The sequence below is a fragment of the Anastrepha ludens genome, chromosome 3 (assembly GCF_028408465.1).
Source record: "Anastrepha ludens isolate Willacy chromosome 3, idAnaLude1.1, whole genome shotgun sequence".
Lineage (NCBI taxonomy): Eukaryota > Metazoa > Arthropoda > Insecta > Diptera > Tephritidae > Anastrepha > Anastrepha ludens.
In genome coordinates, this window is record NC_071499.1 from 14819250 (window position 1) to 14963428 (window position 144179).

At 37.2% G+C, this 144179-nt stretch overlaps 2 protein-coding genes across 2 annotated transcripts; both read left to right on the plus strand.

Annotated features, from left to right (window-relative positions):
- The first annotated feature begins 6305 nt into the window (after positions 1-6305).
- On the plus strand, positions 6306-80014 carry LOC128857049 (uncharacterized). Its single transcript, XM_054092588.1, has 4 exons — positions 6306-6466; positions 7979-8673; positions 69948-70078; positions 79926-80014. Exons 2-4 carry the CDS (start codon positions 8374-8376, stop codon positions 79939-79941), a joined length of 447 nt encoding a protein of 148 aa, XP_053948563.1. The 5' UTR covers positions 6306-6466; positions 7979-8373; the 3' UTR covers positions 79942-80014.
- Positions 79944-100857, plus strand: LOC128857048 (delta-sarcoglycan). The gene is made up of 5 exons (XM_054092587.1): positions 79944-80921; positions 81171-81291; positions 89487-89748; positions 97530-97653; positions 100121-100857. Exons 1-5 carry the CDS (start codon positions 80664-80666, stop codon positions 100307-100309), a joined length of 954 nt encoding a protein of 317 aa, XP_053948562.1. The 5' UTR covers positions 79944-80663; the 3' UTR covers positions 100310-100857.
- The last annotated feature ends 43322 nt before the right edge of the window (positions 100858-144179 follow it).

Genomic DNA, 144179 nt, shown 5'->3' on the forward strand with positions numbered 1-144179 from the left:
GACAATACCAGTTTTGGCGGGGTTTGCCAATAGCCCATTCACACAGCACCAAGTGTCAATCCGATCCAGAGTTTTCTGCACTTTTCTGCAGATGTTCATATGCGAAGGGCCCGTTATCTGACAAGCAACGTCGTCCGCATATGCTTGTGCATAGACTCTCGAATTGTTTAAGGTGGTGAGCAGAGGATCGATCACCTTGCACCAGAGCATTGGAGACCGCACACCGCCTTGGGGGCAACCTCTATTAACCCCGGATCACACCCGCGGACCTTCCTCTGCTCGCACCGTAACGATTCTTTGTGCCAGCATTGAACGGATAGAAATCACAAGCACCCGGTCTACGGCGTACCTACTAGCAGAGCCGCACATGCTGTCGAAAGTAGCATTATCAAACGCCCCCTCTGTGTCTAAAAAGATGCCCATGGCGTAGCCCCTCTTGTCGATAGGGAGCTCTACCCCCTATAAACAAGGTTTTGCAGTGCCGACTCGCAGAATTTTCCACTTTGATAGTGAACACCTCTAAAAGGAGCTGTTTAAAGGTTTCAGGTATAGAAAAACATTGGACAATATTAGGTATAAAATTATGGTAATTGTCTCTGCTTCGAGCTGCTTCAATCAACTGCCCAATAGTCCTAAATTCTGTCCACTCTCTGATGTTACGTAGCCAATTAGGGAAGCTAGGTAAATTTGAAAAAGTGCGAGGACCGTGGCTTTACGTGGGATTCGATCCCACAACCTCTCGGATGGTAGGGTAGTGCACTTACGCTAGACTAACGAGACCGCCTAGCCTTTTTGTGCAATTACTAAGTACCAAATCTGAGTTGTAAGCCGGATGATCTATTTATTCGATCTTTTGAGTGCTCAGAAACTTTCTTGTGTGAGCCGATACATGAGGACCCGCATTGTTTTGGTGGACGATGATTCATCTTCGGCAGTTGGTCGTGTACTAGAATTGACTGTTTTATGTTTCTCCAGTAGTACAGTTGCGATCAGATGTTCTGAAAAGACAGGCGACCATTTGCTTTGAGGTATTTCTCCCGCAAACAGCTTTTGTTGGACTAAGCTCGTCTAGGAGCACCCATACGGTCGATTACTGTTTTTGTTCCGGCTCATATGCATAGATCCAAAAAGAGTCACCTATTATATTGTCGTAGACGTACTTTGAAACACCACTGCAACGTTTCTTGACACCAAACAACACGAGTCTCTTTTGGGCAATTGTCAAAATTTTACTAAGTGTTGCGCAGGTCACGAGGCAGTTGGAGCTCTTCGTTTGCGATGGTTCGATGTACCGGAATTACTCAGGTTTTTCCAACTACCACCCCATTAAACTGGCCCTATCTAGCGCGCCTCATCCTTTCATTTCCTTTCTAGCGGTTTGGTTAGAGTAAAATAAAATAATCACGTTTGTTTATTTAACTCCTTTCCATTGGATGGCAACTCATGCGCTTTAGAATTAAATGCTTTCAAGTTGCACCATAATTTTCACACACTAATGAATGGTTTTATGGTTTAGCTGCTAAGCATAGCAACACCAAGAAATGCATTTTATTTGTGCGCACTTATACGCATATGAAAGTTACACACACACACACCTACACATTTACATAGCCACCTCTGCTTATGACCGTTGGTACAGTTACACAGTTTTCAGTTGTTGTCGTTGTTATTTTTGCTGCTGGTGGCAGCAAGTGGTTTCAGTTCAAGTGTCAAAAACTGCATTGTTGCATCTAAGGCAGCCCAGCTCACGCCTCTGCAGCTCACGCGATTATAAAGTCGGTCAGGCAGCATATTTTTCATCCAAGTAATATATTATTTTATTGTTTTCGCGGCGCTTTTGTTTCGCAAAGTTGCTGTTGGCGAATGAGTGCTGCTGCTGGCAACTGAAAGTTGTTAAATGTGTTGTTGTTGTTGCTGTAAATGAGGTTTTTCGTTGGTCGCTTAACTACTGGTGGTGGTGTTCTTTTAATGAATGTATTATGAGAATTCTATGGACATTTGCGAGTCTAAAAGGTTTAGCTGAGTTTAGAGTTTTTCTTTTCTAGTGTTTTTTTGCTGTTTTTTTGTATTTCAAGTGAAATAAATATTTTGTTAGCATTTTATGGCTGAAGTGCTTAGTGCTGCTGCTGAAACAACAGTTGATGGTAAGTGAGAAGGAGGGAGTTGAATTTTTAAAAATTTAGAAATAATAACTCTTTATAAAGCCAAATGAACTAATCCCAGAAATGTGCGCTCTTGTCGTTGTTGGATGGGGAAGAACGGAGGGCGAAATAGTGTTTTCGCCTCAACATCCCCTTATATACGCATAGTAAGAGCTCTTATAATACTGATTTATTTCAATGACACTTTTTCTACGTACACCTCCAAAAATGCATTAAATGTTCTTCTTTACATAGAGAAAATTCGAAAGATCGTCAGGAAATAATTATCAAAAATCAGCGAAAATTCCCAGCGACTTTCCACTAGCACTTTGTTGCATTAGAATTGAATAATCTAAAAAATTATGTAATCAAACAAAAGACACAGATTCTGTTTAAAAATCTAAAAGTCTTATGAAAATTTGTTGAATTTTTATAAAAATTGTTTAATAAACTTACTTATATACTTATACAGGGTCCGCCATATAACTTTACGGAATTAAAAATGCTATAAAAAAGAAACTACGCAATATTTTTCCAAACTGTTTTTTTTTATTTTGAAGTACAATCCCTCCGGTTAATGATGGAATACAACTTCATTAATATGGCTGCCTCGGCTAGCCATGCACCATCCCATACGATCGGTCCAATTTTTCAACACATTTTCGATTGTATGCGGCTGTATTTCAGCTATGACATCGCGTATGTTGGTCTTCAGTGCATGAATTGTTGCTGGTTTGTTGGCATAACACTGGTCTTTGACGGCACCCCAAAGATAATAATCCAACGGCGTCAAATCGCAGCTCCGAGGCGGCCAAACGATATCAGAATTTCGGCTGTTAATGCGATCTTCGAAGACACTGCGCAAAAGATTGGCACATTCTGCAACATCACCATGATTTTCAAAGTAATGTCGCAATATTTCCAAGCGTTCTTAGAGCGTATACACAACCATTTTCGTTCAGCGGAAGAATAAAACTAATTTTCTGTCAAATCAGATGACAGCTAAGTGTTACCATTCTTCAAATAATACCTAGTTCAAATCCGTAACGATAGATGGCGGGCCCTATAGTATGCCCAATGACATTAGGCCTGGCATTAGAAGCTCTGGTTAGTCCAGCACCACGTGATGCTTTCATCCAAGGAGAGGTATTGAAGGCCATATGCAGGCTGATGCGCAATGGGAATTCGTAAGGCCCCAGAGAAGGCATGGACCTCGATCCATGTCCCTTGACTCCCTTTCAGCAGGAGTCGTACTTGAAAGGAGATACAGTGTGGAGCTGCAAAAGGCTCACTTGCGGTCAAACACAGAAAATGAGCCCGACAAACACTGTTTTCGCATTTTTACGTATGGCTCCAGGACGGTTCCGGCTCTAGTGTCTACGTGGAATCCAGCAGGACAAAACTACACTCTGCTCTTGGAATGCACGCATTTGTGTTTCAAGCAGAGGTGTATGCTGTTCAAGGCGCGATGAACTTTGTTGGGGAAAATGAGAGGCCGATCTGTATGTGTCTGCAGCGACAACAAAGCTGCGCTCATGGCCTTCAACAGCCTTCCAACCACTTCAAGGTTAGTTGAGTGCTGTAAATTCAGCTTGAATTATGTCGGTAGACATAATATCCTGAAGCTAATATAACATGGGTCCCGGGACACGTGGGTATCGCGGGTAACGAGATCCCTGACTCTTTGGCTAGGATGGGCTCTGAAGCCAACTTCTTTGGCCCGGAGCTCGTTCTGCCACTCCCTTCTGCAACAATCAAAGCAATGGTTAGCAAACGTGTTACTTTAATCCATAAGCGGGCTCGGCAGTCCGAGAGAAGTTGCAGGTGGACAAAACTGATGTCGTGGCCTGGCGCTGTCGTGAAGGAGTACGGTTTGGCCATGTCGATCAGGTCTTTGCAGTCGAATAGCCTCATTCACGAGGTGTAGCTGAGCAATGTATAGCTTTTTAGCTGTTTATGTATGGGCACCATTTCTCATCTCCCGTGACGATTCGGCACAAAAAACATTGCTTATGACCTCGAGTTGATCGATGATGGTGAGAAGCAATTTGAAGGTAAGTTTCTTTGTTTTTTTCGTTGAGCTCGTGAGGCGCCCAGACACCCAATTCTTCGGTAAATCCCATTAATGAAGCTGATTGAGAATCGCTCTATGGTCGCAGCTCATTTTTTCCGCGAACTCATGACTGGTTGGCAACCCCTCTCCTTCAAAAGTGATATTAGACATTCTTCGTCGAATTCAGAAGAACTGCCGCTGCGGGACGTGTCATCGACGTCGAAGTCACCATTTTTGAACGTGGCATTTTCGTGCTTTGGACTCACCCATGACACCTTCTCCATACATGTCGCAAAATTCCCTGCCTTCTTCGGCAGCTTTTTGACCTCGATGAAAAGCAAAGAAGAGCAGGTGCCGAAAATGTTGATTTTTGCCTCCTGCGTATTTCGTTTCTAAGCCTCAAAACTAATAAAAAATTAGATAACTCAGGAATATAATCAACATAATTTTATAGAGCAGCAAGAGTTCTATTGAATGAATTCTTACCATTTTCCAAACAAATACTAAAACTGCTATGAGCCGCTATGAACTTATTCCCCAGCCCAATAGAAATTTGTATTGGCTTATGGGTAAGCAATCACCCGAAAGAAGATAATTTTGTACAAGGAAATACTTAAACCAGTATGAACTTATGGCGCTCATATATGGGGTTGTTTCAACCATAGAAATATTCAACTAATTCAAAGGTTCCAAAATATAGTGCGAAAATGTGCCGTTCGTGCTCCTTGGTATAGTCGTAGCCCTGATCTCAAATGTGATCTCGCTCTTGATCCAGTTCATTAGTTTGCCCTTGATTGCTCATTAATTTTAAATATTTTGTAACTAGTCGTATAAAAATTGAATAAAAAAAATGAAAAAATTGGCAGATACAATAGGGCGGAGATAGGTATTGGAAGTTGTATTCTGGTTTAGAATAATTTTTTAATATTTTTTTTATTTTTTTGTCAAAGATAATATACTCGTAATTAAAACCAAACTTCTATGACTCAAAGTGCAGGCCACTTATGGCTAGCAAAACAAAAATAATTTGAAGAAGAAAAGTTTGTATATGGCGCATATTTTTTACGAAAGCTTTTACTTTAACACCCATTGGAGAAAGAAAAAGAGGACGCCCACGAAAGCGATGGTTAGATGACGTCGAATCAGGTCTTAAGCAAATGAACGTACACAACTGGAGAGATGTAGCCATGGATAGAATAAAGTGAAGAAAAATTGTTAATGAAGCTATGACCCACCACGGATTGTGAAGCTAAGAAGAAGAAGAAGCTTTTTTTCACGTACTGGTAAAAAACATTTAATATTGTTTCCATTTTAATAAGAAAATACAGGTATTTGCTTTAAGTTCGGAATTTTTGAGGATACTTATTTTCAAAATGCGGAGGTGCAAATCATCTTGGAAATGGTGCATGTTTCTATGCAGCGAGCAAGCTCTGAACAGCAGTTGAATCTTTAGAAATTTACGGAGACTTAAGTGACAATGGCTTTCGATTGCAATTCTCTACTCATTGAATTCCTTGCCATAGATATTTTCTTTTCAGAGTTAGTTCAGATACCCAATTATAGGAATTCATTCACCATTTCATGCTACAACGATAAGCGAAGGAAATTCCTTGCCTAATGGCAGCTCTAACCACATTTGCACGTGTTTCTTCGCAACTTCAACCCCTGAGCATCACTGCACACAAAACACAAACAAATACTAAGCAGAAGAAAAAAAACAAAAACTAGAAAATAAACAACAATAAAGTGCCGCTATTTACGAGCACAGCCTTCAGTTGTGGCAGCAATCGCTTGCTGCAAACCACGTGTTGCACATACCGAGTAATAACAACAATTCCCCAAGTGCGATGTAAACAAACCGGCAACACAAAGCACATCATTTACATGGCGGGAGCTCTCTCTAACGCCCTTTCGCTCTCTCTCTCACACGCGCACTCTTGAGCAATGCTTTGACGCGTACACTGAGAATGAGCGCTCAATGCGATGGAAAAAAGCTTTCAGTTGGCTGCAAAGCTGCCGGCAAAAGAATTTTCCGGTACAACAAATCAGCGCAGCCAACGAAGTGATGAAAATGCCGCCGAAGATGTTGACCAGTCAGTGTTTGGCAAAGCGTGTGCGTGAACAGTTCGCAATTTGTGAATGCGGCGCGTGAAAATGTGGAAAAACTATTTTTAATGCTTGAATCGAAGGTGAAGAAAAATCGTGGGCCCGCAGAAGACATTTATTCTTATGAATTTCAAGTTTTCAGTTTAGGAAACATTTCGCGTAAATTGTAAGTAGGAGCTTTGAGAATTGAATTTTTTTGAATTGATGAGCGATCAGAGAAGAATTGTGTGGTCAAGTGAGAAATAAATAAATTAAAAATGCAGCGCGCGCGCGGAGTTAATAGAGTTGTGTATACGCCGTGTGCGGCGCGTAGTTGCGAAGAATAAAAAAACTTGTTTATAATTAAAAATAATTTAAATACACAAAAATTTTACATTTTAATTAAGAAAAACTAAATAAAAATTTTAATTTAAATGAAAAAAAAAAAAAAATTTTATTTTTAACGAAAAATTTATAAATTTTATTTAATTAAATTTAAACTTTTAAATTAATAAGAACTAATAAAAAATAATTAAAAATTTTTTATTTTAAAATAAAAAAAGAAATAAAATTAAAACAAATAATCAAAAATTTGTTTATAATTAAAAATAATTTAAATACAGAAGAATTTTACATTTTAAATTAATAAAATGTATATTAAATAAAATTTTTAATTTTAAATGAAAAAAAAATTTTTTTTAATTTTAATGAAAAATTTATAAATTTTTTTAAATTAAATTTAAACTTTTAAATTAATAAGAACTAATAAAAAATAATTAAAAATTTTAAATTTTAAAATAAAAATTAAATAAAATTGAAAAAAATAATCAAAAACTTTAATTTTTTTTTTATTAAATTTAAAAAAAGAATAAAAAATTTTAATTAATAAAAAAAAAAAATTTAAAAAAAATCAAATATTTTACTTTTTTTTAATAATTTTTTTAATTTAATATAACAATTTTTAAATTTTTAATTTACACTTTTCCCCCTCCTTCACTTTATTTAAATTAAAAAAAATAATAAAAAAAAAATTAAAAAAAAATCAAAAATTTTACTTTTTTTTAATAATTTTTTTAATTGAATATAACAATTTTTAAATTTTTAATTTACACTTTTCCCCCTCCTTCACGCATTTGCCATAATGTAGTTGTTGTTGTTGCTCTACTTGGTCGCATTTAGCACCATTTCACGCGCAATTAAACCACTGCAATTGCTGTCATCAGCGCGTTCGCTTTTGTACCCTGCCAGCCGGACGGACACTGGCGAGCCGAACAACCGGTGCCGGCTATCAGCCGCATCTCTGCTCTACGCCAAATTTCCGCGTTTAATTGATTGGAAAATCACATAATTTGGTGCACAATAGTGAACTCGCAACTGCTGCATTCCACAAATCCTTTTGCCGCCGATGCAGTGCATTTTTACGCTTGCAACATTATTGCATGATGTTGCTGTAAACCCATCAAAAAGACTATACAATCACGTGGCATGCGCTACACTTTTTGCATAGCAATATTTTTGCGCTATTTTGCATCCTTTTAACAAACATTTGTTTTCTTGTTTTTTCGTTTTAAATTTTTATTTTCCGCTCACCTTTTGTTTGATTGTTAATTTATCTGCGCGTCTGTTTATTCAACTCTCGAGGCCCGATTGTTTACTCACTCATCAATTAATTAATTATTAATTTGTGCGGAAAACGCAGCGAGTCGACAATGAGTCAACTGCACTCGCGACTGACGTCTGACGTGCCCATATACAGATGTGTGTGTGTATGTACGTGCGTGATCAATGTTTATGGCTGCATGCATCGTTGAGTACAATTAATATGCGGCAATAACGTGCGTGCATTACGAATGCTACAGTGAATTTGTAGCAAAATTAAAAAAAAAAAAAAAAAAAAGCACAAAAATTTATACGAATTAATAAACGAAAAAGAAATACTTGCGTTTAAAAAAAAACGTTTAAAATATCGCATTACATTCAATCAAAGTAATGCATTTAAAATAAATAAATATCGCCTTTGCTTCTGTAGCTGCTTTTTCTCGCTCATAGTGTGTCATCAGCGTTCTTTTTGTCCGGTCTTTGGCTTTCTTTGCCATGGTGAATGACACTATCGACATTGGTTCGCACATTTTAGATTTTGATTTAGACGCATCAGCGTCACAACAGCAACAAACGTTGCAGCATTCCACCAGCAATAATACGCTTCAAATATCCACTGCCAAAATTCAACAAAAAGTGAAAAATGAAAAACTGGCAAAGGCGGATAAACAGGACAAACAGGAACAGCGAAATTCTGTGAATCTACAAATTCTGCCAAGCAGCGCTGAGAATTTGAGTTGGACATTTTTCGAAGAAGTCTCCACATTAGACAATCAATTGCGCGGCAATGAAGAGGTGAGTGCCAACATTTAGTTAAAAACAAATTTTTTTTTTATAAATTTCCTAAATATTGCCCGCTGCGCTGCCCGCAAAGTGTTTCACATTTGGCGCAAAACAAACGTAGCTAACAAACTTAAGCATTACTGCAAACTTATAAATACTTAACTATTTTTGGTTTTACAAAACATCTTAAAAACAAAGTAGCGAAAAAAATTTAGGTTTCAAATGAAATGTAGGGTTTTCTAAACAGAGGTGTTATTTTGATATTCAAAGAAAAATGCTGTTTTTTTAATATAAATGATCGGATGTTTATTTCATTGTAAAGAGGAAGGTATGCCGTTAACAGTGGAAAATAACATCAGGCAAATGATCACCACGACCACGCTTCCAGGACAATACCCCTTTTTATGAAATTTTCCATAACCGAATTGCAAAGTGGCTGCCCTATGCCCTCGATAGCCCCACGAATTCCATCTTTGAGGTCTTGAATCGATTCTGGGCTATTGGCGTAGACCTTCTCTTTCACCTGTCCCCAAAGAAAAAAGTCACAGGGTGTTAAATCACAAGATCTCGGTGGCCAATTGTGATCACCTCTTCGAGAGATAACCGGTCCGGAAACTTTTCCCGTAAAAGATCAATGGTTTCGTTGCTTGTGTGGCACGTAGCGCCGTCTTGTTGAAAATAAACGTTGCCCAGATCAATACCATCGAAGTCCGGCCATACAAAATCGTTACTCGATCTCTCGAAATAACACCTGTTATTGGTGGAAAAACCGCTATTAGGCGGGGAAAAATAAATCCATTATTTTCTTGCTAGCTGGCTTTCGAGCATTTTCCATCATTTTGTGATTCATGCCAAGAGTAGGTGTCGAAGCCAAGCCCTGCCGAATGGTAGTCACGATTTTATGCATATATAAATTAAATTGTATGCTTGTATGCAAAATTAGTCATCACACCTTTTTTTTCAATAACTTTTTTACTGAAACGAAAACAAATATTTTGAGTGATGGAAATATTAAATTGGAGGAGCGAAATCCATTATTTTCTCGGTCGATTGCTGCAGTGATCAATACCCCGTAAAGTATCTGTCAAGGAATTTAAAGTTAACGCTCGTTGTCAAGGTGAAATTTTACTCCAAAAAAGTTATTTTGCTGTTTTTTCTTTGTTCCGTGTTACGCGGTGTTAACAATGGAAGCCAACAAAGTGAAAATATTTTAGAGGTCTTTTTTGTTAAAGGCAAAAAGGCGAAAATGCAAGCCGGTCCGCTGAAATTGTATGTTTATGTTGCCGATACTGTAACAGCTAATTTTGATTTCGTCGATCTCGAGTAGGCCTTTTTGATATTACAAAAAAAAACTTCGAAAATGTAGATAAAGTCACAAAAACAATCGTAGTTAACCGGCATTTTAGTAGTCGTCGCATCGCCCAAGAGCTAAAAATCGACCATAAAGCAGTTAACGCAAAAATAACTAATTTATTCTTCTTCAAAGTAATAGTTTTCAAATTCAGCCAATTTTTTCCTAAGCAAATAATTGAGCTTCTTCCTGGACTAAAAATATTTTCTAAAACTCGAACACAAAAGATTTTTCACAACATCGTTCGTATCTCCAAATGTGATTTTAAGACTGAAGATATTATAGCAAAACAATGCAGAAATATACTTTATACTACAAGGTGGTGCAAAATTAGTCATCCAATTTTGTTTTTGAATAACTTTTTTACTTAATAAGAAATTAAATGATTTTGAGGGATAGAAATCTGTTTTGTAACTTTACGGTTTCCATTTATTTATTATTTATTTATTAAAAACGCGTGTAAAATGCCTGGCAGCCCCATTGTTTGAGGGTCTGGAGGGCGTCCCAGCTCTGCTTAGATTTGCCAAAAGCGCTGACATCCTACATGATGTCTACTTTCGGTATTCATAGAGGTCGGTCTCCATCTGGTATTGCTAGGAACCAAAAGGTCTATGCGTGGCTTATTGCTAACCAGGCTAGCCTAACCTAACGATTTTCATTGTTTTTCTAGTTGTATACTGCAGCTCTGTAGTTTGCAAGTGGAAAATATGATTGGTGTACGACGCCATTCGCAAAAATTATATCGTTCGTATCGGGTGACTAATTTCTTTTACATTAAGCATTTTTTTATTTTTATTTTATTTGATTTGATTTTTTTAATTTTATTGTTTTTGTAAAATTTTTTTTAATCTTACTATATTTTTTTATTTTTTATTTTACAAAATATTTTTGATTTTTAACAAATTTTTTCGCTCACGTGTAAAGATTTTTATTTTACAGCAATATTATTTTTATTAAAATATGCATTTCATACTAAAAGGTAGCGCCAAATTTATTATTGAAATTTTGTTTCAGAATCATTTTTTTACTAAACAAAACACAAAACGAATTTTAGTCATGGAAATCTTTATTTCAACCTTTATGCCCTCCCCTCTAGGGTTTGCATTTTTTTCTAGTATAGATTTGAGCAACCAAGGTTGTGAGTGCAAAAATAATCTATGGTTCTGGAAGAAACTTCTACTTGAAACACCTTAAACAAACGTATTGTGCCACAAAAACCATATAACGCCCAGTTTCAAACTTTACAGAAAGTTTTTGAATTGTTTTAAATTCCGTCAAAACATTTAACTTTTTAAGGATAATTTTTAGAATTTTTTGTATGTGTAGTTTTATAGCTAATTAGATTTTAGTGTAAGTTTTAAGTGCCTACAAAATACTTTTGATTTTTGGCAATTTTTAATTTAAATTATTTAACTTTAATTTCTTTACATGGACGTAAAATCCTGGCACTTAGTAGATAATATAAGACTTAACTAAGCAATCAAAACAAGATGTCTGTAACTGTTATTACTTTACTCGAGCATTCCAAATAATTTGACTCTATAGACCACGAACTTTTAACCTTCAAGCTTAAGGGTTTAGGGGCAGTCAGAGGCTCGAAAAAATTATGATTTTCAATCATGTTTTTTTTTTTTTGCTAGTCAATTGCTTTAGTTTGCAAAAATAAAAACATAGTATTAATACATCAGCTGTCGACTTGACTTTAGCACAATTTCAAAAAACAAATAATAATATCATAATTGTAAAAGTTATCGCTGTTTGTCTGGAGCCCGTTTCTCCAGAAGTTTCTTACGGTGATTCATCCAAAATCAATCGGACAAGAGAAATTAGTTTTATTTATTGTGCCTGATCAAACCTGGTCTTTTTCAAAATTAACAATATGTCGGCGTCAGGAAATATTTTCCAGATTTTCGAGAAAAAAACCGACCATTAAATGTTAAAAAAATCGAAATTTTTGAAAAAAACTTCGCAAAAAAAACGCAATATAAATTTATTGAAATCTGCCAATCGATTTTGAAGTTACAGTAATCAGCAGTTCAAAAAACATAGTTTTGAGAAAAACTCATTTAAAGTTTTGTGAACGCTCCGGAGCGCCCGAACGCCCTTTGTTAATGTTGAATAACTCGAAAAGTATTTGTCGGAGCACATCAAATTTACACATAATATTTTTAAGAAATTATGCATTAAGAAAATGCAAAAAAATCCAATTTTGTTTTAAATTCAGACTACCCCTATCCCCTTAAATCAATGCTTACTGCGACTGTTCTTTTCTAAGTAAAATTATGATATATTCGGCGGAAAAAAACGTGCTCTTCTACATTTTATTACTGATGCACTTTCAAGCAAGAACCTCGTTACTATTTTATCCACCGATTTCGAAAAAGCTTTCGACCGTATCGGAGCTCACGTCGTTTTAGACCAATTATCTACCTGGTGTATATGACCAAAGGTATATAATCTAATAAAATCCTTTTTAACCGGACGTAAATTTCAAGTCAAAGTTAATGGTGAATTTTCTTACCCCTTTTCCCTTGAAAATGGAATTGCACAAGGCTCACCACTATCGCTTGTACTCTTTTCAATAGTCTTTGAAAAGCTAAACAAAATAGCAAGCAAATTCAAATCAATTAACTTGCTTATTTATGCTGATGATGTTATTTTTTATACTCAGTCTAAAGATCCTTCAACAGTGGAAAGGAATTTCATCAACTTGATATATGATATCAATGCTTGGGGGCAATACTCAGGGACTATACTGACCTATAGCAAATGCAAGGTACTACATATATGCCGAAAGCATAATTGTCAACATATAAACCTAAGCGTAAACAATTCGCCAATAGAGAACGTGGCCAATCTTAAAATACTTGGTATAATTTTTGATGATAATTACACTTTTAAGCCCCACTGTTCAACACTAAGAACTAACCTTTTCACCAGGCTGAACATTATTAAATATTTGGCATCGAAGCACCTTCGTATACATCAAAACACACTTATCACCATTACTCGTTCCCTCATATTATCTACATAAAATCGATTTCTGTCTACCCATTTACGGCTGGTGTACCAAGCAGCATCTAAACTTACTCAATGCGCCTTATCATTCAGCGGCCAGGCGTAGCCTTAACGCCATCCCAACGTCTCCTATCAAATGTGTTTTAGCTGAAGCTGGTCTTCCATCTATCACTGAAAGATGTCACATAACCTGTCTTAAACTTATAACCAAATTTTCAAGCACTACAAATAAACTTCTTTTCAGCAAATTTAAGACCGCTTCGCGGCATAATCGCTCTTTCAAAATTTGGTCGATCATGCGTCGTTGCATCTACAACTGCAACAAACTTGATATTTCTTTAGCGGCATCTTGCTCGAAAAGTAGTAGTCACTGTCTCTGGAAACTCCTTCCAGCATCAATAAATGTCGATCTTCATGCTCTCAGTAAAATTAACACAAATGCGGTAGTTTTTATACAATGTTTTATGGAAATAATTCATTCGCAGTGCTTAAATGGTTGGGTCACGATTTTCACAGATGGCTCACTTACTGACTATAGTACTACTTTTGCTGTGGTGGAGAAGGACGGAAGCCTAATATCCAATGGCTGGCTGACTCCGAATAGCTCAATTTGTTTCTGCCAAGGCATTGGCTATCCTTCAAGCGTCAGAGTATGCAACAAATAATAAGAGAAAATTGTCTATATGTATAGACAGCTTGTCAGTCTGTCTAGCGGTAAAAAATATCTTTAATGGTAATCAGATCGTTTGTCGAATCAGAGATAAATTAATAAAATATCCTAACAAAATAAAGCTTCTATGTATACCTAGCCACATAGGCATCCCTGGAAATGATGCAGCAGACAAAAATACATATTCCAACCCCTCCATCACTTTCGACACATTCTCCTCAAATGGCATCCTTAAAACTAACAACCTCCATTCTTCCCATTTGAAAAAGGTTGAATGGTATCAATTTAATCATCCATACAACCTTATAAATCCTGATTGTAAAAAATCCTTATTCCCAAATTCCCTTTCCAAACACCAGATACAACTTTCATACGTCCAAAACACACGGACATCTTCTCCTCGGCTCTCTTTCACGGACTTGTCAGGGCATCTGTCAATCGAACACATCCTAGACCTCTGTCCAACACTAACCGCCAAACGAACTACTGCATTTGGAACTATGGTACAACCCATTCTATTAAATAATGTTACTTTTGACAATGTGACTAAATTATACAATTATATGAAATATATCAGTCCGAATTTTAATTGCCCAGTCAGAAATAACTCTCCCATACCCATAATTATAATAATACAACTTTTTACGAGCTTACTATGCGGTTTTCCCTTTCCGGAAATAAAAAACAAAATATGACGAAAATGTTCCTTTTGATTTTCCATTTTTCAACGAACACCAAACGAAAACGACGCAACCGAACAAAAAACTTTTCTTACTGAACAAAATGTGTCTTACATTTGTACTACGTCTGCAAACCTAAAAATTCAACTTTAGCCGTCTATGAGTGAAATTCGCAATTACTTAGTTGTCAACCCAATATTTACCATAAAAAGTAATAAAACGCAGGAAGAATAGTCAAAACGCATCATATTTCCACACAATAGATGCCGCCAGCAGTGTATGCTAGTCGATTCTAATATAGCCTAAATATCATAAATCAAGCTTAGGCATATGGTAAGCCACTGCTTCGACACATTAGTGATTTTGTTTTGGTGTCATTTACTTTTGGTTTTGTGAAAGTGTCTGATTTTGTGCAGAATACTCATCATTTGCGGGAAGTGTTGATTTTTCTCTTTCATTCGAAAAAACGGCGGCTGAAGCGCATCGAGAGCTACAAAAAGTTTATGTAGATACTGCTTTGACTGAAACAATGAGCCGAGATTGGTTCCGTCGCTTCAAAGACAGTGATTTTAATGTTCAAGACCGTCGCCATGAAGGAAGGCCAAAAACCTTCGAAGACGCTGAATTGGAAGCATTGGTCAATGAGGATCCATGTCAAACGCAAGAAGAGCTTGCTTCAGTATTAGGAGTTACCCGCCACCCGGCAATCCATTTCCAAGCGATTGCATGCTTTGGGAATGATTCAGGAACAGGGGACTGGGGTTCCTTATGAGTTAAAACCAAGGATGTTGGACTTTGTTTTTTCGCCTTTGAACAGCTGCTCTAATGGCAAAAAGGGAAGGGTTTTCTTCATCGCATCATGATGGGTGATGAAAAATGGATTCATTACAGCAATCCAAAGAAAAGAAAGGCATGGGGACTGCCCGGTCATGCTTCTACGTCGTCGCCTCCGCCGAATATTCACGCTGCGAAGGTTATGCTATGTAAAGGGGTTTTCAATTGGCGCAGGTCGATTTTGGCGCCCTGTGGCAGCCATTTTGTTTTGGTGACATCTGTCAAATCTTCTGTTTATTATTCAGTTGTTTATGCCAAATCATCATGGCAAGTTACACAATTGAACAGCACGTTCAAATGATACAACTTTATTATCAAAATGAGTGTTCATTAACGCAAACGTTGCGCGCATTGCGCCCATTTTACGGTGGACGTGGTGGCCCTTCCAATTTCTTATGGCCCATATTGAACCATATGGACCTAGACGACATGTGGTTCCAGCAGGACGGCGCTACGTGCCACACAGCAAACGCCATTTTATTCCATTTCAACATCTACCCGCCCTTATTGAAAACCCCTTTATTTTATTTGGTCCCACCAAGTTGGTGTTATTTATTATGAACTGTTAGAATAAAGCGAAACCATCACCGGGGATCGGTATCGACTTCAATTGATGCAATTGAGCCCAGCACTGCGCGAGAAGGGGCCGCAATACGCGGAGAGGCATGAAAAAGTGATTTTACAGCATGACAACGATCGGCCTCACGTTGCCAAACTCCTTAAAACCTACCTGGAAACACTGAAATGGGAAATCCTACCTCACCCGCAATATTCTCCAGATAGTGCGTCGACCGACCGTCCAAATATCACCTATTCCGATCGATGGCACATTGTCTAGCTGACCAGCAGTTCCATTTATATGAAGACATCGAAAAATAGCTTGATTCGTGGATAGCCTGAAAAGATGAACAGTTTTACCGCGACGGTATGCGAGATCTACCAGAGAGATGGGAAAAAGTAGTAGACAGCGATGGGCAATACTTTCAATGACTTACTTGTAACCATTTTTTCAGAATAAAGTTGTATTTTCATCAAAAAAGCAGCGAGAACTTAGTTGCGCACCTAATAACTTTTTGGAAGCTCAAGTCGTTAGCTATATTACAAATAATCAGAAGGTTGAACTTCTTAATTATGCTAATAAATAATTGATTTATAATATTTTGCTAAATTTTCTTCTTACGCAACAAAATTTATTATACAATTTTTTGTTCAAACATCTGTGATAGTCTGTAAGAAAATTGGTTTTGTTGACTAATTTTTGCTTCAAAATAAAGAAAAAAATATTTCATTCACATTTATGACCCTTCATAAGCCTTACTCTACTATGACACCTCAAAAAAGATTAAATTTCCTAAGCTAATTTTATTAAACCCAAAACTCACCTGGCCCCAAAAAGTAGACTACATCAAATATCTTCCCAATTAATTCCACTCGCACTTTGTGGCAATTCGCAAGCAGATAGAATCGGCTGTTTCCACAATTTAAAACAATTTGAGTTTCCATGAAATGACAAAATTTGCAAATTGAAGGCAATATATACACATGCAACTAAACATATGTGTGTGTGTACAACTACACGGCTTATACTATGAGTATCTCTCGTTTGGGTAGAGAATGAAAATGTTATTCATTTTATAGGGCGACCGCAATTACATCAATTTTATGTAGAATGACAACAATAATAAATTTTTAAAGGCGGACACATGTTGTTTTGAAGTTTTTGTTGTTATTGTAAACTTGTTGTTGCCACTATCGTTTGCACGCTTATTTTGTAATAGGGAAAACACTTGGCATACTCGATTAGGGAATTGTGAAAGGCCTAAAGATGCCAATGAAGTCATTCACACACGTGCATGCCTACTTACTTACACACACACATACATACATATGGAGATAGGTGTGTAGTAGTGAGCAGATATGAAGTGATTGCAACCGCACGCACAATATGCCGCAGATAGGAACTAATGCGATGACAACAACTGTGTCGTCGACAGACAAACTACTCAGACAACAGAGTCTACTAAAATGCAAAGGTTAGTTGGTGGAATATTAATCGGGCGTGGATGGCGATGGAGATGGGGATGCGAAAGTGAAGGGTAGAGAAGGATAGCAGACCGGTTTGCTTGACAGTGTGGTCGGCACAAAACATAAACGACAATAGAGTAGCAACATTAAATTACACACATCCGGTCAGGATATGTAGTTTGCTAAACACAGTCAAAGAGATACGAATACACAGCCACACACACACATCCACCACACATCTATGCAGCACACATTTGGATAGTAATTTTTCGGCGGCGCCACATGTGTGCGACATACGATTGCGAAGAGCAGATCGCGTAGAAGTATGTGCGCATACTTATTTTCATTTCATGCCAAAAATACAAACACATGAGCACACATACATGCATACATACACACATACATGCATGTAAAAAAGTACTCAAGTTGTTAGTCGGCCGTTTCGCTTTACTGTTGCTGTTAGCACTTGTTGTATATTGCATTGTACTTGTTGTTATTTTAGCGGCATTGCATTGCAACTGAGCAACAGCTTTTTCATATACTCACTTTGCTTTTGTTTTTGTTATTGTTAATGTTGCAACTCTAGTACGATTGTGGCAATTAATGTGGTAACATCACAGCCGGCGTTGCAACCAGACTACTTTTGGAAACATTTGAAGCATTTGTGATTTGAGTGTCATTCTCCTCCAAGGAATTACTAGAATACCTTAAATTTACCCACTGTCAAGGGCATTGTTTCAACAACTACATTGCATTGGGCATGTGCTACTCCGAATATGCCCAACTCTTTTTTTCTGAAGTATATTTCACTTCAGTAGTTTGTAGTTTCAAATCACATCTAGAAATTTCTCCCTTGCCAATTGGATAGCTGACAAATCATTCACATTACACCAACCACCACTTCCTTGTGTTGCGCAGAGAGTGAAGGTAAGCAGCGTCTTTTAATTAGTTGGTTAAATCACAGGGTCACAGAAACCTGTCACGTCGAAATATTGAAAGAAAATCGTGTCTGATGCCCACACTTGATTACAGCATGGAGATCTTTGATGGCGCAAATAAGCCTATGATGAAAATAAATAACTCCATTTCTTATGAACCCAGCCTCAACAGTGAAAAGTGTATTAGCAAGAAAGCGAGGATTTTCAGCATAATTGCACAGAAAGTATCGGCAAAGATCCAAACATGCCAGCTGATCAAGCCCTGCATAAACTTGGTCTCCTGGCCATGGGATAAGACTTCAATAGTAGATTAGTCGCCTCCTCGTGAGAACTAATCCACTACGAAATTAGAGTGAAGCTTCATATAGGGATTGGTTGGCTTTACTGCCACGGAACGGTAGAATTGGTGACCTTTTAAAATATTAGCTTGGGGAAAAATAAATCCATTATTTTCTCGGTAGATGGCTGGAATGGTCGATGTCTCGTAAAGTATCGATCAAACAATTTAAATTTTATGCTCGTTTAAAGGCGATATTTTACCGAAATTCTTCTGTTTTTTTGGTTGTTTCATTCAATTGTGAGTTACAGGATATTAACAATGAAAGTTCACAAAGGAAAAATTCGGCACATTTTACAGTTTTTCTTTTATAATGACGAAAATGGAAGACAGGCCGCTGAAATTGTAAATGCTTTTATGGCGCCGATACTACAACAGCTATGCAATTTTGATTTCGTCGACTACGTTCAAGTATTTTCGATGTTAAAGAAAATGTCGATAAAATCATAAAAATAATAAAACTTGGCCGGCAGGTTAGTAGTTGCAGCATTTCTTTTTATTTTCATTTTTATTTTTATTTATCTTCAAAGTAATATGTGGATATCACTGTACAGACAATATTTCCTTTTATTCCTTACCTTGGTATCCCACCATGTCCTATCCTTGCCCCTCCCTTGATCCGAGGGGCTATGCGAAAACTCATCCACTAGATGGTTTTAAGCCAGGGGTAACCTGTTGCGGCCGCCGTGGCCGTGAGTTGGTGCGTGATTACCATTCGGAATTCAGAGAGAGAGCGTCGGTTCGAATCTCGGTGAAAGATCAAAAATTAAGAAAAAAAAAGTTTTTTCTAATAGCGGTCGCCCCTCAGTATGCAATGGCAAACCTCCGAGTGTATTTCTGACATGGAGAATCTCCTCATAAAAAAAAATATCTGCCGTTCGGAGTCGGCTTGAAACTGTAGGTCCCTCCATTTGTGGAACAACAGCAAGACGCACTCCACAAATAGGCCCTCCTCCTCCAACACCTAAAAAAGGTGTACGCACCAACTATATATATATAATATGTCGATATCACGGACAATATTCCCTTTTATTCCTTATCTTGGTATCCCATCATACCCTTCCTTGATGTGAGAGGTTATGCGACACCTCCTCCACTAGATGGTTTTAAGACAGGGGTAACCTGTTGTATTACAATGGCGATCTGCTGCTGACACTGGGTTACGTCAAGAAGGAGAATGAGATTGCCATGATAGAGCAGACTGCCATGGTCGACGTTTCCTCTTTCCCACTTAATTATCCTAGTCCGTTACACTCGTCACGTTGAGCAGCGATTATGAGAATGAAATATAAAATAAAAAAACCTTACTTCGGATATCCAAAGTATTATAGAACTAAATCACAATGCCTCGGGAAGATCAGCTCTTTCCACAGGAAAAACCATAAATACGAGCGGCTATAAATACGGGCAGTCTGTGGCCAAGACAAAGGCTAATGTCCGCCCCGCCTCTTCAGGGACCACCTCCTTGGCAGCGAGGCCCTTACTGGACACCAAATCAATAATCTCCACTCTGTCACAAGACAAGTTTTTTTCCTTATTTTTTATATCCCCTTTATTGATTACAATCAGTTATATATAAGCAATATGCAATCTTTGTACAATTAGACCAACAAGACAAGTTGATGATGATACTCCATCCACGCCTGGTACGTCAATAATAGATCCTTCTTTGTAATTAGACACTTGGAAGGCAAGAGCTGCCCTACCGAAAGACAAGCTGATCCTGCCGCTTCATCACTCTAGATCACACGGGAACTCCGGAAGGAATAACACTCAAACAACGTCAAGGGCATCAGACTACATGGTTCAGCCAATTGTTTCGGGTGCTCGTCTGCCACGGATATTACCACCTAGGGAAGGATGTAAATGCTTTATAAGGGTACTATCGTACCAAATCATCAGACTTCAGAATCATTGAGAGACTGAATGATATACGAGCAGTGGACCTGGCAGAGGAGCAGTCAGACTCCGAAGTGTCTAAACAGCAGGAAAACGCATTGTCGGAGTCCAAAAGATCCAAAGTGTCCGCAACCCAGGTGGCCAATATTGTAACAAAAGAATCGTGTACGAAAATAGCAAAATAATGTTTTATTATAGCGATAATTGAGACGTTGAGAGGGCGAGATGCTTCGAGTGAAATTACAATAGTAATTTGCGGTGGATCCGTGGTACGTTTTTTTACAGATGGAGGGACCTATGCTTCCTCCAAAAGGTAGATTTTTTTTCATGAGAAGCTTTTTTATGGCAGAAATACACTCGGAGGTCTGTCATCACTGTCGAGGGACGACCGCTGTTTAAAAGCATGTTTCTGTCATTTGGGAATTCAAACCAGTGTACCACCGAATGGTAGTCACACACCAACTCAATCGGCCACGGCGACCGCCAAATATGCCCATTTACTCAAGCCATTAATCGCGTAGGGGAGCGTTTCTGGGAACCCGCGTTAATGTGGTCTTCGGGGGAAGGCATCACCAAACAGCTAAATTAGGAAAACATACCAGTTTTAAAAATAAAGCGCAGAAAAGAGTCCGTACAAGAGTGGACGTTTGAACTAAGAACTAAAAAAAGTGGATGAACGGGCAAAAAGGAAATGTTTTTTTTTAATTTAATTTAAGCATTAGCTACAAGAACCTCCATTAGCTGCAAGAACCTCCTTGATTCGGATCCGGAAACGATTTCTTGCTGGCATCAAATGCTCCTAATACATATGAACCATAACGGTATAAATTCCAGAGTTTAGAAAATAAAGGCCCAATGACTCTACCGGGCCATAAACCGCACCAAACAGTCACACGTTGAGGATAGAGAGGCTTTTCAACAATAACTCTTGGATTTTCTAAGCCCCAGATCCGACAATTTTGCTTGATGACGAAGCCACCGAGGTGGAAATGGGCCTAATCACTCAAGATAATTTTTCGATGGAATTCCGGATCATTTTCATGCATTTCAACAACCCAATCAGCAAAAACACGACGTTCTTGAAGATCAGCCGGCTTGAGTTCTTATGTTCACTGGACTTTATAAGCCTTAAGATCCAAATCTTTATGCAAAATACGGTGTAATGACGTTTGTGGAATGCCTAATTCCAAAGAACGACAGGGGAATGGACAAACCTGGCTTTTTTCAACACTTTCAGCTACAACAGCAATATTTTCGGCTGTTCTTGAGCGACGCGCACGGGTTTTATTCTTCATACCACTAACTTGACTCAACAGCCCGAATTCTTTCACCAATTTCTATATTGCGGTCCGTCAAGGTGCTTCACAATGACCCAAAAATATTCGAGTTCGAACCATCTCTGCCAAATTTTCACCATTTTTATAGTGAATTTTAATAATTTCAGTGCGTTGCTTAAGCGTGTATCGTTCCATTTTTACTAATGGCATAATTTCTACTTTCCAAATATCAAAAAATGACAGCTTCATACTATATCATATGTGCATGTTGTTGTATTGATATCTTTCATTCAGAGAGGGATGCTCTCCCGCAATGGGGTTGCCCACCTTTAAATTAAAACTTATGAATTTTTGTTTTTTTTTGTTAATTCAAGTCAATTTTTGCTCTACTAGTCACCTTTTTATGGTATTACTTTAATATTTTACAATTCGAGTTTGCAGCATTATTCAGTCAAATGCTTGTCGAATACTTCCTTTTGTGTATTTTCGAGCTTGGCTATAAGTATTTATGTTTTCACTTACATACACACACAAACACATAAATATTACTTGTGTAAGTGCCTGAGTGTGTATTTTCTATGCATTGCCGAAAAATTTCCGTATGTTACCCAAGCGTTGGCGTGGACTTTTAAGTTTAAATAAATGAAGGTATGTATGTGTATATGTACATGCATAGACCCTCATACACATACTAATATAAATATATATTTTCCAGCATGCAATTAACGTGCGTATGTGCGTGCTCGTGTGCGTTCAGCGAGACACCAGGCGACATTTTATGAGAGCATGTCTCCAGCGTGTAATGGCTATAGAGTCAATTGTAGCTTTACATGGCTATACACTTGCACATACACACACATACACACATGCGTATGTGTGAGTGTACGAATGTGAGCTTACGACGGCATGCGTGTAATAACCGCTTGTCTGCAGATACTAAATCAACTCAATCGCATTTGCATTCATTTCATTACATGCAGAAAACCTCGAAAAAGGCGAAAAGAAGGGGTAGGCGGATTTTGTAGGGTGGCCAACTGGTGTTCCAGCGAACAGAACAAATAGAGTTACAGCTTCTTGATAGAGATATGAGGGGTTTGCTCCAAATGCATGCGGTGCTCCTGCTCGCCAGCTGTCGAAAATACTTCTAGTATTACTATTTTGGAGCAACTACTTCACACACACACACTACACACAGTTGTTTACTTAGTATGCGCACATCCTTTCACACACATTTGTGTCTCTTTCTGCGCCACACACCCAAGCAGCCGCACACTCACCAACTCACATTTCACTCTCAACAAGCGGATTATGGGTTACATTCATAATAATAAAAGCGTTTTCATTTAGTCGCCGTACAAAATATCCTTGTACAATATCCTTGTGAGCGCTTACAATTTTCCATGTTTTCATTTCATTGCTACACCAATGGCAACCGCACACACTCACATGCACGCACACTTGTACGCATACCTGTAAATATATTCCAACAAACAAATGTGCAAATATGAGGACAAGCACCTCTACTGCATAGCTAACATGCAAAGACACCCGTAAGTTCATGGCAGCAGTCAGTGGGAGTACCAAATATTGCTGCACGGACAGCCGGCGCATTTTACCGCGCAATTGTAATACCAAATGAATGAGAATTTTCGCCGGTAACAAGTTAACTTTACAGTCCCTGAGGCTTCAACAAGCACATATCCGTACATAAGCGCATACAAATTCACGCGAAAGTCAAATTTTCTAACATCCCAGCTGGAATGTATGTTCTATATTCATGCTATTTTTAGAAGTGAACGTTTCCTTTTTCTATGAATACTTTCATTGCCTTCGCCTTGTATAGAAAGTTATATTAGTTTGAAGAAAAAGAAAACCATTATTTTTGAGTAACATCTTCACACAAATGGTTTACAACTGGTTCATGATCGATCTTGAGCTCCTGGTCGATGCTACAACTACTGGGATCCCGGCCAATTTCGATTATTTTTAAGGAGTTAGAGGTAGTCAGAGGCCCGAAAAAATTATGATTTTCAATCTTTTTTTTGGTAGTCAGTTGCTTTATTTTACAGAAATATAAACTTACCATTAATACCTCATCATTAGACTTGACTTTAGCAAAACTTCAAAAAAAAAAAAAAATTATAATTCTAAGTTCTTAGTTATTGCTGTTTGTGTGGAGCCTGTTTCTCCAGAAGTCCCTTGCGGTAATTCATCCAAAATCAATCGGACAAGAGAAATTATTTTTATTGATGGATAATCTTGTGCCTGATCGCAGCTTTTTTTCCGGGGTCAGGAAATATTTTTCAGATTTTCGGGAAGAAACCCGACAATTTATTGTTAAAAAAATCCAAATTTTTCAAAAAAAAAAATCCTTCGATCAGGTACGAGTTTTTTATGTTTTTGCGAGTTTTATGTTTTTGTGAGTTATATGTTTTTCAAACGCAGTATACATTTTATTGAAATCTGTCAAGCGGTTTTTAAGCTACAAAAAGTTACAAAAGTTCAAAAAACATAGTTTTGAGAAAAACGCATTTAAAGTTTTCCTATCGGTTTATGTTGAGTTATACGAATTATTTAATAACTTGCACTGTATCATCTATTCCTGGGCCATATAATAGTTCTTCAGCCGTCATAACAGCTTCCCAAATTATATTGAAATCTTTTTAGAATCACGTCTCATAGTAAACTACTTAAAAAATAATTTATTTTAACACACAACTATCGACTGTTCAGTGCAACGACTACAGGCATACAGGCAACATAGACATATTTTTCAGCAGAAAATTGTAAATATACCTATATAGTAGGGTATATAGTGGGAATATATATATTTAGTTATACTTATAAATATATATCTACATCAAAATGGGCATTCATAACCATAAACCCGAGAAATCGGTTGCTTGCAGCTGCTGCTAGCTATTTGCTCACGAACGCTCCGGAGCGGCATTTATTACATGGCATTTATTTCAAACAATATATCTAAGATATTATTATTTAAGGAAATGCAAAAAAAAAATCAAATGTTTTGAAAATTCTGACTACTCCTAAGCCCTTAACATCAAAAACTCCTGAACGAAATCGAAGAAACCAAAAGTAGCTGTTCCAGTATCGGCATCATAAAAACCATTCTCAATTTCAGCGGTCTGGCTTGCATTTTCGCCTTTATCTAAGAAAAATTGTAACATGTACCGAAAGATTCGGCCAGTCTCAGCAGGGTCCTCTCCAAGGACCACTCTTGTAAAACTCTTGTCAAAAGAGAGAATGGGGACTGGGCTGCATTTGCAGGCGAATCTTTAAAAGTCCTTGTTGATGCCCATTTCCCGGCAAATGCTATTGCTCCAGTCAATAGCGAAGGCTCGAATTGGCAGGAGGGGTTACCTGCGATTTCCCTGAAAACTCTCCTGTCCGTCAACAGAATAAACTGGGCAGTCGATAGCTTTTCCCCTTTCAAATCTCCAGATATCGATGGTATCATGCCAGTAATGCTTCAGAAGACTAAAACCTTGCTGGTGCCCGTTCTTCAAAATATATTTTATGGCGTGTATCTCGCGGGTTAGGGAGATCCCTTTGGATCTCATCCCTACTTGGGGGTAGGGAAATAAATGATGTGGCATGAGCGGCAAGAATCACTAGATTCGTGCATAGAGGTACACCGCAGGGCGGCGTCCTCTCGCCTAACCTTTGGCTAGTAGCTGTGGATGAAGCTTTAACTCGCTTAAACAGGGGTGGGGTAAAGGTGGTAGCATATGCCGATGGCTTGGTCTTAATGGTCTCAGGTCCCTTCCCATCAGTAATGGCTGAAATTTTGGAATTTGCACTGGCTACACTCAGAAGTTGAGCTGCCAGTGCGATCTTAGAGTCAAAACGGAGTTGATTCTATTCAAGACCACAACTTTTAAGCTTCCAAGACTCAACAACCAGTATCTTACACTCGCATCGGAAGTCAGGTATTTTGGTGTAATACTTGACCCCAAGCTCCACTGGAAGCTGCACATAGAAAATCGAGTTAAGAAGGCCAATATAGCCTTCTACGCCTGTAAATCTATGTTCGGCAAAAAATGGGTTCTCAAGCCACGTGTCGTACTTTCAATGTACAACTTAGTGGTTCTGCCAATTTTGACATATGATTGCCTAGTTCGGTAGGTAGCTCCAGAGAACTGCATGTGTGGGCATCACTGGTGTTTGTCGAACATATCCTTCTGCTGCGCTCAACGTGATCCTGCAGTTACTTCCTGTGGATCTGCAAGTTAATTCCATTGCTGCTCAGAGCGCTATTAGGTTGATGGAGATTGGACTCCGGAGGCAGCTTCCTGTAGGACATAGTAGCATCTTGAAGCAGATCTCCCCTTCCTTCTCTGTTCTTCGCACTGATCTCTGCATCCGCAAACTGGGTTTTGACGGTTGTGCTAGGGCTTCCTTTCCGAGCAGGCAAGATTGGAAAGAGGGGAGAGTCGGGTCGGGTATAGGTACCTCTGTTTTTACTGACGGATCCAAGATGGAATCTGGTGTGGGAGCTGAGGTTTTCTCTAAATCAGCCAGCATTTCGGTCTCCTTTAAGCTGCCGAAAACGAGCAGCATTTTTCAAGGAGAGGTCTTCGCGATCGTGCAAGCATGGAAAACGCTTCGGAATCGCTGTTGGGAGAGAGACATTAATATTTTTTCCGATATCCAACTGCAATCAAGGCACTGTCGTCGCCATATTGCAGCTCTTTTCTGGTGAACTCCTGTAAGGAGGAACTCAAACGTCTCGAAAGATTTCCCTTATCTATGTTCCTGGACACAGGAATATAGAGGGAAATTAAATTTCCGATGAGTTTGCCAGGAAGGGGTCGACAGAACCGGTTTCAGCTGTCCCCTTCTCAGACATTGGTGTCCCCTTGACCGTTGTTAAAGGGAAACTACACAATTTCTTTCTAAAAAAAGCGCACGACAGATGGAGGTCTGTCTCATCGTGCGCTATTTCGAAAACACTATTGCCTCCATATGAAAGAAGCAGAAAGCTTAAGGTGATGGGAATCGCCCGCCATTTAATTTCCAAACTCATTGCGGTACTCACTGGTCACTGGGTGATCGGTACTCATGCGGAGAAGCTTTGAATTCCGTACAACCCCTATTGCAGAAACTGTGGGGATCCCGCAGAGAAAGAGACTCTTGAACCCTTTCTCTGCAAATGTCCGGCTCTGGCGGCTAGGCGCTTGAGATTTCTTAGCGTGCTCTTTGGGCATGACTTTAAGAAATTCTCCAGCCTAAATCTTTTTTCTCTCCTCCACTACATCAACAGCACTGGAGGGCTGTAGACGGTTTTCTTCCCAAAATTTTTTTCTCACAGGTAGTGGTCCACATTATGTATCAAAACGGCATGTAAGTGCTACTTGAAATGTACCTGTACCGAATTTTCTCTTTAACTCACTACGGAATGAAACAAACAAAAAACAGTAAAAGAATTTTTTTAGCGTAAAAAGTTAACTTGACAACTATCTTAAATTTTAAATTGTTTGATCGATACTTTGCGAGAGAAAATAAATTTCCCCCAAACTAAACTAAACAACTCCAGGCTTCGTTATTGGGCTGGGGAATAAGTTGTTAGCGTTTTTACCAAAGACTTTTATTTAAACAAAAAACAATAAGTTAATCAATTAGATATTCACCGTTGCTGTTTACAACCTCTTGCCACCTCTCGACCAATTTTTTGATGCCGCTCCGCCAAAAAATCGGCTGGTCTGGTGTCAAAGAAGTTGATGAGCCAGTTTTTAAGGACCTCTTTGTAAGGTAACGCCCTTCATATGGTTTGACAGGGAGCGGAAAAGATGGTAATCGGTCGGTACAAGGTCCGGAGAATACGGCGGATGCTGAAGAACGCCATTCGAGTTCTTGGAGTGCGGCTTCGACGACTTGTGCAACATATGACCTGACGTTGCCGTGAAGGACACTTAGTGTGTCCAATTGGCGAGAACACGAGAAAGAAACGACTGGCGCGCTTTGTTAAACTCGATGAGAATCATATATTGTAATGATAATTGTTTTGAAAATAACCAGAAGTACATAAGCAATCGTAGAGCGTAGAAACGTAGAGAACGTAGGTTAGAATCTCGGTAAAGCACCAAAATTAAGGTAAACATTTTTCTAATAGCCTTCGCCTCTCGGCAGGCCATGGCAAACTTCCGAGTGTATTTCTGCCATGAAAAAGCTCCTCATAAAAAATATCTGCCATTCGGATAAAACTGTCTATTTGTTGAACAGTATCAAGAAGAACGCCATAAATACTTAAAATGAATTTTTGAATTTATTTTGTTAGCTTCGGCCTAATCTCTCGTCCCAGCTTCATTTTGTATGTATTCCTGATCAGTAAAAAATTGTTGTTGTTTACTTTTTTCTAGTGGATGAGATGTTCAGGCCTCTTTTGTTGCTTTGATAGCCTTGATTCGTGCGTGTTTTAGCCAAGCTTCGAATGATCAAAAACAACTAACCCTTAGTTTCTTTAACCTTAGCATATCGACCCTACATATACCCTCATAATATTTTTTAGATGTCTCTATACAAATTTTAGAATAACAAAAGAACTGACAGGCAGAAGGCTCCAAAAGTAACGGCCAGCTGCCTCAAACGAACAACAGGTACCTGTGCGCATCAAACTCTCGTCGGGCAGTTACATTTTCTACTATAACTTGGTATTTTTGGGGAATTTTAACAATCGACTTGCACAAAAATGCATCTAAAACTACAAGGAATAATAATCTGTACAAAAAGACGATTTTTTGAAAATTCTGGACGTATGGAACCCCTTAAAATGTAACAATTTTGCTCAATTTGACATTGTAGTATATTTCATTTAACACTTTGTTAAATTCGTTTTTAATACCTATTTTATTGTTTTTGTTTTGTAGGCAGACAAACCTATTTCTTTTATTTTCTGTTTTTTTTTTTGCACGCGAAACCATTCCTGGCGAATTAAAAACACTGTTTAAATGATTTCGGTGCATTTTTATCAGGCTAAGCATCCATTTATTTCACCAATTAACTACAATATTTTGAAGCAAAAAGAAAACTTTCTCCTATTTTGGCTTCTACAATCAGATCCGGCCAGCTGTTGGCTTTTGTGCTTACCTTTAGAGCAAAAAATATTTTAATTGAGTAAATACAAATTAATCTATTTGCATTTTAACAGCAATAAATAATCTTGGCTGCAAACAAATGACTGCTTCGAAGGGAGTTGCCCGTGTAAAATCGTTTTTTATTCAAAATAAACACTCATTTATATTCATTAATGTACTAGAAATACATTTGTTTTATATAGGTACATAAAATTATGGATATTTTACTCAGAAGTTTTAATTTTTCACATTTTGGATTCCTTATTTACCAAAATAGCTCTGACATTTTTATCGATTTTCTCACAAATCAAATTGCATTATAACCGAAATCAAACTGACATCAAGTTGTCTTGTATTGACACCGCATAATTCTGTAAGTAGAAGCGGTTGTTAAATATTTCTTTAACAAATAATTTTAGCAAGAATTTTATTTTTAGGGAGGGCAAAAATAGCTTGCAAACATTTCGAAAATAAACAAAAATTAATTTTAGTCAAAATCTATTTATAGGCGGTGCAGGCACAATCCTACTTAAATCACCTCATAAAAGTCTAACAATTGGCTGGTTTAGGAATGACAGGTGCACTCAAATCGACGCCTCCGGCGTCGCTGGAAATGACCCTACGTAATAAACAAAACTGACGTCATGAACATATTTTTGATGGCGCCGCTTTTTAATGAGTGCATTGGAAGTTACATCCCTAGCGGACTTCCAGTGAAATCTTGGTGACATTCATCTCAGTAGAAAAGAAGTTATGGCGTCTCAAACTCATTAAAGAGGCAAAAAAAGCCCAGATCTTCCTTTACAACATATTTACTGGTGATGGACCGCGGTGTTTCCAACATGAACCTGAAACTAAGCGTGAAAGTGCCGAATGGAAGGCCTCAGACGAGCCATCACCCAAAAAATCGCCTTTGGAGAAGTCAAAAATTAAGTCGATGCTCATTTGTTTTTACGATTCCAAAGGAATTGTCCACAAAAACTTCGTGCCAATGGGCCAAACCGTAAATGAAATTCTTCATCTTGTCGTTTTGAAGCATTTGTTGCATCGCATTCGTCGAATTCGCCCTGAATACTGCAAAGGAGGAAGTTGGCGCTTATTGCATAATAATGCACCATCTCTTCGATCTACTCTTGCGACTCATTTTTTGACTAGAAATCACATTTTAACCATCAATCAATCACATTATTCGCCTGGTATGGCTCCCTGTGACTTCTCCCTATTCGGAAAATCGCATTTCGCTATGAAAGGAAAACGTTTTTGCGTCCATAGAGGCCATCCAAAAGATTTGTACCAACATCCTGAAGGACATTCTGGATTCCGGTCAGTGACTTGAAACACTTTTTCGAAAAGCTTTTAGATCGCGCAAACAGTGTATTAAGACCAGAGGGAAATTATTTTGAATAAATAAACTCGAAATTATCAGAACAAAACTCCTGTCGTTTCTATTTTAGCTCAATCTTGTTTATTTTGGATTTCACCTTGTTTGCTAAAGGGATAACGACAAATCTGATCCATGATTAAAGTAGCAGGCATTTTAAAAGAAAACACGCACGGTCACGGTGGAACACTTGCAGGACGCATAAAAAACAGACCGTCTGCATTCCAAAATAGATCTGAACAAAGACTGTAAAATATGAATATCCGACAGAAAGGATTGGCAGTCAGGAGTCATATGAGCTGCGAGTGGCCACCATATTTATACTGAAAGCTTAAAGATGGACAATGACACTGGATCGGGAGTGAACTATGAACAATTATCCTGAAATTGCTTCTTTAGGCTCCCAAGCCCGTTTAGCGTCTTCCGAGCTAAGATCTATGCTATAGACAAAGCTTCGATAAGTCTAAGACTGGACTTAGCTACAGCAAACCTCACACTTTTTGTTGATAGTCAAGCAGCGATCAAGGGACTGACCTCAACGAGCGTCATTTCAAGATGTATCAAAGAATGTAGAAGGTCGCTTTTGGCTATTCAACAACACAACACCACTCTTTGTTGGGATTCCCGGCCACTCTTGAGTGGAGGGAAATATAAGAGCGGATGAGTGTGCAAGGCTCTGAACTTGGCCTGCAGCGAGTGGTAGGTGACATAAGCACTTCTCTTAACCCTTTCGATCCGAACGGGACTTATATGTCCCGGCACATGTTTGAAGATACCTAGCCTGGAAATTAAGCAAATTTAATGGACTTTATTTATCCCATTTCGTAGTTAATGCCATTCTTAACGATATTTCCTTCCGTTATTTGAAGTTAAATGGTAAACACGTGTTCATTAGTCAAAAAACAATCGCAAAAGTGGACGCGAATTTTGCAAGTGGTAGGTTTTTTAGCGATTTTTCGTGGTTTCTTCAAAGATTACTGAAAATATATTTATTTATTGTGCTAGTGCTCTATTATTAATAGGACTATGAATAAGTTCGTGCGGTTTTACAACAGATGGCGTAACTTGATTATTATTCCATCGATCCACATTTCCAAACATTCATTGGAGAGCTACTGTCGTAAGGCACAAACGTCAGTATAAGTTTTTTATTTGAAGCGTAAACAACAATATTTTTACCACACTTGAAAATGTCGAATTTCGTGCCAAATAATGTGTTTTTGCGGGGAATTCTTCTTCATTATTTTAATATGAAGAAAAAAGCAGCCGAAAGTCATCGTATCTTGGTGGAAGTTTATGGTGAGCATGCTCTATCTGAGCGAACGTGCCAGAAGTGGTTTGCACGCTTTAAAAGTGGTGATTTTGGCTTGGAAGACGAAGAACGCGAGGGTGCGCCGCCAAAGTTCATGGATACCGAATTGGAGGAATTGCTCGATCAAGATCCGGCTCAAACGCAAGAAGAGGTTGCAAAAACTTTGGGAGTTGATCAATCAACCATTTCCAAACGTTTAAAAGCCATGGGAATGATCCGAAAGGTAGGCCATTGGGTGCCGTATGAATTGAAGCCAAGAGACGTTGAACGCCGTTTTATGGCATGCGAACAACTGCTTCAACGGCACAAAAGAAAGGGTTTTTTGCATCGAATTGTGACTGGCGATGAAAAGTGGGTCCATTACGACAATCCAAAACGTCGGGCAACGTATGGATACCCTGGCCATGCTTCAACATCGACGTCGGCGCAGAATATTCATGGCCTGAAGGTTATGCTGTGTATCTGGTGGGACCAGCTGGGTGTTGTGTATTATGAGCTACTGAAACCGAATGAAACGATTACGGGGGATGTCTACCGACGACAATTGATGCGTTTGAGCCGAGCACTGCGAGAAAAACGGCCGCAATACGCCGATAGACACGACAAAGTTATTTTGCAACATGACAATGCTCGGCCACATGTTGCACAAGTGGTCAAAACATACTTAGAAACGCTCAAATGGGATGTCCTACCCCACCCGCCGTATAGTCCAGACCTTGCGCCATCCGATTACTATCTCTTCCGATCGATGCAACATGGCCTGGCTGACCAGCACTTCCGTAATTACGATGAAGTCAAAAAATGGATCGATTCGTGGATTGCGGCAAAACCGACCGAATTTTTCACAAAGGGAATCCGTGAATTGCCAGAAAGATGGGAAAAAGTAGTAGTAAGCGATGGACAATATTTTGAATATTAAATTTGTAACCATTTTTCGTCAATAAAGTTTCAAATTTCGAAAAAAACCGCGCGAACTTATTCATATTCCTATTATATTGAGGCAAGTTAGTAAAAGTTTTTGTGTTATATAAAAAATTACTGGCATTTTTCGTCCCCTTAGTATTAAAATAGCCTATAAATTTTTTGATGTTTTGAGAAAATGAATTTCAAACTTTTTGTCGAAAGTAGCTCTCACTCAAATCTCGTTATGTCTGTAAATATTTATTATTTTTGACTGACGTTTTGACCCACTTTGTGGAACTAGAATTTGACCAAATTTTGACCACATATAAAATCGACTATGGAGAATCCAAAAATTCAATAAAAAAATAATAGCCTATGGGCACATAGGCTATTGTTATACTAAGGGGACGTTTTATCCTGGTGGGACGTATGTGTCCCATCAGTATTCTTGTTTGCTCCTTACCATAAGTAAAAACCAATTTTTTTATACTGTATTACTTGCTCATTGTTTTCTTCTTATCACTTTACTGAAACTAAATATATGTTGAATTCATAATAAAACAAACTTTTAATATATATGAAACAATATTGGATCATAAAATACTAAACGGGACAAATGCGTCCATAAAAATACTGAGGGGACATATATGTCCCAGCCCCTCCCACCGCCCCTTTTTAACCGAATACAATTTTGATGAGGCAAAAGACTTTTATTTCACCCATTGCAACTATTAAACATATAAAATAATTTGTATTTCCGTTAGCGGCTTTCCGTACCGAAAGGGTTAACGAACTATACATTGCGATTGGCTTAAGTGTAATCGCAAAACCAATATAAGGTAGTCGCTGCCTACTAACTGCCGGGTATCCATTGAGTTCTGGCCAAAACTTAATCTTGAAGGGACAAAATGTCTATTTGGATTCAACAAAGCAACTACGAGCGTCCTCACAGGTATTATAACAGGTCACTGCTCTATTGTCACCCTAGTCACTAAAATGGGTGTACCTCACAATGACTTCTGCAGGAGCTGTGGATGTGAAGAAGAAATTAAGTCGGTACAACACCCCCTCTGTGAATGTCCGGCATTTCAAAGAAACTATGCCAAATATCTTGGCGATTATTTCTTTGAAGACCAGAGAAGTTTGCAAAATCTCTCACTGGAGGGACTAGTTACCTTCTTAAAGGAATCTAAGTGGATTAAGCACTTAGGAGTTGGAAAACAAATGAAGATATCAGTACCGGCAGGTAGAGCAAAATAATATAAACGCCCTGTGCCGCGTCTGATCACACCAAACTTGCCGACAAGTGCTAAAGCTAACATGAAACAGTGTTCCAGAGGAGACCGACTCAGAGATACCGAGAACAATTACGAATGCCTGAGTTAACGACTCACGACAATATCATACGCAGACAAGACGGTAATGTAAACGGCATTACACTTTCGAAGTTCCATTTGCTTCTTAATGGAATAATGGAGACTATCACCGACGCATAACTTCCATATGCCATAGGTAGAGAGCCTGGACGCAAGTTTCTTTTGTGGTTGTTATCCACAATCACGGCTGCACCCTCGATGTAGTGCAAATGCGGTCCCGGGGTAGAAGTCTGCCGAAGCGGGGAAGTCTGTTTTAGTGGAAGCGTGCCCACATATCATTTGGCCTCTGGAGACGGTCAAACATTTTTGACAAGAACTTTATATGTGTGCGTGTCGGGTGCTTGACGCTAATATCTAAAATTTTTGATTTTTACCGACAACAAGTATGTGTGACACGACGACACCCGACTGCACTAACACACACAAAGCTCAGTCAAGCATGCTTGACCGTGTCCAGAGGCCAATTGGCGCGACCGCATCAATTGAATGTTTCGGACATTTTTATATCCTCCTCTCCCACAAAACAAAACAAACAAAAAAATACAAAAATGCAGATATCACAATGAGCCCCGGGGCTAATCTAACCTAACCCACATATTTCTCTGAATTTCATCTCCTACTTTTCATTCCACCATTTACGCATCAACTCTCGAAATTTCGTGGTTACTGACTAAGGAAATAGATAAATTTTCGATGATAAAAACAAATGCAAAATGTTTTCGTTGCCATAAAAGTTATATGGACCAATAATTTAAGTTTTTCCGCATATTTCTGTTGTTTATAATTTTTTCTTTGAGCTGACTAATAATTGAAAAATATCTAACACAAAATTTAAAGTGCCTACTTAGAAGAATATTAACAGGGAATTTTTCAATTAACAATCCATACAACTGTGAGCAAAGCAACAGGTAGCAACAGTACAATATCAGCGATTCCGATGAAACACTGGCCATAAAAACAATTAGTACCTACTTCCTGCTGGGTGGGTGTTACGTACTACATACATTACCTCATATCTCACACGTGAAATCGCTTTCGCACCGCCTAGAACTGCTTGTCCATTTCCATTTTCTTCTCCATCCATTCCATTTGATTTCTTTGTCATTTCCCTGCTTGTAGTTGAGTATGCATTGCCCGCCTGCTGTCTGTTGTCAGCATGGAACTCTTTCAGTTATCATTTACCCCTCACTCTACTTCTCACTCCCTCCCGTTCTCATCTTGCAGCTTTCATTCGCATCTGTGCACTTTGTTGGTAAAATTTTAAAATCCTTAAATACGATATAATTTTCACCAAAAATGTATGCACCTCTTCGTATGAGTGGAAGGTTAAGCGAAGATGGAGGAGAAATGAAGTTTTTGGTGTTGTTGCTTTATATTGCAGTCACAAGTGCGGCTTTGGAAATTTCTCTCTTTTTTTATTCTCTGCTTTTCTAGTGTGTGTGGGTTTTTTTTTTTTTTTTGAAATGTCTCTTAACTTTATGCAGAGCTTCATACATGTCTGAGCTGGTGATTTAATTTTAACAGATTTTAATTGCCGAACTTCATTTAAATATTCCTATAAATAAAGCAGCTCAAGTTGCATGCAATAAATTGTAGAAGTGGGAAAAATGTATGGAGAGAAACTTCTTATTTGATTTTATAAAAAAGGTACCCAAAGTTAAATGAAAACTGTTGTGGTAGTGAATATGTAATCTCGGTTGCAATGAATGCATCTTAAGCCCACTTTCAGCAAGAACCTAACCACAGTTAAGTATTCTCTTAAGAGTTTACTCAAAGAGAATATTCTTTTTTACATTTAAAATTTACTGGCAAGGGATGGCTATCAGATAGATGCGAGTAGCTTATTGAGTTGACCTCCATCAGTGAATCGGTAACTAAAACTCCTTTGCAAAAAAAAATTGTTTCTCCGTAACTCAGTTGATGTCCCGTAACTCATTCTCTGATAGATTTATGAATTTAAAAAATTTATAGAATTAATAATAAAAAAGGTTTTGTGTTGAATTAGTCCCAGTGCAGTGCCGGTTTGCACTAACTCCTCATCGACTTTCACAATATTTTCATCTCTTCTCAAAATGCAAGCAGGTGAAAGAATGTTGGCCTCTAGAGGCAATCTCTCAAGGGACATGGTATCATTTTGAAACAGTTAACACCGCATTTTTCTAAACTTCATACAGAGTTTGAGGGTCATGCCAGGGCAATATTTTCAAGTAGGCAGGATCAGAACGAGGGTATAATCTGTACAGAAGCTAGTCGCTCTGTCTTCACTGACGACTCCAAGATAGGTTTGGGATATCAATGATAATTGAAAATCGTTCATAAATCCTTTTATAGGTCTGGTATCTCCTTCGTACTTCAGAGTCAAATTTATTTCGAATAGTACGAAAGGTAGTCACTTTCAAATCATCACAACCTGATGAGTTAAATTCTTTCACTTAAGATTCGTCTTAAGACTTTAAGACTTAATCTTTCTAATTCTCGAAACATCTCATCTCGTCTCATCTCATCTCATCTCATCTCATTTCATCTCATCTCAAATTTCTAAGATTTCCCATGTATCATTTTCATAAATTTCGAGTATCTTCAATATAAAGGGTGGTTAAATTCCCAGGGCCGATGTTGAATGTAAACCACACCTAAACGTCAAGCTTTTTCTGCACTTTAGTTGACATTTTTCAATTTCAGACTAACTCCATTTGAATCATGGAAAGATACACAATCAAGCAACGCGTTAAAGTTATTCAGGCTTATTATGAAAACGGACGTTCAAATCAAAATGCATATCGCGCACTTTGTGATTTTTTCGGTCAATTTAATCGTCCACTTTCACCTCAGTGGATTCTCCAATAAGCAGAATTACCGCATTTGGGCGAACGATAATCTAAGAGTGAAGCTAAGCTGAAAAACCAATGCACCCACAAAGAGTGACTGTTTGGTGCGGTTTATGGGCCGGCGGCATCATTGGGCCGTATTTTTTCCAAAATGAGGCCGGTCAGGCAGTCACTGTGAATAATGTTCGCTATCGTGAGATAATAACAAACTTTTTATGACCCGAATTGGAAGATATAGAGGTGGACGATATGTGGTTTCAACAGGATGGTGCCACTTGTCACACAGCTAACGAAACAATGGCTCTTTTGCGCGAAAAATTTGATGGCCGAGTAATCCCACGTCGCGGCGATGTCAATTGGCCGCCAAGATCATGTGATTTGACACCGTTGGACTTCTTTCTTTGGGGTTATTTGAAAGAAAAGGTGTACGTCGATAAGCCAGCAACAATTCAAGAGCTAAAGGATGAGATAATTCGGCACATTAACGGCATAGAACCTCAATTATGCCTCAGCGCCATCGAAAATTTGGATCATCGGAAGGAGGTGTGCGGCAGCCATTTGGCCAATATTTTATTCCACACGTAATTGAGCTATACCAGTTTTAGCACACCAAAGAGAAATGACAATAATTTCCTAAAAAAATTATATTTTTTTTTTAATCAACATCGGCCCTTGAAACTTAACCACCCTTTGTAAGGCACGACGAAATGTAGTCTGCATAGTGAAAAACCTGAATCTATAGCAAATTTATTTAGTAAAAATAGATTTTTTTTTTTCTTTCCTTTTTAGCAGTTTAACTCAAGTTTATTTCTACGTATCATTAATTAATGATATTCACATTTGATTATCAAATCTGATTTGGAAGACCTGTAAAGTTCTCCATAAGTCTTATAAGACCGTAAATAAACTTTTTCTACGCATTAAAAGAAACTTAACTTTAGAACTAAACTTTTAAAGTTTAATAGAAATCTTCGACGTTTGTGCGAAAAATGGAAATTTTTCAATAGAAATTCGAGCAAAGCAAAAGGCGAGAAGCGAGAAACGCTAGCAACCTAAACAAGTCAAAAGTGCTTGACATAAGTTATGTCAAAACATCTGATATAATATAAAATTATATTCGCCTTCTACTTTCTGCCTTTTAAACATTGCATCAGCAATAGCAGTAGCAGCAACAACAAAAACACCTTAGACGTGCTGACAGACAGATTTGCAGGTGTGACACGTATGCAAATGCAGTGCCACTGCTGCACGTTGCCGATGCAGCCAAAGTAAAGTGGAAAGCAACAATCTACGTGACATGTCGTGAAAGTGAAGATGAATGTCAACTCTCAACAAACATATCAAAAGGCTATGAAGTGCACGTGAAGGAGGAAATAAAGTTAAGAAACTATCAGTCTTAAATTGCTGGCACACCACAGTTATATTATTTTCCTTCTAATCCAGCGCAAGCGAATGCAATGCGGTGCACTGTGGAATGCAGGGTTAGAATTTTGTAAATTAAAGAAAAAATGTATGAAAATAAAAAAAGTTTAAGTCGTGGTATATAGTGACCCTCGTAACCAACAGCAGTTGGAAGTCGTACCGGATTCGATAAAAAAAGTTTTTCTTTTAGCTGCCATTCCTACCAGGCAATGGTAAGCCTCCGGATGTATTTCTGCGCTGAAAAAACTTTTCATAAAAACCATATGCTATGCGGAGGGCGCAATTTCATGTCTACACTTCACGCTAAAAATGGCCCCAACCAAACATATATACATCTTACAAGAAGTAGGTGGGTAGTTAAAAGTGGCTGCCGATCTTTCAACCAACTCACTTAAGCCGGTGCGGATCTATTGTGATACCTCAGTTAAAAGCAGTAAATCGGTCGAAAAGTTAAAATTGAATAAAAAATTAATTCAAAATCAATAATTTGAGGCTACACTTTTCCAAAGATTTTCGACGTGCTTAGTCTGAATTTAATCTACATTCAGGTTCAGCACTTCAAACACCCTTGGCAAAACGTAGCTTGCTTCTTCAAAATTCAAAATTTATACCGACGCATGGAACAGGTGGCGCAAAATTAATCATCCAATTTCATTTTTAAATAACTCTTTCACTGAATTAAAAAATTATTTTGAATGATGAAACTCTTTATTTTAATTTTTGCGCGCTCCATTGCTTGTCTCTTTATATACAACACCCTTTATTGGCTATGTGGACTGTGGTGTGCGTCTTAATGTTGTTACACTTATGAGGTGACCTACAGGTTTAAGCCGACTGTGAACGGCACATATTTTTATGAGGAGCTTTTTAACGGCAAAACTACACTCGGAGGCTCGCCATTGTCTGCCGAGGGTCGGCCGCTATTAGAAATTTCTATCATTTTGGGGGTTCGTGAACGAATATTCGATTTTGTGCACTTCCGAAGGGTGGTCTCGCCGCTGTCTAGTTTACATGCGTGAAATATGTTTCATCTTCGACGTAATTTGCCAAAATTATAAATCTTTCGATAAGGTGATTAATTTTGAGCCACTACATATATGAGAAATTTTTTTGCCATCGCCGATAAGAGTTAATCCATGGCGTCATGTTAAGCTTGCATTTCATATTATTGACAATCGTCTGTAGTGAAAACGACTGAATATTAATTATTCAGGCTACGTTGAAAGTAAGCAAACATTTTTTTTTTATCTAATAATTGTTATGTTTCTATTCAAAGAGTTTTAATGCTCTTATGCGCTTGTCCCACATTTGACAAATGTTTCACTCCAATTTTAAAAATTTCGCTAAATGATGGAAGTTCGAAAAAATCTGGACCTTTTTCACTTTAGAGTTAAAAAACTCACAAAAAAAAACTATACAAATCGTAAAAATAAAACGCAACATAAACCCTTAACCACCCACCCGCTATTTTTGTTACACCACGGACCTACCCTCAGTCAAGGTGACACCAACTCAAATTTCATTTCATTTATTGCCCAAAATAATTTTAACATAGGAGTTTCAACTTTAAAACTAATATATATACCTTAGAAAATTTGATAAAAACAAAAAGGAACGTAACGTATCAATAATTTTTTATTACTATAATTTTGGAATAGTATTTAAAAATGCTGAAATAATATAAATTTCTGAACAAGAATAAATTAGCTAAAATTGCAGATCTTCCATCCATAGTTTGTCACGACAATGAAAACACAACTTGTTTAAGCCCTTTGGGCAATATAGGTTCTTAAATTCTAAATATATACATATACTGGATCCTCCGTTTCTTTTCCGGGTCACATGTCGATCATATTTTCCTTAATTCTAGCCATTTCCCGGCACTGCTGGTGCCTGGAACTTCTGGTTAATTCATTTCCTCATTGAATAACGATTTTGAGGTCCCGCTGAATACTCTTATTATTTTCACGGCGCCCCAGATGGGGTCCTATCAGTTGTTGAGCCAATATCTTCATAAATTTAAATCTGGTTTCTATAGTTACATTTCTTTTAGAGCCCTCAAGGCGAGAAGTAAGGCGCATCACGGCCTGAGTAGGCTTTCTTAGGCGCTGAAAATCATTTGGTCGATCTTCAGACAAAAACGGACACTGATGAATTTTTCGAATTGATGAAATTTGCATGTTTAGATAGCCCTTAATCACCCTCGATTTCAGAATCTTATTCACAGCTTCCCTTCTGCACTTGATTTGGTCCAAAATCTGACTCTACATCTAACTATATCCATTGAATATTGGCTTACAATGCCTTAACAAACCAATGACGTAACAAAGCCCAACAAAAATAATCTAGAGACTTTAAATAACACCAGCGAAGGAGCCAGTAAACAGGACTAGAGGATCGATTGTTAGGTGTTCTGTGTTTCAATTTTTGCCCGTCTTGTCGTCGATGCTTAGCTGATTTATTTTTGGAAACAAAACTTCTGTCTGCTTGGCTCGATAGCGCTCGCCATTCACCGTAACGGCAGCTCTTTCCTCTTTTGAAAGAAATAAGGAGCTATGATGCCGCCAGTGTTCTTTGAACTGCGCGAACATTTTTTTTTGTCCAAATAAATTTCCACAATTTCGAAGCCTAGTTCTGATCATAAACGATGCAAGACGACTTGCCAAACCTTACTGAACAAAATAACAGAAATGTCAGCACAGTTTGCCATTCTCAGCTGTCAAACCTTAGTTGTCAATGTCGATAATTCTCATGCATCCTTAGTTTTTGGGAGTGATATACTCGTATGAGAGTTTTCGTGATTTTCGGTTAATACTTGGAGTGCTTCTCTGACTGTCACAACTTTGGTCGGCCACCAAGTGCTATATTTTTTAATTATTATTATTTTTTATATTTTTTTTTTTTCATTTTGAAAATATACAGGAATTTTTATTTTCAGCTGTAGTTAATTCTAATTAATTCATTAACATTCTTTGCTATGAACTCCAACTGCGCACCTTTGTGCTAATGTTTATTTATACTCACGTACATATGTACGTAAGCACATCAGTTTATCCTAATGCTTATCGATGTTGAGATACGCACATCTGTAATTGCATTCGCTTTGAGACTGAGTGTAAGTTGCTCTTAGGTCTTAAGTGAGAGTTTATAATTTCATACTGATGAATAAAGTGGCTTCAAACCCATTAAGAAAAATATTTCTAGTAGATTTCAATAAAATATATACTGCTTTTGAAAAACCTAAAAACTCGTGCCTGATCGAGTGAGTTTTTTTTTTAATTTTAAATTTTTTTAAACAATTAATTGTCGGGTTTCTTCTCGAAAATCTGAAAAATATTTCCCGAGGCCGCCATATTGTTAATTTTGAAAAAGAAACCTTCGATCAGGCCCAAGATTATCTATTAATAAATCTAATTTATCTTGTCCGATTGATTTTAGAAGAATTTCCAAGGACTTGTGATGATCACCGCAAAGGACTTCTGGAGAAACGGGCTCCACACAAACAGCGATAATATTTACAATTAGAGTAGAATGGGGTAAGATAGGTATGGGAGCACAATAGGTAGGTGGGGTTTTCGTCGCACTGTTTTTGCAGAGGTCACTCGTCTTATGTGAATTGAATACGTGGTGGGGAACAACGTTCGCGACTGTCATTTCGGCCGTCACCATTGATTAGTTATCCTAGTTCTGGCGTCGTTTAGTTTTTTGTGAGCTTTTCTGCGACTTAGCATTTTTTTCATTCTACGGTGCAGTGCATTCAATGTATGTAAATATTTGTCAGGTGAGTTTTATTTTACGTAGAAAATAATGCTGAACACGAATAATGTGTTAGTTTTTTGATATTTTTGTTTTTAAAAAAAATATCGACACTAACATAAAACATGTGCTTGGGGGCACTATAGGTCAGCCGTCTGGGGGCATTATAGGTCACTACTTTTAATTGGATAAAATAAATTTTAATTATTTTTGCAGCTAAATGCTGCGTAATTATGTGCGAAAAACGCCGAAACGAAGTGAAGAGGACGTAAAAAAGGCAATCGCGGCAGTCCGAGATGGCGCTAGTGTTCGATCAGCCTCTAAACAATTTAAAATTCCGTTCGAAACATTACGTGCTCGCGTGATGAATTAAAGAAAAATTCCTAACTTTTATAACATGTGCAGTGTTCATACTCTATAAATAAAAGTTAAAACGTTAATTTCCATGCCATGTACATTGTTCTTTTCTCCTCACATATAGTGACCTATCGTGCCCCCCGATTTTGAAAATATCGAAAAAAAGTACCTTTGCCTTATTGAATGCAGCTTCTAAAATATTTAGCCAAACATAAGTCAGTATAACCAAAATGTTAGCAGATAAATAACCTTTCAAAATCTTGCTTATTTTTCAAAATCAATGCAAAAACACCGTAGCAAGAGCTCTCCAAAAAAAATGACCTATCTTACCCCATTCTACTCTATTAATTTTTTCTTCCTTTTTGATAAAGTCAGGTCAAACGATGAGGTATTAGTGCTAAGTTTATATTTTTTTAAAATAAAGGAATTGACTAGCAAAAAAAAAGCTATTGAATATCATAATTTTTCGGGCCTCTGACTGCCCCTAACCTCTTAAAGAAAATATTTTTTTCGCCATATATTTTGCCCGATTGTTTCATTGTGCAAACTCCAACCCCAAGCATTTCTTGACTTCATTCCAAATTTTCTGCCCTGTAGATCTGTCATATCTTCTAACGCGCATTTAGTCTTATTATAATAATGGGTTTTTCAGTAAGAGCGCTTCAACTTTTGAACTTTTTTGAATAAAATACAAACGGTTTGACTTTTTTAACTAATTTTTTTTTTTATTATCGAGTTTGAACATATACATTTAAGTATGAAATTCGATTTCTTTTGCATGACCACCGCGTGCACATTTCACGAAGTCCAATCGTTGAACCCAATTTTCGACCACTCTTTTGCATAAATCGGCCGAAATTCCAGCAATTTCGCGTTCAATATTGGCTCTGAGCTCACAAATCGTCGCCGGGTTGTTACTGTAGACCAATGACTTCACATAACCCCAAAACGAGACGGCTTGTTAAATGGACCGTAAAATGGCCGTAATGCTCTTAAAGTAGCAGCAACAGAACGATTATTTTCATAAAAAATTTGCACGATTTGCAATCGTTACTCAAGTGTGTAGAGTTCCTTGATGAACTATACTAATGAAGTTTACAAATGACAAGCGAAAAATAAAAAATATTGCGTCGTTCGCCCTCCCTATCGGAAAAAAGTTGAAGCGCACCTATTGAATAACCCTATATTAATAATTTCTGGTAACGTTTTTCTTTTTGAGTGATGACTAAACTATATTTTGGTTTAGATGGCCGGCTTTTATATACCTCCAAATTACAATTATTGGTTTTATTAATTTCAGAGGCGAATCGCGGTAAATTATCTTTTTCTTTTTTGCTTAGCCGATTTCGGCAATTCTCTTTTATTCCCTCGAATTGTTCCAACTAAAGTAGTCCATTTTTCTTATAATTTTGATGCCAGTGATTTGCTGGTAAAAAAGTTATCAGGAGTTACATTTCTTCTCGCACCAGTAAAATGTGCAATTAATTTTAGCTCACTCATAGAAATTGAGAACTGTCTTGCTTCGTCCTTTCCCATATACTTAACTTAATCAATAAAACGGTCCGCGGATGACATATGGCAAAAATAATTTTTTTGTTTTTTGGTAGGACTGTTATAAGCTTACATGTGTTCTTCGAATTTAACGATAGAAATTCAAGTTGAACAAAGAATTTGTTTGAAATTTTGTTATTCCAACTGTCGCTAAGGAAATGCTCGCCATGACTGAGACGGACATCCGGCACATCATAACTGGTGACGAGACTTGGGTTTATGAGTATGACGTCGAAACAGCCCAACAATCATCGGAATGGCGCTCGCCGGAGGAGCCGAAACCCAAAAAACTACGCCAAAGTCGCTCAAAAATTAAGGTTATGCTGACTGTTTTTTCGATTACGAAGGTGTGGTGCACTCAGAGTTCCTTCCGCAAGGCCGATCGGTTGACGCTGAATATTATTTAGACGTTTTAAAGCGTTTGCGCGAGAACATTCGTCTTAAAAGGAAGGAATTGTGGGACAACAAGTCATGGTTCTTGGTGATTACTTTGAAGGAGATAAAATAAAAATTGAACAATAATTAACCGTTTGTGTTTTATTAATTCAGTCTCGTTCATATTTGAGCAGAAGGTATGTACGGGAATCCATTTATCATAAATTGACTTTTAGGATCAGATGCCCACCAAAATTGTATTCCAAATTGGCCGAGTTTGTTTCCTTGAGGCGGCATCTCGCTTTGGTAGGGAATAATTGTTCATCGATTGTGATGTTTTGCCCCTTTGGGTTGCAATTCTGGCTACTATATTTGCAATGAAAGAGTACCAAGCATTTGATATCAAAGCAAATTTATTCTTTTGCAATCGTAAACTTGGTTCATTTCTTTTCTTGGAGCAGATAAATTATAAAATGTCCATAAACTCTTTTCTGTGTGCATTTCAAATATGCAACAATTGGCAAAAAGAAAATAAAAAGGCATCACAAAGTGCAAAATTTTTAACATTTTTGGGGAAACTGTAATGGCATTTTCTGGGAATTTTGATTGGCCGTTGCCGTAGTGGTGGCTTGGATGTAGTTCCTGAGACAGTGCAATTTCTGTACAAAATGCGCGAGAAATTTTTAAAAGAATAAGAATAAAAAATGTTTAATTTGTGCATACAAGTCACTACATACAAAACACTTCTGCATATACATATATATGTACGTATATATGTAAGATCTTATTTTTAATGGCGTGCAGCTACCTGGTGGAATATATCAAAACTCGTCTCGCACATCATAAATATAATTTTTTTCGTGATTTGAAGGAAATACATTTTTCACCTCAAACTCGAACATCAACCAAGATATATTTAGCTTTTCTCATTTTTTATAATTCAATTATGCAAAAATGTAAAGGTATTTACAATAAGCTTAGAAAATTTAATTTCAAAATTCTCATCGCATCAGCCGTTAGTTTGCCATTTGATTTATGACTTTCGGAGTACCGCAGCAGCAGCAGCTGCCGTACGAAGGCCACTTGCCAAGATTTTTTTTTAATTAAATTATATTTAGTTGAATGCTGTCGGCTGGCCATTATAAATGTGGTACGTGGGGGATACCTAATTTTCATTTCTATCTCATGGTTAACTAATAAAAATATTTAATCTTTTTTCACAGCTGTGCTTTTGGTTGATTTGTTCAATTTTTAGCTATTCTTGGTTTTTGTGGACTTGGCCAAAAATGTACTACATACTTAGAATTGGTTAAAAGTCAAGTGGCTTTTATTGCACCGAGACTTAGGTAATTTTATAGGATTTCAAATATCTGCATGACAATTCGTAGTTTTTGTGTTTATACGTAAGCCTTTTGTTGATTTTGTGGCGCAGTTGATGGACAGGCATACCTACATGCATACTTGTATGTGTACTGACTGCGTCAAAAGAAGGCGACATTAACTTCAAGAAAGATTTTACGTTACGTTTTCCACTAAGAGGCGAATTGAAGAAAGAAAAAGTAATTGATGGATTCGACATTGAAATCTACACTGACGGTTCTAAGATGCACTGTGGTGTAGGAGGGAAGCCAATATTCGGAACCGCTCAAACTATCGACTTTCTGACTATGCCAGCGTATTCCAGGCAGAACTACTAAAAATCAGAGAAGTGTGCAAATCACTAAAGCATCACCTTCATCATAGCATCACTGTTTGGGGTGAACTATTGTTTCCGTTACAATTCGCGTCACGTCACTCGGTCATCAGCTTTTTGTTCGATATCACATATGCACATAGCTCCAAAGTCACCTTCAATGCTATCTCTCCATCGCTTTCTCAATAAAACACTACAAAGAAATTGGGGCAAGAGTAGCAACCTTTTTAGACAATCAAGCAGCGGTCAAGGCCTTAAATTCCAAATCCATTTCATCCAAACTACTCTTTCATTGCAGGGAGGAACTAGAATTGCTTGGCCATTGGCTTCAATTAGTCTGATATGGGTTCCCTGTAATGTTCTTTTCCTACCATGGGGTTGCAAAACTGCTTTGTGAACTGGAAATGTGATTCATTCAATTGAAGACCAATTTTCCCATATGAGATATGGTTGACGTAATTTTTCATGCTAACTCTACACCATATCATCGAGCCAAATCAGTAAATACCACACCTTGCCGCTCAGAGTTGGCGGCAACATCATTGAGTCTAAGCCAGGTGTGAAGTACTTAGGCATCCTGGTAGATCATCGCCTTAGGTTCCGGTAGAACTTGGAGTACGCTAGCAGCAAAGCAACGGCAACTATGGCCAGAATAATGGCAAATATCGGCGGAACAAGGCAGCAGGCGAAACAGGTCCTAGGTTATCCTCCTCTATGGGGTGTCAGCTTCGTGCAGTACCATGACGGACGTTTTCCGCTAGACCATGGAACTCATAATTCATTAGTTCTTCCTCTAAACTGGTTTTGAGTAAAGTGTGAGAGCAATGGTTGTTACTGCGCATGCCCCATCATAAAGTCGCTCGATCTTGGTCACGTAGGCAAAAGTAGTGTTGTGAAGCATAAGCTGAGCTTTAACAAATATATAACAACAGCTAATTGTACGTAGTTAGCGAATTTGTGCGGGTGGCCTTAACTTATATAACATTTAAAGACTAGACTAGAATCTAGTGCTCAAACCGTCTCCTGTCGAAATACTTAGCGGTAGTATCCAGGAGATCAGTTCTTTGACTGTAGAAGGTTTTGTTCGGTTTAAAGTCCACCACTGAAAAAAAAAGAAAAACGTCAGTAAATAATAATATTTTTATTATATAATTTGAATGGCATTGCTAACTAATAAAATATTTACTCACTATTTAATTTTTTGTTAGGTAAAAAATATTGTTAGCCAACATGGTGGTTTATCACTGGGCTGGACTGGGGACATCATAAAAATCTCTGTCACAATTTGAAAATCCAATTAACGAAGAAGCAACCACGAACTTTATCAAAGCTTGACCAAGTTAGGTTAAGTTAGGTTGTAATGGTTGTCAAGAGAGTGGGCCCACTTATACGAAAGAAGTTTGGTTAATCCTTTGTGATACCATTGTAAGAAGGAAAAGAGGTGAAGGAAAAGACGATAGGACGATAAGGAGAGGGATGGGGACTATGAACAGTGACTAATTTCCGGCTGTATCAACCGTTTTACGCTGCTGATGAAGTTCATCAGATTTTTGATATCCAGGAGTACAAAGAGCGCAGGTTTCCAAGGAGATTCCGATCCTGTCCTTTCGCAGGCAACGCACAGGTCCCTTGTCTGGCCAGCTATTCGGCCTCGCAGTTTTCACAATGTCACTATGACCAGGTACCCAGATTATCCTTATGTCGAAGAATTGCGATGCAATCGAGAGAGGAACCAGGCATTCTTTGACCAGTTCCGAGTGCACCATAATAGAGCCTAGAGCCCTAATTGCCGCTTGGCTATCGGAGTAAATATTTACCTTTTTAATAGTAAAAATGCAAATAAATAGTCAGACAGCTGCTTCTTTGATTGCGGCTACCTCTGCTTGAAACACACTGGAGTGATTCGGTAAACTGAATTTGAGTTTGATGGGGAGCTCTTTGCAGAATACTCCTCATTCAACCCTGCCATCCAACTTCGAGCCATCCGTGAAGTGGTTAACCAGGACCTGTCCCCAGGTGCTGCTTCACCAGAAACTTGCAGATGTTTGATATAACGGTATCTCGGTTCAACTTTTACGATTGCTAGTGGATTCCATCATTATTTCCTATTTCCTATCACTATTTCCCATATTTAGCAAAAAAAAAAAAATAGAGAGTTTTATATCGTTTCGTGTTTAGTTTTAAAAATTTTTTTACAAGTACTTCATGGAAAATTCAAAATTTTGATTACAATTACTTCATGTACAATAATATTTTAATTTTTTGTTAAATATGGAAAAAAATATATTAAATAATTAGCGCTTACACCCGTTTGGGTGTTTGGCCGAGCTCCTTCTCCTATTAAGTCCATTGTACTACAGTCCCTTTTAATTTTTTTTAAATCTACCCGATTTTCAATGAAATCTAAGTAGATTTTGTGGTGCCAAGGAGCCAAGGTGGTCGCTTCTTAACACATCAGTGCCAAACACCTCAAGCCATTCGAGCGAAGGCGGGGCATACGCACAGAAAGTGGTTCGCCGTCTTATCCTCCTCTCCGCATGATGGACATAGGCACTGTCTGAGATGCCTACCTTTTCCATGTGCTTCGCTCACAGAAAGTGGCCCGCCATCAGTCCAACCAGGTGCCCTTCTTCTTAATGACAGTCGGTCGGAAATGAGAGGTAACATCGGGTTTGTTCATCTGTAGCCTCTCTCAGCCTGCCAAGCTCGCTTGTGGGTTGTAGTAACCCATTTACTAACCGTGGCTTTGATGGCTGCAGAGCCAACCACTTACTTGGGTATATAACTCATGGGCCGCCTTCTGACTTACACTGCCGATTCTTCGATCGGATGTAAAATATGAAAAATTCGGCCAATGAGTAATCCGTATGCTGTCTGAAATATACACAAACGTCATAGCTAATGATGGGTCGAACTTTGTACAAAATGTATTGGACCAATTTCTTAAAACCTTACAAAAATATTTCGACATCCAAGATATTGGCCTATAAAATATCTGCTTCCAGAATGTCTATCGAAATTTTGTACTCGCATTAGCGAAGGTCAACACTTTTTATGCCTCATTAACACCTACACCGCAACTGAATTTTACCTCACTTTGAACGCAGGAAATGTGGAAATGCATGTAATTCCTTGAATTATTACCCAATCACCCATAAAATTAATGAACATTTTTATTCTTACTAAACACCTTTAAAACTTGTGCAAAAGCAAACATAAATAATTAAAGCGTAGGTCACGTCGCCCATGAATTCAAATAAAGTAAATACCAACGCGCATAGTTTTTGAAGTCTTCGAATATTTACATTGGGTGTTGAGCGAAATTCACCGAAAGCAAAATTTGAAAACAATTATGCTTTGCAATCAGCTGTGAAAACAAACAAAACTAAATTAATTCTATTTTTGTTTCTCTGATGCTTAAATCTTCCAAGTTCGCAGGCAAAGGTGCAAATAGTTTTGATCTCTCTGGTCTCTGAACAGTTTTGAAATCTTCGAAAGAGAAACAAAAATAGAAATACTGACGTCACACACTTTAGTAGCTGACGATGCGCATTTGCGCAATCAGTTGTCAGTTGTAAACTTGAAAATCAAATTTAATGAGTTTTAATTTTTTCCACCTCTATTGACAAGAAAATAAATGGAAAAGCTGCCAAGCTAAATAAATGACAAACTTAAAATTGAATTTAAATATTAACAGTTGCCAGTCATTTTGAGCGGTGAATGCCCTTTTACCTATATAAATTTACGTATCACTATTTGGAAGCTATTTCGCTAGAATTAGTGAATAATTAATAAAACTTGCATACAAACATGACAGTTTTTTTGTTTACTTTTTATTATTATTGTTTTTTTTTTTTCTCTAAGTAACGAAAATTATCAAATTTTTTCAAATAGCAAAAAAAAAACAGAAACGACTCTTTAATTTTCTGTGCCTTCAATAATTCTTTTATTTGCACTTCGCGCATTTTATTTAAAGCGTCCATGGCCTGCTATGCTTTACTACGCCTCAGAAATGAAAGACTTTCAATTTTATTTTAATGTGATTCGATAAATAATGCTGAAGGTTGAATTTCATCACACTTAGAACAAAAATTTTAATTTAAATTATTTTTAATTTCATGGCCTACACACAGTGAGTGTCACTAAAAATCGAGCAACTATTGTTGGGAAGTGACTAATGGTTTTTTACATAAGTTATTGGTTTCTCTATTGAAAAACTAAAAAAAATAATATTTTTTGAAAGCAGAAGCTTCTTTATTTACTCAAAGCAACTTAATAACTAAACTAAAATATAATATTATATATGTTTCTTACTTCTACTTATTCTACGAAGTCACGTTGGTTGACAGGTGACTTCTGTTGGTTCCCAAGAATGATAATGCACGGTCAGCTATTGAATAGTTGCGCAGGTGGTGTCGTATGCCCGTGGGACAGCGACCTATTTGTTGGTCGCATGCTTTCGCAACATGTAGTATTGCTGTCGTATGAATATTTACGTATTTATACGTGGGTAGTTTTGGAGTCCAATTTCAGAGTATGTGCCATTAACTTATATAAATAGCATACAAAAATATTCCAGAAAAATAATATTCCAAAAAAATGGGTGTGAAATTAGTTACCAAACGTTTTAAAGAACTTACATAAAAATAACAAATTTCATAAAAATTTAAAAAAAATATATAAAATTTGGCTTTGCTCATATTTGATAAATTTTTTGGAATTACTTAGGTTATATACTTTGTAGCTCATTAAAATTTGTTCCTAAAAACACATGAACCATATTTTAACCAGCTGCTATTAACTATTTAAAAGTTATAGAATTTTCGGCCTAATGCTTATAAAGTTATACTCGTATCAATGAACCAAAAATTACTTCGATGGTAAGCCATTTCAAACTTTTTGGCTTTTTTCAGGATGCCAGGAATAGAAATAAAAAATAAAAAGGTCCCCTATTTGGTTTTGAAAATTCTGAATGTTTGAGTATAATAAGAGTGGAGAGTTTGAACAGAAACACATTCCGATCTTTTTAAAATTATTAAAATTTTTTTAACTCTTTAGCAGAAAATTTGCTTATCAAACAACTTTTTTTTCAATAATGACAAAAAGAAAATTTCACAAACAAAGAAAGAAAGAAAAAATATTTTAAACAAAAAAAAATATATTTTAAACAAAAAAAATTTTAAACAAAAAATGTTTTTAACATAAAAAAATTGTTTCCTACTTATTTTGAATATAAAAAATGTTTTCCTAAAAATAAAAAAAAAATTCTTTCCCCAAAATTTTTTTTAATGTTTTCCTAAAAATTAAAAAAAAATTTCTTTCCCCAAAATATATTTTTAATTTTTTAACAAAACAAAAATTTTTAAGCAAAAAAATTTTTTAAACAAATTTTCAAAAAAATTTTTTTCGTCACAATCGTAAATATAAAAAATGTGTTCCTGAAAATTAAAATAAAAATTCTTTTCCTCAAATTTTGTTTCCACAAAATTTTTTTTACTCAAAAATGTTTCCCAAATTCTTAGTATAGTCAAAATTATTATGATTTTTTAGCAATCAATAAAAAAAAAAATGTTTGTATTGTGCAACTAAAAAGAATTTGCATGTAGTAGCTGATTGTTTTTTTGTTTCTTGTCACTTAAGCACTCAACTCTCACAAATTATTATTGAGTGGGGTAATTGTGTGTGCAGAGATATATTTTTTTACGAGTATAGCAGTTCTTTAGTTCTGCTTGAAAATATCTTAAGGGGTAACACCACTCTACACGCGTAAAATAAACACGATTTTTAAAGAATTTTTTTGTGTAGAAAGAAAAGGAAAACAATCACTCTGATTTGGGAAGTTATTACTTATATACTAAAATACAAAACTACAAAGTTTGATCGAAAAATTTTACAAAATGGCGGCATTGGAGACATTTTTGTAATGTGGTTTCTCTTGAAGGAGCTCCGCGGCACGCAGCACAGAGGGTGCAAATTTTAATCTGGAACAAGGAAATTTTTTTTTCTTAATCTAGATAAGAATAGCTAGAGAAACACGTAGGGGATTTAAAAAATATTTATTTTTGTGGAATTAGCAAGCATTTGAAGGAAAAAACTCTAATTTGGACTAAAAAAACGGCACTTAAATAATTATAACAATCGTTTAAATTAATCTATCGAAAATCCCCTACGCTCTTCTCTTTAGAAGGTTATTATACAGACGTAGTGAAAAACCTGATTAAAAATATTTAAAATTGTTTGAGTTATGCTGCGTGCCAATTTCAGAAAACGTGTTTTGAGGAAAACGCGTTTAAAGTTTGGAAATTTGGAGAAGTCGTTAGGTAGCAGTCACTAACGCTTGGTTAAAAGCTTCAAATATTTATGAAATAAACTTCGGTAACGTATAAAACTTTTTGTTCTGTATTTTAAAAGGTTCAAAGAATTTTTTAAGCTTATAAAAAAAAAATCAATTTTTTGAAATTTCTACAGTGGTGTTACCCCTTAAGGTACTTGACCACCTTGGAAAGCTAAAAAGTACAACATATTCAATAATTTTTTTTTCATGTTCTGTATAATATATTAAAATAAATTTTTTTTAAAATTTTTATTTAGAGCTTATATAATACAAAAAAAAATTGATTTATTAAAATTTCTTTTTTTAACATATATCCAGGAGGCGCCAAAGTCGAGGCCTGAAGAAAATCATGTCTTGCGGCGGACAGTTAATCTTAGAAATGGTAATTCTAAAACAAAAGAGAGAAACAAAATTTTCAAAAGGAAGGTTCCTTGCGTGAGAATTTACCACAAACTGACAAAAAAAAAAAATAATAAAAAAATGGCGGATGTTTGAAAAAAAGTTAAGAAAACACCCCTGTTTTTCACAATGTTATGCTTAAAAAGCAATACTTTATTAACTTTTTTCTTGCAAAATGTGGTAAATTGGCATACAAAACATCTTAACAAATAAAACAAGACCAAAATCATTAAAATCGGCTAAGCAGTTTCGGAGATAAAGTGTCCGCCATTCGAAAAAAAGTAATTTCTGGAAAAACGCGTTTAAAGTTAAAACTTGCTATTTTCTTTCCGCTGAGTCAGCAAGTAATGAGTGCAGGATGCGCCTGCACATTTTCACTGATTTCACTTTGTTAGAATTCGAATTTAAAAAAACAGTTTCAGGTGATGATTTTTAAAAGTATAAGGATTGAAAAAATGTAAAAAAAAAAAATTTAATTTTTTGAAACTTATAAGGTGGTCAAGTACCTTGTGTTTTTCAAAAAAATCAAAATAAATTTTATTTCTTTATCGTAAAGTACAATCCCTTGAGAACATTTTCCAAAAATTTCATAGAGATCTGAGCAATAGATCGAAAGTTACAGCGTTTTAAATTGTGCGTCGTCACGTCCTGAGCGTACGGCCTCATGCGGCGCTTGAAACTTTAAACGCGATTATCTCAAAAACGTGTTTTTCCAAAAATGCTTTTGCGGTGGACGCGATTGCAAAAAAAGTATTCAACCGATTTTTATAATTTTTTTTTTTAAATTGTTCGTAATTGATGTCGCCTCTTAGTGAACGATCAACTTTTTATGTATAAATTTTTATTTTGCAGATATGAATTTTTTAATGCCAATTTTAGGACTGTAGAAGTGGAGTTTTTTAAAAACATGTTCCTATTTTCACAAAAATCAAAATATTTAATATATTGATCGTTCACTAAGAAGATATAACCCTATACTAATGAAATCTTTTCGATTTTTTGATTTCAGTTGACTTGGTGGACTTGAATCGCGTCCACCGCAAGCCTCTTCCAAAAAAAGGGTCTTGGGGGAAAACGCCATAACTCCGCCATTTTTAAATATTTTTACACAAACAAAGCCTTTTTTTTTTCTTTAAACATTGTAATCTCCAATAATAAAAACTTTTATACAATAAAATTATTGCTACATATCTTTAAAAAAAACCCAACTTTCGCTAATTTCACCGGACCACAAGGTATATAACCCCTTAAAGCAAAATATTAACAAAAAAACTAAATAAAAATGGCACCCTACTTTATGTGCAACTGAACATTTATAGTAGCTCGTACTACCTTCGGACTTAATACTTTTTGGATCAGAGGAAAAGCAGAAAGAACCTTTCTTGACGCCTTTCATAAAAAAAGATACTGCATAATTGGCGCGTACACTTCTGCTAGGTGCTTTGCCAAGCTCCTCTTCGAGCTCTGGTGTGCGTCTTGATGTTGTTCCACAAATGACGCCTTTATACTGCACTGAAATCTCGTTGTTCATTAAAAAAAATTAGTTAAGCTTGTTATCATTTTAATGCAGAAGTTTGCTACTCAATTTCAGGAATTACTTCTGCTGAAAATTTTAATATTTATATTTATTGCTAATGCAGTGAAATTCACGAAAAAAGTCAAATAATAGAATAATAAAAAAATAAAAAAAAAATTAAAAACTCTGATTTATAAATATTAAATGTTAAAAAGCCACCACGAAAACCGCAGTTAAGCAGACAGCCACATACGAATAACTACGTGCAGTTATGTAGATGCACAGGGCCGGATTTACTCGCGCATCATTCGTGGGTAAATAAAAGTTCAATAGAGCGGAAAACGAGTTGCCTTTTAAATGCATAGCCTGATAAAATTTTATTACACTGCAGAAACAAGAAGCAGACGGCACTTTAACGAAGATTTCTAATGTCCAATGTACTTAGCATAGTGACAATGCACCAGGTTTTTTAGCTATGCCAACTTAAACGTGCAAAACAGAAAATGAGGTTCGATTATATTAGAAGTTAAGTACATCATGAGATCCCTTTTTTTAGTATCTCCCTTATTTTAAAATATCTTAAAGTGCAAGATTTTTCCTTTTAACCCAATTTTAATTTTCATTATACGGTGTTTTGGTCTAATTCATCAAATACTGTAAATTCAAGAGTCGATATCCTCAAACGAATAAAAAAGGACAAGTTGAAGTTCGCGACCCAGTAAAGGGATATACAGGCAGTTAAAGTCATCCTTGATACTTACGGAGATAAATATTTAGGTCATTTACGATAAATTTTGTTGTGCGACTTGATGTTTTAACCTTCAGCGGTTTTGAAATATTCGATTTTATTTATTATTTAAAAAAAAAATATTGTACCTTTGCTTGTACGACCACTTTTAATCAAAGCGACCGATTTTTTTTTTCTCTTTTTAGTTTAAGGGTTTGCCAATTGCTGAAAATCATGAATAAAATTTGCACCCGGCGCTGACAGTTAAAAAGCAGCTTGATAAAGAATTAGAATTAGAATTTACTATTTATTCTTATGGATTGTTTACTTCTCATCAATAAAAAAATGCCTAGTCTCCGTACTGAAAATTATTTTAAAAAGTAGTACCTGTTCTTGCTTTCAATTTTCGGTATCGTTGGCTTCCAATACTAGTATTCAATTGGATGTGACTTATACAGATTTTTCCAAGTCTTCCGCTACCGTCTGCCACTCAACCTTAAACTTAATCTCCATACTAACAAGTTTTGGGTTTCACTCTTTTTTTCTGGATAAACATTATACGTTAATGGGAAAGTTATGAGATTTGTAAATCTCTTTTTTTAATTTGCTCTCGTCTTAATACTCTTAATGAAATTATTGATTTGGGAGTAATTTTTGTTTTCACTTTTCAGCTTCTTAGTCATTTGAATTTTGCCATTGCAAAATCGTATTCTAAACTTGTCTTCAGTCAACGTTTTGCTACCGATTTTACCGATCCATATTTTTAAAGTCACTATTTCTTCACTTGTACTGTCTAAGCTGGAGTATGTCCCCTTTATTTGGAGATTACGGAGATCACTGCCACATCAGGAGACTTGAATGCATTAAAACGAAATTTTTTCTTTTAAACTTCAGATCTTTAAACTTCACTGATATTCCTTCATACAACGAAAGGTCTGCTTTACTAAATTTAAAATTATTACTAAGTATAATAGAAAACGGATATCATTTCGCTATGTTTTCAATATAATACATAAGTGGCTCAGTTCACCCGCTTTTACACTTAGAGCGCAATCATTTTCATAAATCTCAAAAATCTTGCTAGAATTGATTAGAACTTTTAATGGCTCTAATACACCTTTTATTAGAACATTTAATGAGTTTAATCAACTTTTAAGCTCTTTGGCTTTTGAAAAAAGTCCGGGTTTGGCTACTGGATGATTAAGGTGGCTGGGGCAATGCTCTAACCTAAATTCCATCAACCTTCTTCATTACATCAACAGCTCTGGCTGGCTGTAGATATCTGCCCGTTGAATTTCGCAAAAGTGCTACTTGGGCAGTGCCAGATTGGTTCTTCAACCATTTGCCTTACAGATGTTTTAAATATTTGTACTCGGCCCGAATTTCCGAAATTTGTAGCGACAAAAAAATGTTTTTAATTTGCATATTCCCATTCACAATTGAAAATCACTTTGAAGTAATCCCTGATCCGATAATTAAGCAATTTGAGACTTATCGGCCTGCAAAATGTTCTTCAATTCTCAAGAAACAGTTATAAAGCTTCCTCGAGATGAAGCAACTGGTCTAAATAAACATATGTTGGTAGCGTTGTAAAAGTGCTGCCAAAAATTACATTTGCTTGAGTATTAGCAAGGCCGCGTTCATAAAAGGCAACTTTTGTTACTTCAGTTCGTGCTTTGGCAACTCCGTTTGTGTTCTCGCTCTTCCCAATGTTGTTGATGTAAGTTGTGTGAAAACTAAGGGCAATACTAAAAGCGATTGCGCAATGTTTAAGGAACAAAAGTCTCCCTGTATGAACGTGGTCTTATGAAACTTGCCAAATAACAGAAAATAAAAATTTGGCAGTATTGAAAATATTATATTAAACCAGTTTTGTGAGATATAACTATACCAGCTAGCGGTGATTTTTGCTCGATGACTTTGTTGTTGCTTTCACAGGCAAACTTTTCATCAAGTGAGTGGAGCTTAGAGAAAGCGAGCAAAGAAGTCGAGAATCGAGGGCGTCTTTTATATACTCTTCCACATATCTCTCAGACTTTTAAAGCTTTAATTTTCGTAGATTTCGAGTCTCTTTCATATATCAGCACTCACTTTGATAAGATCAAGTACGTCATAAATCATATCAGCCGTGAAAGAATCAATTTGATGCAATACTTGGCTGCAAGCATGAAATCCTCACTACCGCCTAGTACGCGAAGTATGAATCCAGCACTGTGTTTACGTATACTCTGTTGCATAGAAATGCAGGCAATGAAAGAGCAAACTGATAATTATTTTTGTGATTTTGTGGTCTGCCATTCATACACACATACAGCCAGACATACCTATTCGTCTCCATGAACCTAAAAAAATAATAGAATAGTCGCAAAAAAATGCAGCGGACACAAATAAAAGCTGAAAGCTGAAAGTTAGAAATGGAAAAAATTCGCGAAGGGATAAGCTAACGAAAAAGCTATCAATTTAGAGCGCATTTGGTTTGTGTTGCAATGGGAAGCTGACTAGTGGCAATGAAATGCAGGAAATCTCTCGCAGATGCTCGTGCATGCCAGAGTGTGTACCACTGGCCAGATAACAAACTGAGGCAAGCAACCTGCTGATAAAATGACATGCGATTGACATGCGATAAAAGCACAAACCAATTCGATTCGAATTAAGTGGAATACGGAAGAAATATTTGTATGCCAGTTAAGTGAATGATTTGACGGCAATGATTAAAATAATAAATCAAGTGTGAGGAATGCCAGATGTAAAAAACAACGCCGACTTTACTAATTAAAGATTACAATGTCTATGGAAAAGCTATGGAAATGAGGTGAATATTAATACAAAGAGGCTGGTAAATAAGTAAATATTTAATAATGAATAATCTAGTACTAATTCGTTTGGCGGTTATCTCGCTTCAAGTTTCTAGAAGTATTGCAAAAATATAATAAACAAATTTATTCTAACAGCTGTCATTTCCCATATGCAAAGGCAATCCTCTTAATGCACGATTGTCATAAATATATATATATATATATGTATATATACATAATTGGTTTGTACACCCTTTCTGGGTGTTTGGCCGAGCTCCTTCTCGTATTTTGTGGTGTGCATCTTGATGTTGTTCCACAAATGGAGGGACCTGCAGTTTAAAGCCGACCCCGAACGGCAGATATTTTTATGAGGAGCTTTTTTCACGGCAAAAATACACTCGGAGGTTTGCCATTGTCTGCCGTTTCTTAATTTTGGCGTTTCACCGAGATTCGAACCAACGTTCTCTCTGTGAATTCCGAATGGTAAAAACGCACCGACCTATTCGGCTATGGCGGCCGCCGTCATAAAAATGGTTCTCATAAAAAATGTCTATCATTTGATTAGCTTAGCGGCAAAGACTATACTGTTTCAATAAAGATAAAGATTTGATGAATAAATTACCAATTATAACGTCAATTGATGTTGAAGCTTAGCCGCAATACATGACAAGAGTGAATCTAGCATTCAATTATTATTCGTATTTTAAGTGGTGGGCCTTAGTAGCTACGAGGGGTGCCTTTTATATGTCGGGATTAGAGAATAAAAACAAATTTTAATCATCGAAAATCACTTTATTGTTTTTCAAAATATTCTCCATGAAGGCCTATACACTTTTGCATGCGTTTGAACCAATTGTCGAAGCACTTTTGCCACTCTGAATGAGTTACCTCCAAAGCATGCATTCTGAATGCCGCAACCGCTTCTTCAGGTGTCGAAAAACGTTGACCTCTCAGTTTGTTTTTTACGTACGGGAATAAAAACAAGTCATTCGGTGCCAAGTCAGGACTATACGGCGGATGACCCTTTAATTCGATGTTTTGGGTGCTCAAAAATGCAGTTGTGTGAGCCGATGTGTGAGAGCTCGCATTGTCCTGGTGAAGAGAGATCCGTCTTTGGCGATTGGTTTTCCTAATTTCTTGGAAGACAACTGGCAAACAAATGGTTGTGTAGCACTCAGAATTTACTGTTCTGCGTTGTTCTAGTGGTATGAGTACGGTTGCGACATGTCCAGCTTTTCCGAAAAAACAGGCGACCATTTGCTTGGAAGTGCTTCGTGCGCGAACAACTTTTGTTGGATTTGGCTCATCTTGAAACACCCATACAGTCGACTGCTGTTTACTTTCGGGCTCATACGCGTAAATCCATTATTCATCTGTCACCTGTCACGATGTCATAGATGTGTTTCGAAGCCCCGCAATCGTATTTTTTGAGCATTTCCTTCGACTAATCGACACGAGCCTTTTTTTGAGCAATTGACAAATTGTGTGGGATCCAACGCGAACAAATTTTTTGACAGTCAAATGTTTATGCAATATTGAATGTATGCTGGTCCCACTAATGTCTAAGATTGTCTCAATCTCACGATAGGTCACATGACGATCTTGCAATATCAGTTCGCGCACAGCATCAATGGTTTTCGGAACAACAACTGATTTTGGGCGACCTTCACGAAATTCGTCTTGGAGTGAACTACGACCACGATTGAATTCACCACACCATCGATAAACACTGGTCCTTGATGGAGCTTCATCGCCTAAAAATGAATTAAGTTCATCCATGCAATGTGGCTGAGTTAATCCACGTCGAAAGTTGTAAAAAATAATCGCACGAAAATGTTCACGATTTAATTCCATTTTTGGACCGAGATGAATCTTTTAAGTTACTGTAGACAACACAAATAGCGCGGGTATTTCAAAACGTTCTGAGTTCGTAAAAGCCAAAAAATGTCAAACTTTGCGATACAGCTGTCAGTTGCCAGATTGCAACACCAGGGTTGCCAAATCCCGACATATAAAAGGCACGCCTCGTACTACTCGTATCCATTCCATTGAGTGTCAGTATTGTATATTAAAGATAATGCTTAAAAATAATAATAATCTCCTGGGGGCCTTAATATTATAAACTGCCTATTTAACCAAACCTACAACTGTAATCCAGCCTCGATGATCTCAGCTGACATACCCTTAATTGTTTCCAAAATTAATTAAGGCCGCTGAGGGTTCCGACATCCAGAACCTTCCCCGTGCGCACGGCCCTGTCTGGATCAACTTTTTTACAAAAAAGTGTAATTTTTTTCTTTTTTACTTGAATTTTTTTTTTTCGTTAAAATAGTTAAGTGCAAAGCGGAATAACTTACTTTAAGGTGTTAGGGCTAATCAAAGGCCCGAAAAAATTATGATTTTCAATAATTTTTTTTTGCTAGTCAATTCCTTTGTTTCGTCCATGATTCAATTATACAAGGTTAAGTAAAGTTTGACAACTGATTTCGGATGCTACTTAATCCATTGATGCAATTTGGAAGCAAGGGAAAAAAGGGCATAAGTTTATCCCCTTTCTGAAAATGTAGTAAAAAATTGAAAAAGGTCGTTGTAAGCCATAGAATAATTTTATGTTATTTTATAGCTGGTACTTAATTATTTATATTTTTAACTTAACTATTCCCATGGATTTGTGTCATATATATATGTATTTTGACCATGCATCGGATTGGAATCTATATGTGCCACTTGTAAACCTACACTGAAGTAATAAATAAAACAAATAGTGGAAACTCTTAACAAGGAAAAACCACTTTTATTTCGTCACGTCCGCTAATCATACATTTGATTTTTTAACGATATTACCTGCAAAGTTACAAGTATAAAATCTGTATTAAAAAAGATAAGTTTATATATACGCAGAAACACAAGTAGACGCCCAAACAATAAAAGCGTAGCTCCAATTATAATCAAATTGAGCTCTGCTGCAGATCGCTCTCAACTGCTGAAAGCTGTAGCTAAATTCTGCAAAGATAAGAGACGAGCACTTTCTCTTAGTGATGTCGGCGTCAGTATTGAAGGGAAGATATTTATCCACGAATGTCTTGCAAGAAAAAGTCGCGAACTAATGCGTTTGGCTATGCAGTATAAAAATCAAAAGCGTCTAACGTCAGTTTTCTCTGTTCGTGGTCAAGTGTTTGTTAGAGCTCGACCCCAAACTTATGCTGTAATTATAACTGAAAAAACGAGTATAGAGAGCATGGCAACTGCTAATATGTAAAAACAAAAACATTTATGCGTTATATTATTAATGTTATGTCTGCGTTAAATTTATTCTCTTATTTATCATTTATGTTTTTCAAACTCTTTGCTTTGCATTGTAATCATTTTTATTTTAGTATCATTTCTATTTCGTTCATCTCATTGTTACTTTTCATATTCTTGGATTTACAATGTAATCTTTTTTATTTTGATCTCATTCCTATCTATCTCATTATCCCCTTGCTTTATTTAAACTCCTTCACCGATGTGATAATTTTTCTTCCAGGAGTTTGATAGATCGTTTCCAATCATTAGGAATTTCCTTAATCAATGAATATGCTACTCGCTTTGCACCCCACTGCAAACCAAGTCTTTTGGATGTATTTTGCATCAGTGACAGAGATTACGTCAGTCATATTGATCAGCTTCCGACGGCTGGAGTTTCCGACCACGAGTTGATATTCTTATCTTACAACATCCAGATTAACAGACACAATCAAGTAAAGGAGATATTTTTTAGAGACTTTAAGCTTATTCAGCATGATCTCTTAAATAAGGAGGCTGCCGAGCTTAATTGGAATATGTGTCGGTTATTCACAACAGTGGATGAAAAACTGCAACATTTCAATGCTTTAGTCAGCTATCTATTTGATAGGTTTGTTCCGTTGCGTAAAGTTAAATTAAAACTTGTTAGATCACTCATTGTTCCTCATGTATCATACGCTGAATTAGTATATTGCAGGCTTGATAATAATTCGAAGCAAAAATTGCAAATCGCTTTAAATAATGCAGCGCGTTTCCTGTTTGAAAAAAAAAATCAAATAAATTGAAATTGAAATTGCAAGATGCGAAAGTCTAAGCAAAATGGAATAGGCAAAACAATATTGCCTGCTAACTTTTTCAGCAAAAGTTTTAATTTCTACGCTTTTGAGTACTTTTTCTTTAGAATTTGCTCTGAAATAAAAAGTAGCTTTTCCAAGAGGACAACACGGATTTATTAAGTAGCTTCAAGATGGCTAACACAGGGTGAAATTAGGCTACTTACATCACCTTTAATTATTGCTTCATGGTTTCGTCTTGACTTTGGCAAAATTTCCAAAAAAAAAAAAACAGTACTGTAAAAGTTATCGCTGTTTGTGTGGAGCCCGTTTCTCGCGAAGTCCTTGGAGATTCATCTAAAATCAATATTTTCAAAATTAACAATATGGCGGCCTCAAGAAATGTTTTCAGATTTTCGAGAAAAAAAACCGACAATTAAAGAATCAAAAAAAAATCGAAATTAAAAAAAAAATCCTTCAATTAGGCACGAGTTTTTTATGTTTTTCAAAAGCTGTATAAATTTTCTTCAAGTCTGCCAATCGATTTTTAAGATACAGTGATCACCAGTTCAAAAAACACAGTTTTGAGAAAAACGTACTTAAAGTTTTGTTATTTGCTTTCAAACGCTCCGGAGCGCCCCAGTGCCCTTTGTTAAATGTTGAATAACTCGAAAAATATTTGTCGGATTCAATTCAAATTTTCACTCAATATTTTTAAGATACTATATTTTAAGAAAATGCAAAAAAAACATTTTTTTTTAATTCTGACTACCCCTAACCCATTAATGAAAAAGTTTTGCCTGGTTGATTTGAGTTAATTATAAGAGGCTTTAGGGGGGCCTCTTATCAGTGGCTTCAAAGGAAGGTTTTTTCTCAATTTTTTTTCAAGGCGAAAAAAGCGACACACAGGAATAATCTTTTGCACTTATTTGAAGGCATGGTTGAAGAGTAATAAAAAATTGTTTAACATAAATAAAAAAACAAATTGGCGGACATATGAGGGATCTCGCACAGCTTCTAGTTGCGCGCTAGTAAAACGGCGTGTAAGATTGCGGACGTAATTTTCACCTGAAACACAAAAGAGAAATATTGTCTTATTCAGAAGGCTTTGCCGCATATAACAGACTACTATTGTATAAAAGTATGAAAAATGAACACACAATTATTTATTGAAAAAAAGTGCTTTTTTTCGCTATTTTTTCAAAAAATGTGTTAAATAACATCAAAAAATGATTTTTTTTTTTTGTATTTTGTTAGTTAATTAGTTGCGCATTTTAATTATCTTTATATAGATTATCGGTTTCAAAGTTTTCAGAAGGTAGTACACTCACACAAGGGGCGGTACACAGGCCTGTAACTCCGAAATCACTTTGAATTCCGCTATAAAATTTTGAGGGCATATTCTTGTATACTATATCTATCGATTGCAGTAAAAAAAAATCGATTTTTTGAAGCCGACTGATAAGAGGCCTTCTAGATGCAAATTAAAGCAGCCACGTTTGAGCAGGTGTAACGCCGCCATGTTTTTTTTTTTCTAAACATTGTTTGTATTCTCATTTAAGTATGAATATTAATATGTAAATTATTTTAAAATAATAAAAACTCCAATTTTTCGCAAAACATAATTGGAAAACTCGTTGTCTAGAAGAGCTGCCCCCCTTAAATAATTTTACAATACATATCAGATAATCTTTTCTCAAAAACACACATCGTCTAACTCGAGAAAAAAGTAAAAATACACAGCTGACGTGTTATGATGAACGTGGCCAAAATCGCTTAGGCGATTACTGCACCAATCAAACCAAAAAATAAAAACAGAAAAAAAATTTAAAGTACACATTTTTATGATTGTGGAGCGCCACAAGCCGCAAGAAGAGCATTAATAAAAACAATGAAACCTAAATATAAAAAGAGTAATAGCAATAAATAATAAAAATAAAAAGCAGCAACGAAAACATAAACACAGCAGCACAACAGATATGAGAAGCGGTGAACTTGTGGCTGCTGTGGATATTCAACGTCGTTCTAACAAATATCCACAGCCACATGCGTGTGTGTGTGTGTGTGATATTGTGCATTCGTAAATATTTCGCTATTTTTAGAGCTGCGCTGTGTTGTTGCTTTCAGTATGCTGTGACTATTGTTTTGTTCGCTTTGCTTTTACTTTCCGATGTTGTTGTTTGCTGTTTTTCTTTTTTTTTTTGCAATGTTTTTCATTCTCCATTTCGACTGCCCCCTCGGCTGTTGCACGCGCTCAAATTTAGCACAAAAATATGTAAAAATATTAATTTTTAATTTTCTTCTCAATGCACACACGCCGCCGCCCTGGCTACACCCACCCATCGCACTGCTGCTCGGGAGTATGGCAAAAATTCCAACACAAAAAATTTGTCCGTTTCGCCTTTTACTCAGCTATTTTTTGTTTTTCATGTTTACAGTAATTGAGTGTGAATGTCGACACGCCCACTCAGTGGCTGGCACTTTTGACGTGCAACAATTTCGAGTAAGTGCAGATGTTTGCAGGAACATATATACATTTGCATGTCTATGTGTGTGTGTGTGTGTGTGTGTGGGTTCGACATGGTGTTGGCGATGTTGGCTACCCGACGCGGTGAGATGTTGAATACATTTGCATGTGTAACTTTGTGCCAACTGTGAGGTGTTGCATGCCACCGGCAACATGCAACACTAGCACTGTATAAATTTGTATGTATTTGTGCATATATTATACAATTAAATGCATGCCATTGACATGCCACATCTGCAACGCACTCACCTACACACGGACGCACGCACGCGGCAATTTGCATAAAAAACTAGAAAGTTCACACGTGCAACAAAAACAGCTGCAGGCAGCAAAGCGAGCGCAAAAAAATCTGAACTTGCATCAACGAAATTCAATTATACACTTGGAAACTACAGACAAGCTGTGAAAAACTACAAGCAACAACAAATATTTGGAACAGTTGAAATTTTTATTAATTCGAAAAAAAGAATTTGTAAGGGAAATACCTACGAAAAAAAAGCGAACGAATGCAAAAGCATTTTTCAATTCCTCCATACTGTTGCATGCGGTATTTATTCATTTGCCGTAATATATTCATGCTTCTGGTGCATCTGCATCCCAGCATAAAACGACGTGATTAAGGGATCACAAGTGAATATGGATTCATATGAGCGCTGTCTTCTAACAGGGTCGCCTTTCCAACACTGCAAATGACGAGTTGTAATTCGATTTTTTCGGGCGAGCTTCTGAGGTTGACAAAATATCAGCTCTCGAATCTCGTGTGTTTTCTCAAAGGTCACTATGCGCGAGGAAAGCATGCTGTGAGACTTGGAATCACTTCGAGTCCTTTTTGCGCTGGATGTATGGCTGTTGACGCCTGTCAAAATTTGAACGTGCTGCGTCAGCTAGTTTGTGTTTTACAGCTACCTTTATCAGTCTACCCAGTAATTTGAGGAGAAAATGGGGAAAAACAGAATTTCGTGTGCTTATTAAGCCGATTCACCATTAGAAACCCACTGTTTCGACTGGTGTTTGGTCTCTGGTGTGTGGTGATGGATCCATGTTTCGTCCATGGTTACAAAACGGCGCAAAAACTCCTCCATATTGCGATTAACAACGCCAAGCCTTCCTGTGAAGTTGTTACTCGATTGCGTTTGTGGTCGACTATGAATTACTGGGTAGTCTGATAAAGGTAGCTGTAAAACACAAACTAACTGACGCAGCACGTTCAAATTTTGACAGGAGTCAACTGACAGATGCCCGTTGACAGGAGCAGTATTTCTTTTTCAGTAAAGAGAGGTCAGAAATACAAAAAGTCACGGACTTATTGACTCGCCCTCGTATCGATTGTCCCATTGGTATGCTGAAATCTTTGCCAACTCCGTGCTGATAGCCTCCCATCGCAAAAACCCGTAAAACAGAGGTTAGTCGGAGAACTGGAGTTAGGTACGACGACCTTGCTGCAGCTTTATTTAACCGGTAATTTTTGATAAACCTATTTTAAACTGAATTTAAGTAAACTTTTCCTCTAACAAAAAGAAAAGCACTTACATTGGTCCGTCCTTATCGAGAGGGTTGCTGGCATCTCTCTGTAGAATTTTTCTCTCGAGGACTCCCAAAACTTTTTCCTATTGACATCGCCTATACTTCTGCGCCATATATATTATTAGGACGGAAATGATGAGCATTTTGTAGAGTGTCAGTCCTTTGAGAGAGAGTGCTCTACTTCTCAATTGCCTACTGAGCCCAAAGTAACACTTGTTGGCAAGAATTATTCTGCATTTGATCTCCAGGCGGACGTTATTTCTGTTATTAATACTGGTCCCAAAGTAGACAAAGTCCCTCACAACTTCGAATTGTTGGTTGTCAACACTGGTATATTGTCCAAGATGTAAAGACTCCCTGTGTGTTGATAGCAGGTGCTTTATTTTGCCCTAATTCACCGCAAATCCCACATTGCTCGCCTCCTTCCTTAAACTGGAGTATGCCGAGCATAAAGGCGGTTGGTTTCGCCGATAATGTCGATGTCGTCGGCATAATTACAGGAGGTTACAATGCCTAAAATAAGTCAAATGAGACAATAAATTCTTAAGCAATCCCTTCTAAAACCCGTTACTACTCGAAACAGTTGCCAATTTTTCGCTGGGTATATTTCTACGCAGACATATCCAGACTTACATACACTTATATTCACCTATGTACTTGTATGTGTGTACAGGCTTTTGTTATTTTTTCCAATTCTGGCTCCATACATCCATAATTACACTCAATTAAAATTAGCGTATTTCAATAATTCTTTTGAAAATCATTTGACTGTAAATTGCTAAATAATTATACGAGGGCTACCCTTTCTATTGTGAGCCTTGGCAACTCTGAGTATTGTTAGGTGGTAGCAAACATTCAAACAATTGTGCACTCTGCCATGGCATAAAATCAGTAAATAATTTGTGCGTACACTTCTGTTACACATCAGTAACGACGCAATGTGGAAATTAACGAATGAGAACCCGTGCACAAGCATATCAAATGCATAAAGTGGCGATGGATAGGTCACACTATTGAGAAAACCAACAGATAGCATCACGAGGATGGCACTTGACTGGAACGCGCAAGGGAGCAGAGGTCGCGGTCGACCAAACAACACTTGGAGAAGGTTGATGTTGCGCGAACTAGCCGTTGCCGACATCTCATGGGACGGTGCAAAAACAACAGCACAGAACTGTGTAAGATGGAAGAGTCTTGTCGAAGCCCTATACTCCTGACAGGAGTGAACAAGGAAAAAAAAATTAGTAATATAATATAATATATTATGATCTCTATAGACACCCTCGTAAGCATTTCCAGCGAAAGTGATAATTTTCACCCCAAAAAAAACAAAAAATCATGTGAAAATTAACACTCAAAAAAAGCTGACAAATTAATATAAAGGCATACTCACATACATACACACATACTTTCATACATACATACAGCATGTGGTCAAAGTTAGTTTTCCCGAATATCCATTAGCATCGCAATACCTGTTTGCTCTTTAATAATCTGCATACCTTTAAGCGAGTAGATATAATTGATTATGAATAAAAAGTGTGGCCAATTAACTTTTTCAACTACTGTGAAATCGATTATTTTCAATCAAATGGAAAGTTTTTATAACTTTTTCATTTTGCCAATCAAACATTACTATTAAAACTCCATACTTTCATTTTCATTTTTTTTTAATTAAAAATTAAAATCATCGATGCAATGCTTGTGCAAATAGTAGAATAAAGAGTTGCAGCAAAAACAAAATAAATCTGTCAAAGGCAAAAGTTAATTTATAGTATAAGCACTCAAAGAGTAAAGGAATTTCTATTGGCAGAAGCTTAAGCACACCAGTGGATATTTAAGGATAGTACGAAACGATTTTTCGTGCTCGTGAAATTCTGTAGTCTGGAGCTTACCTTTGCTAAACGAGTCGCACTACCGAATCAAGTACGTTCGCACGACAGTCGGTTCTACGTAACCGGAACGACCCGGATTTATATTCGACCAAGGGCTATCACTTCAGCAGCATTCCCGGTATATGTATGGGGAATGTCTATGTTGCTACAACAACAACAACAACCGAATCAAGTAGTGCATTTACATTGGAGAATATTTAGCGCCAAATTCAAAACTGATTCTGTATCGGAATTGGTGGTCTATATCGAAGATAATAAGAATAGGCTTTAGCCTTCTTTCAGAAGTATGCCTCGATGAATACAGAGGCAAATGAAATTGCCGATGAGCTTGCCAGGAAGGGGTCGACAGAACCGGTTTCAGCTATCCCCTTCTCAGACATCGGTGTCCCCTTGACACAACTACACAATTTCTTTCCTAAAAAAGCGCAAGACAGATGGAGGTCTGTCTCATCGTGTGCTATTTCGAAAACACTATGGCTTCAATACGATAGAAACAGAACGCTTAAGGTGTTGGGAATCCCCCGCCATTCAGTTTCCAAACTCATTGCGGTGTTCACTGGTCACTGGGTGATCGGTACTCATGCGGAAAAGCTTGGAATTCCGTACAACCCCTATTGCAGAAGCTGTGAGGATCCCGCAGAGAAAAAGACTGTTGAACATTTTCTCTGTAAATGTCCATCTCTGTCGGCTAGGCGCTTGAGATTCCTTAGCGTGCCCTTTGGGGATGACTTGAAGAAATTCATTCGCCAGCCTAGATTCCTTTTCTCTCCTCCACTACATCAACAGCACTGAATGGCTGTAGATGGTTTTCTCTTCCCTAAATTTTTCGCAGGTAGTGGTCCACAATATGGTATCAAAACGGTAAGTGCTACATGAAGTCTACCTGGGGTATTCTGGCCATCTAACCTACCTACCTACCATGCCTCATTAAGCATAGGATAAGATTGCGCAATATATCTCTTTTGGTAGCAGTGCGTCATAGCCTAATGATCAGAATGGCCGAATGTTAGAGAGTTTGTGGGCTGGCAGTGTCAGCTGAGCTACATTTAAAGCATCATTGAGTTTTTTACTCCAAAAACTAATATATAATAATACCGGATCTCAAAACTATTATAAGACCGGTTCTCACCTACGGCTGTAGAACATGGGTCCTTAAAGTTAATGACGTTAATTGACAGATGCGATTTGAAAGAAAAATTCTTACGAGAATATTCGGCCCTAGATGATTAGAAGACGGTACATACCGTATCCGGTATAACCACGAGCTCAGTGCTTTAATCGCGGAAGGAAATGTAACGCGGTTTATAAAGCCACAAAGATTACGGGGGTATGGACACGTTTTAAGGATGAGCAGCGAAAGAACGACCAAAAAAGTGTTTCAAGCAAGCCCTGAAGGCGCAAAAAGAAGAGGCCGGCCAAAGAGACGATGGCTGCAAGATGAAGAAGCCGATATACGAAACATGAAAATCTCACAACATACGCAGAATTGCCACATTTGGGCGAATGATAATTCAAGAGTGATTTCCGAAAAACCAATGCACCCACAAGGAGTGACTGTTTGGTGCGATTTATGGGCCGGCGGCATCATTGGGCCGTATTTTTTCCAAAATGAGGCCGATCAGGCAGTTACTATGAATGGTGTTCGCTATCGTGAGATGATAACGAATTTTTATGGCCCGAATTAAAAGATATGGATGTGGACAATATGTGGTTTCGACAGGACGGTGCCACTTGTCACACAGCTAACGAAACAATGGCTCTTTTGCGCGAAAAATTTAATGGCCGAATAATCTGACGTCGCGGCGATATCAATTGGCCGCCAAGATCAAGTGATTTGACACCACTGGACTTCTTTCTTTGGGGTTAATTGAAAGAAAAGGTGTACGTCGATAAGCCAGCAACAATTCAAGAGCTAAAGGATGAGATAATTCGGCACATTAACGGCATAGAACCTCAATTATACCTCAGCGTCATCGAAAATTTGCTCCATCGGAAGGAGGTGTGCCGCCGAGGCCGCGGTGGCCATTTGGCCGATATTTTATTCTATGCGTAATTGAGCCATTCCGGAATTATCATAATTTCTTAAAGAAATTGTATTTTATTCAAAATCTTTAGATAAGGAACTATTTGCACTTGGTGGTGTGCCGCCGAGGCCGCGGCTTCCATTTCGCCGATACTTTGTTTCACCCGTAATTGAGCTATACCAGTATTATCATAATGAGGAGGAATGATAATAATTTCCTAAAAAAAATGTATTTTATTCAAAACCAACACCGGCCCTTAAATTTAACCACCCTTTATACGAGTATGTACTTTATATTCAACCTGCCCTAGAAGAATTTAAAAAATTTACTCTGATAAGAATATGAATATATTTGTTTATTATAATTTTCCACTATATTCATCGAATCCGTTTAAATTTTTACACTTTCAGCTGAGTGCGCCACCTGCAAACAGTTGTCACTTAATGACTACCTCGCCCAAACAGGCTTATGCGACACAAGAGGCCATTGAAGCAGAGCTGGTGAAGAGTCGCCTGGATGCACCACAGGAGATAATTGCGCGGTGAATATTTTTTACTACTTACAAGCATTTTTTATTTATTTAAATATATAGACACATGTAAAAATTACTCAAAATTGTAAAATTACAGTAGGCTAGTCTTTAATTCATCATGCACTGTAAATTTAGTAGCCAAAGAGTAGAAATTTCTTACAGAATGTGATGGCTTAAATTTTTTTATTATTTTCAAAATTATATCAAATGAGGTTAGTCATGTTTTCAAGTCAGATATATGAATGGGGCATTCTTCAATTGTTCATGATATAGAAATAGCCTTCTGTGCTTTTATTGAAACTGAGGTGCATTCGATAACGCGAACTTTCAAGCCATAGAACTGGCACTCTTTAGTAGGGGAGCCGATCCAGTAACTGTCAAAGGGCTAAACAATATGCTACACCAAAGGAGTTACTTGGGGCAAGCTACCTTAAGGGGTTAGGGGTAGTCAGAATTTTCAAAAAATCGATTTTTTTTTTGCATTTTCTTAAAGTATAATGTTTTAAAAGTATTGTGTAAAAATTTGAAGTGAATCCGACAAATACTTTTCAAGTTATTCAACAATTAACAAAGGGCGCTCGGCCACTCCGGAGCAGACAGCAAAACTTTGAATGCGTTTTTCTCAAAACTATGTTTTTCAAACTGGTGAACACTGTAACTTAAAAACCGCTACGTAGATTTCAATAAAATTTATACAGCTTTTGAAAAACATAATATAAAAAACTTGTGCCTGATCGAAGGATTTTTTTTTTTTTCAAAAATTTCGATTTTTTTTTAACAATTTTTTCCCGAAAATCTGAAAAATATTTCCTGAGGCCGCCATTTTGTTCATTTTGAAAAAAAAAAAGCTTCGATCCGGCTCGAGATTATCTATCAATAAAAATAATTTTTCTCATCCGATTGGGTTTAGATGAATCTGCAAGGACTTGTGATGTTCACCGCAAGGGACTTCTGGAGAAACGGGCTTCACACAAACAGCGATAACTTTTGCAATTATTAATTTTTTTTTTTTGAAATTTTGGTGAAGTCAAGTTAAAACATGATGTTTTTATGCTATGTTTTTATTTTTGTTAAATAAATTAATTAAGTAGCAAAAAAAAATTCGTGAAAATCATCATTTTTTCGGGCCTCTGACTACCCCTAACCCCTTAAGTGTAACAGTCGTGAAAAGATGTCTACAAGGTAGGTATTATCGCCACTGATTTGGCCCATCCTGGCAGATAACTTAGTATAACAATAAAGGGTACAAGACAATAGGATATGCCGATGAGATTTCGTGTAAACCACGAATGGACCAGAAAGAACTTAATGCAAGACAACTTCAAAACAACTTAGGAATGGTGTAGCAAAGAGGAACTATCAGTAAAACCTTCCAAAACCACTAGTACGAGTATCCCCTATACCAGCAAAAGAGTTTTAAATATACCCACTGTGTAAATAAATGCGAGAGGTTTTATATTTAGGAATTATGCTGGATGAAAAACTCAATTGGGTGGCCCACCTCAACTCAGTAATAAAAAAATCAACTGAAAACTTTTGGACAACAAAACAAATGTTGGGTAAATCCTGAGTTTCGGACTGACCTTCTGGATCTACACCCCAATGGTAAGGCCGATCTTATTATATGGGGCATTCGTATGATGGACAAAATCAAATTAAATAGCAACTATATCAGAACTGGTGGGCTATAAAGGCTGGTGGACTGGCGGACTAAACTACCTCAACAGCTGCTGGACACCTCTATATCCTAAACAGGACTGAACATGCAGCATACGTGACCCGGACGAATGATCACACGGAATCCGTGCTCAATTTTACTAAGAGATACAAGGTTATCTTCCCGTCTAGGGTAGAGATGGTATCCAAAAGAGGGTTCGAAAAAGTAAATATTAAAATACTTCTGGCAGTCAATCGGTCCTCAAAGCCTTAAATTGCTTTGCGTTTAACCCAAAAGTCCTTATAGAGTGTTAAAATGCACTCAATAAACTATCGACTCTTAATCAGGTCTCCCTGATTTAGATTACAGGATATGAGGGACACGAAGGAAGCGAGAAGGCAAACTTGTATGCCAAAAGAGGGTCGGAAGGGCCAACTCAATTTTTCAGCTTTAACTAAAACAACCGAAAATAGGAAATCAAAAAATGTACACAAATAAAATCCAAGAAATACTGGAACGGCACAAACCCTTAATCACTCCCAAGAGTTCCTAATACCAACAAGGTAAAATGTGCTCTAACCCTAGAGAAAAAGGGCCTCAGATTAATCTGTGGCGCACTTACAGGCCACTTTGGATGCAATAAACATTTCAATTGGATTATCTAGCTTTAGTTTATTCAGGTTCTGCTGTAATGAAGAGTAGTCCATGGAACACTTAATCACCAACTGTGAAGCATCAGGTCACTGGAGACACAGAATCCTAAGCTAATAGAGAATGAAGACTTGCAAATGCTCCCTTGCAAGGAGCTGGTTCGATGCCTCGCAATACTAAATAATTAAAATTAAGCACTTAGGGCCGCACAATAGATCAATCTGGTGGCAGTGCATAAAGGCCTTAGTCTAACCCGTACAGCCTTTACCATTACTAAATACTCGCTTAGAATTGGGGATAATCCGTCCCCTGGACTTCAAAATACTAAATCATATTCGAGAATTGGTGGCATATAAAAAAAATTTTTTTTTGCAATTAAGCCATAAAGTTCTCTTTCTCTCTTTCTTTCTCCCTGCCTGGGCCAAATTTTAGCAGTCGAGGCACTTCTTTTTTATTACTGAAAGCAAAAATGTTGTAAATGTGTCGCGACATGTAAGAATTTCGCCAAATTAATAGAGACATAATTATGTGGAATGCTGATGCCAAAAAAAAAAATATTTCATTTATGATTTTGTGCTTTTTTCGCGTCTGCTTTTCTTTGCAATTCCATCACTCAACACAAATTTTTAATAGCTTACATATTTCATAGCTAATTAAGCATCAGGCCGAATTGCCAAAAATCATAAAAGTTCCATAAAAATGCGGCAAATACAATTCCGTGTCACTTTCATAATTGAGAACTTAATGAAATCTGCCATGAAATGGCAAATACTTCAGCTAAGCTATTATAAATAGTCGAGAGAAGTTAAAAATTTGTCTCAAGGTGAAAAGCTTGTCGATTGCAGCAGGCAGCTGAAAAAGCCTAAGTTTTTTTTTACTTTTTTTAACGTAAAGATGTAAGCGCTTAATTTAATTTAATGACTTCATTAGCAAAGCAAAAAAATCAAAATTATTTTCTTTAAATTTTGTACTATTTATATTTGTGCTAAATTGCGTGAAAATATAAGGGTATTCCAGTAAGGGCGGGTAGATGATGAAGTGGTATAAAGGAAGCTGTATTTGAGGTAGGCACAATTTTTTTTATTGAAAAGGACCATTTGTTGTTTTCTGGTTCAGATATCTGAAGTGGAGGCGGTGCTTATAAATGCACAGAAGCAGAAAAGGGCAATGAGGATTACGGTTGGTACGGGTATGAAATACATTCACAGGAGACGATTAAATATCTCGCAGCCATACGCAACACAAGGCTAAGCTTCAAACGTCAACTGGCAGTACTGGGTTACCCATATTCGACGGACTCGATGACTCTTTGGGCCCATTCCAATCGACGAGCCTTGTCCGCAGGCAACAATCTTTGCGTCAATTGAGTCTTATACGGGAATAAATGCAAATCAAAGCGGATAATTCGTTGTAAAGTTGATTTTGGGATGTCCTTGGCGACGTTTCAACACTGGCCCGTACAAGAGCAATATTTTCATCCGATCGCCTTGGTCGTACCTTTCGTACAAACGTTTAATGGTGTTCTTAGAAGGCGCACTTTGCACATCATTTAATTTTGTATACGCACGTTGAGTTTTCACAATTGACTTCTTTTGTTGAATGTAAATTTCAACAATTTGGGAGCGCTCGCGAGGCGTGTACTGTTCCGTGGTAAAAATTTGCTTGGACTGACGCTTCCAACGCGGTATGTCATTAAGCGATCTGACGTCTCTGTCAAAAGATACAGAGTTGCCAGATGGGTCCGTCGAATATTGGCAACACTGTAGTTAATTGTAAAGCAGCAGCTATCATTTTCGTACTCACAAGAATTCTGCCAGCTGAGAGCAAACATAGCCATATATGTGACACCGTACCCTTAGACACAGCGCACTTGCATGCACTTATAGAACAGTATCAGGCGACGAAATATACATTGTTGTCAGAAAGATACCATTTGACATCCATACGATGGAGCCGTATCGCCTATACAGCGTGAAAAGAGTGAAATAGGCGGAAGCTGAAAAAAAACACAGAAAGTGTGCGATCGATGGCCGGATGGCAAAGTCGATGAGGAGAGTTAACCAAAGGCCGGTAAATATACACACATATACCAGATCTCGAAGGCTGGACGAATAGAAAGCATGGCGATATCGAGTACTACCTAACTCAGATACACATCAAACATGGCTGCCTCTTGGAATACCTATGCAAACCGTTTCCAACTAGCTGACAACTCTTTTTGCCCCATTTGCTCGACTACAGTTGAGAGCGCAGAACACGTGCTCTTTCACTACAAACGTTTTCGTGAAGAACGAGCAGTGTTGAAGAAGGCATTAAAACATCCACATTTGTCCCAGATATGCGCTCGTGCATAGGTGAATGGTACACCGTAAAACTGGTCGCGGCTACAGTCGGTCGTCCGCAGCACAGTTTCCCGCAAAGTCGCTGTGACCCAGATGAGGCTTATGTCAAAGAATTCGGACGCAGTCGAAAGTGAGGTCAGGCATTCCCTGACCAGTTTCGAATGCACCGTCACTAACCCGAGGGCCCTTATTGCCGTTTGGCTGTCGGAGTAAATAATTACGTTCTTGACGGGTACCACATTTAACATTGAGTTGAGCTCCAGAGTAGGAATCGTTCGAAGCGTCCCACTGATTCCAATGAGTGCCGACCTCTGAACTCTCTCCAGCTTCTTCAACAATGTCGTCCTCTCTAGTGATTTCCATGTAAGCTTACTGTCAAAGATAATACTTAGGTACTTCACCTTATCAGAAAGCATCACCGGAGCGCCCCCTGTTGAGGGAAGTTGAGCTCAAGGCTCGTTGAGCTTGTAAATAAGACGAGCTCCATCTTGAGAGGACTCACCGACAATCCGCGTCTGAAAGTAATCCTTAATTTGAATTTTATGCGAATCCGTTGTTGACTTGGGCTCTGTCTTGTTGGTCACGGATGGTGTTGCAAAAGTTATTGCTAAACTAAAGTACTCTTCATAAACGGATGTTGATGGTCTTTTGGCGGTTCTGTTTAAAATTGAGCTTCGCTTTCCTATTCTCTATAGTTGATCTTATGTATAGATATCTAATGTCCGATTGTTCCGCGTTGAAGCAAAGGGCCATTTATTGTTTCGAGGAGCTGCCGACGTTCGATAGAGCTGATGTGCTTTTGACTAGTGCATCTCCAGAATGGTATACCGTAAGTCAAAACGGGATTTGTGTTTGTTTATAAATAAGTAATTAATTGCGGATTGATAAGCTTGAATGCCTACCAGTATTTGATTTCAAGTCAAGCTCTTCTCGTTTTTTGCTTTTTTGGGGGTTTTCGAGGTGAGCTTTCCAACGTGCATATATAGTTTGGCATCAAATGTTGTGCCCAGATATTTGGCCTCGTCGGAGTATGGGATTATCGATTCATGACTTCACTTGTTTTTTCTTTTTCCTAGCCCTTTCTACAGGCTTTGATTGAAAAGTAATGAGCCTTCCCGCGCGGAGCGTCTGCCAAGCGATCAACCGAATCGACTGGTGGGGGAAAATGATCGTTGGACTTTCCCTTTCCACTAGAAACCGGTCCCAGTTTGCTGGCACCAGCGGTGCAGTCAACATCGCTCCGCGCACGAAAGCTGTTTTAAAAGTGTGTTAGGATTTTGCAGTGGCGAAAATGCACCGATTGTTGGAGCAACGTAACTCGATCAAATTTCCTCTCTTCCTCTGCATTATCAAGATGGGGGTTCCGGTGCTTCGCCACCCTCCCTACAGCCCAGACCTGTCCCCTCCGGACTTCTTCTTGTTCCCGCGCCTGAAAAGAAAGCTGAAGGGAAGGCGTTTCGACTCCATCGAGGCGATCCAATAAACTGTGACAGCCGAATTGAACGCGATTCCGGCGGATGAGTTTAAAAAATGTTTCCTGCAGTGGAAGGACCGCTACCAGCGGTGTATTGACGCTCAAGGGTCCTATTTTGAAAAATATTAGTTGTATAAGCCAAAAGGTTTAATAAAACTGCTTGAAAAAAATAAGACTCTAAGAAATAAGACTTTTCAATTAAACCCTGTATGTTACTTACGACTCTGTGCATTTTTTCGAGTGTTGAATGATGTTTTCTGAAACCACATTGTTGAATGAGAATCAGACGTTTATTTTGAATGAGTGAATGTATTATATTATTTTTTAAGTATTTCTGCAAAAAGTTTCGATGTTACTGGTTACACTGATATTGGCCTGTAAGAAAATACTTCATTTTGTGATTTGCCCGGCTTATCTATCACGGTAACTTCGATGAATTTCCAATACTCGTATATAGGTATGCATCAAAAGCTAACGGATACACTTTTTTCTCCCTTGTCTTAGCCCAAGTTCTCCCGGCAATTTGCGAACGTATAGGTGTAGTTGGTAATTGGGACGTAAAAAATTTCGTAAGCTTCATTTCTCCTAACCAGCCCGGCTTCACCTCAAGTAAATCGACTGTTTCAAACTTGGTTGTTTTCTCAAGAGATTGAATATCAGTTTTTCGAAAGGTTTCCAGGTCAGTGTTGTATATACGTTCTCTAAGGCATATGACGGATATTATATGCAAACAAATAAATGCCATGAAATTGTCTACCAGTTTAGAATCGTTTAAAGTTTCCAAGCTCTTAAGAAACACCCAATATAAAAAGAATACGCTTATGGCTCACTCCAACTGCTTATTTACGTGTTGACTGAAAAGTAAAAATTTTTCCAGGCTTACTCCTAAATATTTCAAGGTGCTCTGGACTGAAATTTTGAGTCATTCATGTTTGACTTTATTCTGTATATGATGATTCAATTTTGTACAGAGGCCCTCCACTATTTTGCTTCTAAATTTGTTCGCTCTATGCAAAATTTGTTTATGCCAGTTCCAGTTGATGTATGGGACGAGGCAGTAAATTGATTAAGAAGCATTTAATTTTCCTATAAAGTTTCAAGTCAGTCCTCGGCGTGGAGTATAACGTGGCCTATTTCAAACAGGAACCAAGCCTCCTCTTGTGACTTTTCCAGGTTGCATAGCCTTTTTATTGATAGCAAGTGAAAATATTAGCTTTCTGGGTTAGATATTGATGAGTGCTATTCTGCCTGGGAAGCTCAGTTGTTCAAAATTTGTATGAAAAATGTGACACACATGATAAAAAATCTTTTAAGCGCACTTATTAACTTATTGTAGAAAACTTAAAAACGAGCAAAATACACTTCATTAACAAGTTTTAGAACCTCACTGTCTTTATAAAATACCAGGAATGCTTGAAAAATGCAACTGTTTTTTTACCTCTTGTTCACTCCTCTCGGGAGCATGTGAAGCCATATGCTAGTTCGCGCAACATCGACCTTCTCCAAGTATTTTTTGGTCGACCTTGCGGATTGCAGTCCAGTGACATTCTTGTGATGCTATCTGTTTGTTTTTCTCAGCGTGTAATCTATCCATCGCCGCTTTCTGCGTTTGATTTGCCTAAGGATGGGTTCGTCATTCATTAATCTCCACAGTGCATCGTTACTGATGGTGCTTGACCAGAATATTCTGCAGATGATGCCAAGGCATTTGTTGACGGAAGATTGTAGCCTCTGTGTGATGGTGTTAGAGACCAGCCAATGCGATAATATTGACTTCACTCCTGAGCCAAATATTCGCTGCTTCGTGCGCCTGGTTTGCGCCCGATTTGCGAACTCGCCGACAATGTATGCAGTCACCCGATCGCCGCCCTTGCCTTGTTCAGCCAGCAGTTGAGCTCTTCATCTAATCCACCATCTGCCATGATGATGCAGCCGAGATAGCAGAAGCTTTCGACGAATTCCACCGGGCATCCGTCAACCCATATTGCTTTATTGTGGTTAACTCTCATAGCCTTGGTCTTAGCGATGTTGACCACCAGTCCGAGAGTGCGTGCCAGCGCGACTAGTCTGTCCGCCTTCGCTTGCATGTCAGAGAGTTTCAGGACCTCAAGATGTCTGGAGAAACTCCATAGGATGCCTTATTTGTGCAGAGTCAGTTGGTTCATGACGTCATCAAGTACGATGGCGAGTACAAGGGGCGGCAGGGGACAATCTTGTTTATCGCTTTTGTGAAGCACTGTCAGTTCGGAGTTCTCATGAAGGGCTCTGATGAGGCAGATTATCTCGGCGAGAACTCCCTTTCTATTCAGTGCCAGCCATATCGCGTCTCGTTTAATAGGGTCGATCGCCTTCTTAAAGTCTACGAACAGCATGTAGAGGGGGAGCGCCACTCGACTGAGTGTTCTACTATAATCCGAAGTGTGTTGGCTTGTTCCGATAGCCAAGCGGCAATTAGGCCATAGGCTCTATAATGGTGCATTCGAAACTGGTCAGGGAATGCCTGGTCCCTTTCTCGATTGCATCAGAAATCTTCGACATAAGGATAATTTGGCTACCTGGTAATAGTGACATTGCTGGAAACTGCGAAGCCGACGAGCTGACCAGACAAGGGACCTGTGAGGTAGTGTGCCCGCGAAAGGAGAGGACCGGAACCACCTTGACAACCTGCGCTGTACTCTGGGAGGATGAACTTTACACCAACTCAGCGAGCGCTGGGCAAGTACACGAGCGTGTAAGGTCGCGAAGTCCTTCTGACCACGTTTGGATAGGGATATTTCGAGGATGACAAAATCTCATCTTTCAAATTTACTTGGCATCCTCACGGGGCACTGTCCGCGGGGTATAGACGCCGTGAGACTCGGAATTACTTCGATTCCTTTTTGCGTCAGCTGTATGGAGGATGAGATGGAATCATCTCAACACCTGCTCCCTAGCTGTCAGCTCTCGCGGGACTAAGATTTAAGCCTCTTGGTTCTCACTTCTTTTCTGCGCCTGCTAATATAGCAGGTCTTGATATAAAAAATCTTATGAACTTCGTCAGCAGTATAAAGAGGCTAACACAACCGCAAATTAGTCACCGTTCATAGTCTACAAATACTCAACCCACCCCCAACCTTCTCCTTTTCGTTCTATCGTTTTTTCCTTCACCTCTTTTCCCCCTCTTCCAATGGCATCACAAAGGATGAACCAAACTTCTTTCGTCCAAGTGGGCCCACTCTCTGGGCATCCACTACTACCCAACCTAACGTAAGTTTTAGACTTGAAATAAACGAAATAAAATGAAATAAAATTAATAAAGAAAGTAAACAAATAAATGCATTTTAAAAGATTATTATTTACAGTATACAGTCTATAGAATTAACATTTTGAACTAATTACTTTTAGCTTTTCGCTCACAGTCACTTTTTTAACCTCAAACTTTTATTCTCGCATGCAATATTTTCGGATCATTCGACATCTGACCATCACCTTCATCGACCAAATCCACAATGTAATCACTGCAACATTGCCATGGCCCCTCCAATGTCATTGGCTTTCACTAACAAAATAACTTCAATGCATTTAACACCACATCCCGAGCATGCAACATCAACCTGCTACACCCACAACATCTTGCCTCATCATTTTTCATGTTCACTCAAACGCAGCAAACAAAATGGTTTTACGCCAATGACCACCGCACTGCCCATAGCCAACGATAATACTAAAGTTTGTGACCACATTCTTTCGCAGCAATCACCAGATGTAATACAAAAACAACAGAGAGTCTCCAAAGTGGCAATTGATCTGCAATTGGACACAGCAAAAACAGCAACAACAGCAACTTTTCAATTCACATCACCCACTGCAACATTTAAGCGCAAAAAGCAGCAACAACAAAAACAATTCGAACATCAATTACACAACAACAATAACTGTTACAACAATCAAACAGCGGTAATTAATAATTCGCTACCAATAGAACAACAACAACAATTGAACTCAAAATCCCCAAGCCGCATTAGCGTTCAGGGTGGCAATGTGCAACATGCACCAGCAACGAACACTTCGGTTGTGTTGAATGGTATTGGGGCGCCAAAAGCAACGAAAACGACAAATCCGGCGATTGTTGACGATATTTTAGGTCTTCGTGCAGGTGCCAGTGGGGGCACTGGTGGGTGTCACATTGACAACCTAACAACAACAGCGACAAACATACGCACGCCACACCACCACCACACGTTACCACGTTTCGTCACAACAACAACAACAACAACAGCAACAACAAAACCATTGCCACGTGCTGCTGCTTATGCCGCTGACAAACTCGATTTAGTGGGCAGCCACACAAGTAAATCGCCGCTGGTGGCGTTCACAAACTCACAACTAAACGGCCAAAATAAGCGACAACGTGCCACACCCAAGGTGAAACCGGCTCAACGACAACATCAACAGCAATCACGGCTACAACAGCAGGCGTTGCCAAAGAGAATGCCCACAGGCGCTGCTGGTGGCAGTGGCAGTGCGAATGGTAGCGGTAGTGGCAATAGCAGCAATTACAGCAACAACAATAACAACAGTACACTGCACAAAGGTAACAGCGCATTCATGGACAGTTTGGGCGCACACTTAGAGTTGGTGGGGTGGCGTAAGAAGTGCCTGTATGGCTTGCTAGTGCTGCTGATGCTGCTCATCATCACGAATTTGGTGTTGACGCTGTGGATACTGAAGGTGATGGAATTCACAACGGTGAGTAGCACAAGCATGCAACATCAAAGCGGCACACACATACACACACACACATGTATTAAACAATCGTTGTTTGGTTGTTGTCACCCGGTCGATCCGGCGCAATCCATTTTGACCAGTTGACATCAACCATACCAAAGTAGGCACCTCAATACATACAGGTATTTGCCTCATTACTTGCCACAATTGTTGTTAATTGACCTTCAATGGTTTTTGTCTTATCATCGTCATCACGTCTATGCATTGCAGGATGGCATGGGGCAGCTGAAGATAGTGCCAGGCGGCATACAACTAACCGGTCAAGCGCTCATAATGGATATGCTGCGTGCATCGACAATACGCTCCAGGCACGGCCAGCCGATAGCGATAGGTGAGTACAGGCGACACATGCACGCCACGATAAATATACGAATAATCACATAAATTTTATTGCTTTCTATGTGTGTGTGATATATTTCATACACAGTCGTAGGAACGTATAAGTAGGCCTGTGTGTGTGCGAATGATATGCAAATTTCTTTGCCTGTGATTTGCAGCAATTTGTACGCCGCCAGCATGCCAAATAATCACATACACACACGCAAACGTGCATTAACACGCAAATGAATAAATCTACGTGTGTGTGTGTGTGTGTATGCAAATATTTAGTCGGATAATGTTTGTCCGATAACGTCACGGCTAGATAAGATATTTGCGCACGTAATTTATTATGATTATGTCCCTATTAATATTCATTTTGCGTAAATTTACTAATGTTAAGATTATGCTGCTAAATGCCTATTGCCACTACCACTTACGCACATACATACATACACACAGACAGCGTCAAAGTAAAGTGTACACCTCATAATTTTTACTATTTATTTCTTTATTTTTAAATCTAGCTAGAAGCGTAGAAACTACTCCGAAGTATCGCGTCCCAATACAACGTATACTAGGTTACTCAAAAAGTTCTGCGGTTCGATAAGAAAAACACAATTTTATCTGAAATGCATATTTAGTATAGTCTCCCTGCACCGAGAGATCAATGCATTTCTTCCAACGCGATTCCTATTAATAAATTCCATCCCTGAAGTGAGAATCTGGAAGGGCTGCAAAATACGGTCCACAGCTGTTAAGACCTCATCACTTGATGAAAATACTTTTCAAGCATAAATTATTTTTTAGATGTGGAAGCAGATGGAAGTTGCTAGTGGCTTAACCTGTGAAACCTTAACCTATATTTAAAGCTGGGAATTACATCGCGAACAACAGACCTATTTCCGAACATTCAACGGTTTCAAGGCTCTTTGAGTGTGTTGTAAAACGAAAATTATACTTCGCTGTAAAACGTAATATATCAAGTAATCAGCATGGTTTTATGGCTGGTAGGTCAACTATCACTAATCTTGCTGTTTTCTCAGACTTTTGTACGTTGGATTTCAATAATGGCCTTAAAGCTGATGTAGTTTATACGAATTTTTCCAAGGCCTTCGATAAAGTCTGCCAGTCAACCTTAATCTCTAAACTAATGAATTTTGGGTTTCACTACTACTTTGCTAGTTTGCTTAAATGGATAAAGTCGTACCTTTTCAATTGTGAATGTGTAGTTGTTACCGATAATGTATATTCTTATTCTTTTATTGCCTCTTCTGGTGTCCCTCAGGGCAGCGTTTTGGGCCCTTTGTTCTTTGTAATTTTTATTAATGACATATCTGAATGTTTTCAATTCTCTAAGTTAGGTTAGGTTGGTATGGTTGCCCAGGGAGTGAGCACACTTGGAAAAAGAAAGATTCGTCCTTTGTGATACCATTTTGAAGGAGGTGAGGTGAATGGGAAAGACCGATGGGATGCAGGGAGAGGGCGGGGAGAGGTGGTGATGGGATGGTTAGGAGCGTGTGGATTACGAACGATGACTATGTTTGCGTCAACCGCTTTATGCTGCTGATGAAATTCATCAGATTTTTAATGTCAGCGCCAGCTATATCAGCAGGCGTGTCAAACAAGTAAGAGCCAAGAAGCCTGGAGAAGGTACTGAGATGATTCCACCTCATCCTTCATACATCCAGCGCAAAAAGGACTCGAGGTGATTCCAAGTCTGACAGCATGCAGTCCTCGCGCATTTTGTCCTGTGAGAGAACCCACTAGATTGGAGAGCTGATATTTTGCCAGCCTCAGAAGCTTGCCCGAGCGCCTCCAATCCACACGTGGCCAGAAGGATTTCGCAACCTTACAAGTTTGTGTACTTGCCCAGCACTCGCTGAGTTGGTGCGATGCCCATCTTTCCAGGAGCAGACCACAGGTAGTCAGGGGGATCCCAATTCTCTCCCTTCGCGGGGAAATCACCTCACATGCCCCTTTTCTGGCTAGCTCATCCGCCTCACAGTTTCCCGCAATGTCGCTGTGACCAGGAACCCAGATGAGGCTGATGTCAAAGAATTCGGATGCAGTCGAAAGTGAGGTCAAGCATTCCTTGTCCAATTCCGAATGCACCGTCATCGACCCGAGGGCCCTTATTGCCGCTTGTCTGTCGGAGTAAATATTTACTTTCTCGACTGTTAGTACGCATTTGAGCAGCCTCCTTGATTGCGGCTACCTCTGCCTGGAACACACTGCAGTGGTCCGGTAACCTGAATTTGAGTCTGATGGGGAGCTCCTCGCAAAAGACTCCTCCGCCAACCTTTCCTTGGAACTTCGATCGATCCGTGAACAAGTTCACCAGGCCCTGCTCCCAAGTGTAGCCCTCCGTCCACTCTTCCCTTGACGGGATGTGAGTGGAGAATGTTCCGGTTGGACTAAACGAGGGTATACACTGGTCTGTTGACAGAGGGATGAACTCGCAGTTTCTAAGGATGCTTAAGTGCCGATAAGTGAAGTTGAGCTTATAGCTCCATCCCCTCAGTCTGATTGCGGTACGTGTAGCGGCAATTCTGCCTGCGATGTCTACGGGTACCACATTTAACATTGCGTTGAGCGCCAGAGTAGGGTTTTCAGTAAAAAAGATGAGAGACTGATTGGCCTGAAGTCCTTAGGGGAGACATGCGAGCTCTTGCCTGCCTTGGGTATAAAGACAACCCTCACGGACCTCCATGATCTAGGTATATAGCCCCTGGCTACGCAGCTCGCATAGATGGGGCTCAACCAACCAATTCTCTAAGTTTCTTTTATATGGAGATGGCTTTAAAGTTTTTAAAACTACACTAAACCTGTCTGATTCATATTATCTTCAATTAGGTCTCAACAACGTCGCGGCATGGTGCGATAGGAATCTACTTCAATTAAATATTAAGAAATGCGATCATGTGTAATTTTCTAAGTTAAAACATTTAATCTCTACCTCATATTATATAAAGAACTCGCGCTTTACTACTCCTAATGAAATTACTGATTGAGGTATAATCAACGTTTCAGTTTCTTCGTCATTTAAATTTTGTCATCGTCAATTCGTATTCTACACTAGCCTTCATTCGGCGGTTCGCTTCCGACTTTACGGATCCTTATTCTTTGAAGTCACTATTTATTTCCCTCGTAGGATCCATGTTGGAGTATGCCGTCTTTATTTAGTGGCCTTATCATCAGTGCCACATCTACAGAGTTGAAAAGAAATGTCTTTGTTTTGCACTCAGATCGTTGAACTTCACTGATCCGATTCCTTCTTACAATGCAAGGTGTGCATTAGTAAACTTAAAATCGTTAGAAAGTAGAAGAAGTATACTGTCACTCTGCTTTGTTTTCGATAATATAAATGAAACAGTTGGCTCGCCTTTACTCTTAAAGCGAATTGATTTTCACATATGTACCTCGAAAAAAATCTTCGGAGTAATGATTTATTCTTAGAGCGGGTTAGAATTGTTTATGCTTCGAAAGCAGCTATAAAAATAATACTCAAACTGCCCAGTGAGATTCTTGGGGACTCGGGAGATTATACTTCACAATCCCCGACCTTAACTTCAAGAAAGACTTTACGGTACGATTTCCACCGAGAGGCGAATGGAGGAAAAGGAAAGTGATTGATAGATTTCATGTCGAAATCTGCACTGACGGCTCTAAGATGAATTGTGGTGTGGGAGCTCGCCTCTATTCGGAACCACTCAACTTATCTAAATCAATTCCTGACTATGCCAGCAGGTTCCAGACAGGACTATTAGCAATCAGGGAAGCTTGCGAATCACTGAAACACTACAAAGAAATTGGCGCAAGCAGCTATCAAGGCCTTAGACTCCAACTCCATTTCATCCAAACTAGTTTCACAATGCACGACACTACTTTGCTTTAGCCGAAAGAAGGTGGAAGCAATTAACTACATGCACTACAACAAGAAAAACATGCCCGTGGTACAACACTGTTAGGATACTCTCGCTCAAACATTTCACATTTTACTGCAACCTTTACAGGTCACTGGAAGGTAAGGGATCATGCAGCCAGACTCATGGTAATAAACTGCGCTAGTCACTAATTAAGACAATTTATTACAAGTACTCACCCACCTCAACAACAACAACGACAACACTTCTGTTAGTGGTTTTGCCGAGCTCCTTCTCCTATTTGCGGCGTGCGTCTTGGTGTTGTTCCACAAATAGCGCGACCTAAAGTTTCAAGCCGACTCCGAATGGCTAATGTTTTCTTTTAAGGAGATTTTTCATGGCAAAAATACACTCCGAAGTTTGCCATTGCCTGCCGAGGGGCGACCGCTATTAGAAAAAACTTTTTGTTCATTCTGGTATTTCATGCATGGAGACTCGAACCTACGTACACGGAATGCAGTCACGTACCTACCCATTCTCTACGGCGGCCGCCATAGTTTAAAAAAAAATATTGAAATTAAAAAAAAACAAAAATAATAAATAATTTAATAAGGAAATAAATAACTTGTCAATATGTGGTGTACACTTTATTTTGCCGCTGACTGTATTTGAATGAATACGTTATAACAGATGAAGGTGCATATATTTCTTGTAAACGTCAGCCGTCCCTTAATACCACAGGTTGTTTGTCAGTTTCTAGTTAATGTCTGTTTGTTTTCATTGTTGTTCTTCTACACCTAAAATTCTACACCTACGCTCAACAAATCTGTGATTGTGTATTCAATATTTTATCAAGTCATCACGTGACACATTTGCCGTCGGAGCCTTGAAAAAAGTCACTTAATGTACGTGAAAGACTGTGTAATTTATTTATTTTTTCTATTATATATTAGTTTTTTCTTAGAGCAATACAAAAAAAATGGCGCATGTAGATAATTTCTCCGACATCTATCATCTTCGCCTTAAATATTAGTATTTTTTAAATGAATTCCATTGCCCAAATAAACTTCTTCATTGTAATTTAAATCTTCGTACTGAGAATAATATTAAGTCATGTCCGAAAGCGTTTTGGGACTTCATAAAAGCCAACAAGACCTGCGCGATGCAACCAAGTGCTGTTCGTCTGGTTTTTAAAGTAGCGCACTCTCCTCCTAAGGGGTCCAGGTGGTCTATAGCTCGAAAATTTTGGGTATTTTGACGAATTTCTTTGCAATTAAACAAGTGAAAAAAGAGATTTAAATTTTCAGGGCTTTTATTTAACTTCTTTTACATACAAAATTAAAAAAAAAAATGTTTTTTAATTTTAATAATTTTAAAAATGGCGCTGAAGGAAGTAGTCTGGTCAAATACTCATTTTTTATAGATATTGTTTAGGAATTTTTTTTTAAGCAACTAAAACGCGATCGTTTTGATTTTATGGTATGTCATTACTGACATTAAATAGTATACAAAAACATTTTTGTTTTTTGACAGATGTTTTTGTAATAGTATGGCACCAAAGTAATCGTCTTAAAAAAAAAAGAAAAAGGTGGCTTGTCAACAGCATTTTGGCTCTTCAGGACATCTCAAATGAAAAAGTCAAACTGATTATTATTCTGTAGGCTTGTCATGCTTGCACGCTTCTCTGATTGATATATAGTAGTTCTGCCTAGAAAACGCTGGCATAGTCAGGAAGTCGAATAGATTTGGATAATTTGTGCAGCCGCGAATAAAGACCAGCTCCCACACCACAGTTCATCTTAGAATCGGCAATATATTAGTGATGTATGTAATATATAGACCAATTTCAAACTTGTCACTACTTTCAAATTACTCGAAGCTATTATTATGAAAAAATTACACTTTACCCCAAAAAGTATAATTTTTTCCAACCAGCATGATTTTGTAAAAGGTAGCTCCACTGTTTCCAATCTGACCGTTTTCAATGAATATTTTGTAGAATCATTTTCGTCTGGACTTGAAGTTGATTGCATGTACGATGATTTCTCCAAGGCCTTTGGCTCTGTGTCACATAGAATTCTTTTGTGTAAACTGAGCTGTTTAGGTTTTCACTTGGTTTCCTTCTATGTTGTTGTATTGTAACAATTGGGGGAGAATCTTCTGCATTCTTCATTGGCACTTCTGGGGTATCCCAAGGTAGGGTTTTTAGCCCCTACTTTTGTCATATTTATAAATGAGATCCGCAGATGCATTTCTTTTCCCAGGTATCTCTTATATGCAGACGACTTAAAAATGTTTGCCTCAATAAAAAGCACAGAGGATGTGCTTAGACTCCAGGCTGACCTTAATGAACTCGCTTCTTCGTGTATATAGAATTTTAAAAAATGTCAATCGTCATATAAGTTGAACAGCCAAACCCTGTTTCAGCGAAGCCTCTCCAAAAATCAATATTCACTGGATGCTTAACAGTTCGTTGCAATTGTTGTTTATCAGTAGTACACCAGGACCGCCGTGTGCAACTATCCGTCGAAGGAGAAGACTCATTATTTTGTTCTACATTTGCCTTAGCGCTTGCAATTCTTTTTTCAAGTGCTTCGGCATTTGAGGTATTCTGCACGTAAGCGTCCTCACTGTTTCAAATCGCTTTTCATACGCGGAACACATTTTGTAAAACAACATACGCTTTTTAAATTTCTCACAAAACTAACAAATTGCTCAACGCGTATTGCGAAAAGGATACTCCTATTTAACAGCATTTAAGTTTTTTTTTTAACCGAACTCTAAATTTGAATTTTGCGAGTCAAGCTTCCAGCTTTCCAGCATCCATCTACACATGACTCCTAGGTAAATGACTCCCTCTCTCTATGCCATACCAATTCCAATGTGTCTGATAAGCCTTGCTGTCTACGGTTTCCAATCAGCCTCTTCCATACTGCCTCAAATTGTCCTCACCCAGCATACGAAATTACTTCTTATAAAAGTTGTATCTCACGATTTTTATTACAATCAGCCCGCACACCGAATGCTGTCAAACAGATAAAAATATTACCCAGAGTGAAACTCAAAGCACGAAAATTTAAAAGTCAAAAAGTAATATTGCAGCTGCTTTAACCTTCGCCACAAGCTGCATATTTCATTCGCACAAAAATCTGACCCCAAAAAAATTACAAGACGTCTAAAAAATAAAGATGAAATTGTGATACTGCAAGAAAAAATTACAACTCGCCACAAATAAATCTTTGTGCACTCAACGCAATGCAAAGGACGCTGAAAGTATGTGAATAAGAACAAGAATCGAAATGATGCTTTCGACCGCAACGCACGAATACACTCTACCACAACTAAATACAAGTTTCCATGTACATATTTGAGAGTGTATTTGTGAGTGAATTGTGAGTATTACGAAGGTGTGTGCGACGACGACTGCGATGCACAATTACAGATAAAAGTGGAGAAAGACAGATGGGATTTTCACCTAATGACAACGTTAAGGTATGAAAAGTCGACGACGGCAAAGTAAACCAACCTTTACGCAGATAAGATGACTGAAGTGGGTGCATGTCGGCAAAGCGACAATTCCAGCTGAGTGGCCTGACTGCGTTCTCTAAATTTGTTCATCGTTTTACATGTCCGCAACGGGGTTGGGGGCTGTTGAGGAGTTACTACTATGAATACTAGATAGATGGTGGAGCGAATTTCCTACGCTCGCTGTGCTAACTGCGTGCAGTATCGTGCAGCCATAGTTGGCTGCCCGTGACTTGCAGAAACGTGCTGGCAAAAATTTTATTTCCGTTTCCGCTATCATGTCACACTAATCTTGCGGTCTGCCTGCATATTTGTAAGAAAAAAGATATCTTCCTAACATTTTCTTCTACACGCGTATGTTTTTGGCTTTGTGCGCGAACAGATTGTGGCTGAGCCTTATTGTGCGACATTTGTTATGTGGCGTTTTTGGGCGTACGTGCACCTACTCACCTTTTATTTATTGCCATTTATATTACATATTTAGCTGACATTTGTGTATTTGCTTTCACTATCTGCACTTACAAATCTCACTCATATTTACCTTGTAATATTTCTTTATAATTTTCCTGCGCCCGCGTGGATGTCATCGCCCCAATGCCGTAATTCAACAACGAAACAACCGAATCAAAAAACAAATAACAAAAATGGCACAAAAAACTGCACGACCAAACATCAAACATTGACATCATACCGCACATGCCCGCGCACACCTACAACCCCATTGGGAATTGGGAATTGACTGCCACTCCCGCACGGTTTGCTGCGGTTAAAACATTCGCGCGTACCTCACCTTGCGGCAACCGAATATCATCAACAGAATCATCACGTAATTTTTCAATCAATACACGTGACGCGAATGGCATGCTGGAGAATCATTTATTTCTTGGGCACGACAAGCTCGAATGCCTGGCGAAGGAAATTCGCATCAATGACACCAATGGACGAAATTTATTTTCTGTAAATCAAAATGAAGTCACAATCGGTGCACACGCGCTGCGAATTGACGGCGAAGGTGGCGCCATATTTCGGGAATCCATACAAACGCCACATGTACGCGCCGAACCGGGGCGCGAGCTGAGGTGAGTATGCGAAAGCAAAAGAAACAAAAACAAAAAAATATTAAAAAAGTTGAAAAATCGGAAAGAAAATGTAGTGGAGAGGAATTTGTGTGTATATGAAAACAGCAAAAATATATTTTTGCTCCAAATCCGAAGAGATTCACAAGTTTTTGTAAGATTTAAGAGCGATTCAATGGCAGATGGTCCAGACATTTTAAGCATTGCCATCAATTTTGTTCAATATTTAACTATTTTTAGGCTGGAATATAATAAGAAGTAAACTAAAATAAAAAAATTTAAGTAAATTAAGATTTTTTCAATGTTAAAAATTATGGTAACAACTGTTAAAAAAAAATATCTTGGGTTCCGTTTAGGATTTTTATAAATTATTTTCTTTTATTTATACCTTTTTAATTTTTTTTTTTAATATTTGAAATTTGGCTTTTTCTTGTGATTTTGGTAACGAGTTTTTAAAGTGAAGTATCTTCGGATATTTTTATTTGCCAAAATCACAAAAAAACCAAGTTTCCCAAAAATTGTGAATAAAGAAATTTTCCAAAAAAAATTTTTTTTCCAAAAGAAAGTTTTTAAAGGTATGTATTAAAAAAAATAAGTAATAATAAGTAAGAAAAATAATTTATAAACATCTTAAAGTAACCGAAGATATTTCACTTAAAATAAATTTTAAACTCTTAAAAAAACCGAGGGTATTTCACTTAAAAAAAGTCGTTACCAAACTCAGAAAAAAAAACAAATTTACAAAAACTCTGAACAAATATGTAAATATAAATTTTTTCCAAAAATAATTTTTTAAAGGTACGTTTTATAAAAAATATAGAATATATAATATATAAGAAAGAAAAGTATGAAAATGCGAAAAAGAACCGAAGACATTTCACTTTAAAAAAGTCATTCCAAAATCACAAAAAAAAATAAAAAAATTTCCCCAAAATTCTTAACAAAGACAAGATTTTTTTAAAGTACATATATTTTATAAAAAAAAAACAGATAATTTCTAAAAATCCTAAACGGAACCGAAGATATTTTAGTTTAAAAAGTCATTACCAAAATCCCAAAAGAAAAAAACAAATTCTCCAAAAATTCGGAACAAAGAGCTACAGAAAAAAAATATATAAAAAAACATTCCGAAAAATTCTGAACAAAAAAATATAAATTTTTTCAGTGTATATTTTGTCTTATTCAGAATTTCAGAAAAAAAACTAGGGTCTGTCAGACTCACGCACGGTAGAAGTGAAACTTCTAAGTTGGTTGTTCCATGTATGGGAGCCCCGGTTTAGATCTCTCCCCCCTCTCTCGTGTTAAATTCAGGTTTTCATATTTTTTTTTCTATATCACTCCACATAAATTTGTACTATTTATTTTTGTCCTTATTTGACACTTGGGTGCAGTGTTGCACTTGACGCTGACATTTCTTTGCACTTCCAATGGTATTTTTTGCCTACTTTTGGCGCGTTAATCAATTTGCTTTGATCACCGAAACGGTTGAAATGTCATTTTACAACCTTCTACTTCAACTATCGTCACTCGTTTGGCAAACGCACTCATTGTATCGCTTCGTCCCCTCCATACCTGCCATCTATTTACTTCACAGCAGTTTCTTATTGCTTTCCCGCTTACACACATTCAATCGGAGCTTTATCTGATACTCACACACGGCACTCATTTGCACGGGCTATGGCTATCTATAATACCCGTTGTCGGTTGTCGATTGTCGGTTGCCTGCATATCGCCAGTCTACTTCAATGCTTACTTGTGTGCTATATACATTTCGGCGTGTCTCGGTGGCTCCCTCACATCGTTCAGCGCTTGCGATGCGAGAGAGCGACAGAGAGAGCGAATAGGCGAGAGTGGGAAGGAGCAGCTGCTCCTTGGCCCCGCCCATTTGACGGATTTCGGTAACGCTCCGAACTTACCGTTTCACTCGTCTATTTTCAATCTGCCTTGGGGCCCCCGATGCGCCTAAAAAAGTTTCACTTCAAAAAAACAAAATTCTAAACAAAGAAATACAATTTTTTACAAAAACAAATTTTTAAAGGTGTTATCTTTGTGATTTTGGTAACGAATTTTTCACGTGAAATATCTTTGGTTCCCTCTAGAATTTGTATAGTTTTTATTTCAGGATAAAATATACTTTTTAAAAAAAATTTTCTAGAAAAAATTACATTTCTTTGTTCAGAGTTTTTGGCAAATTTGTTTTTATTTTCGTGATTTTGGTAACGACTGTTCTAAAGAAAAATACCTTCGATTCTTTTTAGGACTTCTATAAATTTTTTTCGTATGATAAATTAAAGTTATAATATAAAGATTAAATAAATTAAATTAATAAATTAAAGTTATAATACAAAGAACTTTTTTTTTTAAACTTATATTTCTTATTCAGAATTTTTGGGAAATTTCCTTCTTTTTATGATTTTGATAATGACATTTTTAAAGAGAAATATCTTCGGGTCCGTTTGGGATTCTTATAAATTATTATTATTTTTTTTTTATTTATATCTTTAAAAAATTTGTTTGTTTTTTTTGAAAAACTTTATTTCATTTCTTTCAGAATTTTTGGGAAATTAGGTGTTGTTTTTGTGATTTTGGTACTGACTTTTTAAAGCGAAATATCATCGTTTCTTTTTAAGATTTTTATAAACTATTTGGTTAGGATAAATTATACCTTTAAAGAAACTATTATATGAACAAATTAATATTTCTTTGGTTAGAATTGTTTTGTATAATTAAATTTTTTTTTTTATATTTTTTTCCTTTGTAGTTCTTTGTTCAGAATTTTTTTTTTTAATTAGTTTTTTTTCTGATTTTGGTAACGACTTATTGAAGTGAAATATCTTCGGTTATTTTTATAAATTTTTCTTCAAGATAAAGTATATATTGAAAAAAATTATGTTTGGGAAAAATTGGTATCTCTTTGTTCAGAATTTTTGAAAATTTTTTAATATACTTTTTTTATTTTTATTTTTTTTTCTCCGCAATTCTTTGTTTAGAATTTTCGGGAATTTTTTTTTATATATTTTTATTTATTTTTTGTTTTCCCTCTGTAGTTCTTCGTTCAGAATTTTTGGGAAATTTGGTTTTTGTGTGATTTTGCTAACGACTTAGAGTGAAATACCTTCGGTTATTTTTATGATTTTAAAAATTTTTAATTATTGTATTTTAGAAAAAATGTATATTTCTTTGTTCAGAATTTTTTGAAATTTTTTTTATACTTTTTTTTTATATTTTTTTTTCTATATATTTTTCCCCTGTAGTTCTACGTTCAGAATTTTTGGGAACTTTTGTTTTTTTCTGTTGCGATTTTAGTAACAACTGTTTTAAGCTGAATATTCCTGCTCATTTTTAGGATCTTTATAAATTTGGTATTTTTTAATACATAAAATATACCCTTAATTATTTTTTTTATTATTTGTTTTATTTATTTTAATTATTTAAAAAAAAATTATATTTCTTTCTTCAGAATTTTTAGGAAGTGTTTTTAAATTGTTTTCTTTTTCTTTTTATGTATTTTTATGTTTTTCTTTTCTCTGTAGTTCTTTCTTCAGAATTTTCGGAAAATTTTTTTATATTTTTTTCTTTTTCTTTTTATATAGTTTTTTGCCTGTAGTTTTTTGTTAAGAATTTTTGTGAAATTTGGTTTTTTTTTTTGTGATTTTGGGAACGACTTCTTAAAGTGAAATATTTTCGGTTATTTTAATGATTTTTATAAATTTTAATTTTTTTAGATAAAATATACATTGAAAAAAGTTGTGTTTCGGTTTTTTTTAAATACATAAAATATACCTCTAGATTTTTGTTTTCGAAAAATACTTCTGTAAAAAACTATTTCTGTGTTAAGAATTTTTCGAAAATTTGGTTTTTTATATTTTTGGTTTTTTGAAAAATATTTTTTTGCTTTGGGAATAGCAGCAGCAGTATTTTTCACTTCTCTGTAGCAATATTTTTCACTGATTTTCTGTACGTAGCTAAATAAAAAACTCCCGATAAAAAAAACTGTCACGGTTCGGAGTCGGCTTAAAACTGTAGGCCCCTCCTTTTGTGAAACTCTAAACCATATGGGGACTCCATTCTGAATCGATAGATTACAGGGATTGCGGAGCACAGTCTCAGCTATTAACACAATTTTTTTTTTTGTTTATTCTGCAGAGGTATAGTTTTCAAAAACAACAAAAAAAAAAGATTTTTTCTGAAAAATTTCTAACAAAACATATAATTTTGTTCCAAAAAAATTAGTTTGAGAGACATATGTTGTTGTAAAAATATATAAAAAAATTAACGAAATGCCAAGTTTTTTTGTTAATCTGAAGAGGAAGGTTTTTCAAAATCAACAGAGAAAAAAAATGTGTTCCAAAAATTTTTGGAGAGGTATATTTTATTCTAAGAAACACATAAAAATTACTTTGAAAAATTCTATACCAAAATTGACATCGGTGAAAATATCTCAAAATTATTATTATTATTATTCCATACTTCTTTAGGGGCTTAAGGATTCAACAAAAGTTTTCCAAACATTTCTATTTCTAGACATAAATCTCAGTTCATTAAACGATTTCCCAATTTCAGGATAGTCCTTTGCTTATCTCACTAACAATTTTTTTAATAATTTTTTTTAATTGACTTCTTATTATATTCCAGCCTAAAAATAATTTAATTTTAAGCAGAATCAATGACAATTTCCAAAATACTTGAATCACTTGACATGGAATTCCCTTAAGTCAGAGATTCAATAAGAGCATTGCTTCATAAATGCATTCGTTGTTTTTCTAAAAAAGCAGATGACGTTCGAGTCATACGTCAAAAAGATTGAAAAGTTTTCAATATTGAGTTGCGAAGGCAGTCGAAACAGTCACTTAAATGAAACCAAGCCAAGTGTTGACAATATAAACCTTTCTAAAAAATCCATAAAAGTTACTTGAGTTTTGCTCGCGCTATCTCATTTTAAAAACAGACATATTACCGTATTTGACTCATCCCGAGTAAAATTACTTATAATAAATGAATCAAGAAATGTGGACCCTTCCTTTGAAGAATAAGCAAAAAACCAATGAAAGCAAACAGGCGGCGAATAGCTTTGCATGGCGCATTTGCATCCCAGCCAAGCTTTAAATATGCAGCTGTTTGCAGTAGTCGATCTTTCTGTGCATGAATTACGACATGCAACATATGCATGCCACACGACAAACACATTGGGCCAGCCAACAATGCATTGGCCGATGTCCAAGCAAGGTCCACACGCCAAGTGTTGACTATATTAAAAAACGCTTAAAGTTGGACAGACAAATAGGCTCAACGCACACCCACGCATCATCACATACATATGCGCCAGTGCACAGGTGCACATACACTAGTATAGGTGTACGCCGCGTAGATGCATGCAAATGCGCGCGAGTGTGCAAAATAAATTGTCGGCCTGCAATGGCCAGTTGTGAATTGCACTGACTGGAAATATTGACTTGTTGGCGGCTGAATCTGCGCCTGAATTGATTCACAGGTACACAAATGTGTGTGCGTGAGATTGCTTGTGGGCGAGAATGCGTTTTGGGTACTCGAGTGCAGCAGCTGCACAATTCAATAACGCGCTGAGTTATTTATTTTCCTTCAAATCAAATGGATGAAATATGGGAAAAATAGTTGAAGGCACAACTGCACAGAAATTCTGATGCTAAGACAAATACAAATAAAATCGTAAATCAATTGAAAGAAACGAATTGCAGATAGCCTTACCTGAAATGACCAAGTTAAATGTAACTCCTGCTGATGCAAAGTGATGCAAGTAAATGAAAATATGGAGAAAATATTGCGGTTCAAAATTGTTGGTGTTTTAACGTTAAACCGTTCGTGACCCATATTGGGTGACAAGGAACAGCAAAAATGTGCCTCTTCAGATGGCACCTGCTGGAGGAGTAAATGAGATAAAGTAAAAGAGAGGCTGCTGCAGCCAAAGTGCTTGGTGCGTGACTGCTCTGGCTTGAAAATCTTGAGCAGAAAACACGAATTGATAAAAAAGTTTTTTCTAATATCAGAGGCCCCTCGGCAGGCAATGGCAAACCTCCGAGTGTATTTCTGCAGTGGAGAAGGTCTTAACAAAACATCATATGCCGATTTGTAGGTTACCACATTTGTGTAAAAAAACCGAAACGCAAACCACAAATAGGAGTAGGAGGAACTCAGCCAAATACGTATAAAGGGTGGTGTTAGTTCATTTAGTTATTATTCATATAATATTTGAACAAAATCCCTTCACATATTCCATGTAAAATATTGAAAAGTGAGTCAAAGGTACGAACTTCTGAAAGCCCCGAAACAAGCCCAACACATTTTTCCCATCTCTCAGGCGATTTGTGGATGCCGCGCCAAAAAAATTGGCCGTCTTTGGCCGCAAAGCAATCATCGAGCCATTTTTTGGCTTCTTCGTGAGAATTGAGACGCTGCTCGGAAAGTGCGTCACCCATCGGCGCAAACAAATGATAATCGGAAGGCGCCAAGTCTGGTGAGTAAGCCGCATGCACCAGCGGTTCCCAATCGTACGTCTCCACCAATTCCCGGGATGCTCTTGTTCGATGTGGCGGTGCATTGTCACAATGTCAGTTCATGCGGCACCCATCTTCCGACCTTTAAAATCATGCCCATGTCTTTCACACGTTTGGAAATGGTTTTTTTGGGTCATTCCCAACTGCTCTGCCATCATTTCTTGCGTTTGACCATCATCTTCATCCAACAATGGTTGCAATTCGGCGTCCTCAAACTTTTTCGGTGACCGACCACGACGCTCGTTCTCCAAGCTAAAATCACCACTTCGGAATTTTTCAAACCCCCTGAAGCACTGTGCTCTACTTAGAACATGCCCACTATAAGCTTCTATAAGCATTTGATTAGCTTGAGAAGCGTTTTTCTTCAATTGATAACAGAAAATCAACGATGTCTGCAAATCGTAGTTTGAAGGCACGAAATTCGGCATTTTTAAGAGCGACAAAAATGCATTTTTGCATGAAACGTAACAAACAATGAACTGAATATTGTTGACAGATGACAGACGAAAAAAACAAGACATTTGGGAATGTTTAAAAATACTCCTAGCGACATCTATGGACTAATAGCTGAAAGTCTCATTTCGTAGGTATATACCTGGGAATTCTTTTGCGGTGTACATCATAACTGACAACAGAATTATTAGAAATACAAAAATTAAAATGCCTTTGTTCAAGGAGATGTTTCTCGCAATATACTTGAAAGGATTGCATTTGGAAGCCTAAAAACGTTTGTCGAATACTTATAACCTCCGATCAGCCTAATACTTTAACATAATATTATTTTATTCTATGTCAACAAATTAGAACTAAATATCTAACAAAGTTTAAGCGGTGATAGCCAACATGGTGAAAAGAACTCATCTGCGTTTTTGTTATCTATTTTTAATCTATCAGCACAGAATCACATATGAGCTGCTCGTCGTCTCTATCCGACTTTATACATTATAGAATTGACTTCAGCTATCTCTATCCGAACCTTGTGTCTCAGCTCTGGAATCGTTGTTCACATTCGAATTACTTTTCCAAAATGATTTTTCTGAAATAATTCGAAGGTTTTCTCCACGCCAGATGCGTCAATTTAGTTGTTTGTTGAAAAATGTCAAAGATGGCATACAAATATGTACCGCTTAAGAAATATTCACTACATTTCGTTATCTTTGAAAGACGCTTTAGAATTTTTCTTTACTTTTTTCCGTAAAATACTAAATTTGCTAAATTTTTTTTTTTCATTTCTACTTTATTTGCTTGCTGTAGACTGGAATCACCAACACGTCAGCTGGAGGTGACAGCAGCAAAGGACATAAATTTGCAATCACGTGCCGGAGCAATCGAAGTGACTGCGCTAAAGGATGTGCGACTGAGTGCGCTTGATGGAAGTGTAAGTGGCATTTAAAAAACATTCAATTATCTTATTATAAACTTGTAAAAATGTTATTAAAAAAGAATGTTTGTTAATATCTTCGAAAAGGAAAATTATCTTTAATTAATGACTAATAATTGAATAATACAAATATTGAGAAAAATAAGTGAATCAATGAAACTCCTACTCGTAATTCGTCAAAAAAGCGCAGAATTTATATCTAAATACTCGTATTGTATGTACTGACCGTTCGTCAATCATTTATTGGCTCCCAATTTCACCTTAGCGTATTAACCGAATGTTCACTTCTAATTTAACGTGAGTTCCGTTAGTGTAGAAATATGTTGGTTTTAAGGCACACAACTAGTGCCAAATTATTTTAAGAAATTTATTAAGAGAAAAGTATTACATCGAAAAAGAGAAAATAGGGTTTTAAGACTAACCCGGGGTCGCCGAATGCGAAAATTAGGTTTGCTTATTTTTTAATTATGTAATCAAAAAACGATAATATTTCCGAAATCATTTTGCAGTTATTGTATCTATAAGTACTATAGATTACAAATAAATTACATAAATATGCGCCAATAATTATGAAAGTAGACTGAGTTTGATACCTTTTTTAAAACCTTCGATGGCGCACCCGGATCTGGGCTCTTTTCATCTTGTTCGAGGATCCTTTTTAAAAGGTTACATCCATGAACCGATAGTAAATTAAATTTTAGGAAGCTACCTGGAAGCTCAAGTTATCAACTAAAATAGAAATATGTCACGTCCAAAGTCGAAAAAGTCAGACCCTATTTGCATTTTAATAAACTAAACAAATTGATTAAGCGAAATTTATTATGAATGGGAAATTATGTGTGAATTGTTCTGATAACTGCGAGTTTAGTTAGTCAAAATAGTCCACTCTGGCCTTGATACACTGTTTGCGCGATCTAAAAGCTTTTCGAAAGAGTGTTTCAGGTCCTTGACCGGAATGCCCTTCAGGATGTCGGTAGAAGCCTTTTGGATGACCTCTACGGACGCCAAACGTTTTCCTTTCATGACCAAATGCAATTTTCCGAAAAGTAGAAGTCACAGGGAGCGATATCAAGCAAATACGTTGAGTGATTGATGGTTATAATGCGATTTATAGTCACAAAATTAGTCACAAGAGTGGATCGATGAGATGGTGCATTTCCATGCAATAAACCGCAGCTTCCTCCTTCGGGGTAATCAGGGTGAAATCGACAAATGGGATGCAACAAACGCTTCACAATGCCAAGATAGAAAATTGCATTGACGGTTGGGCCCATTAGCACGAACTCCTTGTAGGCGATTCCCTTGGAATCGTAAAAACAAATGATCATCGACTTGATTTTTGACTTCTCCAAAGGTGATTTGTTGGGTGGTGGCTCCCCTGTGGCCTTCCATTCGGCACTTTCACGCTTGGTTTCAGGTTCATGTTGAGAGCACCACATTTCATCACCAGTTACGATGTTGTAAAAGAAGTTCCCGTCTTATCTCGCCTCTTTAATGAGGTCTTTCGAATGTTGAATTCCTTGCAATTTTTGGTCCTCAGTTAACTTGTGCGGAAAAAAACGTGCATGTGTAAACCACTCATGGACTCTGGAACGGGATAGACAATCATCGCCATAAACTTTTTCCATCAATTCAAATGTTTCGATTTTAAATACAAATTTGATATTAGCTCTTTGTTCGAATCTCATTTTTGTACCGATGACACAAACAGACTGACACTTTAGACGCAATAACTTCGCTTCCACTGAACCGAATATCTTCAGGCTTTCAGTGGAAGTCAGATAGAACTTCCAACGCACTAACTCATTAAAAAGATAGGGCCATCAAAAACATTTTCATGAAGCCAGTCTTGTTTATTTTGGATTTCATCTTGTACATAAGCTTGACTGTTAGCTATTATACCTATATATATTATTTGAGTAGTTATATCCTCCTGGTTAAATAAATACGAATGATTTGTTGATTCTGTTACTACTTGATTTCTGTTTATCGGCTTATTATGTGCGAGTAGTTCAAAAGGGGCACACGTCATTTTCAAGTTATGTTACATAATTTCATAATTTTTTTTTGCTTTGGCTATTCTCTTAATTAACATTAAATGTATTCCATATAATTTTAAGATTGCAACCACCATCTGATGGTATCCTTTTTGATGGTATCGTAAAAATTACATTTTATAAATTTAGTTTAAAATAAGGCCGTGTGAAATAACTGATAAACTCACGATTTTTTTACCTAGACGATTTCATGGTTCCCAAAGGTCGTATGTCAGCCGGGTTAACCTAACATAATCTAGTCCACTTTCGTAGTTATTCCCACATATGAATGAATAAAAAAATAAGTAGATATTGAATTTCTGGTAGGAATTTGACTAAATGTACATATAAACCATCTCATATTCATATATCTTTTACCTTTTCTTCTCTTCCCACATTTCACACAAAAAAAAAAATATATACTACAGCTGCGCTTGGAATCCTCCAAAATCCTTATGCCGAATCTGCGTACAGCGCAACCGCCTTCGTTGGGAGCGCCACAAAGTCGTGACCATTTGCATCGTGTCTTCCAGCTGTGCGCCTGTTCGAATGGCAAACTCTTTCTTGCTGCGCCGCACTCGATATGCGCCGGAGATGATAGTACCGTTTGCAGATGATTGCCCGAACGTAGACAATAAAATGAGGAAGAAGTGCACTCCGGAGAGCGGATGTTGAGAAAATAAAGGAAAAAGGAGGAATTAATAACAATTAAATAGTAAATAGATATGTATGTATGTGTAGGCACTAAGACTAAGTATAGGTAAAATCAAGCAGGGGCTAAAGTAGTATTCATATTGATGTAAATGTTGAAAATGATGCATGTAAAATATAGGAAAAGCATATACAGCGGTGGCCAGGTAATTAAGGAACGATAGAAGGTTGAGGAAATAAATGTTCCATAAACTATGGAGAAATAAAAAGTACTTTGAAATACTGTTTTGTGTGCAAGTATGAGTAAAAATTTTTGAACTTTCAAAGGTACACTCATGGGCAGTAAAATAGGTGTGCGGGGTTATGGACACATTTGGCTATGTTACTTATTGTGTATTTAGTGTGCATTAATTTTTTATAATTCTTTGTACAAAAACACGATATGAATCGGCTTTTCAAACCTTATGCAAAAATTATAAAAAGTATGAAAATCGTTTTTTCACACTTTGGGCAAAAATTATGACCATTACGAAGTTTTTGCAAACTTTCACCAAAAATTTCAAATTTTTAATCAAAATTTTAATCAAAATTTTTGGAATAATTTTTAGCAAAATTAATCATTAAAGTTTTTGTTTTTTTTTTGTTTTTTGAATAACTGTTTTACCAAATCCAAAAAATCGATAGGTAAATAAAATTAAAAAAATGTAAATACAACAAAAACCATATATGTAAATCGATTGATTTTTTTTAAACTTTGCGCAAAAATTATGAAGATTACGAAGTTATTGCAAACTTTCACCAAAATTTCTAACTTTTAATAAAAAATTTAGAATAATAACGCATTGACAAGGTGGCGCAAAATTAATCATCCATTTTATTTTTTTTTAATAACTTTTATATTAAATACAAAGAAATTATTATTAAATAAAAAACAACAATGTGCGACAAAAACTATATAAATCGATTTTTTTTTTTCAAATTTTCCCCAAAAATTATTAGAATTACGAAGATTTTGCAAACTTTCCCCAAAACTTTAAATGTTTGTATAAGAATTTTTAGAATAATTTTTGGTATGCAGTGACAAGGTGGTGCAAAATTAATCATCCAAGTTTTTTGTTTTGAACAACTTTTCACTAAATACAAAAAAAATTGTATTAAAAATATAAAATGTACAACAAAACCCATATAAATCGTTTCTTTTTTTTCTTTTTTTATTGTAACTTTTCGCAAAAATTATAAAAGGTTATTAAAATTACGATGATTTTGCAAACTTTTCCCAACATTTCAAACTTTTTGATAAGAATCTTTAGAATAATTTTTGTACAGGTGGCGCAAAATTAATTATCCATCTTTTTTTTTTTAATAATTTTTTTACCAAATACAAAAATATGATAGCTAAATAAAAAAAACCATATAAATCTTTTTGTTTTTTCAAACTATACGGAATAAAAACTACGAAGATTTTCGAAACTTTGACCAAAATTTCAAACTTATTGATCACAGCTTTTAGAATAATTTTAAGTATACAATTTTTAAAATGTGGCGCAGAATTAATCATCCTTTTTTTTCTTTTAATAACTTTTTTACCAAATACAAAAAAATATTACTAAATATACAAAATATACAACAAAACCCATTAAATCGTATTTTTCTTTTTTTATTGTAACTTTGCGCAAAAATTATAAAAGTTATTAAAATTATGAAGATTCTACAAACTTTCACTAAAATTTCAAACTTTTTAATCATAATTCTTAGAACAATTTTTGGCATCAAATTTTACACAAGGTGGCGCAAAATTAATCATCCATTTTTTTTATAACTTTTTTCACTAAATACAATACAAAAAAAAAAAATTTGGAGTGGTGAAAATCTTTTTTTGAACTTTGATTGTGAATAACTTTTTTATTATATACAAAAATTTGTTTTGTGTGATGGAAATCCTTGTATACCTCAGCTGTTTAGCTCGCAAGTGTCAAATATTTCTGATATACGACGCCAATTGCAAAAACTGTAAATCTTCCGATAGGGTGATTAATTTTGTGCCACCTTGTAGTTCATACAATTTTAGTACAATGAAGTGTAAGCTGAAAGTGGGTAGCAAATAGCGCTAATTTTCAAAATTTTTTTGCATACAAAATAGGTTCGAATATTTTTTGTATGGAGGAAAGTGACTAGCGCCGTCAGCAAAAAAAATGTTCAAAATTTAACTTTATTTTACAGACACTGGCAGTTTGCACTTTCTTATACTAAAATTGAATAGTCCATGAAACTGCATAACAAAAATTATTCTAAAAATTCGAATTAAAAAGTTTGAAAATTTGTTGAAAATTCCTATAATTTTGTCACAAAGCTTGGAAGAACGATTTATACTGTTTTTGTTGTGTAATAAATCGCGCTTTAACAAAAAATTAAAAGACCCTAAATAAGCAAAAGTAAAATTGACAAAACTGGGCAAAGTGTCGCACACCTACTTTATTGCCCCCGAGTGTCTGCGAATTAGTTGACCACCGCCGTACATACCGACATATAAACTTGCACAAACAAATGTATAAATACAGATAATAAATAAATAATCATGAAAGTAAGTCAAATCTGTTAGATGCTAGCAGCGTTGAATGTATCAGTAAATAGCCTTTAATACATATATAGATACACATAGACACATATATAACATAGAGTAAAAAAATATAGAAAATTACTTGATTGCTTAAATTTAAGTGAAAAAGTGGGTGGAAACCACCGAATTAATTATGTTAATAGAACATCAACATTTATTTAGAATTAACGCGTGCATTAAATAGTTATACTGAATTATAGGAATAAGTAAATAAGTGCACACACGCACACATGCGTATGTATGTATGTATGTATGCAGATTGTTTGTCTGGCTGGTAAGTAAAGCGTTGAAAAATAGCATTTTTAAAAATACAAATATGAAAATATTACACGAACACACACGCCTAAGCAGCAGATGCATTACAAATGAACAGTAGATTATTTTTTTTGTTTTCGTGCTTACATTCTTTGAAAATTTTTATCATTCATGAGTTTGTTAATTTAGTCTTTGGCCACAGCCGCAATTAAGCATTTAGCGCTAATGCAACAGAGGTGGTGGAATATCAATAATAAAAAAAAAAAAAAAAAAACCAAGTGCAGATGAGCCATGCAGGAATATTCATCAGTACCAAACCAGTGTACTTTTAGTGGATTGAGGCTTACGACTAGACTACGACATAAATTTAGTTTAGAAAATTTCTTTTATTCATATCAATATAAAAAAATGTGTAAAAATAATGCAAAATTAAGAATCAATTTACTTTTGATCGATATGACCACTTTTTGCCTTCACTATGGCCTTGAAACGGTCCAGCAACGAAACGTAAGCTGCCCGAATGTGACTTGCTAGTATTTTGCCCTACTCGTGGGCAATGGCTTTTTTCAGCGTCTCGAAACTGGTGAATCTTTTGGTTTCGACTTTGCTCTCCAAAATGTCCCAAAGAGAATAACCATCGGATTCGCGTCTGGTGAATTTGATAGCCTTTGTGTCGACGTTATGAAGCTTGCAACGTTGTTTTTTTAGCCATTCTTGGTTCACTCGAGCTTTGTGAGATGGTGCCGAGTCCTGTTGAAACGTCCATGGTCTGCAACTGAAATGTCTGCCCACGGCTTCAAAGCAAACCCCAGAATACTTTCCCGATAATATTTCGCGTTTACCTTGACGCCAGGCGCGTTGAAAATGATTAGAGAGCGCCCATCTATGGTTAAAGCGGCTCAAACCATTACCTGTGGCGGGCGCTGCCTCCTGACGGCCAATCGATGATTCAAATTCCTGTATGAACGGTTAATCAAATAAACCCTATCATTTGGGAGTTTAAAAAATTTCGAGTCGTAAATAGACCACTGTCGGTCAAGCGAAGCAACTCCTTCGCTCTCTCAAGACTTACTTGTTGCTGCTTTGGTGTGAGATCATGCCCCTTTTAAATCTTGTAAGACTTGACTTTGGGATCATTTTTCAGTATGTGGCGGATGCTACGGTCAGATATTTTCAGTTCTTCCGCCGTTTGATTGACACTTCGTCAGGGATTTCGCTCAAGTCGCTTCTTCCCCTTTTGAACCACTACACGTGACGTTTCTCGATGCTGCCAACATCCCCAGTAATGAGTAGTGGTTCGATAAACAAAAACTTTATTTACTATAAGGCGCTCGAGCTAATGCAATCACACTATTACGTTTAAGATCCATTACCGATTTTCTTTTTTCGCGTTCTCGGCAAAATGCTGCCGCGCGCTTGAAAAAACTATTCTGGACTATCATTTAACCAACTAACAGATAGCTGATGCCCGTGATTGGGTTGCGCGAGTTGTCTGAAGTTGGTGCCGGGCCCTGTAATTTAAATGGCGAGACGAAAATATACAAAAAATTTATCGTTTTCATATGTTTACAATATTTATGATGTACTCGTCTGTTTCTATATTATGGTAACTTCTTTTTGTCTTTATCTACATTTTACCTAATTTACAAATTTACACTCTTGGCTTATTTTAATTCCACTCCATAGGTCTATATTAGCTTCTTATCGAGGAGCGACTGTTTAAGCCAATTCAAACATACAATTTATTTTACCAAAACTCAAGAGGCCATAAAAATGCATACTCGAAATTTGTATAAAGACTTTCATTTTGAAAATTTTGTTCTTGAATCCTATTTTTTTTAATTTTTTTTTTTTATTTATTTGCACAAAGCTTTAAATTAGGACTTAAATACTATATATTGTAGTTTTTGCAGGAATTCATAGGGCATTGCCTAAACAAATAGTTAAAATAAATGAAAAGGAAATATTTGCAAAACTTGTCAACAAGTCTCTTTGCCATAGTTATTAAACGCGCTGTAGCTCTGGAAATTCAAAACAGCCGGATAGTCCACCTTAACAACACTTCCTTGATAAATTTCTGTTGCCCAAAAGTTAATTTGATTGATAAAGTACAAAAAAACATGATACTGATGAGAGGAAATGCCTGACGCGCTTTGTTAAACTCGGCCAAAATCGCGCAAGCGGAAGAGAGAAGAAGATGAGAAGAAAAATTTGCATCTTATATAATTTTGAGTAGGTTATACGAGTACGTAATGTTTTCGGGCCCTCTTTAAGCCGATTTTCGCATGCTAATTTTTGCCAAAATAACGAACTGGAAAAAAGTCGCAAGCGTTCGAGACGTATGGAGGTCCCACGTGCAGCAGGCCAAAGCTCACAAAGAGCTGTAGAGCCAAAAGATGATGATGATGAACTTTTGCCAAAAATTTTAAAAATATAGGAAGAGTTAGCAGCTAAAACATTGCCTCGATCACTTGCAGTATTGTTCGTATCAGATATGATATTTGCAATAAAAAGTAGAGCTTACAAAGCTTGTAAAAACTATAAAATTGTGCTACTTTCAGGATTTCTAGTATTTTGAATTTCTATTTGTGCCCAGTTTTCATACGATTGCATCAATCTTTCTTTTGAGAAGCAAACGTCGTAAGAGGCAAGCCTTCAGAAGTGGAGTGATAACAAAACGCCAATTGCGTAATGTGTGGAAGCATTGAGCAAGTAATAAGTTATTACTACTTATTCATTGGTGGAGGACGATTATTGCTTGCGTTCACTTTTAGACTTTGCCACTGTCAAACTCTGAAATTATATGCCGCTACTCACTATAAAAGGCATAGCAGAGTGGCTCGCAAGTGCTAAAATCGTACAAGTTTGAATATGAATTTTATTCCACTAGTCCAAGGTTTCCCTAAAGGGTATTTTTAATTTGTGCATTCACGCTTATGAATTTCACAGCAAATATTGTTTGTGGAAAAGTATGATTGCAATTTATTACAAATAAACATCAACACAGGTATTTAGTTATAATTAGTATAATACAATAAACAAACAAGTCGATGATATAATGACATTAATCAGAGGCCTATAAGTGGGAGCAGCTTTTTACACTCATCTAATTTGATGCGATAAAAAATTAAACTATCCAGCGGACTTTTTATGGTTTAAACTACTCAAAATTAATTTGGGAATTATGGTGTGGCCAGGGATGACGAGAAAAGTGTAATTTCAACTCATTTATTTGTAAGATATTTTTTCATTTGCCGTGGACGATATGAAAACTTTAATTGACCGTTAAACAAGTTGTTAGCGAAGATGTGGCAACAAAATGGCATGGAAGCGCTAGTAAGATTCCAGAGAAATCACCACTCCAACCAACAAACCAACCATTGTCGCTCATATTTGGTCTTTTTGATTCCTTATTTGGCAAGTACCTAAACTATTTTGTTAAAAAAGGAGTTAAAGCGTAGAAGACAAACATATTTTTGAAAGATTTCGTTATGGGTCTTCTCGCACCGAAACTTCTTGCGGTTAATAAGTTGATAAAAAAAATTTTTCACCACAAAAAAAATTTTACCCCTATTTTTGAATCCTTCCGCTGATTTTAAAGGGTGGTTAAGTTTCAAGGACCGGTGATGATTTTGGATAAAATACAATTTTTTTGGAAATTATTGCCATTTCTCTTTATTATGATAATACTAGTATGCTTCAATTATGTGTGGAAGAAAATATCGGCTAAATGGCCGCCGCGGCCTCGGCTGCACACCTCCATCCGATGGTCCAAATTTTCGATGACGCTGAGGCATAATTGAGGTTCTATGCCGTTAATGTGTCGAACTATCTCATCCTTTAGCTTTTGAATTGTTGCTGGCTTATCGACGTACACCTTTTCTTTCAAATAACCACAAAGAAAGAAGTCCAAATGTGTCAAATCATATGATCTTTGCGGTCAATTGACATCGCCGCGGAGTGAGATTATTCGGCCATCAAATTTTTCGCACAAAAGAGCCATTATTTCGTTAGCTGTGTGACAAGTGGCACTGTCCTGTTGAAACCACATATCGTCCACATCCATATCATCCAATTCGGGCCATAAAAAGTTCGTTATTATCTCACGATAGCGAACACTATTCACAGTAACTGCCTGACCGGCCTCATTTTGGAAAAAATACGGCTCAATGATGCCGCCGGCCCATAAACCGCACCAAATAGTCACTCACCAAACAATCACCAATTGGTCATTCCCTGTTGCCATTTCCTGCCACCATTCTGACCATTGACGACGCTTGAAATGGCCAAGAGGCTTTAGCTCTTGAGTCAATTGCACCTTGTACGCGTGTAAATGCAAGTTTTTTTTTTTCTGCAGTACGAGCTGTACGAGCATGCACTGGTGTTTTCACATCTCCTACAGAACCGGTTTGGTCAAACTTTTGCACAATTTTTTCGACTGTACGCATATTTGGACGATTAAATTGACCGAAAAAATCACGAAGTGCGCGATATGCATTTTGATTTGAACGCCTGTTTTCATAATAAGCCTGAATAACTTTAACGCAATTCTCGATTACGTATCTTTCCATGGTTCAAATTGAATTGGCCTGAGATTGAAAAATGTTAAATGGAATGGAGAAAAAGACTTTACGCTTAGGTGTGGTTCTCAGTCAACATCGGCCCTTAAAATTTAACCATCCTTTATATACTCACCGTACTCCATTGTTCTGCAAAGGAGTCTCTCACCTCCCAAAAACGGAGGCGCACAGTGTGTTCAAAAGTCTAAAGCAACAACAAAAAAACATAATATAATTGCATACATACATACAAATAACTATGTAAATAGCTCATATCCATTATACTGAGTAGGAACGAAACCAAAACCAAAGAAAGAAAAAAAACTTAAGAAAATTTACTTTTTTTAGTTTCGCAGCAAAATTCTTATCAACTTATGGAATAAAAATTATAAAAGTAGAAAAAATATTAAAATATTAATTTAATTGTAATGTTTGTTACAAAATTGCGAGAAAATAAAATAGACTAAGAAAATAAGCAACACAAAATATAAATACAATGATTAGAACAACAAGAAATTCTGCTGAATGGAATATAAAATATTATACAGTGTAGCAAAAGTTATATGTTATTGCATAAATATCGAGAAAGGAACGAAATAAATCAATTAGCACAGAGAAACATTTGTAAAATATAAGAATAGAACGCAATGAAATATAAAAAAAAATATATATATATAAATATATATATACACATACACATATAAAGAATATATACATTTAAACAAAAGCAAGTGTTTTAATTTATTGCTCGAATTCGTGTGCACCGGATGTTAGATAAATAATTCATTTGATTAGCAGAGCGCCAGGCGGGGAGGAGCGTATGATTTTGCGCATTTTTTGCGCAACCAAAGGAAGCAAGAAATCGAACAGAAAGTTTACGCCTTCTATGGCTCTACCAAAACACACACACATACGTACGTATATACCAAATATACCGGCTTTATATAATATTAATAAAAGAGTATTAGTATTAGTATTACCAGTCATGCGTTTGCATGTGTGTGTGCGTGCACTCTGAGTATTCGTCCGTCATGGCATGTCTTAGGCAACGCTGTGTGCCGACAAGCGCCCTACGGTGGAGCTGCTGGTGGGTGTTGACGAAAGCATTTTGAGTGGCTGTCTGTCGATGACAGCCTACAACTACACACCCCGAACTTGCCCGCTTGCTTTAGCAGCGCTGAGGCGCCCACTTCTTGTTAGGGAGTTAGCCCGAATGGTCGTTGTCTAGACCCGAAAATCCACCACAACCCACACGCACTCAGGCAATAACCTCGTCTACTCCTGTGAGTGTGTGGGCAGGTTAGCAGAACTTTCCTTACCAGACAGACACTTTGTGTAGCGAGTGAAATTTTGGTCATAAATTGAGTTACTTTTGCTGCCAGCCGGTTGATGTTACTTTGAGTGCTTGTTTGGCCGTCAGTTGGCGCTGCTTGTCTGCTACCCCGAAGATAATGGGTTGGCTGTGGGCATTGTGGCTGCCATTGTGGGGCCGGTAGACTGAAGTTTGCTGCATGCCGAAAGCTCTTTTATTCTTGCGCGTCTGCAATGCTACCTAAATTCAATTTAATTGAAGTTTAGTTGCTTGGTGTGTGGTTTGCTTCGAGGTTCTACGCTAGTCGGTGAATGCTTTCATAAACTTTTGCTAACCACATTTAGTTTTATTGTTAGTTAAAAGCTTTAAATTTTTTTTTTAATTTCATTGTAATAAAAGGGGAGATACTATTTTTTTTAATTCAATTATTTAGAAACGTTATTTTTTCTGTGTTATTAAATTTTTTATATAAATATTTTAAGGGGGAACGCCACTATGTAGGGTCAAAACATAGTCGATTTTTGGGAATTTTTTTTTGTAATATAAGTAGGAATGATTATTAGAGGATTGGACAAAAAGCAATTTATTATGTATGTATTAAACTATGTTGATGTAAATTTTTATTAAAAAATATTGATAATTGACATATTTATGTAAATAAACGCAACGAATTAAAAAAAATTATATCATCTGGTGGCTGCGCTACAGCAATGAATAATCATCTGAAATCACAATTTTATTAATCTACACAATAGTGGCTATCGTTGTACGTAGCCGTTTTTTTTTTTTTTTTTGACAATATGGTGGTGACTTAAATTTCGATATGTGTTTTTCACAATTTCTTTGATTTGCAACAGACCCTAAAAAATAGTTATTTTCAAAATTTTGAAAATCGGCTACGTACAGTGATAGCCAATGCAATAATAAAAATTTTGAAAAAAAGAAAATTAAAATCGGTTCATTAGTCGTTTCGAGCAAAACGCGTTTGAAATACAGCATCGTATCGTAAGCGCTACGGGGCCGAACCGACGGGTGCTCCCTTAAGTTCACATAGAACCGGGAATAAAGCCAATTTTGCTTTAAAATTTTTATCACATTTTCTTGAGTAATTAATATATACTAACGATTTATACAAAAACCAAAAAATCGTTTTTTTTTTTAATTATCACAGTGGCGTTCCCCCTTAAAGGCTTACGGGTAGTTACAATTTTCAAACAATTGGGTTTTTTCTTTTTGCGTTTTCTAAAAGTACGATATCTTAGAAGTATTGTGTGAAAATTTGAAGTGAATTCGATAAATACTTTTCGAGCTATTCAACAATTAACAAAAGCCGCTCGAGCGCTCCGGAATCGGTCGCAAAACTTTAAATGCATTTTTCTCAAAATTATGTTTTTTGTACTGGTGATCACTGTAACTTTAAAATCGCTTGGTAGATTTCAATAAAATTTATACTGCTTTTGAAAAACATAAAAAGTTCGTGCCTGATCGAAGGTTTTTTTTTTTTTTTGACAAAAATTCAAATTTTTTTCTTACAATTAATTGTCAGCTTCTTTTCTCGAAAATCTGAAAAATATTTCCTGAGGCCGTCAAATTGTTCATTTTGGAAAAAAAGCTTCTATCAGGCACGAGATTATTTATTAATAAAACTATTTCTCTTGTCTGATTGATTTTAGCTGAATCTCCAAGGACTTATGATGATCACTGCAAGGGACTTCTGGAGAAACGGGCTCCACACAAACAACGATAGCTGTTACAATTATAATAATTATTAATATTTTTTTGAAATTCTGCTAAAGTCAAGTCGAAGCGAGATATATTAATGCTTTGTTTTTATTTTTGTAAAATAAATCAATTGACTAGCAGAAAAAAGATTTTTGGAAATTGTCATTTTTTCGGGCCTCTGACTACTACACCTCTCAACCTTTAAGAGTGTGGAGATTTTACTGAAGTACTATTTTCATCTTCTTGATTGGAGCGATAACCACATAAGCGACGAGTTTAACAACGCCTGGCAGTCATTTCTAACCGACACCGATTGGGCACACCAAATGAAGCCAAGTCCTTCTCCAACAGAACTTTCGAACGCTAAGGAGGCTATCCTTTCTTACTCTACTACCACCAGCAGGTGCCGGATTGAATACTGTCTGAAGTAAATCAATTAAAATGACAAAAATTATATTAATATCATTTATATTAAAAAGCAAGATGGCGCAAATTTAATCATCCGATTTTTTTCTTTAATATTGTAATTTTTTTACTTAATAAGAAAGAAATAATTTTGATTGATGGAAATCTTTATTTTGGCCTTTGCTGATCTCTGCTGACCGTTTTGACTCCATTACTTGTCTGTTTGTATTGGTTGACGTACGATGTCACTTGCAAAAATTATAATATAAATCCTCGAATAGAGTGATAAGGTACGCCACAGCCTCATTGGATTTACACACTTAGTTGAAAGGGTATGAAGACTTACCATAATTTGTATCAAAGTATGATCACTTATTCCCTAACCCCCTCTTACGCATGCTGCTGCCTCGTACCTGATGCTCGTACCTCACATTGATATCACTCACATATAATCTGACCTCACCAAATGTACACCATTCACTTGGCTATTTCATTATGCGGAGGTCATTGACCAGCACCCATTCACTTATTACCTCATTCCGAAAGTGGTTCTAATATCCTACAAAATGTCTGGCTACACTGTGACCCACATCGAGGATGAGATATTTGCATCTAAGCCTATGAAAACAGCATTGCTACTGTCAAGTTTCCAAAGTCACACTAAACTCGCACTTTGTCACTAATGGCAAAGACCTGTAAAGATCCTACAGCCTACAGGAAAGTCTCTAATCACGTCATGCATGGAGTAGGCCTCTTAGGGCAAAGCAATGTACTATCCTTCCACTAACTTACATTCACTTTTGATATATATTGCAACAAAATACCTAATGCCTCGACAATTCAATTCATATATAATATTTCGACCAACAATGTCTGTCGAGCGCACAAACAACAAAGCAATTTGGTCAAACAGTCGACATCAGCAGATAAAAAACTAACTTTCCCTTGAACGGAGAATTCCGTCAATACGCGACATAATTTGCACTCTGGTGCACTCTCTGTTGCAATCTGCGGTAGACACCTTGTTTTTCCCTACTCCCTGCCATAAAATGATCAAACCCCATACACCTAGAATAGTCAGAGACTAGGAGGGGACTGCACTTGGAATGAGAACCACTTGACGTAACAGCATCCTGCCTACAAAAAGGCGGACATTAACTTGTGTGTAACCTCGAGTACAACATTAGTTGTTCCATCTGGACTGACCATTCAGGTTCGGCTGACTATCCTGAAGTCAATCGCAAGTCATTTTCATATACCGTTGTAATAATTTTAATGCGTTGTTCAATGATGTAAAATTGTACATCTGTCTATTTGACAAATGTCAAAGATGAGTTAAGGGGTTATATACCTTGTGGTCCGGTGAAATTAGCGAAAGTTGGGTTTTTTTTAAAGATATGTAGCAATAATTTTATTGTATAAAAGTTTTTATTATTGGATATTACAATGTTTAAAGAAAAAAAAAGGCTTTGTTTGTGTAAAAATATTTAAAAATGGCGGAGTTATGGCGTTTTCCCCCAAGACCCTTTTTTTGGAAGAGGCTTGCGGTGGACGCGATTCAAGTCCACCAAGTCAACTGAAATCAAAAAATCGAAAAGATTTCATTAGTATAGGGTTATATCTTCTTAGTGAACGATCAATATATTAAATATTTTGATTTTTGTGAAAATAGGAACATGTTTTTAAAAAACTCCACTTCTACAGTCCTAAAATTGGCATTAAAAAATTCATATCTGCAAAATAAAAATTTATACATAAAAAGTTGATCGTTCACTAAGAGGCCACATCAATTACGAACAATTTAAAAAAAAAATTATAAAAATCGGTTGAATACTTTTTTTGCAATCGCGTCCACCGCAAAAGCATTTTTGGAAAAACACGTTTTTGAGATAATCGCGTTTAAAGTTTCAAGCTCCGCATGAGGCCGTACGCTCAGGACGTGACGACGCACAATTTAAAGCGCTGTAACTTTCGATCTATTGCTCAGATCTCTATGAAATTTTTGGAAAATGTTCTCAAGGGATTGTACTTTACGATAAAGAAATAAAATTTATTTTGATTTTTTTGAAAAACACAAGGTATATAACCCCTTAAGAGAAAATGATATCGTTTAGGAATTATTCACTCCTCACATCTAGGCATCACTTTTGAAAAACCCTTTACAAAATAAATCAAATTAGTGCAAGTTATCCAAATATTTAATTTCACTCAAATATATTAGTTTTCTTTTCGCCAACTGATGGATCCTCATCATGTTGGTCTCCTTGCAGCGGGAATGAGGGTTAAGTGGTGATTTAACCCCCATATCATGAGGGCAAACTCACCACGAACTAAGAGCGAAGCCCCATATGGGGATTGGCTAGCCATTCATCCGCCGAACAGCGGAATGAGCAATCCAATCCCCATAAGGAGATCACCGTACCGACAATAGTCCCCCTATTATTCCTTACCCTGACATCCCATCATATCCTTCCCGTACTGCCCCCTAATCCAGGATGTTATGCGTACCGTTACCACTGGATGGTTTGCAGCCAGGGGTATAAGGCTATATTTTAAAGGCGCCCTCTTGAAACCGTGTCACCTCAGGAGGTGGAATGATCTTCCCATGGAAGAGAGGACTACCATAGTCGACGTTTCTCCTTTCCCCCCTAAAAAGTTTAGTCCGCATGTCGAGCAGCGCGGACGATTATGAAATGATAATGCACAAAAACACGTAGCCTCGAATAAAGGTACAAACAAAACAAGACCCAATCATACGGGAAGGTCAGGACTTTCGACAGGAAAAACCGCACACACGAGTGGTGCCAAGTCTGTGGCTAAGCCATAGGCCGGCTCTCACTCCGTCCCTTAGGGGACTGCCTCCACGACAGCGAGACCTATTACTGGTCACCCTCTCAACCCTGTCTCAAGACAAGTTGGTGATGACATTCCATCAACGTCTGGTGCCAGAAGTGGACCCCTTGTCGCAACTAAACCCTCGGGAAGCAAGAACAGCCCTGTCCCAAGATAAGCCGAGCTTGCTGTCTCCGTCACTTCAGGTGACACGAGAACTCCAGAAAGAGTAACACCCCTGACAACGTCGACGCCATTGGGCCACATGGCTCAGTCAATGGTTTCTGTAGCTCGCCCACCCCCGAAAGCAAACTAGTGTTTTGGAAAGGTACTACCGTACCAAGTGTTCAGCCTTCAGGATCCTGGAGAGACTGAAGGATACCAAACTAGAGGTTCTGACGGAGGAACAGTCAGACTCCAAGGCGTGGGCTGAAGCCTTCATAGCCGGGCACCGATAGTTTGTTCAAGACTACGATTTTTCTCCTGTTCTTAGTAAAATTTGAGCCAAGCTCCGACCGTTAAAAATGGTTGAAAAATTGTATCCACATAAAGGATTTCTTATCAAGTGTTTCACATTTCACGTAATGCACACAAAAAAAATTCTATGGAAATTATTTTAAAAACTAGTATGTATTTTTAGCTATCATAAAACATACTTATATTAAAGAAATATGAATTTCCCGATAACCAAGAACCAATTAGCGCTTCTGCACCACTTTGCTGCCACATACTCGCTACCAAAAAGTTATACGGTTATTCCTTCAAGAATATATCCAGTCTGCGCTATTGAGAAACTTCATAAGGTTGTTTATGTCTACACCGCCCAGCTCTTCGAGCTTTTCAGGTTACTTTAGGGCTTTCACTTAAGGAGGTAAGGCTACTCCTACTTTGTTCTGCCAGTTTAGAGTCAGTTCCATCCGAATCCAGTGCCTGGACTGCAGCTTGGATATCCGAAGAAAAAGCGATATTGCCCTTAAAACACTACAAACTATCACTAAAAGTTGTTATTGAGGTATGTATTTCTGTATGTTCCTTCTTCTACCTGGAACGCTTTACTTTGTTTCTCCCACCTTCATATGGTTTTGCTTAATGAACACTCACATAACGAGCAGGATATTCGTTTCAAGAAAAAACCCAATTCCTTGCACTCTGGCGAAAATCAAATGATGATCTGTCTTGTTAGTTCATGAAAATCTTTTTCCGAAAAGCCTCTAGTCAAGAATGATTTCTGCTCTGGCTATGAAACTCTTGTACGTACTTCCGCCCTAGCAATTATACCCAAGTAAATCCACTTTTGCATCCTTTCTGTCGCTTTTGTCACCCTCGATTAATATGCCGGAAATCTACACACGCAGCACAGAGCGCACACAAAGACACAAATATATGAATGTTTTTATTCATACAAATAAATGTTATACAGTGTGACCCAAGGGCAAGTAAACGTATTGGCGCGTACACCCTTTTTGGATGTTTGGCCGAACTCCTCCTGTTTGTGGCGTACGTCTTGATGTTGTTCCACATATGGAGGGACCTACAGTTTCAAGCTGACTCCGAACGGCAGATTTTTTTATGAGGAGGTTTTTCATGGCAGAAATACACTCGGAGGTTTGCCATTGCCTGCCGAGGGGCGACCGCTATTAGAAAACACTTTTTCTTCATTTTCGAGTTTCATCGAGATTCGAACTTACGTTCTCTCTGAATTCCGAATGCTAGTCAAGCATTAATCCATTCGGCTATGGTGGCTGTAATGCAGGGCTGCGCAAAATTAATCATACAATTTGCGTTTTAAATAACTTTTTCACTAAATAGACAAAAATTATTTAGAGAGATGGAAATCTTTATTTTGGACTTTATGCTCCATGGCAAGTATTTTTATTTTTTATATACTGCAGCTGTCTAGTTTACAAGTGTTAAATATGACTGACGTACGACGCCATTTGCAAAAATTATAACTCTTTCGATGGGCTGATTTATTTTGTGTCACCTTGTAGTATTTTGAAAATTTGTTCTAAACTTAAGAGACCCATTTCATTACGCGAAGATTTGTATGAGAAAAGATTTTGTATAAAATTCTATAAAAAATTCTCAGTGCAAAAATAACATATCCTTTGAATAGTTACTTCTATTCTACACCTTTTTCAACTGTATATAAGCAACTCTGATTATAGCCGCTCTTGTGAGTCTGGAGCCGCATACAGCCACTGGATATCGAAAGCACATGCTTGCGTAAATTCCATTTGTATGACCCGCTCTCCGGCGGACAGCCTTTGCGAGAGGTCGTACACACACACACACACACTAATATATATTCATATACACCAGTATGTGCCTTTGCAAGCGAGCGAAGGATTTTGTTGCTTCCCTTTTATCCTTCACAGCAATTGCCCGTTCGTTTTTTAGTTGCGAACTCTTTATGTCAACTATGGAGGAAAACATATGCATTGAAGTCCTTTCCGTTGCTTTCCTTTGCCGTGCCTTTACTTTGGTTTCACATTGTTGTTGCTTCTATTGTTGCTTTTCCTTTTTTGTACAGCCGTAAAATATGCAACATTCTATTAATATTCTAAAAGGACACTTTTGTGCTTTATTTCATATCATTGGCGCTCTATTGTGGGTACTCGGCAACGTACGAGGACTCGTTGGTGTTGTAGGAATATGGTACATGTATATATATGTTAACTGTATGTTAGGTTAACTGTAAGCCTAACTAGAAATATGTATGAATGTGCTTATGTATAGTTATATGTATGCATTTACACGGATGAAGGCATACGTGGAGACTCTTACAGTCCGGTTCACTTGATCGAATCGTTTTTTAAGCATTCATTGTGTTTCTTAATTCTAATAAAATGGGAAAGCAGAAAGGTTTTACAGATCGCGAAAAAAGACAAATCGATATCTTTGCCTCAGAGGGATTTTCAAATCGCCAATTTGCCGAAAAATCGGTCGAAGTCTAAACTTTGTGGATCCTAGCGTGAAACAAGGTGCCTTCTTTGGTAAAAACTACAAATGACGAACTGCCATGGCTATAACACCGAAGAAAATCAGCAAGATTCTTAGAATCGCATCAAATTCAGCCCTTCCAACAGCAAAAATTAAAGAAATGGCAAATGTTGCAGCCTGCAAATCAAGGGCTATTCTAAAAGCGCCACATCTGAAGCATTAAAAAAGTGCAGGTAGCGTGCTATACAAAACAGAAGTGAAACTTTCAAGGCAGAAAAAGAAAGATGGAGAGACCCGAAAGTGAATAAGAGAGAGAGAGAGAGAGAGAGAAAAAGAATATATATCTATAAATTCACAACATTTGCTGAGAATACAAATAGACAAAATTAAAAAAAAAAACTGAGAAGGGTCGACCGGTGTAGGTAAACGCCGGACACTAACCGTGGCAACAACGCGCACTACTCCAAGAGTTTATCACCCGCACAAACACAGCGATTCTAGGACCGCAGCAACGGCACAAATTAACGCAAGGCAATACCAATAAATCCGACGCCGGAATGGATAGCACTTAATTGTACGCACAAGCACTAGGCAGGGAACGGAAATAAGCGCCAAACAAATTGGGACCAAAAAACGCCCCAAACAGTAGGCACCAAGGAAATATAACGGGAAAAAGTAGGCACCAAAAATATATTTCCTACAACTTTGAACGCCAAAAAGTAGTCAGTGTTATTTCTTACTAGGAATTAGCAACCACAAGGAAAAACTCAGGAAAATTAGCCTAAAGTGTATCTAAGGTATATATAGGGTATAGTTCTCCCTCTCCTTTTCCTCTACGCTATATATTTTTTCTCACTCGCGTAACGCTCGTCCATCGACGCCCAAGAAGTTTCACTTCAAAAATATAAAACAAACCTCCTTTGAATAAATTTCGCAAAGAACATAGCCTCGATTTTGCAAGTGACCACATGGCTTGGAGTTCTGCTAGAAATAACGATCCCGGTGAATTAAAAAAGTGGTATTTAATGACTAGAAGAAGTTCAATCTGGATGGGCCGGATGGATATAATTAGGAGGGAAGGTACTTGAGTCGACGTCACAGCCGTAAAGCTGGTGTCATGGTATGGGGAGCAGCATCGCACTATGGCACGTTCGAATTGAAAATTGTAGACTACAAATTGAAGGGAAACAGCCAAAAGCCTCTGTTGGAATCAACTTTTCCAGAGTTTCATGAAACATTTGGCCCCTTTCAATTGGATCTTTCAACAGGCTAATGCACCTGTTCCTACTTCAAGTGTGGTCAAAACTTGGTTGGCATCCGGAAACGCTGAAACTTAGCATGACCACCGTATGCCCCAGATCTTAACAATTTGAAGACAAAAATTCTTTAAATTTAATCTTTAAAACAGCCTGGTCTAAAACTTCGTTAGGCTATCTGGAGAATTTGAGCAAACTCATCCATCAACGAGGTGGCAGCACAATCTATTAAGCTTTAAATATTAAAGCAAACAAATGTAATACATTTGTTATTATTTCACAATTACAGATGTCTAGAAAAAAATTAATATTTCGAGGATGTTGGTTTACAATACGATCAATCGTTTTTTCCCAAGGATCTGAAGTGACAGACAGAAAAAGAAATGGTCGTCCTCGCGTGGTTTGAACCAGTGCAGCCATAAAAGTCGTTCGAGAAAGAATTCGCAGAAATCCCCTTATAAAGGAGACAATTTTGTCCAGGGAAATGAATGTATCGACCAGGTCCATGTTAAGACTAATTAGAAATGATCTCCATATAAAAGCCTTTCGTCGCTTGAAGAAAATTATACTCTACAGATGCAATCAGCTTCTTCGGTAGCACGCGGTGAACGGCCATGAATATAGTCTTTTCATGGATGAGAAAATTTTCACTGCTCAAGAAATGTTTAATAAACAGAAACATAATCTATGCTAAAACTTCTAAAGACGCAAAAAAAATGTTGTTCTAAGGGTTCAGCGTGGCCACCATTCATCCCCTGTAACGGTTTGGTGGAGAGTATCTTGCAAAGGCGTTACATCTCTTCATTTCAGCGAACAAAGGTTTAAGACTGAGGCAAAAGGGCACAAGGAGGATGTTTTAGAAGGCGGGTGCAGCAGTTGAGCAGTATTCCCTTCAATCGAGAGCGTTGGATCTTCCAGCAAGATTCCGCTCAAGCCCATAAGGGAAAAACCATCCAGCAGTGGCTGAAAAACACTTTTCCTTGGTTCGTAGTCGCAGAAGATTGGCGTCTGGAAGTCCAGATCTGAATTCATTGGAATAAAGTTTGTGGTCAGAGTTGGAGAACATGGCCTGTCGAAGACCTCACAGAAAGTTGGATAATTTTAAACAATCTTTGGTTCGAGCAGCGGCATCAATATCCGTGGTAACCGTTCGGTCTGCAATAGCTGAATGGCCTGATCGTGTGAAGGCTTGTGTAAAAGCAAATGGTGACCATTTCGAATTAAGATATTACATAGTTAAATAAAACTAGCTTCATTAGAAAAAGTATTATAATTGCATATCTAAAACGGACTTAACTTGTAACTTAGGACGTATGGCACGACTAAATAATTTCGAGCAAAGTACAGTCTTCACTTGAATTATCAGAAAACCTTGGATTACCAGATCAAATACGGTTGCTTAAGTAACCATTTTCTTCCATAAAAACGATTGCCTCTAATCACGTGAACCGGACTGTATGTATGGCCCTATTTATGTTAGATCTGTGATTTTGCCTTACCACTTCCGTCGTGCGGTAGCTGGTTGGTTTTTGTTGCTGTTATTACGTATGTTTAACAAGGAAACGTTGAGGCTGTCATAAAATTTTCTAATTACCCAACTTTCGTAAAGCAACTTCAGCGCTGGGATGAGCTTATTAAACGTAAAGTAGTAGTGAGTGAAAGTGTTTCCAGGTGCCTGCGGGGCATCTGACAGCCAACAACAGCGGCGGAATTGACACCAACAAAAACTATTGTTTAGAGCGCATCAACTGAAGAAGGTTTTCACTTTTACTCGAAACTATGTTTTATGAGGCTGTGGATGAGCACAAAACCCGCCTCTATACAATCAAATACGTCCACACATACATGCATACATATATATATCTAATCATTTGTATGGACGTATATGTAAATTTTTTAGTAATTGCGGCTAATGAAGTGGAATTGAGCCAAAGATAAAGGCAAGGCAAAATCCAAGTAGTTGTTGAAGTAGTGGAATTTCTCTTACTTTCCAGCTCACGCCAATTATTTGCCCATACATGTGTTTATGTATGTATGTATGTTAGTGTGTGTTTAGCCATGAATACTTAGTTGTATATTATACACATTTTTATGCATATGTTGTAGTGCACATTTCCATGTGTTGGCATTAAATTAAGTGGCATAATCCTTGGAAATTGAGATCTGAATAATTAAAACGCATGACAAAGGTGTCACATACAGGCAGCTCCTGCGAGTTTGTTTTTGTGCCAATGGGACAATCAACCGTCATTGAGGCTCTAGAGAAATATCATTAATGGATACAAATTGCGTTTATAATATAAACGGAAATGGAACGTAAAAGAAGCTGCAAGACAAGGCCATTGACAGGCAGCTGCAAGTGGAGTCTAAGCAGATTCAGAAAGTGCACGAGTACCTCAAAAAACTTTGCTTCAAAATCAAAGTACTGGTATGAAAGATTATTTTAAATGATTTTTTTCTTACTTTGAAGCTTTGTATCAAAAAACAGGGTACAACATATTCACAGTCCAGCTCACGAAAAAGCTAATATATATACCTAGTTGCACAACATTTTGACCAGTTTTGACTAGCTTTCTTTTCGTTTTTTAAGCTTCATTAAGTTTTTATAAAAAGATAGTCCATCCTACCACAAATATCGTATTAATATGGATACCAAACTTTATACTAATTTATGAATTTATTTTCATCTAAATCCTAAAACATTTAAATCAGAATTTTCAAGCAAAGTTTGATATAAGATTGAATTGGCTCAAAATTCTCACTGACTTTTAATAAACCCTTCCCTGACGGTGTTGTGGATTATCTCCGTATAAAAAAAAATTCGTGCATTTGTTATACGGATAGCATCATCACCGCCGGCTAGGAACTGTAGGCTATTTCTCACAGTTAACGCAATATGTTGGCGCGCATTCTTCTTCGTTTTGAAAGCCGAGATATCCGCTTATGCGATTTGGAGCAGTTTAACAAAGTGCGCCGGTCATTTCTTTCTCGTGCTTACCTACGCCAGTTGGATACGCCAAGTAAGCGAAGTCCTGCTCCACCCGATATTTCCAACGCAGAGGAGACCTTTCTCTTCCTCTACTAAGACCAGCTGATACCGCATCAAATACTTTCATACACGATAATCGCCGTCACCAGCGTGTAAAAGTCCAAAACGCTTTCGCAGAATCTGTCCCTCAAACGCTTAAGGCACGCCTCATCAGATATTGTCATCATCCAAGCTTCAGCGCCATACGTTAGAACGGGCATGATGAGAATCTGATAGAGCATTGAAACAGCTTTTAAAGATTCAGCAAACTTTTGTTTTGATCTTAGCACACCAAAGCCTCCTATTCAGTATCTTCAACGTCTCCAATTCAGTACATTCTTACTAGCTTTTCCTCACAGTCTTTCTTATATAAAAATCACCAGTTCTGAACGATCTAAACCAAAATTTGCATGTTAAATGTGTTGAAGCATATTCTCCATAAGTCTAACAAATTATGTCATAAATTTTTTGCACTTTCTTCAGACGAAAGCAAAAGAGTTAAGCTTCTCACGCATGGGATTTTGAGAGTTCAGTAAAAGCTATTGCTTACACTTTGAAAGAGTGGTACAAAATGATTTCAGTAGCCTATTAGTGACGCTTCTATATAGAGGGGTTGCCAAATTATGCCATGTAATTTGATTCTACCAAACACCTTTGTTGAAAAACCTTTACAAATACTTGCACATCGTAATCTAAATTACATTGTCTATCAGTGCGAAATATTGCTCTGATGAAGCGCTGTTGTTTTTATTGACAGAACGCAAGTGGTGGTTACATCCGAAAAACCAGTTTAAATTCATGTGCTATCTTATTAATACTTATGTTCGACAATTCGAACATGAACATATGCATTGCTAGGGTTGCTTTTATAAAGTAGCATTTCAACAAGCGCTAGCATACGTATTCGTATATTATTTCCGTTTAAAAACGAGTGAAGCCTCTAAAAAATTACGGGAATCCCAATATGTTACTTTCAGCGACTACTGAGCATAATTTAGCTGTTAATGGAAAAATAAGATAAATATTTGAGAGGGTGTGTTTTTCAAAAACGACAAAAAGGAATGTTCTTCCGAAACAAATTGTTTTAAATTAATTTTTTATAAATTTGTTTGTGTAATAAAAAAAACTTTTTCTTTGTTTTGAAAATATGGTCTTGAAATTATTTTTCGTTTTGTTGAAATTATTACAACATAATATTAAAAAAATAATTTACAATAACATACAATTTTTTTTTTAACTTTTGTTGAAAATTTGCATTTAAATTTTTTTGTTCTTTAAATTTTTTGAATTTTTTTTTTGTTTTGTTCAAATTTTTTGGGAAACCATTATTTTTTGTCCTGTTAAAAAACCCCACCCTCTCGAATTAAAAAAAAAAAAAACTTTTTAATAAAATTTTGAATAAAAAATATTTTTAAATTAAAAAAAGAAGCTGTTTATCTTTTTTTTGAATTTTTTTGTTTTCAAATTATTTTTTATTTTGTTAAAAATGTTATTAAAAATTTTACTTTATGTAACAAATTTTTTTTTTTCAGTTTTTTTGAAAATTTGTATTTTAATTTTTTGTTGTTCTTTAAATTTTTGGGAAAACATTATTTTTCCTACTCAAATTTTTTATTACAACTCTTAATAAAAAACAGTTTTAAATTACAAAAAAAAAATTGTTTATATTTTTTTTGGAAATTTGGATTTGAAACTATTTTTTATTTTGTTGAAAATGTTATTCAAACATTTAATTTTAGATTAAAAAAGTTTTTTTAAACTTTTTTTGAAAATTTTTATTTCAAGTTGTTTTGTTTTTTTGTTTTGTTAAAATTTTTTGGGAAAACATTCTTTTTTTCTGTGTTTGAAAAAACACTCAAATTTAAAAAAAAACCTATTTTAACTTTTTTTTTTAATTAGTTTTTAACTATTTTTTATTTTGTTGAAAATTTTATTAAAAAATTAATTTTACAGAGAAAAAATTTTTTTTTTTTTACTTTTTTTGAAAATTTGTATTTTAACTTTTTGTTGTTCTTTAAATTTTTGGGAAAACATTATTTTTTCTACTCAAACTTTTTAATCAAATGTTTAATAAAAACTAGTTTAAAAATAAAAAAAATTTTTATCTTTGTTTTGAAAATTTGGTTTTGAAATTATTTTTTATGTTGTTGAAATTATTATAATATTAAAAAATTAATTTAACATAAACATTTTTTTTTAAACTTTTTGTGAAAATTTGCATTTAAATTTTTTTGTTCTTTAAATTTTTTGAATTTTTCTTGTTTTGTTCAAATTTTTTGGGAAAACATTTTTTTTTGTCGTGTTTAAAAAACCCACCCTCTCGAATTAAAAAAACAAAAAACAAATTTTAACTTTTTGGGAAAATTTTTTAATAAAATTTTCAATAAAAAATTGTTTTAAATTAAAAAAGGAATTGTTTATCTTTTTTTGAATATTTTTTTTTTAATTATTTTTTATTTTGTTGAAAATGTTATTAAAAAATTAATTTTACATAAAAATAAAAGTTTTTAAACTTTTTTTAATTTTATTTTAAGTTTTTTTGTTCTTTAAGTTTTTTGAAATTTTTTTATTAAAATTTTTTGGGAAAACAATCTTCTTTTCCCTGTTTGAAAAACACACCCTCTCGAATTTAAAAAAAAAACAAAAGTTTAACTTTTTTGAAAAATTTTGTTTTTGAAATTATTTTTATTTTGTTGAAAATATTATTAAAAAATAAATTTTACATAAAAAAATTTTTGTTTAACTTTTTTTGAAAATTTATATTTTAATTTTTTTGTTCTTTAAATTTTTGGGAAAACATTCTTTTCTTAAAGCAATTTCGGTTCAAGGCATAAACTCAAAAGCTTCTGCATTGACTTATCTTATTGATCAGAGTTTTTGGTAATGGCTTTTTGTTTCTTCTTAAACTGCATTTGCGGGAAAATATCGAAATGTTTTAAGTCACTTAGCGCATTTAAAGGGTGACCAGATAGCAATGATAGTTTTTCTTAATTGTTATGTTTGAGCAGCTATCAAAGTTGCAAATGCCATCCAGCTGCCAAAATATTTAGTAGGGTTTACCATTATATCAAACGGCACATATTGCCATTATTGAAACAAACACTGTTGACAATATCTTCTGGTAACTTTTATGACATTATGGAACCATATTTCTTTCGAAATGAATGTCGTTTACATTATCGCTTATGGTCCTCGCTGTAAAGCGACAGTAACCGACTTTCAGTGGTCAGAGCCCAAAAAAAATAATTTCGTTTTTTTGTGGTGAATATGAGAGACGATCTTCGTATAATGAATAAATATCTAATTAAATTATATATTGGCCATTCTGATCCAATACCTTTTGCCATCTTTCTGGTAGTAGCATAATTCCACTCTCATACAATTTTTGGTCTTTGCTGGCAAAAACTGATCCACGTGATTTCTAACGTGTTCATTTGAGGTAAAGGTTTGACCATCCAAAAATTTTGCAGTGACTGGAGCCAAGGGACAGGTCGGGAGAATATGCTGGGTGTGGCAGTACATTCCATCCAAACTTGTATAAGGTCTCGCATTATCTTGGTGGTACACTTCACCTTTTCTATTGATTAATTCTGGCCTTTTCTGTTGAAGTGCATCACTCAGTTTGTCCAGCTGATGACAGTAGACTTCCGAATTAATTGTTGTGTTATCCAGTAGAAGGTTAAAAAAAGGGGCGCCTTTAAAATCCCACCAAACAGACAGCATCACCTTTTTTTGATGGATATCGGCTTTTGAAATGCTTTGAGCCTGTTCCTCTTTTCTGCTCCATGATATCTTGCATTTGACACTGTTATATACAATCCTTTTTTCAATCCCAGTAATGATGCGCTTCAAAAATTGAGGAGTGAAGCACAGACGTCAACGTGACGACACAAATTTCTCTCCGTGCGGACATGGGCAACGCATGTATCGAGCTTTGAGGTGAAACTCAGGCCTTTCAAGTGGTCATAAACAGTTGAATTCGATAAATTTAACATCTTAACTGTGACCCCAACAAGCCTTGCTATATCAGCTGCCAAAACATATAATGACAATGCGACTTAAGAGTGAAGTTAGCTGTGAAGGAATACAATTAAATCCTCTGTCGGGAAAAAGAGAAATTACTTTCCGAACAACCCATATTTATCTTAGCAGTAGTTTCAACAAGCCAGCGTTACATGTCCTACAAGCATCGCAACAGTCAAATTTGTGAAGGAGAAATCTGACAACTGACAGCCTATGGGCTGAAGGAATCATTGGCCCATATTTGTTCAAAAACGAGGCTGGCGCCAGTGAATGACTGGCGCGTCATGATAAATGGCCTTTTGAGGCCGAAAATTGAAGTCCATGATCCCCACAACATTTGGCTTTTCAAGACGGTTTTCCTTCCCATACAGCGCGTAAAGCAATGGACTTACTGCGTCGTCGTTTCGTTGAGCAATTTATCTCTCTTTTCGGACCTCTGGATTCGCCACCCAAATCGAGTACAATCACCCCATTGGACTTTTATTTGTGTGGGTATGTAAGGTAGGCAGGTAAGATGGCAAGAATACCACAGGCACACTTCAAGTAGCACTTACGTGCCGTTTTGATACCATAATGTGGACCAATACCTGTGAAAGGATTTAGAGAAGAGAAAAAAAAACGTCTACAGCCATCTAGTGCTGTTGATGTAGCGGAGGAGAGAAGAGGGATCTGTGCTGGAGAATTTCTTCAAGTCATCCCCAAAGGGCGCGCTAATGAATCTCAAGCGCCTAGCCGCCAGAACCGGACATTTGCAGAGAAAGTGTTCTAAAGTCTCTTTCTCTGCAGGATCCCCACAGCTTCTGCAATAGAGGTTGTACGGAATTCCAAGCTTTTGCGCATGACTACCGATCACCCAGTGGCCAGTGCACACCGCAATGAGTTTGGAAATTGAATGGCGGGGGATTCCCATCACCTTAAGCGTTCTATATCTATCGTATTGAGGCCATAGTGTTTTCGAAATAGCACACGATGAGACAGACCTCTATCTGTCCTGCGATTTTTTAGAAAGAAATTGTGTAATTTCCCTTTAACAACGGTCAAAAGGACACCGGTGTCTGAGAGGGGGACAGCTGAAACCGATTCTGTCGACCTCTTCCTGGCAAGCTAGTCGGCAATTTCATTACCCTCTATATTCCTGTGCTAAGGAACCCAGATAAGGGAGATGTTTCCTGCTCGATCGAGATGTTTGAGTTCCTCCTTAGAGGAGTTCACCAGAAGAGAGCTGCAATACGGCGACGACAGTGCTTTGATTGTAGCTTGGCTACCGGAAAATATTAATGTCTCTCTCCCAACAGCGACCCCGAAGCGTTTTGCATGCTTGCACGATCGCGAAGACCTCTGCCTGAAAAATGCTGCTCGTTTCCGGCAGTTTAAAGGAGACCGAAATGATGGCTGATTTAGAGAAAACCCCCGCTCCCACTCCAGATTCCATTTTGGATCCGTCAGTGAAAACAGAGGTATCTATATTCGTACCGACTCTCCCCTCTTTTCAATCTTGCCTGCTCGGAAAGATAATCCTAGCACAACCTTCAAAGCACAGTTTGCGGATGGAGAGATCAGTGCGAAGAACAGAGAAGAAAGGGGAGATCTGATTCAAGATGCTACTGTGTCCTACAGGAAGTTGCCTCCAAAAGCCACTCTCCTTCAGCCTAATAGCACTCTGAGCAGCAATGGATTATGTCAAGTCTAAATCATAGGAAGCGACAAACTAAAGAGAGTCACTCAAAATTGGCGTTTACGGCCAACATTTGAAAGTGATTGTCTTTAAAAAATATTCATGACATACATATACTATATATGATCACAATTTTTATGAAGTCTATCCCATGTTGCAGACTTCTTCCTATCAATTTTTGTAGTTAGCAAGAAAAATGCACTACTTGCCCCAACGAGTGTCAACCTTACATTGGAAAGCTACTAAACCAGCCATGTAATGTCCTGCATTCACGTTGTTCGTTCACCTATGCTAAACTGCTTCTTTAAACTGCTGATTTTGAATTATTTGCGCCTTTTCTTGTGCCACTACTTTTCTACGTCGTAAACCTTTTTCGCCAATTTCTGCACTTTGCTACTAAAGTACATAAATTGTTTTTGTTGAGTTGATACTTACAGCTGTTGGAATTTGCACTTGCGGCGCTGTTGCAAAACAAAGAAAAAAATCGCAACCCCCCTTCACACACACATACGCAGCGCTCACTCGTTCGTGCTCAATGGCGCAGTGACTGACTGAATTGCACTGCCCGAGTGCGCACAAAGCGAGTACTTATGTGAGTGAGTGTGTGTGTGCTTGTGCGCTACCTACGAAGTGTACGAAACAAATGCAATGAAAGGAATGGCTGTGCTGCGTACTTGTGTGTGTGTGTGTGTGTGTACACGCACATATGTTTGTATTAGCAACACTGTTGCTGCTGTTCTTGTGCTGAATGATACTGCATGCTTAATTGCCCACTTAAAAGTCAAGTTGGCTTAAATAACTCACTTTTAAATTATGCGCGCGCGTCGCACAAACACCTGCACAAACCCCAGCCCACACCAACACACTCGCAAATGGGCTGGCATACACGCAATGGTAGATGGGCGCTTGCTGGCAGCCAACTCCTCGGCCTTTGCACTGCAATGATAATTTACGTATGTGTGTATGTGTGTGTGCGGATATGTTACAAGTCCTTGAATAGTTACAAGGTTCTAAGTGTGGCAGTGGCACTTGCCACAAAACGGTTGTCGGTGTGAAATGTGAGCACTCACTACTAAACATTTTCGCTTTGGCAATGCTGGGTTTTTGTCACATTGCCATCGCCAATTGCCTGTCGAGAAGGTGAAGGTGAAGTGCGCGCCAAACGTCGTTTATCGTCAACCAACATTCATTTGCATGCATATTTTACAGCAACTACTAAAAGCGTGTAAACCGTTAAATTAGATTTTCATGTGTGTATGGAAAACAATTTAAGCGCGTTTAATTTTATCTAAACCGCGTGAAGGAGAGCTATGAAAGGGCGGCTAAGCGACGCTATTTCTTGGTAGTACTACAGTTTATATCTTGAAAGGTTTTTCATACTACTGAGCAAGGGAAAAGGTTAACTGATGCAATGAGGTTGCTGAATTTTCATTTATGCTATTTCAAGGCATGCGTTTACAGGTTGATTGCAAAGTAAAAGCGCAAAAATAGAGGATTTGAGTTTTTAGTTGAAATTAGTTTTTGCTTGGTTGTTTACGAATGCGTTACTACCTTCTCGCATACCTTTTTCATGTGTAACTATTCATGCAAAATATGGAGTACTCGCTCATTTGTGATGTCTTTGGTATCAAGCAGCAGATTAATTCTCGTTCTGTGTAAACGTGAAGTGAAACAAAAGTTTTCATTTTCGTTTTCACAGGCACTTTTCACTCACTTATTTTGCGATTATCGCTTATGCCATGATAAAAGTGTGCCGTTTCCACGATAGCCATGAAATTTTTGCACATTTCAAAAGAAATGTCAATCTAAAGCAAAATTAAAGAAAATATGTTGCGAATAATTATTTTGCTTAAATTGGAGCAAAGAGTTCGTCATGAGGAAAGTTAGGATAATGGATTTTAGTTAATTTAAGGAGTTAAATGCGCCCAGAATTTAAAAAAAAATACAGATTATTATTCTTTATACCCCCTGATTCTCCAAAATCTTACAGACCAATCAGTCTATCGTCGTTCATGTTAAAGACAATGGAAAAACCACTTGAATACCATCTAAGAGAAGAAGTAATCTTCAAAAAACCCCTTCATAAGCTGCAATTTGCTTACCAAAAAGGGAAATCCACAGTCACAGTACTGCACACACTCATTGTCAATATAGAAAAGGTTCTAAATCAAAAAGAAATAGCCCTATGTTTCTTTATAGACATAGAGGGAGCCTTCTACAACGCAAATTACAAATCCATGGAAACAGCACTCGAGAAAAGAGGTGCAAACCCAATATTAACACATTGGATAAGCCAAATGCTTAATCAGAGGATTATTAAAGCTTCGTTAGGCCAAGCTGAACTTAAAGGGATGTCCGCAAGGAGGAGTTCTTTCTCCACTTCTATGGTCCCTACTAGTTGATGACTTGGTGCAGCACCTAAACAATAAGGGATTTATAACCATTGGTTATGCAGATGACATATCTGTTATAATAAAAGGCAACTATGAGAGGACACTAACAGAATTAATGTAAAATACCTTGAACGCAACATGGGAATGGTATAAAAAGGAGGGGCTGTCGATCAACCCTAACAAAACCACAATAATCCCCTTTCCAAGAAAAAGAAAGTTGGAGTTTCCTATATTGAAAATAAATGAAACAGTGATCGAACTAAAGGAAGAGGTCAAGTATCTAGGTTTAACCTTAGATAAAAAACTCACTTGGGAGTCACATATAAATAATATAACAAAAAAAACCACGAAATCCTTGTGGACAACCAAACAATTACTAGGGAGATCCTGGGGCCTCAGCCCTAGTATGGCCCTCTGGATATCCACCCAAATGGTTAGTCCAATCATACTGTATGAGGCACTAGAATGGTGGAGCAATTCTATCCACCAAACAGCGACAACCAAACTGGGAAAAGTACAAAGGCTTGCTTGCCTATGCATCACAGGGGCTATGAGAACTACCCCAGCAGCTGGCATGGAAGCACTCCTTAATCTCCCACCACTTCATATAGCAAACCAAGAGGAAGCAGCTACGCAACCACTCATGCTACACATGAAAGAAAATTTCAAATTAGGCAACCTCACCGGTCACCTAAGTATACTAAATAAAATCAAAAACACCATAATAATGGCTCAAGCCTCAGACCACATTGACCCAACCCTCTGTTTCACAAAAGGATACACAGTTACCTTTCCTGAGAGGATCGAGTGGAAAACAAACCCAAAATGGATGAATGATGATCCACAAAAATGATACACTGATGGATCAAAAACACCTTATGGTGTAGGAGCAGGAGTAGTGGGGCCCAGAATCCACAAATCATTCACTCTCACCAGCTATATGCAAACTTCATCGGACCTAGTCCCATGTTCGGATTCAACAAAAACAGACTGAAACAAAAAGTAAAACACTGGGCCAAAACTCTATTAAATCAGCATTGGAACAACGTAGAGGGTCTTAGACACTCCAAAAAGTTCCTAAGTTTCAACGCTAAAAGAGCCAACATGGCCCTCACGTTAAACAAAAAGAGCATTCGCACTCTCACAGGCGCCCTCACGGGTCACTTCACCTGCAACAAACACTTACATAAATTAGGCATAACTAACACCAGCACCTGCAGATTTTGCTGCGAAGATGAGGAGTCTATAGAACATCTCATCATCGAATGTCCGGGGTTGACGCATAGAAGGAAAAGGTTTTTAACCAAGTTTATGCTTACAGATGAAGACCTTCAATCACTCCCTCAGAAGGAGCTGGTACAATTCATAAGCATACTTAACAGTCAATAGACAGCATAGGGTGCACAATAGATCAATATGGTCGCAGTGCTAAAGGGCCACACCTTAACCCTTTACAACCATTAACCATTAACCATTATTCTTTACAGTTTTAGGTGTATTTTTGTGGAAGTGGATTGTAAACTTCCCCATAGATACAAAGTTATGGTAGAAAATGTAACTGCCCCTCATTTGAGGCAGCTGGCCGTCACTTTTGGAGCCTTTCAGCCTGTCGGTTCTTTTGTTTTTCTAAAGTATGTGTAGGGAGTTCTATAAAACATTATGAGAGTATGTGCATGGTCGATATGCTAAGGTTTATGGTGGTGTGTTTTATTTTTGATTTTCGAAAATGCTAAAACGTCATTGTAAAGATCGTAAAAGCATTTAGAGTGAACATCCTAGAAAGAGGAAGCCTCCTCAGAGGCCAGATCAGATGGAGAGTGAAACAAAATAAACTAGTTTGGCTGCAAAAAAATTATCAGGACAATAACCTGAGGTTTCATTCAACCCAACGTTCTCATACTGGTGTGATTGGCAGAGAGCAAAAGCCGAAAAGCCGTACGATTAATGAATACTGGCACAAAGGCCCTTTACCTGAAATTGTATTACTGGCAGTAAGACCCATCTATGAATTATTAAGTGACGAACAATTACTTGAAAAGTGCTTTGGTGGACTCACACAAAATATTAATGAGTGTCTTAGTTCGAAGATTTGGAAGAGTGCAACCAAATGTAGTCTAGGTAGTCGGAGAGTAGTTGAAATAGCTACCAATGTTGCTTATCTACTTTTAACGACGGAGCAGAGAGTTTATTATTGATTGAAAGATTACTTGGAATAACAAGTGGATATGAGAGGTACCAGTATTGTCTCTGAAAAAATTCGAATCCGCTAAAACACGCACAAATCAAGGCTATGAAAGCAACAAAAGAGACCAGAATATCTCGTCGACTGGAAAAAAATAAACAACAACAATTTTTTACTGATCAGCAAGGCATACGATGTGAAGCTGAAATGGGGGATAAGACGTAAGTTAACAAAATAAATTCAAAATTTCATTATAAGCTCTTGAAAGGTTCAACTCGTTTTTCTCGAAACTACTTTTTCCGGCATGATAATTTATACAGTTTTTAATATTTTTTAATGCAGTTTTTTTTTTAATATTTAAAAGTGTTTTCCCAATAGTCGTATGTTATACGTCTCGGCTTTTTATTTAACTTATTTTACATAAATGAAAAAAACAAAACAAAAATGAAAAAAAAATTTCTTTTAATGAAAAACACATATAAAAAAAATTTTTTTAATGAAAACCAAACATGAAAAAAACTTTTTTTAAATGAAAAACAAAAATGAAAAACAGAAATTTTTAATGAAAACCTCAAATTAAAAAAAAATTTTTTAATGAAAACCAAACATGAAAAAATTTTTTTTTTAATATAAATAAATTTAAAAATGGCACTGAAGTTTACACTCCCGAAAAGTTGGACCTGGACGGTGTTGTCCATTTTGGCTCTTCTATTTATCTGAAATACAAAAAACAAAAAAATTATTATTCAGTAGAATAAAAAAAAAAAAAATTGACAAAATGGTGCGCTTTCGAATTTGACACTCTAAAAATCGGGTTGTTTTCAAATTTTTAATAAAAAAAATAAGAAATAATTGAAATAATAATATGACTCTAGTGGGGATAATAGCCAATGATGTTGTAAACAACATACAAAGAAAAACGTACAAACAACATATTAAAATTTCAGACCTTTCGGTTGAATAGGCCGAAAAAGTCATTGCTAGATAATTAAGATAATAAGCAGCTACATATGACATTATTCTGTTTGCATGGCTGTAATAAAGAAACTGGCAGCAAAAAATTGCAATCGCTCCAAAGCAAATAATACCAAACAACCGCCAACAAGCCACCAAATCTTTTACTCCTATTGCATAAAGTCATTTGGCGGTCGTCGTTTAAAGGATGATAACCATCTTTCAATAGAATTGTCACTAGTAAGCATACACGCCACGTATTGCGAAAAGAGTGGGTCACAAGCAAAATACAAATTTTATTAGCTGATTAGGAGCTGCAGCGCATGGGGTCAGTAATGAGATTGAAAGATAGCAATCAGCCACAAAACACATTATATTACAGATGAGTAAGTAAGTATGTACACGCATATCTATTTAACGTATTATTGAACGAAGAAAAAAGCTCGCAACCCTAATACCAACCAACGTCTGGTCACGGTAAATTGGCAAATTGTTTATGTGAACTAATAAATGTGGCCATTTTCGGTCAGCAAAAAAAGAGAAGATCCCCTTAGAAGGAGCGAGTGAAGTTTTATTTTACTATGCTGAACCCGAATGTGTGCAGATATGTAATACGAGCATATATTCTGTTCAAAAAGGACCCGAAGTACAATACTATATATCAGCAAATCAGTCATTTCACTCATTCATATTTATTTTATTCAATATACCTAAGTGTTAAGCATTGCCATGACTCTGAGGAAGCCAGGTCGACCACAACATGCATGGACGAATCAAGTAGAAAATGATATGAAACATGCAAACTTAGACACCGAGATGAGCCAAGATCGAAGAATCGGGTGACTACGTACTAGGTGAGGCAGTGTTTTTATGCACGCATTCGAAAGGGCCGAAATTAACTTACTTGTGACTTTTCCGAGCGCGGCTTGAAGCGAGTGACGACAAAACAGTAGGATAAAGTGATCGTCCAACTTTTTAAGCAGGACCCTTCTTTGTGATTAAGCCAAGCACAATCAGTATTTATTTCGGGCGCACTCATGATAAGGCATACTGTCACAGTTGTAAGCAACCAGATAAAAAGGAAACAATCTTCCATTTTCTCTGTGAATGCCCTGCCCTATGGAAGGACAGAATATTAACCGTGGGCAAACCGCTGTTCGAGAGTCTCGAGCAACCATGTGGCTTAGATATCAACGACTTGGTAAGGTTCATGAAACGCACAGACTGGATATAGTCTTGCTGCAAATAACTGGTAAACAAGTTGGCAATGAGGATGTGGCAACAAAATGGTGCGGAAGCGCTAGTGGGATTCTGGATGAATCACCACTCTAACCAACCAACCATGATAAGGCTTAATGACTACTTTGTCCTCCCATTTTTCATACCTGATCAGTTGCGACTCAAATAACAGTTGTACCAACCTAGAAAAACAATGTATTTGATAGCAGCTGTGATTCATTTGGATGGCAAATTCCGGTTACTTTTTGAACAAAAGTCTGCATTTACGTAACTATGCAAGTATAAAAACATTCACTTTGTGGCAGCAATTTAACGCATTAGCGTGGTATGTGGCATGACACAATACTAACTTTTGCGCGCTATCGAACAAAAATATTGCAACATAACTGAGACTGAGACTGGTGATGGCAAAAGGACGCCAACAGACGTCAGGTGGTGGGTGAACATCCGGCCACACAAAGGACGAACGTCCCAGCTGAACATTGCAGCAAAATTGTTTATTTTGCATTTAAGCTGATTAAATGTTGATGCCACACAAGCTGCGTGTGTATGTATGTGTGTGTACACGCTAGCACTTAGTTCCTCACTTACTTACTACTTAATGTTGCCAATAATTAACTGATACGCACTACACTGGCAGTATCAACCACAGGCTGTAGCGGACGCAATGAGCTGCGAGCGCGTAAATTTTAATTAATGCCACCGAAAGCATATCAAATTTCGAGCAGGCAACTAGAGAGCGCCAATGAAGCGGAAAAGGTTGCGAGCTCCAAGTCAGCACGCCTTCGGAAGCCACCAAAAAAATAAGAAACAAAAACAACAAAGCAAAAACTAACTGGCACACAATTTACATAGTTCGGTTGAAATTAGCTCATGGCCAACGTTACAACAGATATTTTTCACTTATTACCGTCAAGCAAAAGTAGTTTTAGCAGCCAACGACTATAAACAAGTATTAGTTGCTATTGTAATTGTATTTTCTGGTATATTATTTGTTCAACTTTTTAATTCTGTTTTTTTGTTTTTGTGAGGCCAAAAAATTAGTTTCACGAATATGTCGTTAATTAGATGCAATCACCGCTGGCAGCGCAACCACAAAATTCTGCAAATGGCAGCGCATAAAAAGGAGTTAACATAAACTATTTGTTTTGGTATTTGTTGTTTTTATTCTGCTACTTTGTACTTTTCCTTTACATTATCTCTAAGATAGGGGCATACAATTTCGCTGCATGGAACTTAAAAACTATTATTTTTATTTAGAGCGCAAAAACATTGCATGAGGCTGTGGGACATGGCGGCTCAAGGCCAGAAGAGGAAAGAGGCTAGATAGTCAAGGAGGGAAGGAGAAAAGTATCAGAGAAAGAGATAGGAAAGAAAGAGACGTAGGCACAGGTAGTAAGTCCTGTGAGAATTTTTCAGATGCTTTGGAAAATCTGTAAATATCCTCCAGTTTTAGAGACGAATATAACTCATTCTCACAACATCGGAACCCAATACTCGTAGCCTTGCTCTAGCAAAGGCAGGACACTCACAGAGAAAGTGCTCAGTGCTATCCGCCTCCTTCAAGCACGACAGGCACATCGGGTCATCAATGATACCAGTTGTGGTCATATGCTAACCCCATGGGTTGTGTACTGTAATAATACCGACCATCAACCGAACGTCTTTCCTCCCAAGTTTTAGTAGACAGTTTGACAGTTTTCTGTTCGGACTTGTCAAAAAACACTTTGCAGTTCTGCAGCGCTCCAGACCGGACCATCGCTCTTTATGTAAATTGCATACATAATCGCTTATCCCATTCATAACTTCTGCGGAACTGATTTTGTTTATTGGCTCTGGTCCTTGTGGCGCAACCGCTGATCCACGGTTGGCCAATTCATCGGCAATCCCATTTCCTTGAACACCGGAGTGTCCTGCAACCGATAGAAGCGCAAGCCTGTTCTGTCTTGCGACAGAATTAACCTTGTTCCTACATTCTTGCACAATCTTTGAGGGACTTCAGTGCAGCCTGATTGTCACTGAAAACTCCAATCTGCTCCCCGCTTCATCTCCTCTCGATTATCCACTCCGCTTCTTTCAGCATTGCAAAAACTTTCGTTTGGAAAACAGTTGCCATTTCCCCCATTTCTCCTCTTCTCCGGACTCCACTAAAAGTTTAAGGAGAAGACTAAGAAGTCTAAGATTTCGCATGCAAGGGTATGCTGTTGACCTGGTAGTTTAGCCAGCCGACTGTTGCCTAAGGAGAACATTTCTAACCGCATACAACAAGCCCTCAACATAAATAAACAAAACTTTTCTTTCACTTTATTCATGTTTTCAGCAGATGTCGACGGGCTGCCACTACGTTTGTCATTCTTGATGGACTCACTATCTTTTTTGAAGCGTTCATGCCACCCGTAAACGGATGTAAGCTGTTTTCTTTAGAATAGGATTACAGAAGTAGTTTCCCAAGTTTTCTCAAGTTTTCACACCGTTGAATCCATTTCGAACGTAGAATTTAAAACAAAGTCGTTGTTGCAAATTCAAACCCATTTTTATAACTAAATAAAATCGAAAACCCATACAGAGGCACATTTACTTAAGAAGGCGTAACTTTTACAAAATTTTGGCAGTCATGTTAATCATAGACATGGCAAAATAACAAAGAAACAGAACGCAAATCAGTTGACCTCGCGTGTCACCCGAAGGCGATAGTTCTGGGAACTTTTTGATCAGGGTGGTATAAGGAATAGCGCCCAAAGCCCGTTTCTTATATCAGTTGACCTGCAAGCAGTGTTTTTTAGTCATACAGTGTCATCGATCTCTTTTTTTCCCCTTTTTTTCTTTGTAAGCAATGGAGTGGCGGTAATTTTGATCGTAGAGTATTTTCGAAGAAATTAGGACTTCAACTATCCGCTGAACTACCAGGCTACTGCAGCGTCTCTTAGGCAGAGGTTCCGGCTATAGAAGAAGTGGATACGTATAAATATACGCTTGCTTGTTCTAGAACTACAATAGAACTTCATTCTCGGATAGCCAGACTGCCATTAAAGCAATGAATGCGGTTACACTAAGATCAAAGGTTGTAGTCCTAAATGATATCAGTGTCTTATACAAAGTCAGCCTTATTTAAGTTCCGTGACACAGAGATATTGAAGGAAATTGTTAAGCCGATGAGCTAGCCAGGAAAGGTACTGCTCTTCCGCTGCTTAGTGACAGAAGTATCATTGGAATACCTATGACAGCGGGTCAATAGGAGGATCATGGAGAGATGGAGGCACATGCGTAAAAGCTATGCTACTGTGGTCGCAAATAAATAAGACACGGACAAAGGAACTGCTTAAAAATTTATCAAAAACTAAACTCTGCAATAGGAAATTCTCTATACCTTAAGTCTATATAAAAGAAGTTAGTCTTTTCCAATTATGGCCATTAAGTAATATATATCTACATATTACTTCTGCTTCATTTAGCTTCGCTGCATTTAGGTATCTTGCTCTGATATCCTCCAGTACCGGGCATCTTCCTAAGAAACGCTGCACTACTTCTTTCTCGTTTAAGTTGCAGAGGGTGTAAATTTTCTGGGTATTTCCATACGTGGTTGCATTTAGCTTTAGTAAACTCCATCTTGCTTTGAAAATTGTTGTAATGTCAGCTAGTCGCTTCTTTAATAAATGATTCCCCTTTTGAGTAGTCTAAATGTTTATAAATTCGCGTCGCGCTTGACTGTGCTTTTTGCCTTGCCATGTTGAGATTTTTGATTTTTTTTTCTTTTTTTTGTAAGAAGTTGCACACAGCGATCTTGCCAGTCTGTAGCGGAGATGTTTTCATCAAGCTTCAGACCGAACTCCATACCCATGTCGTTCAGATGTTTAAGCCAAAACACATTTTTACTTAAGATGCCTTTTGTTTGTTTGTGCGGGAGTCAGTTGCAATTGTATTTAGGGTGTATACCTATGAAATGAGGCTTTTTTTTCAATTTCAAACATTTATTAACAACAAAATTCAAATATAGTCTACAATATAATGGCGCTGCTCGGAAAGTGCGTGGTCCATCGATGCAAACAAATGATAATCGGAAGGTGCCAAGTCTGGTGAGTAAGTCGCATGCATCTGCGGTTCCCAATCGTACGTCTCCACCGATTCCCGGGTCGCTCTTGTTCGATGTGGCGGTGCATTGTCATCAAGAAAAATTACTTTGTGACGCCGATCGGCATATTCTGGGCATTTTCGGTGTATAGCGCAGTTCAAATCGGCCAATTGTCGTTGGTAGCGTGCACCGTCAACTGTTTCACCTGGTTTTAATAGCTCATACCAAATCATACCACGCTGATCCCAGAAAACACACAGCATTGTCTTGCGGCCGAAGCGATTTGGTTTGGCCGTTGTTTTTGGCTTGTGGCGGGGCGGACCATACGATCGTTAACACTTGGGATTGGAGAAATACACCCATTTTTCATCATCCGTAACGATTCGATGCAAAAAAGACTTCCATTTGAACCAGGAGAGCAGCATTTCACAAGTGGTTTTTCGGTTCTCAACGATGTCCGCAAATCGTAGTTTGAAGGCACGGAATTCACATTTTTAAGAGCGACAAAAATGCATTGTTGTATGAAACGTAACAAACAATGAACTGAGTGTTGTTGACAGAAGACAGACGAAAAAAACAAGACATTTGGGAAGGTTTAAAAATACTCCTAGCAACATTTATGGACTAATAGCTCAAAGTCTCATTTCATAGGTATAAAATGGTATACTTTATGTATAGTTCAAAAGAATAGATGTGGCTATCTTCTGAATTAGTTTCCAGTTTTATTGCATAATTCGGAGTGAACTCGAGTAAGTTGAGGATTCTTTTAACGAAGTAACCTTGAAGTTTATTTACTTCATCAAATAAGGCATAACCCCAAACTTGCGCTGCGTAAATCTGTATCGCTCTGCATACCGCTTGGAATAGCTTCCGTTTTGATTTTAGTGAAATGAATGGCTTCGCTAAAAAATCTCTCTATGTGCAATTAATACTAGCTTTTTCTGAAGTATTTCTGACTCCTAAGTGCTTGCCGAATGCCATTTTGGATGTGAGAATGACCCCAAAGAAATTTTTATTCCGTCAGCAATTTAATTTCTTCACCTTGGTACCACCATTTTCCTGCCTGGGAAAGTCGTCCACCACTTCTAAAGGACATCATATCCGATTTATTTGGGTAATTGGCTATTAGGCAAGCATTCCTTGAGACTTAGAGTTTTCTCCCATGAATAATTTAGCAGTTCTAGAGATAAGGAAGAGGCAGAAACAGTTGAGCACTTCCTTTGCAATTGTCCGTCATCAGCTAAAATCAGAGTAGGTTTTCTGGGTAGATACTTCTTTAATACTCTTACGGAACTGTGCGGTGCGGGAATGGGACCAATCGCTTCATAAGAGCCACAAAATGGTTTCACGAAGGAAAGTAAATGAGCTTACCGTGTCGCACAGTGGTATCACAAAGGATCTGTGATCTTAATGGGTTGGTCTTACAGACAGACCACCACCATAACTTAACCAGACTTAAGGGGTTAGGGTAGTCAGAGGTCCGAAAAAATGATAATTTCCAAAAAAAATGTTATGCTAGCCAATTGATTTATTTTACAAAAATAAAAATATAGCATTAATACATCTCGTTTCGACTTGAATTTAGTAGAATTTAAAAAAAAAATATTAATAATTGTAAAAGTTATCGCTGTTTGTGTGGAGCCCGTTTCTCCAGAAGTCCCTTGCGGTGATCATCACAAGTCCTTGGAGATTCATCTAAAATCAAGCGGAAAAGAGAATTAACAGATAATCTTGTGCCTGACCGAAGTTTTTTTTTCAAAATTAACAACATGGCGGCCTCAGGAAATACTTTTCAGATTTTCGAGAAAAAACCGAAAATTAATTGTTAAGAAAATCGAAATTTTTGAAAAAAAATCCTCCTGATTTATTGAAATCTACCAAACGGTTTTTAAATTACAGTGATCACCAGTCCAAAAAACATAGTTTTAACATAGAAAAATGCATTTAAAGTTTTGCTATCTGCTCCGGAGCGCCCAAGCGCCCTTTGTTAATTTTTGCATAACTCGAAAAGTATTTTCAGGATTCACTTAAAATTTTCGCACAATATTTTTAAGATATTATACTTTAAGAAAATGCAACAAAAATTTAATTTTTTGAAAAGTCTGACTACCCCTAACCCATTAAACACCGGGACTAACTAAACAAAGAGACTTTTTGACTTTGATTCTTTCTTTCCGAAATTTCAAGAGATCAATGGGCTTTACCCGCTTCCAACCCCTCTATCTACGAGTATAATTTAATGCACTTTTAAATACTGTGTCCAACCTTTTTTGCTCAACCTCAACCTACTCCCCTCTCTATTTTGACAGCAGCAGTTGCTGCTGCGGTTTGTCGCCGAGCAGAGTATTGTTTGAACTTCTGCCTTTTACGCTGCATTTACGAAAACAAACAAGCAACCAGCTACGCACCCAGTACTGCCGAGCAAGTGTCAGTATGTGGCTGGCAGCAAAAGTTGCTCCTTTGCAGAGCCAGCAGCAAAACAACAAAGCGAAAACATGGTTACTGATAAAAACGAAAAAAATCGCAAACTATTGCAAACAAAAGGCGCAACTTTCGCATAACCCCTTGATGGTGTGCGCATATGTATAAGTATACACATACATATGCAGGGATATATGAAAAGTATTTGTGCAATGGACATTTGACGGCAGTTGCCGCGCTAGTCATTGTTGCTATTACTGCCACCAGCAAAGCGCCAGCTACAAGCAAATCGGCCTGCCCGTAACGGCGAAGAGCTTTGATTCGATTTCTATTATTTTATTTAAATGTATGCGTGTATGTGTGTGTGATATACGAGTGCATGTGTGTAGAGCTCTGTGAAAGGTCTAAATATTTTGAATGTGTTGGTATGTGTACAGTATGTCACAAAAGTATTAAGTTGATGTCATTTGCGGCGCCCCGCGTACTCATTGTTCGTGCTGCCACTATTGTGCCATAAAAGCACTCGAATGCCATGTATGCCATGTGCATATCTATGTATGTGTGTGTGTGTGCACTTTGTGAGTATTTTTTGTTATGCAAAATGACTTCATTTGCGTTTGGTAATGATGCTGCGACTCCTTTGCGATGCCGCTCACAGTTCCTTAGTCATTGTGGACCATTTTTGCCATTTCACATTTGCCATATTTGTTTTCCCCCTTGCCGCTTGTCCCACCGATTGCTGCTGCTATGTTGGTTTACAAATTTCTATTTTTTTTGTTGTGCTGTTTTTGCCACAAATGTGCATGGCTTTTTTTGCTTTAACCAAATATTCAATTGTTTTGCAACTTTTTGCGGTTTATTGAAAGTAAACAAAAGCTTGTGGCGAGTGTTGGGTATGAAGCAACCGCACAGGATTCCATTTGTGTTAATCTGCAATTTGGTATTTCCTATTAATTTCGTCTCTAGCTTTTGTTGTGACAAAAGTTCCAAATTAGAAGATGAGGAAAATTAAATAAAAAAGTGTTGGAAAACATCATTAGGGCCTTAATGCTGATTAAAAAAGTGGGGTCTTGTTATGTGATAATCGTATTTTTAAAGTCATTCACTCATACACTCATTCAGAGTAAAATCGAGATGCTTCCACTAATAAAAACCTGTGGTTTTTTAAGTGGTGTATCAGAATGGCATCTTTTGTGCTAATTGGGTCTGTGCTGTGTCCCTCAGTTAACACCTCCATCAACCAGCCAAAGTCACTCACTTAGCTTAGTACCGACAATGGATTAAAAGCAAGTTTCCCTAATTATAAGCTGGGCATCACGACTTCAAGCGATGAACAAATTTGAATATCCACTGCAGCCGTGACATGACAATCAGGGTTAGGTAGGTACCACGAAATAATCAAAATCAATAATCAAAATCTCAATTCAATAAGGAAATTAAAAAAAAATTTGCTAGTCTATTTCTATTCTTAACCCTTTAACTGTTTAATTTTGTTTCATGAAGAAATGGAGTCCCATCTTTTCTGCTCTTTCCTGAGAAATGAGTTGTGCTATTCCCCTTTAACATCAGTCAGTGGGATGCCGATGACCGGGCAGGAGGTCTCTGAGACCAATTCTTAAATTAAATTCCTTTCCCTCTATGTCCTGGAACCCAGATTAGAGAGATGTTACCTGCACACCCAAGAACTGTTATCTGCATTCCTCTTTACAGCAGTTAACCCATTTGGATCTGTGCCATGGCGTCGTGAGAGCCTTGACCTTGACATGAATATCGGAAAAAATATTATTCACTCCCCCGCTTCCACGTTCCTTAAGAATTATGTATGCCTCCAGGATCGCAAAGACTTCTGCCTTAAAAACATTAGGAATATTCGGCAGTTTTAACCCTTTGGAACCTTCTGGTACACCATATGTACCGCTAAATGTTTATAAAGGTCCAAATCCCAAAAATCGATGCCAAACTCAATATAAAATGTACCAAAGCAGGCTTTTTATGTAATCTAACGGTACATGGAAACGTTAATTCATTTTCTCTCTCGTAGCGTCCACAGTTTTGAGTGAAATAGCGAAGGTTACTGACACGTGTTTGATTTTGTGCTAAAAATATTGTAAAAGAAGGTGTGAGGTGCCAAAAAAATTAATAAAATTGGATATAATCATTCCCTCTCCAAATGTAAGTATAATTAATGAAAATAATATTTTGATTTGTATATTCTTGAGAGGTTTTAAGACCGTGGTACTTGTGCGTACCAGCAATCTTTTGTAGCGGTACCTATGTGTACCAGCAGTGCTTATTTGCAATAACTAAGTGACCTCTTTTTTTTTACTAAGTGATACCATGTCGAAAAAACTAAGGACAGATGAAATAACGGAAATGCTTCTGGATGAAATAATGGACTCAGATGCCGAAAATGTAGAGAGATTGATTTTTCCAACGGAAGTGATGACAATTATGAGCCGGAATCGGGCTTGCAGGACGAGAAATCTAGTTCATTTTCATCCACGAAAAGTGAACTGTCAGAAGTTGAAAGCACCGTTTCGATGGATGAATTATAAGAACCCCATCAACAACAAGGAAGCGCACAAATAAGCGCATTGAGAAATTTCGAACAGCAAAAAAACGGACTAATATTTTAAAAACTGATGTTGGAGAAATACAAATTCTCCTAGGCTGTATGTTTGTTATGTCTTATAACAAAGTTCCGGTATTGAAACATTACTGGTCAAACCATCCGTCCATGAGTAATGAATCTATTAAGTCTGCTATATCTCGGGACCGCTATAAATTTTTATCATCAAAATTATATTTCGCACCTCCTCAAAAACCAATGGACTGTAGCAAAACATACTATATAGATGATGTTGTCGAGTGTCTGAAAAAGATATTTCAGAAATACCGACAGGATAGTACTAGACAGAGTATTGATGAATCAATGACGAAATTTAAAGGAAGATCGTCCTTAAAACAATATATGCCAATCAAGCCAGTAAAACGTGGTATAAAAATGTGGCAGCGATGCGACTCTGAGACCGGGTTTACTTATGATTTTAATACTATGGGCAAAAAGTAAGGTTAATTTATTTGTCAAACTTCGCGGGATTAAAATTTCGCTCTAGTTGTTTTTTTCATGAGTTGGCAGCACTGTTAATAACATCTGGGCCAACTTTCATGTGAATGTCATTATCAGTAATATATTTACGCTTGTGTTTACCAAACGACCAAGAGTGCATTTTTCGATTTTTACAATGTCTGATTTGATTGAGCAGAGAAGTGCCATCAAATTTTATTTGCGGAATGAAATTTCGGCTGCGGAAACGTTTAGCATGTTGCAAAAGGCATTTGGTGATTCGACCATGTCGCAGAAAAATGTTTATAAGTGGTACGAAGACTTCAAAGAGGGTCGAGAACGTGTTGATGGCTTGGAGCGCTCCGGACGACCATCGACGTCAACAGATGACCAACACGTCAATAAAGTGAAGGAGTTCGTGCTCAAAAATCGTCGGTTGACTGTTAAAGACCTTACTGATATGATCGGAATATCAGAAGGATCTGTGAAAACCATTTTGAAATACCAATTGGGCCTACGAAAAGTCAAATCTCGTTTGGTACCGAAAACTCTCAATTTCTTGGAAAAAAGTCGTCGCGTTGATGTGTCTGAAACAATGCTTTCAGACTATCAGGACAAGCTCAAATGCATCATTACGGGAGATGAGACTTGGATTTATGCTAACGACCCTGAAACAACCGACCAATCAAACGAATATCGTGCTAAAGGCGAGGCCAGACCGAAAAGAGCACGTCAAAGTCGTTCAAAAATAAAGGTCATGATGACAGTTTTTTCGATTTTCGTGGAGTGGTGCACTATGAATTCCTTCTACCTGGCCAAACTGTTAATAAGGAATATTATTTGAGAGTTATGCGTCGTTTACGTGAAGCAATTCGTCTAAAAAG

Bases quoted from the DNA above. Each gene is read 5' to 3' on its own strand.
- LOC128857048 (XM_054092587.1), top strand. From the start codon at position 80,664: ATGCCCACAGGCGCTGCTGGTGGCAGTGGCAGTGCGAATGGTAGCGGT. The intron at 81,292-89,486 runs GTGAGTACAGGC...TATCATCAACAG, and splicing joins CGGCCAGCCGATAGCGATAG to AATCATCACGTAATTTTTCA. The intron at 89,749-97,529 runs GTGAGTATGCGA...TGCTTGCTGTAG, and splicing joins GAACCGGGGCGCGAGCTGAG to ACTGGAATCACCAACACGTC.
- LOC128857049 (XM_054092588.1), top strand. From the start codon at position 8,374: ATGGTGAATGACACTATCGACATTGGTTCGCACATTTTAGATTTTGAT. The intron at 8,674-69,947 runs GTGAGTGCCAAC...TTACACTTTCAG, and splicing joins AATTGCGCGGCAATGAAGAG to CTGAGTGCGCCACCTGCAAA.